Source organism: Bacillus rossius, chromosome 5 (assembly GCF_032445375.1).
Source record: "Bacillus rossius redtenbacheri isolate Brsri chromosome 5, Brsri_v3, whole genome shotgun sequence".
Classification (NCBI taxonomy): Eukaryota; Metazoa; Arthropoda; class Insecta; order Phasmatodea; family Bacillidae; genus Bacillus; species Bacillus rossius.
This window is the reverse complement of record NC_086333.1, coordinates 26,755,040-26,883,126: the sequence shown is the minus strand read 5'-3', so window position 1 is coordinate 26,883,126 and position 128,087 is coordinate 26,755,040. Positions and strand designations below refer to the sequence as shown.

Below are 128,087 nucleotides of genomic sequence, written 5' to 3'. Positions count from 1 at the left end.
TGCAGTGAGTCCTTTGTGTCTTACCATTTAGTATTCTAACTATCTTTTTTTGAATTTTTAACACTTTTTTGAACAGTGATGCGTTTCCCCAAAAAATAATTCCATATGTTAATATAGACTGTACATTTGCAAAGTATAATGCCATTACAACTTCTAAAGAGCAGATTTTTTTGATAGTATGTATAACATAGCACATTGAACACAATTTTTTGTATATGGCATTTATATGTATATGCCAATTTAAATTTTTATCTATCTGTAGCCCTAAAAATTTAATATGGTCAGTCATGTTAATTTGTTTACCATTTACAGTAGCAAAATCATGTTTACTGGCTAGACTATTTACTCGTGTAAATTGTAATATAGTGGATTTTGATAAATTTAGTACTAGTTTATTTTTTATAAACCAATTATTTGCTTCCTCTAGTATAGAATTTACTTTAGTTATTAGTTCTTTTTTATTTTCTGCTATTGCTAATATATTTGTGTCATCTGCCTTAAGCACCCAATTACCAGGTGCTACCTTTTAATTGAGCACCTGGAATATGTTTTTAGCTTATAATAGAGCAAATTAAGTTGATATAAGTTTTTGGCTCCGACTCACAAAGGAGGTGAAAGTTTCCCTCCCTTCCGAGGCGGCCATGTTCGGCAGTCATAAACCACTCCGCGCCGGGTTAAGATGTGTGTCCGTGAGCAGCCTTCAATTTTGTTCCACCGATCTTAACTCTGTACTTTTTTAACAACCAAACCTTTTTAATTCATTGCTGCTCATGTAGACTCGGCGTGTATTTCGCGGACCCGGGCTTATCTCGACCGTTTCCTTTATGATTCCGCACCACGTCACGGACCACGCAATTTACGGAACTGGCCGAATCCAGCCAACTCGTCTTCGTTAAGATCGTCACACATACGCCTGCCGGCTGCAACCTCATGTAAGTGTAGAATAGAATTTAGGATCATGCTCATTGAGCCCTCCTAAGACAATTAACTTTCGGCACTGGCTGTCTCCAGCGAATTAGTAATCACGTCCCCGCGAGACTGCCGCGGCAAATTCACAGTGTTATGTTAGTGTCGTGTTTTGTTTTGTAATCAGCGTGTGTTAGTGTAATTGTACAACGGCTCAGACGCCGCATAGCGCATTATCATAGCTTTTGTAGTGGTTCTGCCACCGCGTAGTGTATGTGTATGGAGTACAGCATACACTGTGTCGTCTACGATTATTCCTCACCATTCCGTCCTCCACACGGCCGAGCGGCCTCACAGCCAAGTAGGGAGTATCAGGGTAGATTCCCAGCCGCGTACCTGGTGGGGCACGGGGCAGTGTACCCGTGACCCATCACCAACGGCCTAGTGTCCCACTTGCCTGCCCCCCCCCCCCCCCCTACGGACAACAGCAGCACAGCGACGCCTGTAGCGTCCGTCAGGCACTTCCCGGGCCTTCTACAGAGGCCGGGTGACGGCACCATTTTACAATTTAAAAGAATTTATGGAGTATACTGCTGAAAGAGGGGAAGCATTCTGTAACAGCCAGACTCCCTTGTATAGCTACAATGACTAACAACAATATTATACTACCCTTAATCCTGCTTAATATTTTTTTTTATTTACTAAATATAAGAAAAAATATAGGAATTGCTTGACATGTCATGTTTATGGGTATGTATAAAAGAAATAATGTTATATTTGTAATTCAGATTATCTGAAAAATTTTATTACTATTTGTTTTACTTCAAAGTTATGTGTATGTAAAACTATATGTGTTTGTGTATGTAAAACTGTAAATATGTAAATTACATGTTCCATAGCCTTGTGGTTTCTAAAAAAAAAGGCTCAATGGAATACAAATAAAATAAATAAATAAATAAAAACATATTGTAACTCAAATGATACACCATGCAGTTTTACTTCCGTATGTGTCAAATAAAAGGGAAAAAAATGTTACTCATACCTATCACACATGATACAACATGCACTGTAAGGTTAAAATTGGGCGAATTCATTTAGCACGATGTTTAATTTACTGCCCCAGTATAGAATAGAACTTCTGTAAATTTCAGTTAGCACGAAATCGCCAAAGGCAAAAAAAAAGTTGGGAATGATGCCAGGAAGTCTGCTTTAACTCTCTAAACAACATCTGTACCATGGCATACAGTCAGCTATACAAGGGCGGAAGAGGTACAAGCACAGGTCTGACTACGCTATCGGCTATTGTACAAACATTAGCTATGGCAAATTCAGTTTTGGCCACAGAGTGTAAAGAACCAAATGTTTTTACATCTGCACGTATGCCACCGGGCCGTATCATTGTCACCCGGCCAAAGACTGAGCTGTGATGAACTTCACTCATATCCAGTGGCAGAAAACTCACACAAATGCAAAGCAACATCTGCCCATTTTTCTGCGTGTAACTGACAGCTGTACTAGCGCAAGCACCTGCAGTTGAAATTATATTGGAATCATGGCTTCCAAGTGAGAGTGTAATCACTGTGTTCAAGTATTTGAGACAAAACTAGAAATATTATGGTGTGCAGAATGTCATGAAGGCTACACCTATGTTGGTCACACTATAGTTTTAAACAAGTCAACTGTGTGCAGAATCGTACAAAATAAGAGCTTTATCAAACATTTATATGAGACCGATGCTGCTGGTTATACTAGTGGGAAAATATTTGAAGTAAGATACCGAAACAGAAACGAACAGATTATTCATACGTAAAAGGTTGTTAAATGAATTGTGGAATGAAAAAAGAATCCACAAGCCTGACAGGATTGGCGTGAAAGCGGTGATACACGAATAAGCACTTTATTTTTTGGAAAATTTAAAAATAAATATCTGGGCAGTAATATCAGTTTCACTGCTAGTAAAAAATGGTTTGGAAAATTCATGGAAAGCTACACGATGTGAGTTGAAGGTCACGCCCAAGTGGGCAAGCTAACCAGCGGACTGATGATAAGTACATAACCACCTATTTATCGTTACATGGTGTAGTATTTGTCATACAAATTATTCCATGGTATGCTTAGAAAAAAATAGTGTGACAGAAGTATCTTTGAGTGTTATTCTACACTTTTATATTACGTAAAGAATATTTCCCTACACTGTAGCAAGGTTCTGACCATGCTAACTGCTACACTTTTTGTAGCAGCAAACCACAGTCTGATTACCATCTTTGCCTTGCTGGGTGGATCTTTAGGTTTCACCAGTTTATTAGAAATGAACAAAAACAAAGTGTGATTCCGTCTGAAATATAATTACTCCATACTGAGTAAACTTATAACAGATACAATAAAATATTAACGTACAATATTAATTACACTCTTACTCTCAGGTATATTCAAAAATAGAGAAAAAAAATTTGTGGGTCGACCCGTTGTTAAATTATAAAAAGTGTTCATTTAAAAAAATTACATAATCAATTAAAAAAATACAAATGTTTAAACGATCCCAGGATATATACTTAACATCCAGAAATTATGTTTATCTAATTCACTGCATCTGACGACGTAATTCAAAGAAAGTTCAGAAAAGGGTCAAAAGATACAGAAGCACCGGAGATCGGGGCTTCGTTTCCCGGAGATCACGCGGGTACATGATGCCAGGGCGCTTGTGTCCTGTTGTGGAAGGGAGATGAAAATGCCAATTCGGCGTCCGGCTCTCGGACCCTGTCTGGAACAGTCTGAATCAAAACTGATTAGAACTTGTACACAGACAGTATACGGGGCAGAAAATGCCCGGAAAAGTTAAAGGGAGGTTGGGGAAAGTCACGGATCGTCACTCACCAGATAGGGGAGTTGGCTTCTGTTTACCGATGTTTCGCCAGCCAGGAACTGGATCCCGCGAATACGCGGCTGGGCGCGGTCGTTTTCATCATTTCAAAAAAAATTTAAAAGAAAAATAACTATTACATTTTGTACTACGCAGACGGACTAAACTACTTAAAACAAGATTATAGGGATAGCATCCCTTATTTTGGCGACTACATAGTCGGTTGCGGCCGGATGGAAGTCTTGCAGTGTCTCGTCGATCCGCCTATAATCGCAAAATGGTCCGTCCGCAGTCGCGACGCGAAGTGTTCCGCGAAGACCGCGTCTCGTAATTAAAAGTAAGTCTTCTATCAAAAGTGGAGGGGGTGACTGGGAGTCCGGACTGAAAGGTCCCGAAGTTCCCCGAGTGAGGGCCATAAAAAAAACTCTGACTGATGTCTCGAAGTTAGTAGCACTGGCCGACTTTAGCGCTACCTGTTGAGGGGTGTCTGAGATAAAAAGAATCGACTCGCCCAAGGCGTCTGCTTTACCAAGGGAATAAAGGGCAGTCAGGTGCTACACTCTGGCAGCCAAGATAATAAGTTACTGTTTCTACCGCGAGATGTCGTGGGATGGTCCATCTTGGCACACACATTTTTTATGCGAGGCGTCCTTGGAGACGGTCGCTGTCTGCTGGGGTGTATGACCGGTCATTTATCTTAGGCGAATTCTTAGAACTCAAGAGGGGGGGGAAACGCAACGACGCTGAGAACAAGCATCCATGACGTGCTTCCAGGGGAGTGAACCTAATACGTATTCGTGACAGTTAAGGCTATGGTCAGCTCGTCTCTGAGAAATGGTAACAGCTCGTCCATAGCTGCTGTAGGCGGTTTTAGTCATGAAGTGAAGTAACGTTACAGGCCTGGGACGTGCCTGTAAGCGAGGGAAATTTTAAGCTGGCTGCCAGCAAAGTATTAGATCTGCAAAATATCAGATACGTCTTTGGGAAAGGTGCTTCAGACTACTGGCCCAAAGTTTAACTTAGGGGAGTACACCAGTCTAACAAAGTGTAAATCGCCCTTTAGTAACCAAATTATAGAGCAAATAAAATTTCCAAAAATAATTTAAAATTATAGTAAAATTAGAAAAAAAAATGTGTCGAAATTCCTAATTTCTGGCACAACACATTTTGAAACACATTTAGTAATTGAACCTTGCTGTTTATGGAGACTTGTGCTTCAGAATACACAATTTCAAATAACATGAACATTTTTAATAATGCTTTAGTGAGGGATTGGTGTATTAAGATACTAAAACATGATAACAAAAATAGAGTCTGGTCAATTTTCGCCGAATCGCAATCGATCCTTCGGTGGTGTCATCTATTTGCACTCTCATAGCCCTGAATGTGTTCAAGGCACACAAATGGCAGCACACAGAGCCTGGAGAGATGACCATGATGGCCTGAGCGAGCAGAGGAATCACCGATGATGGTCATCAGATGCCCACCCTCTCCAAGGCCATTATGGCTGTTGATGCCTCCCTTTTCACACACTGGATAGGGGTCCGTCCTTTACTCCTGGCAATGGGTGTATTCGTTGGTGGTTTTTTGGGAGAACATCAGTGGGTGTGGGTGCCATGCATAGTGGTGGAGCAGTTGTTACACACTGCCTTAAGGGACCTGCGATGTGGGTGTATGGTGCATGAGTGTTCTGCCTCCAGCCGCATGACAGGGACTGTGCCACTCGCAGTCTCGGAGTCGGCTTGATAAGCTGCAGGTGCATACGGATCTGTGCATCATTGGTGGTGGGTTTGGGGTGATAACGATCTCATCATATAACTGGATGACTACTGGTGTGTTGCTCGGTGATGATGCAAGTTGCCCCCACCTCTCTTGGCTGGTTCTTTCCTTTCTCTAAAGGTATTTAGGTTACAGCGAGGTCGTTCTCGGGACAACACTACAGGTTTGGGGGATGCTGTGTTCGGCAGGGCCGCCATTCAGGGTGACTGCACGACTTGTTTCTCAAACAACTCGACCCTCGTAGTGAATGTAGCAATAGTGAGACTGGCCTCCAATGGCAAACTCGGCCGTGAATATTCATTTTATCGGTGTTGGATTATGGGGTAGTCGGGCGAACCGACCTCATCGTGGTCAGATCGTTGCAGGGCAATCATTAGTTGTTGCAGCTCCTGTGCAGATGCTCCTAGTGGGCAGGACTGGGAGGTCACTGGCCTGGTGGGTGGTATTATGGCCTTGGTCCATCAAATTGTTTCACCCAATTGCCGCTCAACTAGGAGCGAGGAGAAAAAAAAGAAGCACTCACCCCAACTGTCCGACATCGACACCTGCCGCTCAGATATCCCAGCTGCGCTTGTGAGATTCATAATGCCGGTGAGGAGACATTCATAAAAATGGAACTTACATGCGACAAGTACCGCAAAACACACGAGATAGACAATGCCATGTTAGAGTTCATTCACTTATACTATACATGCTAACACATGTAGATGAAAGCAGAACCACCAATCATGTCACGAGCAGTGCAACAGGCATATATTGTGCTGCACAGAAATGCACTGGATGCCAGAGGAATGTGGCTCAGAGTGTGAGGAGAAGTACGTGAGTTCCTCTCATTCTGCGAGGGGCTTATTTTTGGCGAAATATATTAGGACATCAACCGAAAATTCTATCAAATGCAGATTTCATTCGTGTTACATGTCCATGAAGCCCCGGGGTTGTACGCACATGTGTGTTGAGACAAGCTTGCATATCATATGGTAGCGAATGAGGACTGAACCGAGCGCACCAGTGGGCAAATGTGCGGAGTAGCTGGGACATAGCCTACTGGGAAGACTTAGCTCTATGGCTAAAGTCGCACTTCAAAGACACACACACACACACCCAGGCACAAAACCATAGAAAGCTATGCCGCAGAGGCCAATCGAACAGGTAAAGTGCTGAGTTCATTGTGCATACTAAATCTAGTCTAGAAGCACATTGTCCTGGGGGGAGACATATTGCCATACATCATATAAATTATGGCATGTGAGATTCGATAATTTGTGCAGATATCAACAGAGATGGACATGGACACCTTCGTAGTTGTGGCCCAGGTTGAATAGCAAGAACTGAAGGCAGACTGCAGGACGAGAGGTGCTGTGGCATCTCAAGCAGCTGCATCAGAAAGCTAAGCAGTCTTTTTCCGAGGATGCACTGGTGGCTGTCCCATACCTTCGCCCACACACGCAGTCAACAAATGACCACCCAGGACAGTCGTGCTGGGGCAGAGCATCAATATTGACACAGAATGGCACTACCGAGAAGACTGGTGGCCAGGGGGAGCATTACCATACCCGAGCAGGCACATCAAAGGAGCATCCCCCATAATGCAGAGACTGCAAACCAGCCTAGTACCACTGGCATAATATCTACATGACATGTGAGGTTTCCATCTGATAGAACAAGGATCAAGGTACACCATGAGAATCTCATACTATTGCACAGTTATGCAGTGGGTCACCGCCCCTGTATCACTAGCCCAGGTACATCTGGCCTGCCACTCCAACCAGCATGGACCAGTGGGACAGGCCCACAATGCCCGACTTCACACCAACTTTGGTCAGCGATGAGAACATCTATCCACCAAGTGATGCTACCATTCAGGCCGCACTTGTGGAGTGCATCAGCATGCTGTCACACATAGGATGCATGGGGCCTGAAGCCAGAGAGCTCATCCAGGTGCCAGGAATGGTAAGTCCTTGGATTTCTAGTGGACATCCCAGACAGGTCCCTCAGGTGTGTATTAACTCAGATCCTATCAATGACCATCACCATACCGGCTTCTCCTCCCACTATCAAAATCACAGAAGTGCTGGCAGGCTTCGGTGATGCCAGAATCTTTATTTCACTCTACCTAAATCATTGACCACTCCAAGACAGCCTTCACCGCTCCAGATGGTGGAGCTTCCAAATCCACACAGTGACTTTCGGGATGATGGATGCTCCCGCAAACTTCCAGGCTATGATGGTCCGCATCCTGGAATGGTAAGAGTAGTATACAAATGGGCATCTGGGCACTGGGTTCTGGGTGTGGTGCCTGTGGTGCTGAACACCATCTTGGATTGTGACATCATGGCGGCCATCTTGGATTACCTTGAACTTGACCTTTGAACTTGAACTTCAATATTTGCCATAAGCTGCCAATATTTGCTCCAAATTTCCAATTTTTTTGGAAAAGAATTCCACCAAAAATTCTTAAAAAATTCGAAAATTCGAAAATTAGGATTTTGAAAAACTTCAAAAGTCATTTTGTCCTAGAAAGAACACAAATTCCTAAAAACAGCTTAATCATCCATGTCTACAGCCTCCGATAAGCCGTTTCTTGGAATTAGAATGCCATGACCACCATCTTGGATTATGATGTCACTGTTACAATTTCCGTTACGGCCGCCATCTTGTAAATCTATATTAATTATCTGATTTTAATAAAAAAAAATCTAAAGGTCATAAAAATAAAATAATCAAATTTCGATTAATAATTTAATAAAAATATATTTAAAACAATTAAATGTACACTTATGCCATGGAGCTCGGAGTCCTCGGTTCGAACACGGTGAGGTCATAAATAAAAAAAAATTACGTCATGTCCTTCCTCCACAGAAGCCACCAGCAGACTTCCCACCACTTATGCCAAGGTATATATATATATTCAACTAGTATGATGTGATGTCCGGCATCTTGAAAATCTTTATTTATTATCCGATTTTAATAAAAAAATTAAAATTAAAAATTAATTAACATTAAATAAAATATTAATTTAAAACCACTGTTGCACATATCGTTACAGTCGCCATCATGGAGTATATAAATGTTGCATGTTTCGATATGTCCGCCATCTTGGTTGAGTATGTTGTCATCGTTACACTTTTCGTTATGCCTACCATATTGTATTCTATAAATGCTGCATGTTTCGTTATGGCCGCCATATTGAAAATCCGTACATAATTTTAGTGCTAGAAATTCAGAAAAAATTCCAAAAAAATATTTTAAAAATTGCCTACTTCAAATGTTTAGTTGCTTAAACGATTTCGGTCCTTGGTTCGATTCCCGACGAAAGTAAACCAGTAATTTATAAATATATTTTTAAAATTCACAATAAAGAGTAATTATTTTATTTTTTTATAACTTTTAGAATTGTTTCATTAAAATCAGATAATAAATATATATTTCTCAAGATGGCGGCCGTAAAGGAAATTGCAATGGTGACGTCATAATCCAGTATTGTGGTCATGGCATCCTAATTCCTATAAACGGCTTATCGGAGGCTGTAGACATGGATGCTTAAGCTGTTTTTAGGAATTTGTGTTCTTTCTATGACAAAATGACTTTTGAGGTTTTGAGAAATCCTAATTTTCGAATTGTCGAATTTTTTGTGGAATTTTTTCCAAGACAAATAGAAATTTGGGCCAATTTTGGAGAAATATGGGCAAATGTTGAAGGTCAAGGTCAAGTTCTAAGGTCATCCAAGATGGCCGCCGTGACGTAAAAATCAAAGATGGCGTTCAGCACCACGGGCACCACACCCAGAACCCAGTGCCCGGATGACCATTTGTATACTACTGGTATGTCGGAAATTTCACTGCTGCGTATCTGGATGAAGATATCATCTGGTCACAGATGTTTGAGGACCATGCACACCACCTTGAATTGGTCCTTGAACAGCTGGCCTCGCATGGTCTTGCATGTGTGCCATAGAAGAGTCACATCGGGGCCGAGGAGCTGAAGTACTTGAGACACATCGTGAGTTCTGAGGGGTGCCGCCCATTTCCCACCAAATTAGTACTCATTGAGAATGCGTAGGCAGCTGTAGTAGTTTATGAGCCTGATGAACTGGATACAATACGTTGTGCCAGACTTTGCTGTGGTCACCACACCCATAATTGATTTACTGTCGCCTATGGTAAAATTCTGTTGGACAGAAGCATCTGAGCATGCGCTGGCAGAAATGAAACAGCACTTCTGGAAGTATCATACATTATCCCACGTGTCACTCAATGTGCATACATACATGCAGACTAACATGAGTTAAGAAGTATGGGAGCGGTACGAGGAAGGAGGCTGCTACATCATAGAGTATGCCAGTGCTTAGTGTCATGATTTGTTATTATTATATTAAATAAGAACAACATTGAGTACGATGGTTTGTGATTTTTTAATACTTTCAATAACAACCTGTTGTCTTTACATACATCATGCCTCTCACACTCACTTCCGTCATAGACTACATGACACATATATGACATCTTCCTTTTTTTTTACCAAGTATACATGACACTTTACATAAAATCATCTTTACAAAGTATACATGACACTTTACATATAATCATCCAAATATTTAGGTTTATTACATATTCTCCCACTACGTGTTCTCTGGGTACCCAAATTCACTCGAGTATTGTTTGTGGTCACTCTGCTGTCAGTTTTAGAGTCAGAGTCAATCTCTCCCCCCTGTTGTTTATTAGTTGGGGAGAGATCCCTCTGAGCAAAGATTTCCATGCCCCCAGAATCAGTTTCCACAGCTTCCTCATTGCCTACCAACTCTTTCCTGTCAATTTTGTTAAACTGAACCTGATTACCAGTCGTATATATATATTAACGGTTTCTCCTGACAATATTACCCTTCTCGGTTTCTACTAGATAAGATCTGGGTCCTACTGTACTCATTTCCTGAATACGTCCCTTCCTTAACGGCCGGCTCCCAACCTCTGCATCCTCAAAATACACTACTTCCCCTTCTGCCAGTTCTCTTAACGCTTTAGCATTCCTATCATGGTAATGTTTGTTGACTATATTTCTGTTCCTAAATTCCTGCACAATGTTGTTATAATCATGTTGGGCTTTGGTGTTAATACTTAACATGCTTCTGACTTTTCTGTTGAACAATAACTCGGCTGATGATGGAATGGTATTAGTGACAGGTGTATTTCTGAGCTCCAGCAGAGCTAGGTCACTATCTTTGTTTTCTAGATCTATTCGTTTCAACATTCTTTTGACAGTTTGTATTTGTCGTTCAACCATACCGTTAGAAGCTGGATAATGTGGACTTGAAGTTATATGTTGAAAACCCCATTTCTTAGCAAAATCCCTAAACTTTTTATTATTAAATTGAGGACCATTGTCAGAATATATTGTTTCTGGGATACCGTGTCTTGCTAGAATTGATTTGAGTTTTCTGACTGTTTCCTCACTTGACATATTAGAAAGTTCTACTATTTCAATGAATTTTGTGAAATAGTCTACCACTATGAGAAAATTTTTGTTTTTATAATAGAAAATATCTGTACCTAACATAAGCCATGGTTCTTCAGACATCCTAGTCAGCATAGGTTCCGAAGATTGCCGTTTTTGAAACTGAATACATGCCTCACAGTTACCCACTAAATTTTCAATTTGTATGGTCATCCCTGGCCAGTATAAATGTTGTCTTGCCCTGTTTTTGCATTTTTCAATCCCACAGTGATGATAGTGTATTTTTGATAACATTTTCTGTCTTAACTCTTTTGGAACCACTACTTGATTTGTTTTATACAACAACCCGTTATGTACAAACAATTCCTCTCTGAATTTGTAATACGGTCTTGCTATGGCCTCGCATTCTGTACTACTCAATGGCCAACCCTCCCTAGTATATTTTATTACCCTTTTGTAATTCCTCATCATTTTCTGTTGCTTGCTTAAATTCTACTAAGCGATCCTTTGTAATAGGTTTTTTTTTCCTGCACTACACATACATGAGCCTCTATTTCAGAATCAAATTTATCCTTGCTCTCTTGTTTTATGTTTACCCTCGACAACATGTCTGCAATTGCTAGATCCTTACCCGGTACGTACTTGATTCCTGTAGCCTTAGTCTCATACGCTGTAAGCGAAGTGGACACTGATTCAAAGGTTTTCTAAATATGGATATCAACGGCTGATGGTCAGTCTCTATTATGAAATGTCTTCCATACACAAATTGTTTGTACCTTTCACACCCATAGACTACTGCTTTCGTTTCTTTCTCAATTTGCGCATAAGCTTGCTGACATGAAGTCAAAGATTGTGAAGCATAAGCTACTGGTAGGTTATTTTGTAATAAAGTGGCACCTATCCCGTAACTTGATGCATCTACTGACAGAACAACTGACGCATTGGTATTAAAATACTGTAATACTGGTCGCTGCACTAAGGCATTTTTTATGTCCTTAAAGGCATTACTTTCTAATTCTGACCACTGCCAAAGTACTTCTTTTTTTAGAAGTTGTCTCATAGGGTATGTCATGTCAGATAACTTAGGCACAAATTTAGCTACATACGTCACCATTCCCAAAAAGGTTTGCAATTCCTTCTTATTTTTTGGTTCATGCATTTCAGAGATAGCTTTGACTTTGTTTTCATCAGGTTTGATACCCTGGTGGGATAGAGTGTGTCCCACATATGTGACTTCCGTAACTCCAAATTTACATTTATTTTTGTTAAAATGCACATTTTTTCTTTTGAAGTAGCTAGTACTTTTGCTAACCTATTATCGTGTTCCTCTAATGTAGAACCCAATACAATCAAATCATCTATGTACAGTTGCACTCCTTCCAGATTTCCAAAAATGTCTGCAAAACTTTTTTGAAACACCTCAGGTGCTGAACAAAGGCCATATGGTAATCTTGTAAAACAAAACCTACCAAATGGTGTTGAGGGCTGCGCGCACGTTCCCGGTGACTTTAAGGTGTTATGAATGGGCGCCACCACGTGTAAGGGCACGTGGACCCGGCGGAGTCTCTCTCTCAGGGCGTGACGTAGCCCAGGTGGGGACGAGTTACCAGCCCTTTCTACCCTATCTAGATCCAGACCTGGCCCGCTCTAGGCGTCGGGCACGCCACACTCCTAAGCTAAGTAGGCTCACTAACCATGTGATTAAATAAAGTACTCAGGTTTTACTTATACCCAGATTTAATTCCACGAACACGCTCCCCTCTACGCACGTTACACTTTACACGGTTAAAAAGCCTGAGGCACGAATCGGCTTAAGTGAATGCATGGTCCACACACGTGGCCATGCTATAAAGTATGCTTAGTACACAATGGTTAAAAACTCGACTGAGACAATTAATTATTAATGCAGCCCGCCGACCGAGAGCTGCCCCGAGGAATGATGGACGAAAGAGATTTAAGAATTAATTAAGATACAGAATTACTTAATCAGTGGTTCACAACGGTTGAGGTCCCCGGGGTGCTGGCGCGTCTGCTCTCGGTCAGTGATGAAGATGGACTGGGCTGAGCTCATCGCTTGCAGGTGGCAACATGGCGCCCTTCGCGCCGAACACAATTACCGTTACAACATTCTGCGATTCCGTGCCCCGGCGAAAGTTACGTAAATCATAGATTACATTAATACATATATAAAAATTACTGGCAATTTAAAATACATTAATGTTTACGTAGTTAATGAGAATTATTATAAAACATTCCTACCCTCGTCCAAGTCTGTGCCTATTCGGGTCCGCCCGGGCAACATCTGTAGTTCTTTCAAGTAACATGATATTTAAATTAAAGATTACATGAGTAAACTGCACAAACACTGGGGCAAAAATGAATGAAAACAAAAGGTTTACAATTAACATTAAACTTAGCAAATTGGGGGGTCTCCGCACTGCTTCTAAGCGCCCTCTTGTGGTAGTTCGTGGCGCGCAATTCAAACACACGACTACGTACATGGCGGTACAAATGCCAGGGAAGGGAAGGAGGATGCTGGGGAAACGGAGACTGACTAGGCTCATTGGGGCGAAGCTCCGGCTGACGTCAATTGCCCCCCCCCCCCCCCTGCCCCCGAGTAGCCGGTCATGGCGACGTTTCCGCTAGGTTGTCGGGGGGCGTGGTCGCCCCTGTCGTGCCTTCTGTTCCCGAGCCCCTTATCAAACAGCAGCTGGGCTCCCTCGCGATCCCCCGGGGTCGTAGCGTGTATCGCGGCGCCGGGACTGGGACTTGTGACGCAAGGTCTCCCCTCTCCTCCCGCGGTGCTTCGTCTTCCTGCGGCTCGGATACTGTCACTCGGAACGTGGAGTCTGACAACGAGTAATGCAGAGGCCACAGTGGCTCGTCTGGTGAGCCCGGCCTACTCTCTACTTCCTCCGGCCACCTTACAAGTGGTTGGGATGCTGACTGGCTCTCCGTCGTTCCGGGCGTGTCCCTGAGAAATCCCTTGAAAGGCGAGATGTCACCCCCAGAGTCTTCGAACAGCCGTCTCGGCCGGACCTCTGTGACTGCGAAGGGTGTCGCCTGTCCCGCCTCCAGGTTCGGGAAGCCTCTGAACCCGCCCCCGTCTGTTGGGGTGGACGTGGCCAGCTGTGCGGCCGCCCTCCTGTCTGTCCCGCCCCCCGTCTCCGCCTCTTCCTGTCCCGCCTCCGTCCCGTCCGCCGTCTCCGCCTCTTCCTGTCCCGCCTCCGTCCCGTCCGCCGCCCCCGTCTCTCCCTGTGCCCAGCGTACATCGTCCCGGTGATATTTCGCGGCCCGGCCTGAGGGTAACTTTATCACGACCGCCGTGGGCCCTGCCTTGATCACCATCACAGGGCCAAACCACTTTGGCGCCAGGCCGGCGCAGAAGTTGGGTCGGCTGGAGGAGAGTGGGTGGAGCCTCGCGTAAATTAGCTGACCTGGTTTCAGTTCAGGGGGCGGGCGGGTCATCTCGGGCGTGCGTTGCGCTTGGTAGGCTTCCTGGTTACGTCGCGCCATGTCGTGCGTCTCGGCCAATCGCCTCAGGCGTCTTTCGGAACTCTCTACTTCCAGGTCTGTTTGTTGTTGCCGCACGTGGTATTCCCCGGGGAGGGTGAGGTTCTGCCCCTGGACCATGGTGGCTGGTGTTTCGCCAGTTGCTGCGTTCACCCGCCGCCGGATGCAGTACAGAATGTCCGGGATGTGAGTGTCCCATTGGGCGTGGTCGTCCGCGAGTCTCAACCGCAGTTGAACCTTCACCTCCTGGTTGCGTCGTTCCGTGGGGTTCGCGCGGGGGTGGTACACGGGTGTGGTGTGTAGGATTACTCGCCATTTTCTCCCCAGCTGCGCCCACCGGCGCCCGACAAATTGGGTGGCATTGTCCGACAACAGGACCCGGGGGTAGCCCCACCTAGGAAAAAACTCCGTTTCTAGGCTGCGTGCAATGGTGCCGGCGCGGATGTTCGCAAGGGGATAGGCCTCCACCCAACGCGTGTAGCAGTCTGTCACCACCAGCAAGAATCTTTTCCCTCAAGGCGAGCGGGGGTATGGTCCCATTAGGTCTAAGGCGACTGTATGGAATGGCTCGGTGGGCTGCCTGGGTACCTGCTGGGCTGTCCCGTCGGTGCGGCGCGCCTTGTGCCTTTGGCAATGTTTACATCTCCTCACGCAGTCCCGTACAAACTTGTTTACCCCTGGCCAGTAGAACTGTACCAGAAGGTCGTGCTGCGTCTGGTCTGCGCCGGGATGTCCGGCCAGCCTGTTCACGTGGTACATGTCAAACACCTCCCGGCGGGTGGTGGCTGGTGCGAATGTCCGCCATTGGCTGTCTGTCCTCTTAGGCCGTGCCTGCAGGGTCCCGTCCAATACACGGTAGCCTTCACATTCTCCGCTCCCGCAACGGCGCACGATCTCCTGTGTGTCGGTGTCCGTGAGTTGGGTCGCTCGCACGTAGGCGTCTAAGTCATCAAGCTCCGCGCCTGGCGGTAATGTCGGTGTGGCGTCAAGGCTTAAGGCACACAATGCGGCTAGGGGTGTCTGGGTGCGCGGGGTCCTGGGCACGCGCCCGCTGGATGGTGGCAAAAGCTCATCCCACTCGGCGTCGTCACAAGCTGTGACGGTGACGTCTGGATTCCGCGACAGCTCATCCGCCAGTTCGTTCTGTTTTCCCGGTACATGCTCGACTTCGAAATCTAAGGCCTGTAGGAGCATGGCCCAGCGCGTCAGCTTTGAACGTCGCCCCTGCATCGTGGCTAGCCATTTGAGACATTGACTGTCTGTCCTCAGCACGAATTTCTGCTCCTCCAGGTGCGGGCGGTAGCGTCTAAGGGCCCAAACCACACCTAGGCACTCCCGCTCGTTCACACTATACCGCTGCTCGACGTCGCCGAACTTGGCACTTGCATATTCAATCACCCGAGGCTCGCCGTCGTCGCCGAGTTGTAACAGGATGGCCCCGATGCCCTTCTCGCTCGCGTCTGTTTGTACGATCAGGGGTCTGTCTGGGTCCAGCCGCGCGAGTAAGTGGCACTGTTGGAATCTGCGTTTTAACTCTTCAAAAGCGTTTTGGGCTTCCGCAGTCCACCTGAACGGACGCTTGGGTGACAGCTGTTCGGTCATCGGCGCCGCTATTACCGAGAACTCTGGAACGAAGGCTCGCAGCCAGTTCGCTAGCCCTAAGAACCTTTGCAGTTGCTTGCGCATGCGTGGGGGCTCTTTGTTGACAATTACGTTCAGCTGTTTTTCCGTGGGTCGGTTTCCGTCCGCGTTAACCACTAAGCCCAGGAAATCTAGTTCTGTGGTACCCAGGAGGCATTTTTCGCGATTACATGTAAGGCCATGGCTCGCCAGGCGTTCCAAGACTAAGGCTAAGTGATGCGCATGTTCTTCGCACGTCTGAGACCAAACAATTATGTCCAGGTACGCGGCCGCAAACTTGCCGAGTAGTTGTCTAAGACCCGTGTCATCATCCCTTGGAAGGTAGCGGGGGCGTCCTGTAGGCCGAATGGCATCGCGCAAAACTGAAACCTCCACCCGTCCGGGGCTGTGAACGCCGTCTTGTGTCGGTCCTCCGGACGTATCGGCACCTGCCAATACCCAGATTTTAGGTCGAGGGAAGAAAATATCTTGGCGTTACCCAGGCCTGAAAGCGTGTCGGCTATGTTCAACAGGGGGGGTGGGGCATTAATGGTCACTCTATTGAAAGGTTTGAAATTGACACAGAAGCGTAGTTTCCCGTCTTTTTTTCTGCCAACACGACCTGGAAATTATACGGACTTTCGCTGGGCTCAATTATCCCGTCCTGTAACATGTCCTGAACCTGGTCTAGGATGGTCTGTTTACCAGCGTGGCCGTAGCTACCGGGTGGGATAAACATTGGCTCGTGAGGATGGGTCAGGATGGCATGCTCAGCTATTGTGGTACGTTTTAGCGGGTCCGCGGATGCAAACACATTACACTGGTGGTCGAGGACCTGCTGAATGGTAGCACGGAACTCGGGGGGAACCCCGTGTTGGAACTCGTCGAGACTGACCTGGTTTACTGCTGGTGGAGTAGGCTTACCCAGCCCGTGGATGGTCCGCCGCCCCTGGGTGCCGACATGGACGCAGCCGGCCCGGACGTCGATGGCTGCGTGCTGCTCGTAGAGCCAGGGTAGCCCCAGAATGACGTCATCACGTAGCTGTTCCACCACCAGCGCCGTCGTGACGGACCGCTGGTCCCGCACGTCCACCTCCAGCGCCGCGACGCCCTGGGTGTAGCAGGCGTCTCCCGTGGTAGCCAGATGGAGTTGGCCCGGGTGGGGCTCGAAGTCGTCACGGCCAATCACGCGTGCCGCCACGCAGTTGTGGCTGGCGGCGGTGTCAACAAGCGCGTGGACTGCGCGCCCGTTGACGACCACCGGGATACGCAACAGGTCGGCCTCCGCCGCTCCCACGTGACCCAGGAGGGGCCCCGCCGCCATTGGTCTGTTGCTGCTAGGTGAGGCGGGGGAGGTGGGCTGTCTTAGCGCGCCGCCCCCTGCCGTCCGTTTCCCGACGGCTGCTGTGCAGCGAAGTCAGGCCGGAACTTGTTTCTCACCGGGCAGTTCTCGTGCCAATGGAATGTGCCTGGTGGACACGTGTGGCATTGAGGTGGTGGGCTGCCGCCGGTAGTCCGTCTCCGCCATGCCAGCTGTGCGTGGCCGCTCGGTCCGGGTTCGTCGCGCCGAGCTTGGTCTCGGGCGGGCGCTGTGTAGGGCACCAGCGCCTTGGTGTCGGCGGGCGTCGCGTCTTCCTGCTTGGTGCTCGGGAGGGCGTGGATCTTGGTCGGTCTGACAGCTCGTAGGTCCTGCTCTAAGACGCGCGCCTGTTGGACGAACTCTTCTGCCGGACGCCGCATCATCGGGCGCAAATACAGACGAAGTTCCGGGCGCATCAGCTCAACTACCCGCTCCAGCACTCCGGTAGGTTCTTCTCCGGGAAACAGCCGCTTGTACAGGCGTACCTTTTTCATGATAAACGCCTCCGCCGTCTCCGTCGCGCCTTGCTCGAGGCAGTACAGCTCCGTCCGCACTCTCATCTCTGCCTTCACGTCCGCGAATCTGGCCTCGAACAACCTCGCGAACTCGGCCCACGGCATGTCATACTCCTGGACAATCTGCCACCACGTCTTGGCGTCGCCTTTGAGCGCGTTGCCCACCCTGTTCGCCCACTCACACTCCGGCACTCCGTAGCGATTCAGGCGTTCCCGACACGTGTGTACAAACCTCCGCGGATCGTGGCTGGTTCTGCCCGCAAATTCCGGTAGTTCTACGTGTCCTATGAGAGGTATCCTGCCCCGTGGTGTGTCGGCGGCGTCCCTCACCGGGCTGCGGCCTGACGGGCCCGCTCGTCTCACGTGGTGGCACCACTGGCACGTGTACCACCCGTCTTGAAAGGAGATTATCTCGGACTTCGCGAAACACGCCGTGTGCTTGAACGCGCGACAGTTCCGGCACCAGCCTCCCTCCCGCGTCTTGCCCTCACACTCCGCGTCCGTGCACTTCCCGTGTCCCGCCTCGAACTGATCCGCCCGTTCTGCCTGCTCGTGGTTCGGCTGCATTTCATACTGCCCTACGCACATGCACGTGTCCATCCACGAAGAAACTGCCGTCCCGCTCATCTGGCGCGGTCGCGCGCACATAACACAATATAAGCTATTCTTTTTAAACAACTCACTTGCCTTAATCGCGCCCGGGTTGTTGTCAAGTCCGTCATTGTCCGACATTGTTGTGTGGTGGTGAGACCGGTCGATTGCCTCTCTTCTCCTCGCTACGTGACGCGACGCGGACGGCGGTACACACACACACTGACTGCGCCCAGTTTCTGTTGTTGCGAGGAATACGGCCACCTGGCTGCTCGCAGCGAATTCCTGGAAGCGCGCGCGCTCGGCTGGTCACGTGGCCGGCGTGCCAGAGTTTCGCTATGCGCTCCGCGCGAACAATAGTTCCAGCGCGAACTTCAGTTCCGCGCGCCCCGCGTAACAACCGCCTATCTCACACGCTCGTACAGGTCTGGTTTTCGCGGAAGATGTAACTCGCCCCACCCTCTTGGGCGCCAATTGAGGGCTGCGCGCACGTTCCCGGTGACTTTAAGGTGTTATGAATGGGCGCCACCACGTGTAAGGGCACGTGGACCCGGCGGAGTCTCTCTCTCAGGGCGTGACGTAGCCCAGTTGGGGACGAGTTACCAGCCCTTTCTACCCTATCTAGATCCAGACCTGGCCCGCTCTAGGCGTCGGGCACGCCACACTCCTAGGCTAAGTAGGCTCACTAACCAAGTGATTAAATAAAGTACTCAGGTTTTACTTATACCCAGATTTAATTCCACGAACACGCTCCCCTCTACGCACGTTACACTTTACACGGTTAAAAAGCCTGAGGCACGAATCGGCTTAAGTGAATGCATGGTCCACACACGTGGCCATGCTATAAAGTATGCTTAGTACACAATGGTTAAAAACTCGACTGAGACAATTAATTATTAATGCAGCCCGCCGACCGAGAGCTGCCCCGAGGAATGATGGACGAAAGAGATTTAAGAATTAATTAAGATACAGAATTACTTGATCAGTGGTTCACAACGGTTGAGGTCCCCGGGGTGCTGGCGCGTCTGCTCTCGGTCAGTGATGAAGATGGACTGGGCAGAGCTCATCGCTTGCAGGTGGTAACATGGCGCCCTTCGCGCCGAACACAATTACCGTTACAACATTCTGCGATTCCGTGCCCCGGCGAAAGTTACGTAAATCATAGATTACATTAATACATATATAAAAATTACTGGCAATTTAAAATACATTAATGTTTACGTAGTTAATGAGAATTATTATAAAACATTCCTACCCTCGTCCAAGTCCGTGCCTATTCGGGTCCGCCCGGGCAACGTCTGTAGTTCTTTCAAGTAACATGATATTTAAATTAAAGATTACATGAGTAAACTGCATAAACACTGGGGCAAAAATGAATGAAAACAAAAGGTTTACAATTAACATTAAACTTGGCAAATTGGGGGGTTGCCGCACTGCTTCTAAGCGCCCTCTTGTGGTAGTTCGTGGCGCGCAATTCAAACACACGACTACGTACATGGTGGTACAAATGCCAGGGAAGGGAAGGAGGATGCTGGGGAAACGGAGACTGACTAGGCTCATTGGGGCGAAGCCCCGGCTGACGTCAGTGTGTTGAATGTGGTAAGTTTTTGACTAGCTTCACTCAAGGGAATTTGCCAAAATCCTTTATATCCATCTAAAATAGTGAAATATTTTGCTTGTGGCATTTTAGAAACCAATTCCTCAAATGTGGGTAGTTGATATACTTCCCTCACTATGGCCTTGTTCAGTGCATGAGGATCTAAACAGATTCTTAATCTTTTATCTGGCTTTCGAACTATGACTAATGAATTCACCCATTCTGTTGGTTCCGTAACCTGTTTAACAATTCCCAAGGCAATCAGTTTGTTTATTTCTGTTTTCAATGGATCTAATAAGCAAAATGGCACTTCTACATGCCTCTATTTGGGGTAGAGCATCTTTTTTCAACTTAATATCATATGTATAGTCTATACACCCTATACCTGTGAATACCTCTGAATATTTTTGATATTTATCAGCCATTGGGGTGGTAATCTCATTAACTTTCCTCACTAGATCAAACTTAGAGATACTCGGTAATCCCAAGACAGACTGTGTGCCAGTGCCTGACTTAACAATTTGGAACTCAAGCACACCCTGTGTTCCACTTTTAAAACTTACTTTTGCCACTACTCTACCTATGACTTCAATAGGGGACCCATTAAAATTCTGCAACCTAGCTGTGGTTGGTAGAATTTTTAGGTGTAGCTTGTTACACAGGTCTTCTGACATCACATTAACCTGAACACCAGTGTCCAGTTTTAAATTAATGTACTTGTCTTTAATCTGAACTTTTTCTATCCAATCTTCTACTTTTTTATGTCCTTCTGTTAAGTCAACCTTTCCCAACATCAAAGCCTCCTCTAAATTACCTTCTAACATAACATCACTACCTTCACTTGTGTTCCTATTGTGAGTGTCACAACAATTAGTTTGAACAACATGAGATACAAATTTTGTTTTGCACGCTTGGGCAAAATGGCCCATCTTCCCACAATTATGACATATTTTATTGTACGCTGGACATACCTTACGTTCATGGTAGTAACCGCATCTGCCACAACTCATCGACTTATTACATTGAAAATTTATTCCCACCTGCTGATTGTATGTAGAATGTTGTTTTCCCCGTGATGAAATACTTGATCCCCTGTTGGACTCGTGATTGTCTAGATCTTCCATGCTGCTTTTGCGCTGGTCCCACCTGCTCTGCTGTACTGTGTGTGCTGGAACTCTTCTATCTTCTGCTGGTTGCTGCCTATAAGAACTCTGTTGCCCTTGTCTCTTACACTCACTTGAAACTCGATTCACTTCATAACTGTTGTTCTGCTTGTTTAATGCTTGCAACTGCTGTTCTGTTAGTTCAACCACTTTGCATATCTGTATGCACTTTTGCAAAGTTAAATCATTTGTTCTCAACAATTTATTCTTCACTTCTTTGTCACGTAACCCACTCATAATTCTATCCTTAATTAACCCATCACGCATTTCTCCAAATGCACAGCTCTTACTCAGTCTTTTTAAATCTGCTACATATGTGTCAATATCTTCCCCTTCTAGTTGATCCCTGTTAAAAAACACATGCCTTTCCACACTTTCATTCGTCTTGGGGACGCAATAATTCTCAAATGCCTGCAAAACACTTTTCAAATTTTTCTTCTGATCTTCCTGTAACTCGAATGATTCAAATATTTCTTGACCTTCCACGCCCATGATGTGAAGTAAAATTGCCACTTGCACCTCATCCGTTTGCTTGTTTCCTCCCGAAGCCAACATGTATATATCAAACTGTTGTTTGAATTTCTTGAAGTTTTCTGATACATTGCCTTCCCAGCAAAGCTCCTTCAGTGGTTTTAGCTGGTTCATGATGCTTATTTTCTTCCTCTCGTTGATCACGTGGTCTTAACCTTCTAATATAGAGGTACACATATTTCCACATTACACTTTTCTTCCAATACACGTAAATTCAGTAACCGACTGCGCCATGTCATGATTTGTTATTATTATATTAAATAAGAACAACATTGAGTACGATGGTTTGTGATTTTTTAATACTTTCAATAACAACCTGTTGTATTTACATACATCATGCCTCTCACACTCACTTCCGTCATAGACTAAATGACACATATATGACACTTAGAACACGGTCGCAGAGAGGAAATACCGTGTGAATAAGCAGGAGTTTCTCGCATTTATAAGGGAGCTGCGATGGAACATGTACCACCTGGAGGGGGAGATCTTCATTGGGGACTTCAGTGAGGGACTGAAGTGGCTCAATCAGAGCAAGGGAAAAGTTGAAGTTCGTCTGGTGGGCACTAACCCTCCAGAATTTGGCATTTGACATTGAACATGTGCAAGGCCACAAAAACCAGCCAGACATCGAGCTGTTACATTATCCCGACCCCACGACCATCTTTCGCGACGATCAGGGGTGAGACAACCTGTCTTGCCCCCCCTCCCCCTTCTGGAAATCAATCGCATCACTGGCAGACTAAGCCCCGGCGGTGCTATACGTAACACGCACAATCCCGATAAAGTGTGCTTAGCAGGGGTACTTCGGACCCGGGTCCCAGGGGATTTTGGCACTTGGTTCAGGCACGACCAGCAATATCCAGAATCAACCTGCAACAACTACTTTAGTAGATACCAAACTATTCTGCATGATAAGATTTTATATTTTATTGCTTTCTCTATTTACAATTATTTTTCGATATCAATCCATTTTTAATGATCTCAATGTTTTAGGTTTAAGATTATAAAAAAAATTGAATTTATTAGTTGTTTTATTAAGAAATGCAATAAAATATGTACAGTGGATCTTAAAAATTATGTTACTGCATTTTCCAGAATGAAAAACACATTACAAATAGGAAATGCGTGTAATTAGTAAGGGCAACTGTAATACCTATAATGCACCTAGTTAAATCAGTTATATTTTAAATGGCATAGGTGATACTCAAATTGCTGGAGACATTAAAACTTTATTTATTGTGTATATTACTATTCAACATATCAGCATTTACTTGTTCTGTACTCTGCAGTGTTAGTACAATTCATTTTGAATTTCTGCTCCAAATTTATTGTTACATTATTGGGGGGACGGAGAGAGGATCTACTTAAGTGTAGACCTTGGGAGCCACCACGTGGATGGGAATGTGGACCCGGCTACCGTCTCCGTCCCAGGGCCATGACGTGACCCATGTGGAGCTAGGCTCGACTTCCCCCTGCATGGATACGCTAGAACTCACAGGCTCGCTCTCAGCGGCGGGCACACTTTGTTACAGGCGAAGACAACTGCTTGTGGGGTGGTCCACGCCGGCCTGACGGGCCGTGCCCTGAGTCTCCGGCGAGCTCTGCCGCTCGCCTCACATCGTCGGCGTCCCCGCCAGCAGCTGCGGGCGCTAGTGAGCTACCGCCCTGCCCACCTGATGTTGGCAGGGGCGGTCCACGCCGGCCCGACGGGCCATGCCCTGAGTCTCCTGCGAGCTCTGCCGCTCACCCTACATCGCTGGGGGCCTCGACAGTAGATGCCGAGCTAGAGGATATGCTGTCCCGGCTCGGGTGCTTGGGTCCCGAGGAATGCAGTCTGCTGCGCATACCACTCCGGGTGGACGGCCGGGAACTGGAGGCAGTGGACACAGCCGCCAGCCACAGCTATATTGCCACCCACCTCGTCGCCGGTGCTGACGTGACGGCTGAGGCGGGAACAGTCCTGCTGGCCACCAGGGGAGCTTGCGCGCCCATGTCTGGGTGCGCCCAGGTAAAAATCCACATAAGGGACCATGTTATACAAACGGACGCCATAGTGCTGCATGAGCTACAAGAGGGGCTGATCCTGGGAGCACCCTGGCTGGCACAGGTCGATGCTACAATCGAAGTCCGTGCCGGGAGCTTGCACCTTGGTACCTGCAGTCGCTGGACTGTCTACAGTATCCACTTGCCTATTCCATCCCCACCTAGCACAGTTGTAGGTTTGAATGAGCTGTACCACGGAGTTCCAGCCGAGCAGCACGTCGACATCGACGAGGTGATAAGGGCTCATTCACAAGTGTTGGCAGCTGCCGACCAGTTCCGGAGAAATACAATTACAGAGCATTGCATACCCCTGGTCACGGGATATTCTCCAGCTGAGCTGCTCCACGGTCACAACTTGGCATTGCCAGCCGAACTGGGCGTCATTCATACAGAAGAACCTTTCCTGGTAGATGACCTACAAGTTGGGGCACGCAGGCATTAGGCCCAGTTTCTGAATTATCGAACGCCCCAGTCCTTAAATCCACCACCACAGATCATTCCAGGCCAGTTTGTGCACATAAGGCTCCAGCATCTGTCGGCCAGGGGCCGTGGGTTTTGCGCGGGCCTCGCGCCCAAGTGGTCCGAGCCCAGGGAGGTGGTGGCTCGCTTGGGGATGACCACTTACCTGGTGCGGCAGCCGAATGGCCGAACGGCCAAAATACACCGTGATGCCTTGCGGCTAGCCACGGTCCCGATGCTGCAGCAGCCGTCAACCGCAGGAGCTGTGGATGGTTTTACAGACCGGGACAGCCCCAGTGACCAACCAGAGACACCGTGGGGAGGGCGTTGTGCCAATTCTGACCCGATGCCCTTAGACACCGACCCTGGAAGAAACCACTGCAGTAGGGAAGGAAGGAGATCGGACTCACCTCAGGTGCCAACGAACTTTGGCGACGAAATGGTCACTGGCAATACCAATCCAACCGGGTTGCGAGGTTTCTTTAAACCCCGAAGCTCCATTATTTTCCCGAGAAGCTACACCAACCCAACAAGCATATGGGTACGAGCCCAATGGTTTCACCATGGACCACCTGGATGAGCTTGCTGACAGGCTGGACTCCAGGGATGCCCAAAACTCCATTGTTAACACATCCCTTACCCCAATCCCTGATGGAGAGGACCCTGAGTTACCAACCATTGACACCATCCCTAAAATTATATTCCCCGAGGAAGTAGTGGAAGGGTTAAATGGGGATGGGTGCCACCACCACATAGATTATCCACCTGAAGGGCCCTGTGGCCCCGAGGAAGGGGTCATCATTGAACTCCTTGATGAGTAGAAGGAAGGGGACAGATCCCCACCTATGCACCCAGACACCGCCCCGAATTCCCAGGTTCCGGAAATAGCCCGCCGTTCCATTCGTCACCGCAGGCCTCCCTCCTACCTGCTAGACTATTGACCATGGGTACAAACCCAGCGGGTTACTCCTACTTCCGCCCATGGGACGCCAATATGAACGCCTAAGTGCCCGAGTGTTAATGGTGAAGTGCGTGTGATCGTTGCATCAGCGGGCAAAATGGCCTCGGGGAGAGGGGGCATTTGACATTGTCCCAAGTGCTCCTCCGGCTCGCTGAGGCCATTATTGCCCGTTGCTGCTTCAGGCTTGCGTGTGCGCCGGCGCCCGTGCGCAAAAGTGCAACAAAGGTTTTGTTAATGTCATTATGTGAGTGTGTAAATATCTATTTGTCTTGTTGTGTACCTGTAGATATGTTTCCCGGGCGACTTAGTCGCGTCTCCCCGCCTGTGACCATGTGGGCTCCACACACTTACTCATGAAGGGAAGGGGGGGATTCATGTGCGCGTGGCAAGGGGGGAGACCTCTGAGATGTCGCGGAGCGTGGGTCCAGTTAGTCGCCTGAGTGGGATGAGAGAGTGCGTTCGCGAAGTTGTGAGTGAGAGCAGAACGGACAGTCAGTCGCGTCACCGTTGTCACGTCCCTGTCATTCGCGTCTTCGTCGGTCACATCACCGTCATTCGCATTGTCAGTCACGTCACCGTCAGTCACGTCACCGTCAGTTACGTCACCGTCGTTCGTGTCTGCAGTTACATCAGTCTTTCGTGTCATCGTCATTCACATCACTGCTAGTCACGTCACCATCATTCACGCCACTGTCAGTCACATCACTGTCGTGTCACCGCCAGTCAGGTCACTGCTAGTGTCGAGTCGCACTCAAAGTGCGTGGAGCCGGGCCTCGCCCTGTTGGACTGTCACAGATGGGGGCCGTGACAGCCCATGTACAGTGTGTGACGTGTGCAGTAAACACAACTTGTCATAAACTCTCTTATTTCACCCGAGTTGGGCTAGTTCCCTTGCCACCTGGCACGAACCTTCTCTGTCAGAGCAGCTGGGCAGCGACTCCGAACCACGGGAACGGCCCTAACATCGACAAAGTTATGTCATGGAATTTTAGTACATATAGCATTTAACCAAAAATAAATAAATCATAAAAAAAATATATCTTTTAATGTTTGAAATTCAAGGAATGTCATTTCCTGACAAAAATAATTGTACGTAAGTGCATGGATCAAAAATATTAATTTTATTTTGTTGTGCATCTCTTATTGAATCACTTTCATACCATAAATGCTAGCTTATTTATTTTTATTGTTTTTAAACCAATTTATTACAAATTTTTTAATCAGAAAACTTCAGCATATAAATTTTACCACAATATTGGTTGATAAAGTAGTACCAAAAAAGCTTTTATTAAAATAAAAACAACACCGATATCTTTTGTTTTTTAAACTCAAATTGTTCTTAAAAATAAAACCATAAAATCTTGTCTCTAACAATAAATGCATGGTTGTCCATGTTTAATCTCTCTGCAGTGTTTCGTTGTGGGTTATGGATAATTGACAGTATTTTAAAAAACTACATGTGTTGTTACTAATATTGTTGAAACTATTGCAACAGTGCACAGTTTTTCCTGTTAAGGTTCTTTTTGTAGTTGAGTTTGTAGACCCATATACATTTGGTACCTACATCAAAAAACGCAATTAACATTATTTAAATACCTATCCATTATCTCCACATTTTAAATATTATAAAAACCTAAGAAAATCTGTGCACAATTCATATTGTTTGTATTTTTCTTAAATAACTAAATTAACCCTGCAGACCATAACAAAATTATCTACAAAAAAATTATTTAAATTATTATTTGAATTTTGCTGAGCCATGAAAATTGAACAAAACAACACACAGGATTGCTACAAACTTGAAATTCCAAAATTCCTCAACTTTTCCAGGTTTTCTAGATCTGAATTGACAAGTTTCCTTACTATTCACCCACCAATAATCCCATGGTCCACTTGGTGTTGCTTTCTGCAGGGAAGAGGTTCTGTATATCATTCAAATGTTATCTTAGCAAAATTTAACACTGTTTTACAAAGATACATGTGCTTTTCAAATTTGCTACAGATTCACCTAAAATTATTGAATGTAGGCTTCCAAACTTGCATGCAAACATGCATAAATGTTTTTTTCCACCCCTTGTGCTGTTTACTGTAAAAAGCCCAGGATTTCACGAAAAGAAAAATCAAATGAAATTCATTATATAAAATGTTTTTGCATTTTTGAGATGCCTAAATGTCTGTGGAAGCTGTATTTTTTCGATTAATTTTACAGACAAAAGAAAATATTACAAAAATATATTGTTTTTTCCCCAACTTTTCCAGGTATTTCATGGCTATTTAAATTTCCCTTACTTTTCCCTGTTTTCTATACTGTTAACAACCCTGACACTACTACAATGTCCAAGTTAATTATACTCTGTTGATTAAAATGTCATATGAAAATATAAAGCTTTAGATGTTCTTGGAGTGTAGTTTCACAAACCGTTACTCAACATACATCAATCACAAAATAATGTTCTGCATACAATGCATACAACAGCTTCCCAACTTTCATTGAAAGTCACATTAATAATATGAGGGAGGCTGGATGCCGTTGGCAGATGTGGAATGTATATTTTTGTCTTTTAGAAGACAGACTACGATGTACAATTCTAATGACAACACTACATCCACATCAACATCTGGATGCATACAGACGTTTGCCAACTGAACAACTCAAGGACACATTACTACACCTCTGGAGCACGTCCAAACCAGTTTATTAATAATCAGCCTTGAAACGAGTATATAAGGCATCAAAACCAGACTTCAGGAAAATGTTCCACTCAGTCTGCACTGAACACTCCAACTGTCCATATCATCTACAAACTAGGAGTGAAGACTTTGACTGCAATTCAGCCATCAATTCAGTGTCCACATTCAATACCCGGACGAAGAAAGTGAAGGTGAGTGTAACGAGGATTGGCAACAATACTCCTACACCACCCACACCACCTAACACAGAAATCTCATTTGGCAAAGATCAAATACTTTCGTCTCCATAAATAATTAATAATATTTAACATTCTCCTAATAAAACAAATCAATCACCCTTGCAAGACTTGTTTCATAATGGAATTCATTTTGGAGAACCAAGCCCAAACAGAACAGGATTGTCCAACATGAATCAACATAAGGAAAATGAACTTTACAACTCTCCCGAGACGTTACATAATAACATACAAAACGGAAACAAGAAATCTAAATGTAACTCAAATAATACAGGGAATAATTCAACTAAAAAAAATCCAGCGATAACAACCTTCTAAATGACATAACCAGTCACATTCAACTACTACAACAAAACAACAGAAACACTCCCTACCTGAACATAACAAATATCTCAAACAGAGAACAAAGAAAAACACTAATAACAGAGTTTTCAACTCTACTACTATCGTTCCAACCAACGGAACTAATCATCCAAATAATGAACGATCAGAAAACTCCTCTTTGACTTCTGATAGAAAATCTGATGAAATTGATGGAATTTGCACTTCTACCACTAAACAAAAAACCAATCAACTGTTGACTTCCTCTCACCAATTATCCATGGATGTTAACATGTCACATGTCATTCACATCAGACCTCTGCCTAACCACAGTATCAGCACATCTTCCATCAGATACACATAATCAGAATTCCAAGACCTCAGAGCAAGGGCCTTCTCCAGCAAAAATAGTCCGAACTTCATCACCTGCTTCCACAGAGACCATGTCCACATACCACCATCTCAAACAGTGCAATAACAATCAAACGGCTTTATAACCACCTTAAACCAAGCCGTTCCGTACTTTACAGAAATATGTATATTGCACTCTACAATTGATTAAATTAATACATTGCCAGATTCCTTGCGTATTGTGCACATAGCAGTTTCAGAAACATCTTATTCAGTGGAAATGTGTCCACGAAAGTAAATGCCTTTTTTAACGATCATTCTAAAGAAACCCCCAATGAAGATAGAATCATTTGTTCAATCAACTACATTCATATTTAATGATGAAAGCTGTTACAGGCCTACCGGGAACTCTCTGCTATTAAGAAGAGTAACGACTGGAAAATGCTACCACCACCTATGAGCTCTGGTCAGTTGGAACTGAATACATTCCACTTCCAACTCGTCAATAAAACAACTTACTCCGGATCTATCTTCCACTACCTCCCTGATGAACATCGTGAGTCATGCCAGCATGTGGTAGCCCACTTGGTGTTTTCACCTTTTCTACTTTCAATGAAAGTCGCATTATTAATGCGAGGGAGAATGCAGAACATTAGAGAAAACTCATGTATCCAAGGGATGTACATAATGAACAAACAAACCCTTGTAGTGGGCACTGAAGACACAACATATTCCGGTTTCAAGATCCCTGATAATTAGTTTGCATTTCTTGCAGGAAAGATATAAAATTTACTAAGAAATTATGACGAAATTGCATAGGGCCAATCCAAATTGATGAAAACTGGCCTAATTTTAACCAGAACACTTGCCTCGAATTAAGACAATTTAGATTTTTTTTTATATATATATGGCCTATCAAACTTTGCATCAGAGAATTATTTTCAGGTACTCCCGTTTCCCTCACCAATGTATTCTGTCGCTACTTCTGTGAAAATGCAACGCAGCACATACAAGAAATGCCTTCCGGTCAACAGAACAGCGAGAGCCAGTGAGCTGACTTACCAGAAGCGAGGATACGACAGCCATGTTGGCACGCATGTGTGCAGTGCCTGTGCCAAGAATGTGCTACGTTCTACCCACTTGGGACCATTTGGGTGCCAGAGCTGCCAACTCCGTTGTTCAGTTTATCTAATGTTGTAACTGCAATAGTCATGTAATCTGCTTTTAAACATTGTCTACACAGTGAGCTAGGCAGTAGGTGAAGTAGAATGAGGAAGGCTGTATGCGAGATTGCCAAGAGAGCACGGATGGTTGAGAGCATTCTGCCAGGAAGCTTAGGAGATGATTGGCAAAGAGGGAGGGACTGAGGATTAGAGTAGGGAGGAACAAAGTAAGGTGGTGTCAGTTTGCCAGCTGATGCAGCCACAGGCTGGGAAACTTGTAGAAGAGAAGTAAAGTGTCTCCAAATATTGATGATGCTCTCATCCTCTCTTTAGGGTGACAAGTCAGGGTGAGAAACTTAAAATAACAAATGCAGAAGTACAAAACTTACATTCTTTATTCTCATATTGTTTATATAACACAACTATAGATTACAAACACATCACCATTTTTAATTCTTTATCACGCAGCTTCAGATATGACATAAATTTCTTGAATTTTTATAACTATATGGCATCACATGAGGATTGCAGCAAAAGTGCATGAATTTTGCATATAACATATTTGGTTGGGTAAAGGAATGTATGTATACATTATTTTTCTAGCAATGACTATGACACGGTTGGCAGGTATATCTGTGATATGTTTCTATGATTGCAATCATGCATGTAACAGATGGTCATGCATGAAGTTTCAGCTCGGTCCCAATACAAAACACAATAATTACATTAAACTATATATTATCTACCAATACCACTATCTGATAAAATATAGGCACATACTGGTATAAACACAATGTACTATAATGTACACAAGATGCTTGTGCATCAACAGTAAAACATGTTACAGAATAAAATAAAAAAATTGCTATAAAATGACAATGTAACTTGAAATGCAGCTACAATAGTTAACAATATATATATTTTTTTTTATTTTTATGCAACTAACAAGTTAAAGTTTTCAGCTAAGTGTGAGAGAAAAATTATTGCTTAGTTAAGTTGAATATGTGCAGATTAGATGTTTGAAAATCACTACTGATCAGTGAACCACTTGCAAAAGCAATTAGTAAGAAACTCTAGCAAAGATTTAATAGTGAATTAACAGTCTATACCTTTAATTTGGCACTATCAATTAGTAAGTTGTTCTACGTTGTATAACAGTAGCATAACCAAAACAAAATATACCATTCGCAAATATTTCATAAACATCTGTTGGCAAGAAAACCAAGATTCAATACAAATCATTATTCCTAGAAATAACTTTAATTGCCAAGATGATACCATTTTACTGGGTTGTTTGCATTTACCGATAAAAAAGCCAAATACTTCCCAGTGCATGGCAAGAGACAAACTGTCTGGTTGGAAGTAGAGCTAGGAGGCAGGAATCCTGCAATTGCAAGTGGCTGGAGCATGTCACTCAGATTCGAACAATGGTGTCAGTATGTACTGGTTTAAAGCATACGTACATTGTATACCAAAATATACCAATCAAGTCCATAACTCTGAACCCCTAGGAATAAACTTTCTGTACTAAGCATGCATCAGTGCAGTATTAACCAAATATATTTACACAGTTCACTGATACTAAAGACTGAGGTAATTTAATAAATGAAGTTGGCAATAAAAGGTTTTCAGTGAACACATTCAGTCGTTATGTATTGAAACTATAGATAATGGAACAACTTTCTCAGTTGAGACATTAAGTACGGATCTGACTATACAGTCGAGTTTACCAAGTATGTACTCATGTAAGATAGCTTCACAGGACATGAGTCTCTAGTATTAGGAGTTCAACAGTCTTAAAACATATAATTATAGTTAACAAATATACAAATATGTTACAAAAAAAAACTTTATACATGTCACACATAAATGTACATTCAGGCACATACACAAGCACATGAGCACAAATGCTTACTCCAAGAAATATTGTAAAGTACCACAATTGTTTTCAACTGTGCTGTGCCACAATAACTTAACAACAGTTCTTACAATACACTTTGTAGTTTTCCATTTTTTTCATTTGAACACACAATCAATACCTCTAGGAACACTTTGCATCAATAAAATAAAGATTAACATAAACTAAACATCTTACTCTAAACATGTATCATATATTCATAATAAGTATGCATATGTACAAACTTCGGAGATATTCAGTGATAATGACTAAAGCTGTTTTATATTTTGTATTATGTTTCTACCTAAATATATCATTTATTTAAAACTGCTTTTACATTCAAGCGTATATTACTGCCTTCCCCTTCCTTGTAAGGCATTCTTTGCATTGATAAGCCAACAAACACTGAAACGTCTCCAACGCCACACCATTGCGAAACAAGCCAGTTGAAGTCTCCGCCCACCGAACAGCAATAGCTCCATGCTGGTGCAACAACGTGCTAATTCTGTCAGTCAAGTCTCATAGTGACCAACGTGTCAAATACTGCCTGCAGTCCTCGTTTGTGAATCATTATTCCCTGAAAGGTGCGTGAAAACTGAAATGAGCTATAATTATACTTCTTTCTTGAATGTCGTACAGGCAACATGTACAGTAATTTGGTGGATACTAACAAAGTAAAGTGATCTATGGGCAAATCAAAGTGGAAATCATTTTTAAAAATGGACTAGGTATTTCCAAATGGTTTTGAGAAAAATTGGTAGTCAGATAAGTTAAAGCTGTGCCAGTTTTTTTTTATTTACGGCTGACGTGCATGTGACAAGATGTGAGGACATCAACCGTAGCTTTGCACATGAGCATCTGTTGGCTGAATTGTGGAACTGTACTGCTCTAGTGGGGAAGGCATTTCACAGGCTGGCTGAGTATGAGCCCAGAACTTGGAGCACTGTAATAACGTTGCATCTAGCTTGGAGGCGACCCAAGGTCATAATCCAATGCAGTGATGGCAATCCAACATGACTGTCACCCACTGTTGTCTGATACACACACTTTCACTATGTGTGTTCTTGTTGCTCGGGAATTGTGCCCACAAAATACAGCTATGGTTTGACATGGCAGTAAATAAGTGTCTTGAATGGCATCTAGAACAATATCAGCCAATACATTTGTTCATGCCTAGCACTGCACTTCCCTGCCTTCTAAGTCGGTTTCCTCAAGTATTCGAGCTAAGCAACATAGATTTTTCCATAGATTGCAAAGCATTGTTGACTCCACCAATCACTCACTGGACACAGTTTATGCAGATGGGAGATTTGTTCACAGAAAGTGATGTTACTTCACCTTACCCATGATTGCTGTTGTAAACAAGGCAAGCTGGATGACAAACAGTGTGTGAATGGAGGTACTAAGAACTGCAGCAAGTTTGTAAATCAACAGTAATTACTTTCAGGATCCAAGCAAGGAAGCCAAAGCTCTGAAGGTTGAGAAGAGCTCTCTCCTGGACTACAATTCACCTCTCACCTGGCAAATCTGATCAGACCATATACTTGTATACTAAAATTTAGTCTGTTAATCTAATCGTTAACAGATAGTGTTTTAGTTCATTCACATTTCTTTCCAGACACCAAACCAACCAATTCTGAATTATTTTTGACTATTCCTTCCACATTTCTGTTTGCTTGTCATCCAACAACTGCTGCAGTAAAGTAAACATCACTTGTGATGTCACTGTGAAATGGTTCATGACATGCAAATGACTTAAAAATATAAAATCCAATTTTTTTTTCCATGCTATATTCCTTTGAACACATTAAAATTTCAAAATAAAGAGTTGGAAAACATTGGAAAATTTATTCATCTACAAGTAATTATTCCTGGCACAGTGGAAAGAAGACTTGTCTAGGGATAAGTCTAAAATCTTAATAACTTTTAGCTTAAAGCATGATGAGAGGACTGCATGCACATTTTGTTAATGTCGTCACTAAATAGTTAAGTCTGTTGTGACACCCATAATGTATATTATCTAAACAACTGCTTTTTCTGAGTGTCTACAGTTCAATAAAAACTTGTATGGAAAATCATTAGCAAAAAATTTTCCAATAAGAAAGTAACAATATGAACAAAAAAACATAATCCAACACTACCCAGTTTCATATAATATTGTTTGTAGACTTAAACCTGAAAACAAGAAAACTAAAAACTTGAAGGTTTTGCCTTTTTTTTGAACGTACCTATCACATGGTTTACCAGTAAAATGCATATATGGTGCATAACCTTGTTGATTCCAACAAATGAGTACAAAGTACAGTCCCGTTTTATATATTTATAGTACATCAAACAGGAATTGTGTCAAAATCTTTTCACAATTGTATAAAACTCATCGATGATAATTTTTACACACCAATTGTTTCGATACTGCAATACTGAACAAGAACATGAACTCTTAGTCAAATCAATTTAATAATATCAGTGTGCACAAAAATACAAAGCTCCTTTTATAAAATCATTCCAACACATTAATAACCCAGTTTCAGATGCAGGATTACTGTAAAACATCCTGTGGGTACTGGATTTGTCAGGCAGAGTGCAAAAGATGATAACTAATATTATTAGTATTATTATTAATTACTGTTAGGGTTATTTGTGCATGGAACATTTATAATATAATTTATATTTATGAGTTAAAAAATGTTATTGTTGGTTGCTATTCACACGTTCATGCTCATGAAAATATAACATAATGATGAAAATACTCATGAATGCCAACATGCAGTAATGAAGAAATATTTGGTAATCTAAATAAAGAACATTAAAGTATTAGGTTTGTACATCTTTTAGTCGCACGGGCAAAAACATAGGGTCAACATTATGTACTCAGGAAAGGCAGTGAGTGACAGTACTGTTAATGTCTTTATAATGTTAACTCACAAGAGTTGCGGTATTCTGCTTCTGCATTTTTTTTTATCTATGTTTCTCATGTAGATACATTTTTTTTTTAAATGTATAGAAACTGCACACTTCCAAATAATTAGATAGTACATAAACTGCACTGTTGTTACTACAGAAGACTCCCGATTATCCGAGGTAATACTGGCAAGGGTCCATGGATAAGTGAAAAACATGGTTAAACTATGTCAAAAAACTGATTAAAATTTTTTTTTATCCCAACTATCTAGAGAAACACTGTAACACGTGCCCCTCAAAGCAACACCCTAATTTGTTCCAGTAAAACAAGTGCTAGTCAAATACATTTTTTTCCATTATTATTTTAATCAAAATAATTTGTTTTCCAAACAGGTAAGGGTGCTTGCTGACTGCCACTTTAATAAAGACACTACTCCCATTGAAATTAATTTATAGTACTTGTATCTATCTAAATACATTTGAAGTACATTTAAATAAATGTTGAATAACATTTAGAGATTCAACAACCTAAAATAAAATTTAATAATTCAAGTACCACATTGTTTACATAATAGGGCTTAGACATAACATTTTTCCCCCTATGTAGGTGCTACCAACATTTTTTAGTTACAAAATAATAATGTTCTTGATCAAGGAGATATAGTTCAGTTTTAATAAGAATTTAAAAATCATAAACTTACTAAAAAGATTATTTAACATGTTTACGTAATTCCCAACTCTGTCGTTTAATAAATGTGTGTATGCCATGATTTGCCACTAGCACTTTGCTGAACACTTGGGCGGCGTTGAAAATAATTAATTATGCAATGAAGGAAGCGAATAGCTATTGAGGAAAGAGCAAAATATTGTTTGTTGATTCATCACATTATTAATTCATTGCATTACTAATTCATCGCATTGTACTTAATGCTACATAAGTGCTGTCGCCATTGTGCGCGTACAGAAATAAAGTCAAAAATTATTATTTTTTGGTTTTTAATGGTTTGTAAAGTAAAATGTGGTATGGTTAAACCGCAAACCGGGTAACCTTCACCCGGATAATCGGGAGTCTACTGTATTTATAATAAAACAGATAAATATTACAATATCAGGAGCCTGCAGATATTCCAGTTAACACAGTTTTTATCATCATTATAACATGTTTTTGTTGATATTAAAAATATAAATAATCAGCACCAACAGATGTACGGAGAAGATATGAAATTGCTGACTGGGTTACCGGCTGGAGAGAGAGAGAACCCATGTGCACCAGCACTGGGTCAGTGGAGGAGCGCTGCCGGGCCCGCGGGCCGACCTCAGAAGTGCACATCGCGTATGTCGGTGGGCGTGCCAGCCTTGCCGTGCTCCGCCAGCTTGTCGGGCCTCGCTGCGCTGGGGCCGGAGCTCTCGGGGGCGGCTGGAGCGCCCACGGTGGAGGACACCATCTCCTCCATCTGCCGCAGGCAGCTCTCCAGGTAGTCCTGCCACACCACACCACACCACCTCTCTTTACTACGCTCTAACCTGCAGCAGGCAGCTCTCCAGGTAGTCCTGCCACGCCACACCACACCACCTCTCTTTACTACGCTCTAACCTGCAGCAGGCAGCTCTCCAGGTAGTCCTGCCACGCCACACCACACCACACCACCTCTCTTTACTACGCTCTAACCTGCAGCAGGCAGCTCTCCAGGTAGTCCTGCCACGCCACACCACACCACACCACCTCTCTTTACTACGCTCTAACCTGCAGCAGGCAGCTCTCCAGGTAGTCCTGCCATGCCACACCACACCACCTCTCTTTACTACGCTCTAACCTGCAGCAGGCAGCTCTCCAGGTAGTCCTGCCACGCCACACCACACCACACCACACCACCTCTCTTTACTACGCTCTAACCTGCAGCAGGCAGCTCTCCAGGTAGTCCTGCTACGCCACACCACACCACCTCTCTTTACTACGCTCTAACCTGCAGCAGGCAGCTCTCCAGGTAGTCCTGCCACACCACGCCACACCACCTCTCTTTACTACGCTCTAACCTGCCGCAGGCAGCTCTCCAGGTAGCCCTGACACGCCACGCCACACCACACCACCTCTCTTTACTACGCTCTAACCTGCAGCAGGCAGCTCTCCAGGTAGTCCTGCCACACCACGCCACACCACCTCTCTTTACTACGCTCTAACCTGCAGCAGGCAGCTCTCCAGGTAGTCCTGCCACACCACGCCACACCACCTCTCTTTACTACGCTCTAACCTGCAGCAGGCAGCTCTCCAGGTAGTCCTGCCACGCCACACCACACCACACCACACCACCTCTCTTTACTACGCTCTAACCTGCAGCAGGCAGCTCTCCAGGTAGTCCTGCCACGCCACACCACGCCACCTCTCTTTACTACGCTCTAACCTGCAGCAGGCAGCTCTCCAGGTAGTCCTGCCACACCACGCCACACCACCTCTCTTTACTACGCTCTAACCTGCCGCAGGCAGCTCTCCAGGTAGTCCTGCCACGCCACACCACCTCTCTTTACTACGCTCTAACCTGCAGCAGGCAGCTCTCCAGGTAGTCCTGCCCCGCCACACCACACCACCTCTCTTCACCACACTCTAACCTTCAGCAGGACTCACCCCAAATAGTAAACACTTTTATCTATCAAAAAGGGGCGACTGAATTGTTGCCCATTGGAAGGGCAGCCCATCAGGATTTTTCTGACAGTGGTGTTTTTGAAAGGTTGTCTGAATTGTTGGCCCTTGGATGGGCAGCCCTTCAGGAATTTTCTGACAGTAGTTAGTTTGTAGTGACCCAACCTAACCTAACCTTACCTAACCTTACCTAATCTAACCTTACCTAACCTTACCTAATCTAACCTAACCTAACCTAACCTAAACTAACCACTGTCAGAAAAATCCTGATGGGCTGCCCATCCAAGGGGCAACAATTCAGACAACCTTTCAAAAACACTACTGTAAGAAAAATTCTTATAGGCTGCCCTTCCAAGGGGCAAATTTTCAGGATTATATAAACACTTAAAGAAACATGTTTTCAGAAATTGGATGGGATGCCCTTCCAGTCGCTGTACAAACAAACCATTGCCAGAAAAATCCTGAAGGGCTGCCCATCCAAGGGGCAACAATTCAGCTCTCCCATCAAAAAACACCAATATTTTATTTGCAAATTTTTTTTTTTCCTGGTCTGTCTACTGCTATTCAACTAGGGGAGGTTGGATAGTCCTCCACTGGACCACGAGTTCACTGGGTGATTGAGGGGTCCCAGTGTGATGTGGTGGATCGGGGTAGGCCCCAGCAGTGCTGATAAGTCACAGCCAACTAACTGTCTGGTTAGCTAAGTGGGCAGGGGGCCGAGGTGGTGACTATGCTGGGATGGGCAGCCCTGGCCTCTGGTCATAGCCCAAGCTCCAAACCCTTTCCCGATTGCGCATACGATGTATTCCGTATCCTCGCCCATGGGAGACCCAGGCCGGCAGGGCTGATGCTAAGAGAGCTGGGTTGAAAAACCAAAGGAGGGAGTAATTCCCTACCCGATGTATATCCACTACTATTATGTCAATCATTTTATTGTCTTTAAAAAAACATGAATACTATATTATTGTCCCCATGATGTTAAAACCAATCTGTACATATATTATTACTGTAAGCCATGTGAAAGGCCAAAAATCTTACAATCAATATCAATAGTATATAAAATGCAAAAGCATACATTAAAAATTAACTGGTTCACTAATAGAACAACAATATAACTGTTGCTTCAAACATCAACAAACAATATTATTACGAAAATTTTATTTCAATTTTTCTAAAGTGTTTAATTCGTGCACCTTAAAACTGTGAATGATAATTACAAAACAAAATTTGACCACCAATTGATTGTGCACAATGTTGTGATTGAATGAACTTGGATAGGAAGCACAACTGTACCCGTACGTGTCCAGTGATAAATGCTGCTATGGAGCACGCCACTCCAGCTCGGGGCTCACCTTCTCGATGCCGGTGATGGCGTGCAGGCGATTCAGCAGCTGGCCAAGGCTGCAGCCCGTCTTGGACGGCCAGTCCAGGCCTGCCAACGCCGCCGCCAGACTCGCCGCCGCGATCATGCTCGGCAGGTACACCAGGAACGAGTGGTCTGCAACAACGGCCGCACTGCTACTCGACTGTGGTGGCTACACTGCACTGCTTTCCGGCTCGTCACATTATGTTCTGCAGCGCAACGGGTGGCCACTTCTGCATTAAGTACATGTTAAGTGTGTGAAGCCATTTTTACCCCCCTTCAGCTTATTGTTGTGCCATATTAGTTATACACCCGAAAATTGGCTAAGTGTAGTGTTTTAAGTTTTAGAAACAGTTTTAAATTACCTTTTTTTTTAAATGAAAGTAACTTTGGTAATGACAGACATTCTAATTCATACTTGCTAACCATCAGAGGCGTACTCTCAGCTTTTTAACCGGGGTGGCAAGGCATACCAGGGTCTGGGGGTATGGAATGCCTTTACGTGTAAAGGGGAGCGGGGATACTAGCATTATATTGTTAGTTTTTTAAGTTTTTTCCAAGCTATTTTCACAAAAAAAAAGATTTAACATTCTCTATTTACCCTAAAAGAATAATTCTTAATTGCTTTAATCAATAGCCAAACCATTTGTTAAGTAGATATCATCGACACATAACTCAAGAGTATGCCGGCTCGGGTTCGATACCAACCAGAACCTTTTTTTCTTCACATTTGTTTTTATTATTTCTCACAATATTAAACAATTAATTACAGAAATTATTGAAAGTAATTATATACTCTGCTTTTTTATTTATTATCAGAAGAAACATTTATTTATTTCCATTTTCCAATAAAATAATATGTTTATATGACAAATCGCTGCAGACACGTAGTTAGATGCTGTTCACAACTGTAGAGACTGTTACAAACTGTAGGAAACAATGTACAGTAATGGCCGACTACAGGATGTGGAACACCTGCCAGGGCCATGTGCTCTGAAGCCACGAAGGAGATTAAAAAAAGGGATCAAATGGGGATATAATGACAACAAACCGTCACTTTTGGAAGACAAATGTTTAAATCACAAACCATGCTTGACAGTAAATACAATTCAAAAATGTATCAGTTAAAACATTTCCTATTTAAATATATTAATTAACTAAATTAAAGAATATTATACTAAATTAATCATATTCATTTTAAATATATATTTTAACTGTTTAAATATATTTAATTTTTGTGATTAATTTATTAATTTTGCAATAAATAAAAATAATTATAATGTACAAAAAAATTGTTCCCAATGGGCACCGAACACAAGCCAGCAGATTATCGGGACAAAGCGTCTAACCGCTATACCACTAACTTATTAAAATTGTGGAAAAGTTATATTTTAAATTATACTTAAAAAAAAAAAATTTCTCTCGTTTCCTAGGGCTCACTCAGGCAAGATATTTCGACGATGTAAGGGGTTTCTATTTCTACTCTACTTCTGCTACTACTCACAGTTTTAGCCAAATTGGTGAGCCGACTACAACCCTTCCTTCGTTAGATTAAAAAGAATTTCTGGATTTAAAATCACCTTTGAAAAAATGCCACTTGCTGTAAGATTAAGATGCATATAAAATGAATACTCTTGATTTAAATACGCTCTTAGCATTTAAAAAATGCTTTCTTATGGGAAATCTCGGTCTGTTTGGGTTCCCAATAACACTCAAACATTTAGCTGACAATTACGGAAAATGTACAAGTTATTGCTATGCATGAAACCCCTAAAAAGCTACCAATTAACTTTTAAAAAACCTAAACTTTTAAGCTTTTTAAAACGAAACACAGTTTTAAAAAATATTCCCACTTTTATACTAAACTCCCATTTAACACAATGTTAACAATGGGTTCCACTACTAGGGCCGTTAGTTCGCAGGCCACCGCGAGCTACACTAAGAGGACGGAGAAAAGGGTAAGTTACCAGACTTACCTATCTTATGACCTTGACCAGCATGATAAATTAACGAAAATGCATTTTAAAATGACATGTAGTTTCTACACCTGCCGCTAGAATACACTGGTGGCACGTACAAGTTTTTTGCTCACCACCCCTCACAGAGCGCACCACGTCGTAAATATTCATCACTTTTTCATAACGTGCCTAAAAAAAGTATAACTTCAAATAGAACATAAAGTATTAAAGCATAGTTGTACTATTATAAATTTTTATTTTTAATACCTATTCGAATTCATGGGTAGTCATTTCCTAATAAATGTAATTAATTTTATTTTAAGTGAAAAAGAATGTATAGACCTACCTAGTATAAAATTATCCAATGGACTGAGCTATATATTTAATAATATTATAGCAACAATATAAACAAATAAAATGTATTCATTTATTTGCTTTAAAGCAAAACTTGTATAATCAAGTAATGTGTTATTAAAAGTTGGGAACAATTCTCCCCCATGACGAAATTTGAACCATGTTCCGTGAGGTCTTCAAGCAGCCACTCTACCGTCAATGCAACCAAGCTTGCTGAGGGTCCATATCCATAAGGAGAATGAGCATTATAACATTGTAATGGAAGTGTCCTTAAAACTTTTAAAAACTTGTGATTAATGATTAATATGACTATTTTTACTATTGCTATGTTATGAGTATATTTATAAAAGTGACTACATACGGGTAGTGTTCATACATGTGGGTCCGCCATTTTTCTGTGAAAATTTCGTTATATGGTGTGCACGCATAGTAGAAATTCACCGTCATAATTTTTTTTTGTAACGCGCCTAAACAAGTATAACTTCAAAAACGCTACGGCACTACTACTTGACCATATTAGTTATTAATTACTACACATATAAGAAGGTCTACATTTCAGATTACCTCTGTATATTTGGTGACAGGAAAGACTGTCAACGGTGATTCCAAACTGTTTAGACTAGCTGGAATGGAGTATAGACGTTAGACTCGCGAGATAGGTCAGCGATATCAGCCGGCGACTACACTGCCCACTAAAACAAAGTACATCTGTGAACCTACTCTTACAACTGAAGTCAGCACAGGAGCCCATAAACCACCCGAGATGCGCAACAGCTTGCTGCCCCCCCCCCCCCCCCCCCCAACAAAGCCTACTGCCGGGCACATGAGTGAAGTGAGAGCAACAGTTTTGTGTTTAACAAACCTTGTCTTTTAATTCTCCCTACAAAGTAATGTTAATCGTCCGGAGAAAAAAAAAACCTCAAGCATGTGTCGTTTGTCTTGTAATGGCTTCGCAGCTTTTTTTTTTTTTTTTTTACCAGAGGTACCTACCCCACGAAGCCTTATGAATCAAACACCACTACTACCCACTCCCTAAAAAAAATCCACTTAAGGACAGGTGATTCCTCCCCTATGAAAATATATATTGTTACTGTACATATTTGTATATAGTGGTGCAGATGTTACCGTTTGAACAATTTGCGGAACGTAACATACCTTACCAACCAACCTAATGACCACGAAATGACTGAGGATGAAATGACGAGCATTGTTGACGTCAGTGCGGAATACTGTTCAAATTCCTAGGCCATCACTAGTGGAGCCGGCGGCCAGCCGCGCAACAATGGCCGCCCGCAGGCGTGCCAACCCCGCGCAGGCCCCTCGCGGCCAGACGGTGCCCTCCGCGCCGACCTTGGAATCCACTAGCTGCTCGCGACGTGCTAAAAAGGAACAAAGTTCCCGCGGCACGACTTTCCCCGCCGCCGGCACAGCCGCGCGCCGAGACAGTCAACGGCTTGTTTGCCAGCGGGATAGTCAGAAACGTGCGTCATGGCGGATGTGGATGGTGTGCTTTCTGCGGGAAGGTTATGAAATCTGATAGCACTTCGTGTGCCTGGCTTTCAGTTCAGACTTCATTTTAACAAAAACGCGTTCCTGAACAAACGCGCACGGCGCGGTTCGCATCGCTGTGCCGTGGACTGAGACATCGGCCGGTCTTTTTTGCCATCCCGCTGCAGCAAGCACTGCGCACGCACGCCTCAAATACCAGCATGTAAAAAAAATAAAATTATATATACTCAATTTCCAATCACCTGTGCACGATGTTCGTTTTAACGAGACCTGAAATTATAAAACTACTCTTCGAAAGCGCTGTAGGTCAGTAAGTATACGCTATGCATGTCGGGTAACTTCGAGCAATCGTAAACAGAGATAGGTGGTGGCGTTCGTTAATTCCAAGTGTTCAGATTAGTTGGCGTGAATGTACTGTACGTGATGAACAGCTTCTTTTCCAGGTCTTACAAAATTCGTTTATTAGGCCTACTGATCAGAAGCGGTAAGTACTTCAATAGTTGTTTCCTCAAGTATAATAATAATTCTGGTCATGGGAGACGGATAAACCCCCCCACCCCTCCTAATATCGTGGGATGAATGCCCGTTTTAAATCTTGGGCATTTCAAAATTAACGTTTTCTGCTAGCGGGCTGCTCTGTTTGATAATTAGAGGAACATATTTATTTTTGTATCTTTTCGAAAATTATTTTAAAATAAAATATAAAAAATATAAAAAACTTTTGATTGTCTACAGAATCACAAACAGATTCTCCGGTATTGTTACAGAGTGAGTCTCATCCATTATTTCTTGTGTGACACAAAAATTTGAACATTAGTTACGTATAGTCATAGCTACAGATGTGGCGCAATTTACTGCGAGAGAATACAATGGATTTTAAAGAACAAAATCACTACTATTCGTATCTAGATGTAGTCACTTTTTGATATAAAATTGAATTAGAAGGAAAAAAAGTGGTAGGTCGTACAACGTTATATAGCCGCAGGACTGTCTAAAATACCGACTCATGCAATTACGACTGCCATGATTAGTCACTAGGCGGTGACAACTACGAGACTAAAAAAAATTAAAACTTAGCTCCTGTTTTGACGCAGCATTATATATATATATATAGTTTGGTAGCAACGTATGTACAAAAATACTTGTACAAATAGATGTATATCAAAAATTTATCTATGCTGCAACACTGCTGCTTGAGGTCAAGATGGAACTCAGTGATTTATTTTCATGATATTTTCACAATCTTTTGCAATGTATCTGCAGAAATATGGTTAATTATTGTCTTTCGCGTGGCTAAATATCTCTAACTGTAAAATAAACATATTGTCATGTCACAAGGAAAATTATTAACAAGCTTTAACTATAATTTCTACATTAACGAGTAATGAAAACAATGAACAGCTGATTATGAATAGTTCAGTGAGGTCTTGCGTATTACTGTAAAATAAATTCCTTCTAAACAAATACTGTCTTCAGCAGGAGTTTTATTCACATAAATTTACGTAACTGAATTCACAAATGTTGTAAAAACGAATGCAAAGCCACGGTTGCCTGGAATTATTTTTTATGTCATTCGTTTCTTTGGTTTTCCTGCACAACCTAAACTCTTGAAAGTTTCATTGCACACTGCTAGTTTGCGACTGGTTGTTGCAAGGTTTACGAAAGCAGTATTCCCGCCAGCGCTACAACCAAGGACTGCGCGTATCGGGGCTTTTCAGTCTTGTTTTACTTGTTTGTACAGGAAAAATAAAATTTGATTGGCATGTAAATTAAAGTACTGATCAATGCCAATTTCAATTAATTATTGCGTATTAGAAAACTTTTCTAGTATTTCATTGCCACACATAATTACGCGATTCCACCGGATTGTAAACGTAAGCATTTATAAACTGACCCGAGAGTAATTTATCTATCAGGGAAGCATATTAAAATTTCGAAAGATTAATTAGCAAAACAATCATCGAGTTGGCTAAAAAATTTGTTTGAAAAGAGTTAATTTTTAAAATTTTCCGGGAAAGGGCGCTTCATAAAAGTAAATCTGGAGCCACGTTAAAACATCGTAAGTACGGTGCATCACGGTGCAGAATGTTCGTGGATAAGGACAGGAGAAATCAGCTGAATATATCTGAACTGCTCTCACTGTTTGTTCACGGTGTATCTAGACGACTCTGGAAGTATCCAATCGCAGACAAGCCAGTTGAGACGGCTCACAAGTCAGCAAGCAACCAACGACCATGCAGAATAATACTTTGTAATCTATACTGGAGGTGAGTGAGCTCGAGGTGTTTGTAAGCTGTCAGCAGGCACGCTCGGAGCCCTGGAGGAATGTCGCCGGCCGCGAGCTGCTGGCGAGGGCGTTGACCCGGCGTGCAGTGCGTCACGTGTGCACTCAAGGTAAGCCCGGCAGTCCTCGCTTCAGGCGCTCGCCAACATCACGTAGGCAATGCCACGTGTTTCTTTACATTTCATCATACAACTAACTCGCTTTTGCTGAATTTGTTAACTTTCTGAAGTGAAACTTCTTTGGGCGCAATGGGAGTAAAAATCTCAAGGCCGAATTTTAATGCAACGTTTTTGTGAAACATTGTCGCGAAACGTTCTGACGCTAAAAGATTGCGGACGGTGCAGAGAACTCGTCGAACCCCGTTCACTAGAGCGGACTCCGCGTGGCGGCGTTACGGCTCAGGTTGAACCCTGCCATGCTGAAGGGATAGGCGAAAATGCGTCGTTGAGCGGTTGGGGGAAGGGGGGGGATAATGTAAACGTTAAAAACTACTATTCCAGCCACGGGTGAAAAATGGTATTTGCAGGTCGGTGTAAAATTATTGTAAATATTATCTGTAATATAAATACGGCTACGTAAATTTGTGTTGTGCTTTAATATCGTAACCGAGACTGTTTTACCAGGAGAGCTATCCCTGGATCCCGTTGTCGCCTTCCCTTCTGTTGACTTGTACTTGCTGCAACTTGATCCTGTGGTTCTCCAGAGCCTTAGGAATATAGCGTAGCCGAAGCTGTTTTACAAAAAGGCAGGGTATGTTCAGTTTCAGTACGTTACGGTCAGGGCAAAGACTGTTTTCCACCCTAATTGGTATTCCATTCCAAGTGGATATTGTTAAATTTTTTTTCTTCTATATTAGGGTAGATGATGGTACCGGGCACGGACGTGGTAACGGGGGTAGGTGTGGCAACACTGGTGGCCGTGTGTTCCCACGCCCGGGCCGCAAGAAGCCGGCGCCCCAAGGCCGCGACACACGCCGACCACGGCAGTCCGCCCCGCCCCGCCCCGCCCTAGCCAACCAGGGGGAAGGAATGCAGGACGTGTCAACGGCTCGACACCGCAGGGACCAACATCGCCCGACCGATCTCCGTGCTTTCCTTCTGTGCACACACGCTTATCCAATATCATTCGTCCGTTACTGATTGTTCGCACCTCGCATTTTTCCCGCGTGTAACTCCGGACTTGTAAATCAAGTATCTCGCCCTAGTGCGATCAAAATATTAGAGTTATTAGTAGCAGCAATGAGTGCAGGTCCAAGAGGTACCTCGGGCCGTTTTTTACTTTTGTGTGGACCTAATATTTTGAAGAACGGTTTTACCTGAGGGGAGGGTGGATAAGAGAAGCTCCCAGAAGAAAGAATGCTCCCGGAAAAAAATAAACCCTTGAAATAAACATTCGCAAACCAAGAACTTCAATTTCGACGATAATTTTTAATTGATTTTTAATAATAGTACGAATGTGACGTTATTGAAGTCCAGATAAACACTGTTTAAGATAATATAATTGAGTATGATTCTACAACAGAGTGACAAGCATTGCACTTGACAGGTGCTACGGCGATGGAAGGGCTGTGACGTCACAGCGGCGCCTGCACGCGCTAGCAGTTAGCGACTGGCGCTCGGGGAGGGGTGAATGAGGGGGGGGGGGGGTCAGCTCCACACTCTTCGCGCTGACTGTAGCCGACACCGGCGCCGGGAACCCCCACACAGCACCGGGGCGACGCACGCAATAAAACATCAGCTACAGGAACAAGCACCGACCCAACGAGGGCAGGTAGCCCGAGCCTCAGCAGTCCCAGGGGAGCACGAGGGTTACAACTCGCGCCACGCCTTTTCCACTGTTTGCAAATAAAACAAAAAATTTGTTGTGATACGCCGTTCCTGTATTCCTCGCGGGAATAAGAAGAAAACGCCTCTAGTTGTATTTTAAGAGCGCCGTGTAGTAAAAAAACGTACGCACTAACTATGGAAACGTGAAACGACCCTCATCTCCTGTGCACTGTTGCGATAAAAATGCACGCATAAAGCCCCATTGCCACAGAACCTTTTTTTTTTTTTAAGTAGATTGTCTTTCAGTGCTCGCACAGAGATGTGTAAACACCTAACATCGGTAACGAGTAAGTTCACGTGTTCTCATGCTGCAAATACCAAACTCGTTCACTACATTTAATGTAGAATTCTTTAAAAGAATGCCGAGCTGATAAATATACACGCAAAATGTGTTTTTCAACTACATTTTAACTACGCGAATCATACGCAGCTAGAATTCGCTACCGGAGCAGCTACGTCGACTATCGAATCATTCCATCTGCAGACAAAAATTTTTAACAATATAATGAAACTCCTCTGATAAAAACGTAAAAATAATTTAAAGAAAAAAAAACTAAACCCCAGTTTTGGACCTGATTTTCGACAAGGAATGTTAATTCCTTCTATGCGACGTCCGTTCCATTTTTTTTTTTTAATTATTTCTATCAAAGCCGTATACCGAGAGTTAAGATGTTAAATAAAAATATAAAAAAATCTGCTGGCCTGAGCACAAGGCAAAATTTTTTTCGTCGCTGTAAAACGTTTAATGATGTGCTGGAGATGGTGTGGCATCTCAAATGCTCGCTTTCGCTGTCTCCCTGGCTCGCCAACCACGCGTGGTGCGTCCTTCCCTTGTGCCTGCCAGGTCACGTGGCGCAGTAACACCGCGTAGCTGTAGGTCTGGCGGGCGCCAGTCATAGAGGCGAAGGTACGCTCGGTGAGAGGCTGTGGGTCGACCTTGTGTTCGTCCTCCCGGTGCAAGGTCACGCGCGACGCCTACTTTCTCTTTAAAAAAAAAAGGTTTAACAATCGTTTCGGGGTATATTTTGGCCACCAGGCTAGACTTCACAGCCCTACTCGCGCTCCAGGGATGGCTAACTGTTGATTGGCTGCCGAGTGCGCTTGAACGCCAGATCGACGGCCGGTGGCAGGGCAGATAGGAACAGCCAGTGGCGTAGCCAGGATTTGTGTATGGGGGGTGTTAAGAAGCATGCCGCCCCCTCCCCCCCCCCTGTATTAGAGCGGGAGGTCCGGGGGTCCTCCCCCGGGAAAATTTGGATTTCAAGGTGTAAAATAGTGCTATTTTAGCAGTTTTCGGTACTTAAATTTAAATATTGTAATGGTAAATTTTTTATTAATTTTAATATGAAATTTGTTTGAGTGATGAATAAGAAATTAAATATTTGGCTTTAAGGGGGGGGGGGGGGTTGAACCCCTTACCCCCCCCCCCCCCCGGCTGCGCCCCTGGGAACAGCTGTTGGCAGGGCGGCGCACCGGAATCTCTGGCGGGACGGTCACACCGCAGCGCCGGACGGAATGCCACGTAGAGGCATGCTTTCGCGACGGGCCTGCGCCGCGCCAGCTGCTACCACGGCTGGCGCGCCAGGTCGGCGACCCCCGCGCCAGCGCAGCTACAGTCCTCGCCGCAAACATCCGCCACTCGCCTCGCGACCCAACACTCAGCAGTGTGTGTGCTGACGTTTCACTGATCAAACACCTTTTTATAAGCTGTCGTGCTAGAGTTTTTCACATCATGGCAGAACGACCCCACCATAGTGGACCTTCTCCGGCCACATTCTCAAAGCAAAATATAGCAAGACTTACAAATTAGAAATTTAACTAAAATTATTTAAGACCAATTCCAGTAAACGAGTTCTACTTGGAAAATGAAAGTTCTTTGCAAGATAGATTAAGTCAGCAATAATCCTGGTTCACGCCCATATAGTTCTGTAGCAACAAAAACTGCTGTGAACACTGTAACCTGGAACGCAAAATGTATTTTCTGGACGTGAGTTGTTTTCTGCTGGGAGTCAGGACACGGAAGTAACATCCTGGCTTGGAGTCAGTTTGAAGGTCTGTACAGCAGCCGTGTGCAGTCAGGATCTGTACAGCAGCCGTGTGCAGTCAGGATCAGGACTACTCAAGCCCCGCGCCGAGACCAACTGTCCACCGTCACGCCATCACTGTAGCCTGTCCGCGGTCATGACCGAACACTCGTCCACGTACTTAGCTCTGACCTCAGCTACGTGTCGACCTCACGTTACTGTAGTGTGCCCTGCCTGGAATCCCACCCCAGCGCCTCGCAGTTGCCAGGTCAGTGGCGTGGCAGGACAGCTTCTGGAGAGGGGAGCGTGCCCGCGCTTTCTATCCCGCGATAATCGTGGTTGAAATTAGGTCTTTAAGCTTATTTCGGTACTATAAAATGTGTGTTCATCTGACACAATTTAAAAGATAAAACATGTGCGTTTTTTCTATCTTCTATGGATATTCATTTTGCTCGATTAATTCAGTCTTACCTGATCGCAACAGTTGCTGAATGGTTAATATTTTACCGAAGACCTATCAAAATAAGAACCCTCTCCCCGTAAATCAAAGAGTAGTGTTCGTTAGTTCCACAGCCTGTCTCGCAGACCAACATGGCGGCGCGATGTGGTGCCTCATGCCTCACCGTCTGCCAGGGCTGTTTCCTTGCGACTCACTTCCACCGCCATGTTGCATTTTAGGGTTTGCACCCCACGAAGAAATATTTCGAAAATGGGTCTGTAGAAGTAAGTCGTTTGCAACGCCCAGCCATGGGAACACAATGGGCTTTTGGTTTGGTGACCATGATCCGGTAATACAAAATGTTAAAACGTGAATATCTGTCAGCCCTTAAAAACAAAATACTGTGAAGATTAAGTCTGTCGCCCAAATTAATAACAGATGTAATGTGCATTGCTTATATAGAGAAACATTCGCAGGACGTGCGATATATGGTAATGACGCCGTGTAAGTGCAACCACCCGACATGGCGGGCGCAGCAAAGGCCTAACGACGAGCCTCCGCGAGACTGAAGCGGCGACCACTCACTTTGCTTCTTTAAACACCCGTACAAGAGCTCCCGCACTTGCAACAAGGTGACATATTGAGGGCGATATTTCATTGCCACGCCGACATCTAAACCTTAAAGACAAAAAAAATGTGTTGGGACTAACATTTTGATTTCAAAACACTGATGCACTTGTAATGCCACCTTCTCGCTCTCAAGTGATTTCTCAACCCTGATGATGCCTGTCGCAATGCACGCCGAAACGTCGACGCGGACCAACCTCTGAAGCCAGTACAATAGCTGCGAGAGCCTGCAAGTTTTCTTTACGGAAAAAAACGTAAAACAATTACACCTGGCAGTTTCACTACCAGTGACCTTGCAAATAAACTGGTTCCTGAGATTCGGCCAGATAAAAGAAACTGTGAAATGACTATTTTTACGACTTTTTGAAAGTCCTAACCACTTCGTTATTTGCAACTTTGACCTCCTCCGTGCGGGCAACACAGCGACCTTTTCCCGCAGCAGAACTCCACACTCAGTCAACTTTGACCTCCTCCGTGCGGGCAACACAGCGACCTTTTCCCGCAGCAGAACTCCACACTCAGTCGTGTAGGCTGACCACTCACCAGTCACACCCCGAGTCGCGGGATGCTGGACTTGTGACGACCAATCACGAGCCAGCGGCGAGGCATGCCGGTACAGTTCCGAGAGAAACGTAGCACAGCATGCAACGCTGGCCTTGTGTCGGGCGTCCCGTCTACGACACAACTTTTAGTTCATGTTTGTCGACACTAAGAGACAGGAGATCTTTGTCGTTTCTTTCCGCGACAGGCTACAATGCAAAACATCCACCTCTGGTATACTTCTGTGACGAAATCATGACGATAAATTGCCTACCTGCAAATTAAAGTTTTTTTCTCCGAAATGCACTCCTCTTGTTCAACCTTACGACGTTATTTTTTATAAAAGTAAAATATATAATATACTACCTACTTGAAGTCTGCTTATTTAATCAAACAAAATCGAGAAATAAATTCCCGTGAAGACATCAAAATGCATTCAAAAGTTCATCAATAATTGTCATTGCCAATTTTTAATCCTATAAGATATGCTTGGTACGCTTCTAAAATTTCAGAAGATAGATAATTAGTTTTGAATGTTAATGAAGTATGTTTTCCAAACAGATCTACTTCAACAACGTTGTTCGTGTAAAAAATAATCTTTATTAATTGTGCAAGAAGCCAAAATGTACAATGTTTTTTTATAATTATCGCCCAGGTTCTTGTTTGCAAGACAAAATAACTATATGAATAAAATTTGTTAATGAAAAATCTAACTTTTTAAATATTATAAGCCAAATTTATATCCATTATTATTTTATATTTGAAAAACTGAATATCAGTAATTTAAATATAAATTAATATCTGATTAATAAAATCTTTATTATTTAAAATATCTGTAAACAGTAATACCTAAAAAGAATTATTGTGAGAGAGTCTTCCAGTACACACCAGTGGTGTGTAAACATCTAACCTCAGTAACGAGCAAATTCATGTGTTCTCATGTTGTTCATGCTGCAAATAAACTTATAATACGAAACTCGCACACGAAATTTAAAGTAGTATTCTTTAAAACAATGCCGTAAGTACGTGTTAAATACAATGATCAATAAAATATTCGCTTTTCAAGTAGGTACATAACAAAATTTCTAGACGCCAATCACACACATTCTGCACCCGCCGGTAGAATTCGCTGCCTGAATCGCAACCGTGGCCTGCCACCATTATGCACAGATAGCAGCACGGCTCCGATAAAATAGATAAAAAAAAAATACTAAACCCCAATTTGGACCTGATTTTTCGACAAGGAATTTTATTAAAATACTACCCAATTGGTTAAAATTCACTACATTAATACTATAAAGTTTCCACACATGTAAGAAGTTATACTTATATGGCATTACTAAAATATTTACATGAAACGTTTTAAAATACATATTATAACACAAAGTATATGTATATTTGTTTTTGCTTAAACAACTGAAATCAGAACATTTGTTTTTGCTTAATGACTGAAATCAGTATCAATACTTCCTACACACCAGCCTTAGCATTATTGAGCTGATTTAACCTTATTATTATATTATAATTTATAAAGTTACTAAAAAGTTGCTACACGTGGGTCCGCCATTTTTGTCCCACATTTCCGTTCCATTTTCACGAAATCACTCCTACCAAATGCTGTATACCAAGAACTAAGATGATACTAATAAAAAGATTTAATTGTTAAAAAAAAAGTAACCGTCACCCAAAATCGAAACCCGAGCGTCTGGACAGCAAGTTCTCTATACCAAATAGGCCGTTACCCCGTTGGCCAGAGCCAAACATACCTAGTCTACAAACTGTGCTTAGATGTTCAAAGGCATTTTATTTTCCAGAATGGGATGGCCAGTGCGCTTGGGTGAATACCTAAGGTATACTACTACTAGTACGCCGAGTTCATCCCGAAGTGAATTTCCCAAGTCGTGCCCTCTCAATTTTACAACATATTTTGGCTTTTTCTTACTTCCCAACCAAAAGATTTTCTCGTATTATTAAAAATTATTATTTTTCCTTAGCTTGCTATAATCACACAAGAATTGGTGGATGAAAAATTAAAACAGAATAGAAAATATACGAAGGCTATGAATACAAAAAAAAATTGATACAATCATTTAATTTACAAATTATTTTTAAACCAATGCTTACTAATAATAAGAACCTGATAGCAACAGACGTAGTTGATGTTGGTATAAAGCCCTCGTGGGGCGCGGGGACTCACCTCTGGCAGAGATGGCGACGAAAGTCTGCGCGTGCCGGATGATCATGTGTAGGTCCCAGGACGCGTCCACGGGCAGCTTCCTCAGGATGTAGTGCAGGAAGTCTTGTGGAGTCACAGCCGCGATGTCCCACTTCAGCTTCACGAGCACCAGCAGCTCCCACATCTGCGGCCAAGTACACAGAGCACCGTCAGCACACACTAGTTACCTTTCTACATCTGCGGCCAAGTACACAGCCCGCCGTCACTACACACACTAGCTACCCTTCCACATCTGCGGCCAAGTACACAGAGCACCGTCAGCACACACTAGTTACCTTTCTACATCTGCGAACAAGTACGCAGCCCGCCGTCACTACACATGCTACCCTTCCACATCTGCGGCCAAGTACACAGAGCACCGTCAGCACACACTAGTTACCTTTCTACATCTGCGAACAAGTACGCAGCCCGCCGTCACTACACATGCTACCCTTCCACATCTGCGGCCAAGTACACAGCGCGCTGTCCGTGTACACACACTAGCTACCCTTCGTCATCTGGCCGTCACTTCACACACTAGCTACCCTTCCACATCTGCGGCCAAGTACACAGCGCGCTGTCCGTGTACACACACTAGCTACCCTTCGTCATCTGGCCGTCACTACACACACTAGCTACCCTTCCACATCTGCGGCCAAGTACACAGCGCGCTGTCCGTGTACACACACTAGCTACCCTTCGTCATCTGGCCGTCACTTCACACACTAGCTACCCTTCCACATCTGCGGCCAAGTACACAGCGCGCTGTCCGTGTACACACACTAGCTACCCTTCGTCATCTGGCCGTCACTACACACACTAGCTACCCTTCCACATCTGCGGCCAAGTACACAGCGCGCTGTCCGTGTACACACACTAGCTACCCTTCGTCATCTGGCCGTCACTTCACACACTAGCTACCCTTCCACATCTGCGGCCAAGTACACAGCGCGCTGTCCGTGTACACACACTAGCTACCCTTCGTCATCTGGCCGTCACTACACACACTAGCTACCCTTCCACATCTGCGGCCAAGTACACAGCGCGCTGTCCGTGTACACACACTTGCTACCCCTCGTTATCTGGCCGTCACTACACACACTAGCTACCCTTCCACATCTGCGGCCAAGTACACAGAGCACCGTCAGCACACACTAGTTACCTTTCTACATCTGCGAACAAGTACGCAGCCCGCCGTCACTACACATGCTACCCTTCCACATCTGCGGCCAAGTACACAGCGCGCTGTCCGTGTACACACACTAGCTACCCTTCGTCATCTGCGAACAAGTACACAAAGCGCCGTCACTACACATTCTACCCTTCCACATCTGCGAGCAAGTACACAGCGCGTGCACCTTGAGTTCGTGATAAACACTGCTAGTTTTTCTTCCGGATGCGTCCTTGTTCTGTGGCCGTGCGGCGCCAACTAACTCGAAAGCGGGAGCTCCATGCACGAGCATGTAGACGACACTCACTCATGACGACAAACGCATCGCGTTACTTCAACACAGCCTGCCGCTGCGTATGTTCCCTCCAGTGAACGTACTTCCGGACTGGAAGAAGACACTCAACATGGCTGGCTGAGCTCGAGAGCTGGCGGTTGACTCGTTGCTGCGCTGCCATCCTCCGTGCTACATTATTCAGGCTCCCGCGCCAGACGGACGTCTTCAGCCGCGGCGACCGCGCCGCCTCCAGAGGACGAATTACCATGCGGCGGTCCAGCCTCCCTGCTGACACTCGAGCACTGCGCACTGCGCCATCTTCCTCTTTGGCTTGAAACGCACGGCTTCGGGTCTTCGATGACGCCCAACTAACCACCATGTTCAATAAGAGAAGCACGCTGTTTGAAGGGCAGCATGGTAGTAACATAGCTTCCCGTGAAATGGTATGTTCTAGTGACGTAATGGATGTTGATTTTTAGGCCAATGCAAATATGTATTCAGTTTTCAGATCCTGGGTTGGTGCGAATTGTTGGCGCGACTGACGCTCGGCCTAGCGTCACCCGCCAGTACTACCTGTGTGCAAGCCACACACATTTATCACCGTTTGCTTTTTATTCCTGGAAGTGCCGAACTGATCCGAATTAAGCCGATCGTTTGTTTGTTTGTTTGTTTGTTTATTTGACGGAAGATCGAAAACAGGTACAAACGAATTTTCATCAGGTTACAAGTTGATTAGTGACTTGTTAATATGAGCGAATCAAATTCTAGTGAAATATGAAGTTATTTTACACACTTTCCGATACTGAAAGAGCTAGTGCAAGCCGTGTAACAAGGAATATTCGCGAAAAGGAAGAACTACAGCGGTATCATAAATCATATGCATAAAACTGAGTTAAGGACCAGAACAATTCGGAAAAAGAAAACAGGATCAGAACACTTATTTAGCATCGTCTCCCCACCAAAGTACTAAATCTGACATGTGAATGTCAGGAATGTGTCGAAAAAACTTAACAGTGGAATAATAAATCCGTAAAGTCTTCGACAGTTGACAATTTGATAAGTGAAATGATTGCACTTTTGTGTCTTATATAATATTGTGGCGTAGGCTTTGCTACGCCCAGTGATTTGGTAATTATTTAAAGTATTTTTCGTTATTTTTCTACGTAGATTTATTTCATTATTTTGATAACATTTCTCTTATTTATTTTCTTTAGGTGATTATTAATACTTAAGTTAAATTTTTCTGAAGCTATAAAAAGTTGGAAACTGCTTTAACAGAAACCAGAAAGGTCTATAAAATGTGAAACTAGAAGTTATCAGTTTTTGGTTTGAAAGACAGCTTAAGTTTTGAGTGGTAATCATTTGCTTATTTCCTAGTGTGAGCGTAGAAACGATTTTAGTATTTGTTTTCGTGTGTGAGCGGAAATCAACATCACGTGTGGTAGCACAGTGTATAAAGATAGTAGGGGGGGGGGGGGTAAGAGAAAGGGAGGGGAGAGGAGTTGTGACTCGCTGTCAGCTGCGAGACCTTGGCCCGGGCAGTCGCGGGCCCGTGTTACGTCATTGTTTTATTTTTTCGCATTTTTCCGAAACAAAAAAAACTCTTGTTTTATGCATAGACTTGGAATGATTTCTGCGCGTTTTTCGCACCACGGCCGATGCGAATTAATTAGAGCTGGGTATCGGGTGGATACCAAGCTTCGTTGCTACCAGAAGGAAGTTGCTGGCAATCAATGTGACGTGGCTACGCCTTTTGTGACCAGTGAATTTGCGTGAGCCGTTCCTTTTCACGCACGCAAGTACCTGAGTCGACGCATCAAACTGCAAGTCTCGCCCCAGGCTGTTTCCTGCTTGAAACGACCCTTACGACACGCCTGGAGAGATTCGTGGCCGTTTTTACCTTTTTTGAAATTTGCTCAAGATATTGAACTTTGCTTTAAAGAAGCCCTGCAGACGGTAAAATGCAATGCTACGCGGCGGACTGTTTGCCCTGAACTTAGTCACGAGTTTTCAGCCATTATTTTTGTAAATTGTTTAAGGAAACCTCTACAGTTTAATGTTTATATAATACGTGAACTTTAAAACTAGTTTCTAAGCCACAAACGTTTAAGAAACTTTTTAATAAATGTTTTTTTAGTTACATGAAGGAATGTAAATATTTGTAAATGTATGTCGTAATATAAATGGATCCTAATTTAGATTTAAGAGTATTTAACGCTGCTGTCATGTTCACAATAGATAGTTTAAAAAGCAAAGGTACCTTTTTAAATATTTGCCTTTCGCCCTTACGGTATAAGATCACGCGCGCGATACATATTTTAAGTGGTATATTTAACCTCTTATATTTCTGTATTCATTTTAATTGCCTGTTTATTTTAAATCAGCTCACTGCCTGTGTATATTATAGAGTGTAATATTAATTAATGTATTTTGGCAGTTATTAGATGAACATAACCTTTACCTTAGAGTATTCCTGCATTTCGCTACTATCGCCACTCCTGTTTTGATTCAGCATCTATTTGAGACTTAAAAGATCGGTCATTTACATATTTCGGCCCGTGCCCTTTTAGTTTCAGAGCAGCTCTTAATACTCATGCGGCTTTTAATGACTTTAATATTTACATTTTATGATGTCGCTCATTATTGACGTTCCTGGTTAGGGTGTGGAAGTCACTCACTGGTAGTGACAGTAAGTGACTTCAATATTATTTTCACATTTTAAAATTTTTAAAAAATATTTTTTTTTATATATTCATAAGCACAATATTCGCATGGATTATGTGAATGTCAAGAAATATGCGAATATTAGTTACATCACCTAACTAGCTGTTAGCGCTAATGATCTATCGCAAAAATGTTTTCCGCCAACAATAGTCTACGACCCGTTGTAACTTCTTGTCACTGTAACGGTTGGAAAAATATATTTTACACTGCGCATAGTTAGTTGACAGCGAGCCACGGATGTTCTGAATTGCAGCGTGTGCTGCTTCCTCATTGGCTGAGTTGCGAGCGAAACGAGCTTCTGAGTCGACAAGAGCCCATAAGAAACGTCCCTTCGCAAATATGTGCAAGGCGTAATCAAGCCTACCAAACATGCGAGATGTACCATCATCTTTAGGTATGACGCAACGCTAAACTTTCGCCTTGTGCGCTCTGCATTGGGGTCTACGTACAGAGAGAGAGTTGGCCTTGGACCCACCCGTGTCGGGCGCCCGAGGCATGGCTCACACTGCGCCATGCAGCGCAGGCAGAACGTGGGACAGCATGGCAGTTCCCACAGGCGTCGAGTTGTCGCGCTGCTCGGGTGGACAACAATGTCCTAGGTACGTCACTAGCGCCTACACTACTAGGTGGTACAGGGTGTCTGACTGCATCCACCGGTTAGAAGTAACCGTCAGTGACAAACAGTGTTACCAATGCTTAGAGACCTTCATTTGGGGATAGGCTAGAATTCAAACACATAGACCTCTTAAATAATTTTGCTATTGGCTTACTGTTCATCTGGACGAATCTCAACCAGTTACAAACCCTCAACCAAAGAAGGATCGAATCACAGTCAAACCAGCTGAGACGACTTACAAGTCGGCAGCCAATGAACTTGCGTTATTTGCCCGAGTGTACAGGGGTATGTGCAGTCTATCCTGAAGGCCATCGAAACCGCGAATTTTGCAGGTCTCTAGTAATGCTCCGTTAGTCCACGCTGCGGCGCGAGTGTCACGTGACTCGCGAAGCACAGGCTGTCGGCAGCGCGAGTTGAGCTCGGAGGCATAACGCGATCATCTGCTACGTGAATACGCACTTCCAAATGCTTTCAATTGCTTCATTTGCACGTTTTGAGCAGCGAACTGGCTCGAAGCAAAGCTGTATTGATTGTTCCAGCATGAGAAAGGCATCGCGTTAAACCAAATGAAGCGTACTTGACCTGCGCCACTATAAATGTAACTAATACTTACGGTCCACATTTTTATTGTAAATAATAGAGAAAGTATATAAGACTGTACACTGAGCACCTGGCTTATGTTTAATTGAAGTTCCACACCCACCGCGAATATTGTTGCTGTAGAAAAATTATTTCATTTATATAATTGGGAGTAATAAAACTTCAATAAAAGTGTGGAAAATAAAATATAAGCGTTATTTCTAATTATTACAATGAAATAATATTGTTTGAGCCACAAAATGCGCAGTGTTTGTAGAACTTCATTCAATTAAACTCACGAACTTAGAAAATAGTTATACTAAAGAAAATCTTGAATTTCATAATGACTTGGTTACACTGTTGACGTACGCAAAGAGCAGGTTGTTAATCCACCGCAGACTAAATGCTGAAGGGCTTATTACCCAATAAAACCGTCAAAATCGTGCTGGAGGTCTGTCGGAGCCCCGGCCTGGCGGGTAGCTGAATGCTACCGTTCGACGGTGTTGTAAGTAATGGCGAACTCGTAATTTTCTTTCACCTCTTGTAACATCTGGGGGCGTATTTCAAACTTGTGTTAGGATGACTTAACGTTTTAATTCTTTCCAGGAGTGCAGGCAGTTTGAAGTATTCAGTAATGTAAAATTTCTTTCGTTAATTTTAGCTTAAGGATGGGTCGAGGTGTGTGTTAAGAATAATCATGTTATTTTAAAAAAATAATACTCGTTCTATTTTATTTATTTCAAAAGAGTATTTAATATTTTTTTTGTTTGTTACCAGAGATATTTTGACATGATTGACTTTATTTATTTATTTATTTATTTAATTAGTTATTTATTTACTTTTGTGTTGGTCATAGTTTACCAGAAATAAAACCTGAAACGATGTGGGATAAATAATATTTTTTTTTCTTTCAGTCAACACCCTACACCCCCTGTCCTAAGGAGGTTAGACAATCACTGTACCAGCTCTACTGCTACCACCCCCCCACCCCCCCTAATGTTTCTTTTGAGTGACATTTGTGTTGATCTTGTCCAAGTTTTATATTTTATATTTTTCATAATAGTGGTGAAAAACTATTTTATACTCAACAGTTTTAAGAAAATCTGTTTAAATATTAACTGTAAATGACAAATCGCAAGTCGCGCGCAGAAGACAAGAATCGGCCCATGGAAACCACCTTGAGCTAAGCAAGTTCCAAACGTATTGCGCACTTTGAGAATGCAAAGAGCAAAGGGGAGGGGTGCAGGTTGCAAGTGTAGACGCGAGCAGGGGGAGTCCCCCCACGCCCCTCCCCCTGGTGGGTAGCACGAGGCAGACAGGTGGAGGCACGTGACCTTGGGATGCTGGGAGGGCGAGCTGTGCACACACATTCCTGGCCGGCCAGACACCCGCTGCAACCGCGGGCTTGTTCTGTACCGGAGCCATCGGCGTGGCACTGCAACTCTCTCTTTCCAGTTCACATTAGCGCTGTTGCCAGATGTATACCAAAGAGCACAACTACTTTAGACACAGCTTCTTAAGTTTTTTTTTGAAAGTACAAAACATATCTGAAAATAAAAAATTGTCATGAACATTTTCAAAACACATTTTCTTTTAGTATTTCATCAAGAGCATCGTTTTTACATTTTAAAAAGTTACTCAAAAACACCATCAATATTAAAACCATTTATGCTCTTAATTTTTTTTTTCCTATCATTTAAAATAAAATTTGTTGCTGTTTGGCCCTTCAACATAAATAATTCATTAGGTATAGTGTTGCTAGCAGTGACGGACTGCTATAGAAAGTTTCTCTCGTGAATAATAATTATTGGTTTAGAATTTATATTTTTTTCTTTCAAAAAATGCACAATTGTAATAAGACTGTCAAAAGACATTTCGTAGACTTAAATAATAAACGAAAATTGACAAAAATTATACTGTCAATAGTATACCAAATTATTATTTTTTAATGTAGTGCAATCTAAATGTTTACACCGCGACAGATAAGACACGGCATGTAAAACTTGTGGCGGGTTAGCAATGTGCATACGGAGGTTACCCGCGCAAATGGAAGTGACTGGTCGCGCGAATGTGGACTCTCTGGGTGTGACGACCGGGAGTTCACTGCATCCCTGTACCGCCTGCTGCCGTGCCCGCTGTGCTTTGCAACCACGCCGTCGTAACTACTGACGCTAACCATCTCAGCTCTCAGTTGTGGAGCGAGCTCACTCTGCCTGCACTTGCACTCGCCCTCTGGGGTTTACTGTGAAGCTGCTGGGATAAAACTGTGCGATACGTACATATACCGAGCGGCCGACATACGACATTTTACAAATACGTGGCAATTATTGGGATATTATAAATAACAAAGACGTATCGAACATGTGGTATTTGTGACATACTGCACATCGCGATGATTGCGATATCTACGTTTGGTTATTGCAGGTTATAATAAGACTCTTTCACATGCACAGGTACTATTAGCACGGTTTACAATACCTATATGTATTCCCAAAGCAGTCGCACTATTGGAATGTCCCTAAACTCAATTGAAGTTACGAACATATACAAATGTACGTGAAACTTTTCATGAATACTTGTCATATCCCATACGTTTGTGTTGAGAAAAAGGTAAATAAATGCATAGGTAAGTACAAGCGAAATCATCATGAGAAATATATTATTTAAGATACCGATAGCGCCGATGCGTTGTCATCAATTTGCGACATTGTATCGATAAGACTTGCCCACATTCTAAAGGTACTGATAGTGGGATATGGGTGTACACACTTCAATGTCGCGGCTCATTGGTCGGGACTCGAAGAGGACGCCCGCTAGTCTGGAAGAGCCGCAACCACCGCTACACAACTGCTTCACTGCTTGGATGGCAGGTCAGAGTTCACGTTTGGGTAAATAACATTCAATCCCTTACTCCTTCCATTTCATAACTAGGGAACTACTGCGAGTCACTTTCAATCGAGGAGGGAGAAAAGGCAAGATCTCTGACCACGAAACATTTTTTTAATTATTACCTACTTTGATGATTAGACGACACAAGAAAAAACGTTTTAATTAGTTGTTTTATTTTAAAGTAACTACTTTACGTTCAGTACTTTTAAAAAAAAAAGTCACTTCATACCGTGTATGAGTGAGTGATACAATACGTGACGTGTGCTTGCGTGAGAAGGCCAATACAATGTAGACTGGTGTTGGTGGTGCGCTGCCCCAGCTGGTGCGGAAGGGGGGGCTTGTTTTCGGGTGACGAGGGAGGGGGGGGGCTGACAAGGGGGGGGGAAGGGGCAGCAGACCCCGGCCGGGCGGTCAGGAATGTGGGCGGCGCGAGAACCTGTTGCCCCCCCCCCCCCCCCCTCAATGGGGGGCGCGTCTCAATCGCCGGCGAGTGCCGCCCGCGCGCCCCTTAATCACAGCCTTGTCACAAAGTGGCGGGCTCCTCCTCTGTGAAGCAGGGAGAGCGGCTCTCGCCCAGTTACCTTTGGCGGTCCGCCCCCTGCCGACCCTGCCTGTTCCCAGGCCGGCATACCTGCGCCCGGCTCCGCGCTCCTTCAGTCTCGGCCATCCTTCAAATACGTGTGCTTTTTACAACTTCCCGCGTACAGCATGATCCCAGCTCAATAACAACTATTTGAAAGCTTGAAATATATGTGTGTGTTTTTAGTTGGCAAAACTTGCTCCCAACGACCACGTAAATCGGGAAGACTGGAAACTCCAACGTTGTTTTTTTTTCTGTACCCGCATGCAATCACTGACTACACTGTGATCTATGAATATACAAATGAAGTAACGTGAATTGAAAGTGCGTGACGATAAGACTGTATTGAGAAAAAAATCGACTGTTAACTGTTATATTAAGTTCGAACATAGGCGCTAAATAACTTATCATAATCGCATAGAACTGTAATCATAATTAACGACTCAAGACTTGTTTATTGCCACGATGATCGGTACAATTTCAGGACGCTGAAAGGGTTTCTACATTATGGACTACTGACTACATTATTCCTGCCGATTTCATTTTCTTCGGTCATTACACAAGCGATCAAGTAGTAACATATTACCGTAAAAAAAACTCCACATTTAATAAACAATATTATATAATAATTGTAGTTGTTTACTACTATTTATTATTTACTTCATACGCTTAATTCCGTCGTTAACTTTTCAGCTATTATTTAATATACGTAGAGACCTGCAAAATTCGCGGTTTCGATGGCCTTCAGGATAGACTGCACATACCCCTGTACACTCGGTCAAATGACGCAAGGTTCATTGGCTGCCGACTTGTAAGTCGTCTCAGCTGGTTTGTCTGTGATTCGATCCTTCTTTGGTTGAGGGTTTATAACTGGTTGAGATTCGTCCAGATGGACAGTAAGCCAATAGCAAAATTATCTAAGAGGTATGTGTTTGAATTCTAGCCTATCACCGAATGAACCCGCGAATTTTGCAGGTCTCTAACGATATGTATTACCTGTCCTAGCTGTAGTGGATTTGAAGCACTACTCAAGTGACCAGCCGCTGCTCGCTCGAGACTGACACGCCGACCACCGGACAGCCAATGGCGCTGGACCACACACAACACCGCCAAGTGCACGGCGGCGTGACGTCACACGCTGGACCGGGACCCCACCAGTAGGGGCATGCAGATTTCGCGAAAAGATTCAGAGACTAGATGATAGTTAGGGACCGGAAAAATTCGCGGGTTCAATGACCTGCAGGATGAACTCCATAGTTCTACGTACACTAGAGGTGGGTCGAAAAGTATCAACCTGATACTTTGGCACTGATACGCGCCTGTATCAGGAACGGCAAACGAGTACACTTGAAAAGTATCAAGAACTTTAGTATCAGTTCAGAATTCGCCTGGAACAACACCAAGGCCAATGTGCGCAGAACCCGATCGCAGATGACGGACACTTGGGCGGAGCTTGTGAAAGGGGAGGGAGCAGGAACGACGAATAAGGGATAAAGAAGGGAAATAATGTAGGGGAGGAAGCGCAGGGGAAGGCGTTGAAGGAGAGGCGCAAAGCGAAATTGTTACGAGTCGTTTGGTTATTGTCCCACATCAAAGTACGCTCAGTGCGCAGTGCGTGCACAGTCTCGTTCAATAATAAAACTAATGAAATTTTAATATTAAAAAGTACATTAATACAAGATGTAATATTTATATTTGTGCACCTAACAGCTATGAAAATGCAAATAAATTCTCAGTTGACACTATTAACAAATGTAATCAACATTAGGACTTTTTTTTTCCGAAAACAATTAGTAACTAGTGTTTTCATACATTAAAAGATTACGATTTTATCAAAAATTAAAAATAAAAAAAACAGATACTCACATTAGTGAGCATACTATATCAATGTTTACGTTTCAAATGTTTCTTCAGATTAGTCGATGATGATTTATAACTCAGTTTTTGTTTACACAAATTACAATTAGCAAACTCATTATTTTCCGTAAAAAAATTCCACACAAATGAAGTGTTTTTCCTGCACTTATCCATTCCTTATTTCACTATAAAGATACAAACTACAAAGCATGACAGCCCGCAACAATGTACATGGTGGTAATTAATACACGGCCAGGACGAACTGCAGTGAATGTTGAACTGATTGATACTGGCTGTATCAGGAGGGGCATGAGAGTAACAGAGGTAGAGAATTACCGGGCGTGATAAATAATGTATCAGAGACACCGATACCTTTTTGCGCTGGTGATGACGGCACGGAGGATGTGTACCCTGTAACGAGAATGCTGATACCTTGTCGCATCCTGGGACCGCTACTGCTCTGATACAAAAGTATCAGATACTTGTAACTAGGTACATTACTGTATCAGTATCAGGAAGGAACAGATACCGAAAATTGCTGTAACAACACACCTCTAACGTACACTCGGCCAAGTGCCACCCACTCATTGGCTGCTGTCTTGTGAGACGTCCCAAGTAGCAGCATGTGATTCGATAAAGCTTTGGTCGGTGTTTCTCACTGGCCCAGCGTCATCCAGGTGAGTTGTGAGCCAATAGCAGAGGCAGCACTGAGGTATAACTGTTTGTATTTTAGCCTATCGCGAAATGAATTCGCGAATTTTTCCGGTCTCTAATGATAGTTAAAACACTGTAACACAGCCTGTGTTTCGTGATTGGGTGAGTTACTCCCAGGTACATGTCGATTGTAACAACGCCAATCACAGTGATTCATTGCGGAAGTAAACGTGTCCTGGGTGGCTCGGTCAAACAAGGCAACGATTTCTCTCGCAGACGGCTGCCAATCACACGGAAGAAACCACAGGTGCGGGTATACCTTGTTGCAGTCTAATAAGTGCTCAGATCTTTTCGCGAAAAATTGCCTGCCCCTACCGAAAAGACACACGACACACACGTGCGAACGCCATGTTCGGGGCACGCGCATTCAGACAATCACACCGTCAGAAATCTTCTACAGTGTTCCAACTGTACTGATCACGTATGTGTAGAGACCTGCAAAATTCACGGATTCATTGACCTCTAGGATATACTCCACAGTCCTTTAAATACTCGCGGAAATGACACCTGTTCATTGGCTACTGAAGCGTGAGACGTCTCAACTAGGCTGTCCGTAATTCGGCACTTTCTTGGTTTAGTGTTTCCCATTGGCTCACAGTTCCCCGGATTAAATGTGGGCCAATCGCAGAAGCGGTACGAAGGTATAGTTGTTTTGATGCTAGCCTATCGCGAAATGAATCCGCGAATTTTGCATGTCTATACGGTATGTGCTATACGAGCCGTGAAGACTGGACGAAGGCCGGGTAGGGTAATCAGCAGTGCACAACCCGATACGCCGTGCTGAGGCCTGCCGGCTCGTCTTGCTTCTGGGGTGGCAGCCCTGCGACAGTTGTGGGAATACCAGCGGAGCGCGGTTCACATGGGCACGAGGCCGTGATTCATGGCAGGAGATCGCGGGCGCTGGCGCCCGACGATAGGAATGTACCGTCTAACTGTTCCCGTGGTCTGACGGAAGAAAGCTGCTGGCAGGTCAGTTGTCAGCAGACCCGCCGGGTGCACGGTACACATCGCATTCACCGCTGCTGCACTTGCATGGGCCAATGAGACCTCAGTTGCGGTACAGTAACGCCCATGATACGCCTCTAAATGAGTAAGCCTTGTTAGCAAGGAAACTAGTGTGCCAAAGTGTCCATAAAAATTTCCAATACTTTTCCCTGGCTATACCTGACCAAAATTTCAAATAAATTTCCCTGGTCATTTTGTTTAATAATTTACTTAATATGCAAAAAAAACCTCAACAAATTAAACTTCAAGTAAGGTCGAATCTTAAATAATATTCAAAGGGTTATTATTGGGTATTAAATGCAGGTAAGATTCAAAACAAATTACGAAACGCACACAGTTGAAATTGAAAGCAGGCATCAAATCTCGACATTGGTGTTGACATGAACATGTTCGCCACGGAGCAGAGCGCAGGAAGCTCTGCCATGCACAAGCACCACGACAATGGGAGGGTGTTTGTGTGAGGGGGAGGGAGCGAGTATAGCCATTATATCACTTTTTACTATTAAGTATTCTTTATAGTGGAATTTTGGAAATTTAAAGAGAAACTATCACAAAATCTTAGGGCAAAGTAGACTTTTAGTACTCCGACATTTACACAAATTTTTAAGTAATGATTTTGCTACGGATTTTATATTTTTTTAATACTTTGTTGTTTTAATATACTTTGTTCATAAGTCAATTGTTTGATTTCGTTAATTAAAGTCATATATATATATATATAAATGTTAATAAATACATGAAACACACATAGCAAAGTCTGTATGAAATACATACTTACAGTTACAAGCGTGTAAACTAGAATTAAATATAGACTGTACTTGCCGCTTCTGTGTATGAGGGCTGTAATATGCAGGAAGGAGGGAATAAACTACTGTAGCCCAGCGAGGATTACAATAATACTTCCGAAACGAAATTAAATATTTTGTAGCCTTGTGTAGCTAAATATTTCCCTTTAAATTTTGGACGGGTTAGTCCATGGTGTGAAGGAGGGAGGGGGGGGGGGGGGGCAGGCTTTCACATTCCCGGTGTGACGGACGTGGCCGAGATAAAATAATAATACTTAAATAAACACACCTGAACTTTAACTGTGCTGCTGCACAGTATGTTTTTACCTTAAATCGGTTCACCACCATATATTTATTTCAATTTTTTAAATTTTACTTTCACGTTACACAGTTTAATTTAGTACACAACAAAAGAAAACATAAGAAAGAACACATCGCCGCCCTTAGACTCAAGGCAGCGAGATACATGAGGGGCATGAGGGGCATGAGGGGCATGAGGGGCATGAGGGGCATGGCCGCTACGAACACCCGGCTGCCTGATGACTCGCCGGACTCCACTACACCCGCCCGGGTAACTGCGCAGTACTGGTGCGCTCACACTGCCGGCAGTTTACCGGGCAATACGAGTGAAGTGTCGTGCCACACTTGTGTACAATATAAGTGACCTCGACACTGATGTTTGGATGTTTCAACTGAACTTGAGAAGACCATGGAGTTCATAGAATGTTCTCGCTGACCAAAGGAAAATAATTTTAAAAATTTCCCTTCATCTTCTCTCATCTCATCCCCCCCCCCCCCCCCCCAATATTTGGAGCAAACTTAACACAGCGCATAATTTCTGTCATCTGTCTATGGCTGCAACAACCGGTGAAATCCCGGACGAACATGGTGAAGTGTAGAGACAAAAACATCCGGTTCACTGGAGCCGCCCAAGTGCCGATCAGTGCTTGCCTGCGGGTCGATACACGCCCCAACACTCCGCTTCTGGGAGACTACTTGTTCTGTGCCCTGGGTCCGCGGCAAGACGGGAGCATCGCGGGGCCTACCGGGCCGGCGAACAACCAAACCACCGCGAGATAAGACCACACGCTATGCGCCGCGGTCGGCGGCCAGAGACAATAACATCCGGCCCCGTCCACACCGTCCACACCACCCACCCCATCAACACCGTCCACACCACACCATCCATAAGTCAATGCCGTTCACAGCAACCACAAGTCAATACCCTCCATACCACACCGTCCACACTGTTTGTTTTACAGCTTCATTTTGCATATGTTGGTAACAACGTTAAGGAAGTGTTCCACGTTTGTGCCTCCAAGTTCAGCGAATAAATAACCAAAATGTAGTCTTTGTTTTTGTGGTTTACTTAAATGCGTGGCATCATTCAGAACGAAAGGGCAAGTCTGAAATAAAAACAGCTGAAGATAATAAAAAAAAAATACACGTTCTCTTCAGCAAATTCTTAAGAATTTATCACCACAAGTTGAACTTGATGTTCCAAGAACAAAAGGGGAAAAATTGCAAGCGTTACAGAACTTGCTCTGTCAAAAAAAACTGATAAATATTTGTGTAAGAATTTTGATGAATATTTTTTTGCTTGGGGCAACACGTCATGATTGTCAATTGTGGTGTAATAACTATCAGTCTACCAATGTTGGTACAGGACTTAAAAATTACTTTATTTTGTTACTATAATTTTTAAAGAAGCAACATCTATAAAAATAATTTGCATTAGCCGTGAAAATTAAACTAGATTATTATGAGCTGGAAAGGCCTTCAGAGGACTCGAGTTTATATTTTGCTTTATATGCAACATGTATTTTTTTTATGTTACAATCATATCAATAACATTTCAATTTTTTTAAGAAATTATGTGAAATTATGTCATTTTTACAAAATTCTTCTAAATGTATTGTATTTGCCTTCTGGCAGTACTCTTTAAGATTTTTAATTGATAACTAAAATATAAAAAACTTATAATCCTCTTAGCAAAAAATTTGAATCACAAGCATCAAATATAACACTTAAATGTATTTTATAAACTACAAATAAGTAAACAATATAAGACGAGCAAAATAAACTTTTGTATCCATTAGATAAACTGCACCCTTTTGTTTTATAACCTGTATTGCGCCAGAGGAGGGTTAAAGTTATTGTTTCAGGCTAATACAATATACGTAATTATTAATAATCTTAGAATTTTTTATCAATATCTTTTAAGTGACGAAATTTTTATACATTTAAAGAATTTTTAAATCAAAATGATGTAGCTAGCCGTATTTACTTAATTCTTATTTTGGGTAGGTTTGCCACAATGTTGAAAACGGAACTTTTTAAAACCAATTACGTAAAAATATATATATATAAATTCAATATATATTTTATTTCATTCCAATAAAATAGCGTGATTGCAAGAGAAGGAATGTGTCAGTTGGTACGACGCAAGGAGCCGCGAGGCCCGAGCAAAAATATTAGGGGGGGGGGGGGGGGGGAGAGGCGAGTCAAGCGATCTGAAGGCGACTTCATTCACGAAGCGACATGCGCGGCTCTGCTCGCTTGATGAGAGGGGGGGAGGGGAGGTATAATGGCGGCGGGCGTGTGTGAGCGGCACAGGACGGGCCAGGCCACCCGCCGTGCGCGGTACAGTGCGACCACGTCAACCACGGTGGCCCGGCATGTATAGTGCGACCACGTCAAAAGCTATTCCTACCTAGGTGGCCCAAAATGTATAGTGCGACCACGTCAACAGTTCCTACCTACAGTATTCTGCGAATTATGTAAACACAATGATTTTTTTCGTATGTATTGTTTATTCGAAATTAAAAAAAATTCTTAGAACTATAAACAAGGCTTAAATACAATAATTATTTAATAAGGAATATGTCCTATCTTTGCTTAAATCACGGCTTGAACTCGGTTCGGCATTCCATCTACTACATTTTTACAACTATTCTTGATTGCCTCCTCTCGAAACCATACTTGAACTACTGCTTCCACCATCTTGATTTTCGTCGTACAGTCCATCTATTGTAATCTGGTCTTGCACATCGCCCACAAATTTTCAATGGGATTGAGATCTGGCGAATTTCCAGGCCAGTCCAAAATGCTTATCTTCTTGTTCTTGAAATATTTCACCATTTTCTTACAAGTATGGCATGGAGTTTAGTCTTGTTGAAAATTGCATTTCCGTTGACTTGAACTTTCTCCAGCTCCTGAACCAAACATCGATCTAGCATTGCTTTATATTTTTACTATTCGTTATTCCTTTTACTGGAATAAGTTTGCCAGATTCCGAGTATGAAAAACAGCTCCAGAACTTCTTGATTGGATGTTTGATTGATTGTACAATATGGGCTGCAGTAAGTTTTTCATTCACCCACTTACAAACGAATTTTGATCGCTAGCCCTGCACTAGAAAGTGTGTGTCGTCTGAGAACAGCACCTTCGTCCAGTAATTTTTGGTCCAATTGACATCTTTTTTTGGCCCTATTCAGTCTTTTTCATCATAGTTGCAATAAAGAGGTTTTTTTTTTTGTGGCCTCATGGCGTTTCTTCCACCTTCCAATATTCATCTGCGTACTGTAATCATGGACTTTAACTCCAATTCTTTCAAGATCTTGTTAGAAGGTCTTAGCTTGTTTTCTTGGGTGTAATTTGCTATTACGCATAAGGCTCAGAAGGCTGGCATCTTCTCGAGTGGTCTTCCTTTTTCTTACACATTTTCCTTTGCGCTGCACTTCAACAGATCCCGTCTCTCTTCTGCTTTAATAGTTTATTTACATCACCCAAACTTACACCACATTCCATTGAAATACTTCTATGTCATTGATGTATACTCACGAAGGAAAATGATATTTTGTCATTTTCTTAGAGTAATATCCATGATACCAAACAATCGTAAACATCCTTTATATTATCGAATATTTTTGCAAATTATAAAAAATCTGAGACTTAAACATTTAACATATTAAAATTGTACAGGTTTTTAGCGGTAAATAATGACAACCATACTGTTATGATTTACCATCAAAATAACTGCCAGAACTGATATAACAGTGTTCCCATAACCAAAATACTAATTTTATGGTCGTGTTCACATTAATTTGTACAATACTGTAGGTGGCCCGGCATGTATAGTGCGATAACAACAGTTTCTTCAACAACTGTTACTTCCTTGCTATGCTGCACATTAGTATTAGTATAAAATAAAACTTACACTATTACCAATTTAAGTATCACTCTTGCCTTCCAACAGCTGCATCTACATTGTTAAAAAAAAAGTTGATCTTCAATTTACGAAGAACGCTGGTTACAAATTATCCACGGATATCAGTAAAATTATGAACACTGAATTAATTCTCTTACTTGGAACGTAAGTCTAAAAGAATATTCTTGGTACACCAACAAAACATTCAAAAACTGTTTAAGTCTGCAGCAAGAACAATCTTATTTCGTCCAAGTGTGTGTCCGCCTTTGTTTAGAACGAACATACAACACAGAAGTCCTACGAAGATTCAGTTACTTGAAATCACGAAGAACTCTTCCGTTTATTTGTGTTAAAATTCTTCGTCGCGAAGTCCAGGTAATTGTTAACAGCGTACAAACCTACCTCGGACACGGAAAAGAGCACAAGTGTGTCCGGTGCAGGCGTGCCCAGGGCCGCCAGCGGGGGGGGGGGGGGGGGGGGGGGGGCTAGCGGGGCATACGCCCCGGGCGCAAAGCTGTGGGGGAGCGCCGAAATCGCCGGCTTGCATTGTTGATTCCTACTACAACTGGTAGTGGGTTCATACATGGAAGTTACAGTAGCACAGAAACTGTTTAATGCAGGTATGGAAAATGCTTAACAAACACAATTTTTCCGTGGGAGGGCCCCCGGACCCAGGGACGTGGGAACCGGGGGGGACAGGAGGGACTTGTCCCCCTGAACTTTTTGGGTGGAGGGGACTGTCCCCCCCCCCCCCCCCCCCCAACTTTCTAGACCGTGATATTTTTATTTTATAATATTATTCTGCCCAACTTTATTTGTAATTTCTTCACTAATCAAATTTTATCTTAAGGAAACAATAATAATTTTAACATCGATGTATCCAATGGTTAGATACAAAAACTGCTTAAAAAGCGCTATTTTGCACTTTTAAAATCAAAATTTTCCGGTGGAGGATCCCCGGACCCCCCCGTCTTAGTAAGAGGGGAATGGGTTTACATGACATCAAAATCATTAATTGTCCCCCCCCCCCTCAACTTTATGAACACAGTTACGCCAATGCCCGGTATGGTGTGGTATGTGAAACAGAGAGGGTCACGCCCCGGGCGCCAGAGACCCTAGTCAGTCGGCCGGAGGGACAGTAGTAGCCCAGGAAACAAAGGTTTCAACCTGTGAAAAATTTGTCCAAAGCTGAATTTTTGCACAGCGGTAGAGTCGACTATGCTTAATAACATACCGAAAGTTTACCGCTGTAGACCTTGTGCGTATCACTGAAAATTTGCAGTTAAATCCTAGATGACAGCGACTTGCAGTAGTTCATTAAAATGTTTCCCATTTTTGCACTTTTTACCGTAGACTCTCAATAGCTATATGAAAATAATCTTAAAGCACTACTACTCACATTGATAATGAATAAAGTTCTAAAAGTTAATATTAAAGGTAAGAAAAAAAATGTTAAATTAATGAAATAAGTTTTTTTACATCAGTCAAGGCAATAAAAAGACAATTCACTTACAAATAAAGGGTCTTACACAAATATTTCTTTTACAAAAGTTGTTGTATAGTTCTTAAGCTTTACAGGGACATATCTCTCAAAAGTCTAGCTTAATTTATAGGATCACTAGAGACTCCCGAGCTTATCAATGTCGTCTACGCACTGCGACAGAGCCACAGCCGCAAGCGCTGTGGCCACTCTCACTCCCACGAAATCGAAGATTTTTAATCTTTGTAAAATTTGCTCCTAACTGAAATTTAAAACAGTGGTAACATTCAAGTTTTTTTTAGCAACATTTGAAATGTTTACCTCCACAAACCTTGCGCGGAACACCGAAAACGAGAAGATAAGTCCTAAATAATACTTTATTGACCACTCAACAATATGGCACTATAACGTAATTACTATAGTATACTTTCAGAATAGCAAACCAAAACTTACTCAAAACATTATTATCAATGATTAAATTTAAAAATCTTTCATTACGTTTGACTAAATATGATATTTATTCAATAATATTAGAAGAGAGGTGTTCTGAAAAAAGGGCACAAACGAAAATACGTATTACAAAAACACGTAGAGCCCGATTTGAAAACATTAAATAAAAGTAGTTGCAAAGTTCTTAAACTTTAAATTAGTTTATTTGTTGAGAGCTTGGTACAATGTGTCTGACCGCTAAAGCGATCCGAGCCGCGTAGTGTGTACTACTGCGATGTTGTCGAAGTAGGCTCGGGTCGGGACGAATTTCGCTGTAAAGAAACAAAGGTTTTTAATACATGGAAAATTATCCCAAAGAAGAAACTTTGTACAGTTGTAGAATGAACATTTCTTGGTAACATATCAAAAGTTTACCGATGCAAACCTTGTGCGTCACGCCAAAAACGAGCAGTTAAGCCCAAAATGTCAATTTTTTGCAACGATCCACAATAATGTATATTGCAAATGCAGTTTATGGAGTAGACTGACAGTATGTAACCCAAAATAATATAAAAACATTGCCCTATCTGAGTATAGTGATAAAAAGTACGAAGTTTAAACATCTTTCTATAAAATAGACAATTTAAATCATTAAAGTTAACGAATTCACTTTCATTCAATTTTTAGGAAATATAAATACATTTTACATAAACTTAAAGAGCCCAACGTGGAAATCGCTTAGAGTAAACGTTGTTGCATATTTATTCATCTTTAAATTGGTATATTTTTTAAGGGTCTCATACAATTAGTCTGACCGCTGAAGCGATCCGAGCCGCGTAGTGTGTACTACTGCGATGTTGTCGAAGTAGGCTCGGGTCGGGACGAATTTCGCTGTAAAGAAACAAAGGTTTTTAATACATGGAAAATTATCCCAAAGAAGAAACTTTGTACAGTTGTATAATTAACGTTTCTTGGTATCATATCAAAAGTTTACCGATGCAAACCTTGTGCGTCACGCCAAAAACGAGCAGTTAAGCCCAAAATGTCAATTTTTTGCAACGATCCACAATAATGGATATTGCAAATGCAGTTTATGGAGTAGACTGTCAGTATGGAACCCAAAATAATCTAGAAACATTGCCCTATCTGATGATAGTAATAAAAAGTACACAGTTTTAACATCTTTATATAAAATAGACAATTTAAATCATTAAAGTTGAGAAATTCATTTTCATTTAATTTTACGGAAAAGTTAATACATCTTACATAAATATAAAGAGCCCTACGTGAAAATCTCTTTCAATAAACGTTGTTGCATATTTATTCTTCTTTAAATGGGTATATTTGTTAAGGGTCTCATACAATTTGTTTGACCTCTGAAGCTATCCGAGCCGTGTAGTGTGTACTACTGTGAGGTTGCCGAAGTCGGCTTGGGGTCGGGACGAATTTCGTTGTTAAGAAACAAAGGTTTTTAATACATGGAAAATTATCCCAAAGAAGAAACTTTGTACAGTTGTATAATGAACGTTTCTTGGTAACATATCAAAAGTTTACCGATGTAAACCTTGTGCGTCACGCCAAAAACGAGCAGTTAAGCCCAAAATGTCAATTTTTTGCAACGATCCACAATAATGGATATTGCAAATGCAGTTTATGAAGTAGACTGACAGTATGGAACCCAAAATAATCTAGAAACATTGCCCTATCTGAGTATAGTGATAAAAAGTACGAAGTTTAAACATCTTTCTATAAAATAGACACTTTAAATCATTAAAGTTAACGAATTCACTTTCATTCAATTTTTAGGAAATATAAATACATTTTACATAAACTTAAAGAGCCCAACATGGAAATCGCTTAGAGTAAACGTTGTTGCATATTTATTCATCTTTAAATTGGTATATTTTTTAAGGGTCTCATACAATTAGTCTGACCGCTGAAGCGATCCGAGCCGCGTAGTGTATACTACTGCGATGTTGTCGAAGTAGGCTCGGGTCGGGACGAATTTCGCTGTAAAGAAACAAAGGTTTTTAATACATGGAAAATTATCCCAAAGAAGAAACTTTGTACAGTTGTATAATGAACGTTTCTTGGTAACATATAAAAAGTTTACCGATGCAAACCTTGTGCGTCACGCCAAAAACGAGCAGTTAAGCCCAAAATGTCAATTTTTTGCAACGATCCACAATAATGTATATTGCAAATGCAGTTTATGGAGTAGACTGACAGTATGTAACCCAAAATAATCTAGAAACATTGCCCTATCTGAGTATAGTGATAAAAAGTACGAAGTTTAAACATCTTTCTATAAAATAGACAATTTAAATCATTAAAGTTAACGAATTCACTTTCATTCAATTTTTAGGAAATATAAATACATTTTACATAAACTTAAAGAGCCCAACATGGAAATCGCTTAGAGTAAACGTTGTTGCATATTTATTCATCTTTAAATTGGTATATTTTTTAAGGGTCTCATACAATTAGTCTGACCGCTGAAGCGATCCGAGCCGCGTAGTGTATACTACTGCGATGTTGTCGAAGTAGGCTCGGGTCGGGACGAATTTCGCTGTAAAGAAACAAAGGTTTTTAATACATGGAAAATTATCCCAAAGAAGAAACTTTGTACAGTTGTATAATTAACGTTTCTTGGTAACATATCAAAAGTTTACCGATGCAAACCTTGTGCGTCACGCCAAAAACGAGCAGTTAAGCCCAAAATGTCAATTTTTTGCAACGATCCACAATAATGGATATTGCAAATGCAGTTTATGGAGTAGACTGTCAGTATGGAACCCAAAATAATCTAGAAATATTGCCCTATCTGATGATAGTAATAAAAAGTACACAGTTTTAACATCTTTATATAAAATAGACAATTTAAATCATTAAAGTTGAGAAATTCATTTTCATTTAATTTTACGGAAAAGTTAATACATCTTACATAAATATAAAGAGCCCTACGTGAAAATCTCTTTCAATAAACGTTGTTGCATATTTATTCTTCTTTAAATGGGTATATTTGTTAAGGGTCTCATACAATTTGTTTGACCCCTGAAGCTATCCGAGCCGTGTAGTGTGTACTACTGTGAGGTTGCCGAAGTCGGCTTGGGGTCGGGACGAATTTCGTTGTTAAGAAACATGGAAAATTATCCTAAAGCAGAAACTTTGTACAGTTGTAGAATAAACGTTTCTTAGTAACATGTCAAAAGTTTACCGATGTAACCTTTGTGATCACACCAATAACGAGCAGTTAAGTCCTAAATGATAATTTCCCAAACGATCCACAAAATTGTGTTTCGTAAATAATTTAATAACTCTATAAATACTTTTTTTAAGTAGGCTCCCAGTATACAGAAAACTTGGTTTGTCCTCAAACGCCATACTACTACGGTAATAGGAATATGAAATCACTACAGACAAGATTTTGTTCCGTTTACTATGGTGAAACCAGAGCTAACCGAGAAATGACCGAACGTCCCGGAAAGTTGTGATATTTGACGATATTGCGCGAGTAGCACACCCGTACGTGACTAAAGAGAATGGATAGTTTCCTTAGCCGTTAGGATTTCTGGTACGAACACCCTCTCACAGGTAGCGTCATAAAATACGGTCAAACTCTTGCAAAACCATCCACCACCGCTCTTTGCCACTAGCAATCCAACGACGTCAGCTAGGCGCTGCACTCAAATACATTAACTTATTTTAAAAAAAACAATATGTAATGCTACCTATACGTTTTACAACACAACTCGTGTTTTATTTATTTTCTGAAAAAAACCCTATTACTATAGGAATTGGTTTTTTAAGTGAAAAAAACTCAGAGTACATTTACGATGTATCGTTTTATTCTATTTTTATGTAGTAAACTGATTTTAAAGAAGTAAATATATAATTTTTAATTTTGTCGAATACTGGCTACATTCAAATCTTGCATTGTTCTGATCGAAAATAAAACGATGTATCAGAAATAAAAAAAAAAATTTGTTGCTAAAAAATAAATTTTAATAATAAAATTTTTGAAACAGAATCAATCCATGCAGATATAAAACCAGAGGTCCTCTAGAGTTTTTCATTTACAAGTTCCAAGCAGAAATCGTTTATTGTTAATTTTATTGTATCAAAAAACATTCATATAAGAAAAAAAATGCATATCTCATTACATGTAACATACACCCTCTCATATGAATTAGCTATGTTTTAAGTGATCCCTAAATAAGACCCAGTTGAATGAGTGTCGCAGTATGCAGTGTGTCGGAATGCCGCGCTGGAACGGCGGTGGCCGTGAGAGATCAGTACGGCCGCAGTACACTGCAACGCTCGGGCCGCTTTAATGAGCCAACTAATTACGTTAGACTCTTTATAAATATACTGTCTTAAAGCTAAAGGTATAACCAAAAACATTTATTTGGACATTTTTCGCATTGGACTCTTCAAATTGGTGTAAATAGTATTTTTATCTGAGTGGCAAAGATAAAAAATAATATGTCATGAATTAATCGCTTAATATCACATCTTTAATATTAACAATTTATGCTTTTTACAACATTAATGGCTGTATTAGAGTCTCAATATTATTTTGGTAGTTTTATGGACAGTCTAAATGAAAAACTGTACAAATGGGTAGCATTTTAATGGACTGATGTAAGTCGCTGTCATCTAGGACTTAAATGCAAATTTTCGGCGATACGCACAAGGTCTACAGCGGTAAACTTTCGGTATGTTATTAAGCATAGTCAAATCTACAACTGTGCAAAAATTCAGCTTTGGACAAATTTTTCACAGGTTTGTGCCTTTTTAAGTCTTGGTTTCCTGGACTATAGTACCTGCAGGTCGTGCAGCGAGAAGCTGCTGTCGCCGTAGTAGACGACGAGGTCGGCGGCCAGCGGGCAGGGCTCGCGCAGCTTGGAGGCGATCAGCAGGCACACGGCGCCCAGCAGCTGCAGGTGGCTCCTCTTCACGGTGCACGCCGTCAGGAAGCGGTCCATGTAGTTCATGGCGAGGCTGACCACGCCTTCCTGGCACTGCTGCTCCTCCGCGATCTGCAACACCGTCCCCCGGGGTCATGCTCCGGCTATCTATCACCCAGGGCCGGCGCGTCCGTACAGGCGGACCAGGCAACCGCCTGGGGGCGGCGCAGCACGACACACAACAGCTCATACAATATGTTTAACGATTACTGAAACTAGATGAAAATGGATTTTCGTAACAGTTTGGAATGTTTATATTGATATTAGTAATTATTTGAAGTCCACGGTGACCTGTTTATGATTTGTAATAAGTAAAAAAGATAAAAAAAGAACACAAGCCTGCTTACATTTGATTCTTGACAAAATCTTAGGCTTACGTGATGTATTTTGAGGCAAGGAAAATTTTTTGGGGGGTGTCGGGGGGGGGGGGGGGAGGGGTCATTAAGGTTTTTCGCCTAGGGCGCCAATGTACCTTGCACCGGCCCTGCTATCACCCACCTTTTCTTTAAAGAGTCTAATGAAAATGTATTTATTTTTAATAAATCTTGTTCTTAACTACGCTCATAATGAAAAAAAAATCAGTTTAATTGTAGCTTAGTTCAATCTGAACTAGCAGAAAAATACTACTTTGGCAACACTACCCATATCGCTCAACTAGGATCCAGATGCAGGAGTTTCGCAATACAACCAAAGGCATGCAACCCAAATCCACAATCAATATACAAAAGAAATAGCTTGGTTGATTTCACGGACGGACGTTTTGATGTTCTACCTATTCGTTAACTCTGCATTCCAACAGCAAGGAAGACGACGGTGACTCACATGCATGTCAGACGTCACCACTTGAATTTTTAAGACGTAGCGCGCGTAAACAAGGCGTTTTCAAACAATGTTGCAAAAAAGCACGTGCTCTTACGTTATTACTTTGTTGTTTTGCCAGCGGCCTGAGTGTAGCGAGTAAATGGCAGATGCCCTGTGTGTAGGGTTACCAGACGTCCGGCAACAGGAGGACATGTCCTCCTTTTTATGTATTTTTTTTGCGTCCGGCCGGATTTTCCTTAATGCTCCAAAATGTCCGGCTTTTTTATAAAGTGAGATAATTCCTGCAGTTACACTCAGAGTAAAGCGCGCGGTGCGCGCTAATGCGCTGTCCGCAGTCACCCCACTAGTAAGTAGTTCTATGACAGCTTGACAGGTAGCAGCACATGCAGAAGCACGTGTTTTTAATATGTTGTATATGCGTAGTTTGTTTGATTATTTATACTGAAACTGTATTAAATGCCAAAACATTGTAAAATATCGTACTCCATTGTAATTAATTCATTGCTTTTAAAAAAATATATATTGTCCTTTTTAGTGAAATGTCCTCCTTTTGCAAGATGAATGTCCTTTTTTATTATCAGTGTCTGGTAACCCTACCTGTGTGTAGCACACGGCAACTCCCGGCGGATAACCAACTCATGTGGCGCGGGAAGCAACAAAGCAAAGGTAACTTGTGCAACAAGTTATGGTTATTGCTGTACTCGCCGCCCTCAGCTGAGCGCTATCTTCCCCTTATCGCGGCGAGAGGGCAGTGGGGGAGGAGACGTGACCTTGCAGCTCGCGCATCTCCCGGCTGCTCGGATCCCACGGTAGAGTTTCCCAGGCAAACGCTACGCGTCTGGCGGCGAAACCACAGTCGCCGACGCGCGATAGCCGTCGCAACAGAATCCGGCGGACAAGTGATCGCTGGCGCCGGGCTCATGTCGCACGCATGTCGCATGTCGCATGTCGCACGCATGTCGCATGTCGGCCGGAGGTTCCGAGTTCCCAGACCCGGCTGTGAACAGCTTCATTACGAACTAAGTAATGGGCGCACATGAAATTTGAACAAATCTCCTTCAAAAAAACTCTCCTTAGATAGCGACGCACACTTATCCCAATATTGATTCAGCATTTCTGGGAGGTTTTTATCTTTTTTTTTCCTGGTAGAGCCTCTAGTTGCTGTCATGGCCCTCTCAATGTCGGAAATGGAGTCGAAACGTTTCTCCTTTAGCACGACCCATTTTTCTGGTCTCCGTTTCGCAAACAAATATTAACGTTAACGCATAGTCCGAAATACGTGATTCGATACTAAGACATCACGCTATTCATTAAATCGCCAAGTTCTCTACGACCACGAGCAAACGATGCCAGCTAGGAAAGAAGTAAGCGTATCAGGAAGTGCCAATTAACAAAGATAAAAATGTTCTCGCTAAGAAATCAACCAATGGGAATGGGTTGAGCACACCCATGGCTTTGAATTCTACCCTGAGCCCGAACAAACCCGCGAAATCATCCATGATGCGCGACAGACACGTCAAACACGACCTCACACTTGCTGCTCTGGAAGCCGACTGACAAATCACAACTGGTTCAAATTTGACATTATTTCACAAGATCAGGCTATCGGGATTATTACTTCAAATATATGTAGCGTCAGCAGTTGCTACTATAAACATAATTTCACCCAAAAAATTTTTTTACCGCACCTCGTTTGTTATGTCTTAAAAGATAACAAAAGAGACAAATCAATAAAAAGGTGTGTGTGTGTTTTTGTACGCGCGTTACTTGTACTACTTATTTTTGATTTAAGACACTGAACTAATTTGAAATTTACTGAGACAAAAAATAATTAATTAAATACCCAGTATTTAATGTTAATATATACATGTATAAAATTAATTATTTAATTTAGTGAAATAATCGGGATGGATTTCAATCAATAATCAATGATTGCGCTGAATGTTTATTCTAATTTCTTAACCTAAATTAATTATTAAATACTAATGTAATAATTATAATGCAAATAAATTATACATAGGGGAATATAACCACCTATATAAATATACTTGAAACGGGTTTATAAACACTATTTCTATCACTATTATTCACAATAAATATATGTTTTAATAATATGGATCAGTATTAAATAACAATCACCAAATTTCTGAAAGGGCCTCACGTAGTTCCACACCTGCCGCTAGAATTCGCTATCGGAACAGCTACGTCAACTATAGAATCATTCGATTTGCTGAACGAAAGGTTATATATACTATATAATAAACGTCTACGATAAAAACGAAAAAGACTTGAAAAATACTAAAACTCAGCTTGGACCTGATTTTGACACGGAACTTTATTAAAATACTGCCATCTTGTTAAAATTCACATTTAATACTTCAGTTTCCGCACGCGTTAGATGATAAATTATTACGTTTTAAAGGATATTTTCATTAGTATAGTTTTATGTTTTATTAACTATGCTAATTTATGGACACTCATTTCCTAACAAACGTAATTAATTTAATATTACTGTAAGTACAAATAGAGGTTATAGGCCTACCTAGTATGAAATAATCCAATGTACTGAGCTATGTATTTAATACAATTATATCATTACGATAAACAAATAAAATGTATTCAAAAATATTTGTTTCAAGCACTATTTGTATAATCCATTAAAATGAATTTTAAAAAAAAATTCCGAGTTTTGAACCACGTGCCTTTAGTTAGCCTAAGCACGCATTATAACCACTGCGCTACGAATCCTGACGGAAAATTATTTGGAGAATATTGTATTAGAATTGTTATAATACCATAATGTTTTTTAAAACTTGAAATTACTTTTACTATGACTATTTTAGTTTACCATATATATTCCAGGGTAGTTTCACTATCATAAAGTTTCATTTGCCACACCAATATGTTTGGTATGTCCCCTAAATTTTATGAAAGTGACTTTATATGGGTTTATGTTATTACACGTGGTTCCGCCATTTTCTTCCTGTGATAAATTTGGTTGCATGGTGCGCGCGCTTCGTAAAAATTCATTCTCATACTTTTTTTCCGTAACGCGCCTAAAGTATAACATGTAAAATTGACAGAATTAAACAAACTAATGTAATAAAGATTGTTGACGAATATTACCAACGAGTCAAACGTAATAAAAACAGACGGCTGTGATCGCGAAGGCGTCGCCCTCACGTGGCGAGGGCCGTGGCTTCGCCCAGCCACCTGGTGTGCCTCAGGCATGAGCGACCTGGTGTGCCTCAGACATGAGCGACCTGGTGTGCCTCAGACATGAGCGACCTGGTGTGCCTCAGACATGAGCGACCTGGTGTGCCTCAGACATGAGCGACCTGGTGTGCCTCAGGCATGAGCGACCTGGTGTGCCTCAGGCATGAGCGACCTGGTGTGCCTCAGACATGAGCGACCTGGTGTGCCTCAGACATGAGCGACCTGGTGTGCCTCAGGCATGAGCGACCTGGTGTGCCTCAGACATGAGCGACCTGGTGTGCCTCAGGCATGAGCGACCTGGTGTGCCTCAGACATGAGCGACCTGGTGTGCCTCAGACATGAGCGACCTGGTGTGCCTCAGACATGAGCGACCTGGTGTGCCTCAGACATGAGCGACCTGGTGTGCCTCAGGCATGAGCGACCTGGTGTGCCTCAGACATGAGCGACCTGGTGTGCCTCAGACATGAGCGACCTGGTGTGCCTCAGACATGAGCGACCTGGTGTGCCTCAGGCATGAGCGACCTGGTGTGCCTCAGACATGAGCGACCTGGTGTGCCTCAGACATGAGCGACCTGGTGTGCCTCAGACATGAGCGACCTGGTGTGCCTCAGACATGAGCGACCTGGTGTGCCTCAGACATGAGCGACCTGGTGTGCCTCAGACATGAGCGACCTGGTGTGCCTCAGACATGAGCGACCTGGTGTGCCTCAGACATGAGCGAACTGAATGTGTCGAAATATTTGTAGCCCAGGATAATCTTCAAACTTCCGTCGCCTTAAGCCGATGGTATTTATTTTTATGATTCTTAAGAATACACTCAAATGCTTTTATTCGGCATTCTAACCACCATCCATGTTTACTGAGATATCGTAATTTAATTATAATACTTTACAAATCAGCATAAACTTAGGTTCCTATAAGTAATTTCCCAATGAAAATTAACGTTTAAGAAATCCCATAATTACATAAAATGATATTAATACAAAAAAAGCGTCAAAAAATTTATGCAACACACTTTAAAAATAAATTCACCCTCCATTAAAACATATAAAAAGTTTTTATGGAATACTTGAACCATGTTCAATGTATAAACTGGATTTTGAGCCATTTCTGATATTTATTATAAAAAAATAACTGTGAATACTAGGACGTCAATTTAAATTATGTGATCTGCAATTCAAAATATTTCTAGGGCTTAAATTAATGTGATATGCAATAACAATAAAGTATCACACAAACATTATTATAAATTATTTTATTTTCTGTAGGTATGATACATAAAATAAATATAAGGGTTTAAAAAAACTATATTTTAAAGTAGATATTAAAATTTTTGTAATTGATTTAATTATTTAATGTATTCAGCAAAAATGACTTAAATTGACTTATACACAAATACTCTTAATAAACTGATAAAACACCGATGGACCTAAAAGCTAGGTATATAATTATAAACAAAGCTTTGTGTTTAAGTTATTTTACATTAAATATACAAATATTTATAGTTAAAATATACCATATTTACGTAAGTTAAATGTTAGCATATCATACAAACAAGCAAATGTACTTTACATAGCCTATCTTGAGCTAACATTATTCCACTTCTAATTAATTGAAGAAATGCAGATTCAACTAGAACTGTGTTAAAATACCAAAACCAAAATAAAACTTTTTAAAACTATTATTTAACCTGCGGTGAAACACCTAGTAAAATATTTGATTACCATGTATTATTTTACCATCACTGATAAAACTGCATTCATTGATCTAAAAGAAAATCCTGTTCATTCAGAGGAAAGAAGAAATTAATTATAAACAAATCTTGTCACAAAAAATACTTTTTAATTTTAGGATTTATCCACATTGAAGTTATTTTCATAATTTTTTATTTCAAACGTAATTTCAATGGTTCTCTCGGGTGGCAAACCGTGTGGTTTTCATTGTCTTTGCAAAACACTTACACTTAACCACGTCTTTACTGTAAATAATATTTGAAATTTTAATACCAGACATTACAGACACAGCGCTGTTACATAAATGTATCTTGCAATAAGTACGTGTCGGGCTGAATACAAATAGAACTATGCAAATGGCGTTGGAAATCACGCTAAGTGAACTTGCTTGCTAAAGAAAGTTGGGAATGTTAGGTGCGACGCTCGCTGGTGCCTCTAGTGCGATGTCGCTTCTAAGCATATGGCTCTGAACTGGCAGTCTCTCCGTCATGCACTGGGCAACTATGACATGCCACTAACATTATGCTATACAAAATAAAAAGGTGTAATACTTCAATATTGGGTACCACAACATTTACAGCTATAAGTTTTCCTGAAATTTTTTATAGACATTTACTCTTTAAAAAATATAATTTAAAGATGAAATGCTAGAATATAACTACCATTATGACCATGGCAGTTATTAAATATGCTGTTAGAAACTGATATCACCAGCAGTTTTCAAATCGTGCAGGGATCACAATATCACGTATCAAGCAAAACGTAACAAGTGGACAGTTTACTTGTATGTTAACCCTTAAGACTTCGCTAAGAAAAATTCTGATAAATGCTTGTAATAGGCGCAAAGCAATACGACCTTAACATCGCGATAAAAAAAGCTTAAACGGAGGCCCGACACGAGATGGCATTGTAGTCGCCTTGTCAAGCTGATGGCACCGTTGTGCGGTGGGCAAGTTCAAGTCACCATCCATTCAAAAATCCGTCGTTTTCTCTTTGTCTTAAAAACCACATTTTCTAGTTTAATATGTGGTCCTGAAGAAACAGACGACGAAACAAGCTGCCCGCTTCCTTCATTATGCATCTGAAGTGTTTTCTGGCTTGGGATTTGGTTCTTCTCATTTCGCTATTTATGTTGTGCATACAACGCGAACACATCGGTTACCATTGTTGCTTAAACTGGTCAATGAAAACTTCCGAGGCCTGAAAAACTTCACAGATTTCATCATAAAACTCGAACAAACGAAACTTTATACACAGAGAATCCAAATTATTATTAAATCAGAATGGCTCAAAATATAAAAATATCGTTTTAGATTTAATCCTTCAGATTCTACTAATAATAGCTACGTTTCAGTTGACAGTTGGATATTATTATAGCTGAGCATTAAAGAGTATAGCTATAATTGCCGCTGGTTTGTCAGATTTGTGATCGAATACATGCTTAAACTTAAACAAAAAGGTTTTCAAAGTCAGATAACATTTCTTTCACGAAAAAAACTATAATTTTTAAATTTTGAATCTTTTTCTAATACTTTTTCACAGGGTTAGTAGATATTATAATATATTTGGTAGGAAGGTGCTTTCCATTTTATGGCAAGTAAGAGAATTTCCTCTTTTTTAAGTATAAGAGTTTAATTTTGGGTTGAGTTTAACATGTTTTATGGATTTTTTAAATGTAAAATTATAATCTACGAAAATACCGAGTATAATGTGTGATGAATGAATAAAAATTTTGCAACACATGTTTGAAGGAATGAGTAATTACTCAATAAACAAGCTAGCAAATATTTTACGATACGCCCTGAAGCTACATATTCTTACGTCTGACAAAAACGCACAATAGTGCCGGAAGAGACATTTAAGACAGCTTTTACTTCACCGTAGTGTAATCACCGAATTTATTACACCCATCACAGGTAAAATTTCGGAGACAAAATTTTATTTACTAGTACCTACCAAATGTCTTTAAAATACAAAAGATTTTTTTTGGAAGAAAACAGACAATATCTTGAAGAAGACACGAATCTAACAATTGACACGTGCAGTTTAAAAGCTGCCAAAGATTTTTTTTGGAAGAAAACAGACAATATCTTGAAGAAGACACGAATCTAACAATTGACACGCGCAGTTTAAAAGCTGCCACATCATAATACAGTGATGACCAATTCCATTTTCAGGGCCAGATATATTTTTTTTAAACTTACCGTGGCACAGGCATTGTGAGTTAGTGTTGCATGCTTAAAACAATTTTATTACTGTCTTATTTGTTCTGTACAGTGAAAAATAAATTAAATTTGTGGCAATGAAGAACAAACGAAAAATAAAAAAAATGTTAGAAAGTCTTTCTGTATTCGCCCATGAAGTGTAAACATCTAACGTCGATAAAGAGCAAATTCGTGCTTTTTTGTTACGAATAAACTTATAATATGTGTTAATTGTGTTATTGTGTTTCTTGCATAGTTCATAAACCAGGTATTTGGAAAACCACATGGCCAATGCCGAGCGGGATAAATATTCGCTTTCCAAGTACATACTTTATCCAACGGGAGCTAGAATTCGCAGTCGCGGCAACTACGTCGACTACATATCGAATCATTCGATTTTCAGAACGAAATATTTAACAACATGATGAAACGACTCTAATAAAAGCTATGAAAACAGCTTTAACCTGGTTTTCAACAAGGAATGTTATTAAAATAATGCCTAACTTGTTAAAATTCAATAAACAGTTAATACTATAAAATTTCCGCACTCGTTAGATGGCTATAAATTACTAGAAAGTATTAAAGGGTAGTACTATGAAAGTATTAAAGGGTAGTACTATTATAAGATTTTTTTAATACCTATGCGAAGTCATGAAAAATCATTTCCTAGTAAATTTAATCAATTTAATTTACTTTGAAGTAAAAATAAAGAAAATAGGCCCACCTAGTATGAAATAATCAATATGTATTTAATAATATTATAGCACTAAGATAAACAAATAAAATGTATTCATATATATCCTTAAAGCACAATTTGTATAATCCAGTAATCCTTCATTTAAAAAAAAGTTTAAAAAAATCCATTGGAATGTTAACACGTCCTTTTCGAGCTTAACCGTGCGCATTTCACCGCTGTGCGCTACGAAGCCAGTTGAGAAAACGCAAGGAGAACATGCATTATAATTATTGTAACGCAAGATTTCTGAGGTATTTTAAATATTGGGATTACTTTTACTACGACTATGCACGTTTTATTATGATACACGAAGTTCCGCCGTCATATTTCCGTTCATCGACTTAAGTTCCATTTTCACGAAATTATTCCCACCAAATGCCGTCGTTTACACATCAAAGTCTTAAAAATTATTATTACTGCACATAATGTATATTACATGAATATTAATAATATTTTTGCGTACTTGTTTGAGGATGCATGTACGCAAACCAATGCGGCCAACATAACGAGTACCGTATATTCCTTACTGAGAGATGCTTCAAGCGATGGTGGGCGGGTCGCCACTCGGCCATTGCTCGCAGGTCGGAGAACAATGCGTTTACTGTCGGTAGTTTACATTCCTCAGCGAAGTAAGAGTATTTAAAAAATTATTATTAGTTTTCTTCTGAAAGGCTTCTTAAGCAAGCACGGCCTTTTTTTATAAGAAATCTTTTTTTTTAATAACTTAAACCGACGTTAATCAACTCATATTCAAACCTAGAACTTTCCGATACGAAGATAAACGAAAAGTAGTCTTTCAACTATATTTATTTTTTTTTATTTTTTCTGAAGCTAAATAACTTGTGCAGTTAATACAGATTAGTCCACTTCCTCGCACCGTCTTTAAATTATTTATTTTAATACCAACATACTCAACAATATTTCAGTGACTTCAGTGGCAATGATTGCTAGCTCGTCTCGCTCGTGTGGAAGGGTCGTGGATGCGACCCCAACACCTCTTTGAGCACCAAGTCGGTAAAAGAGAGTTTCTGATGAGCTAAAATACAAACCAGCACGATACAGTCGCAAACAACACAGCTACAATTCATTTCTTCCCAGGTGTGATTGGGCCGCAGATCACGTGCTGTGCAGATAAGTGAAACGCGAAAGCTCATTGTTCACAAGCTTTCCATCAAGTAAACGTGCGTTTTATGTTACTCGAGGTGAACGTAACAGGTCTTGAAATGCAGATTACACGTCTCGCGGTGTAAACGTCTTCCAATTTGCGTTCAACTTGTTACGTGGGGTGAGCTCTGCGTTCGGCGGCCGAAGTAATACCAACGTTCACACAGCTTCTCTCAAGTTTCCAGCTACACAATACGCGTCCATCAAAAAAATTCAGGTATGTTTATTCATGACACGTCCATAGAAATCTCTGTATCGTGCGTTTCAGCGACCATCTGACGTACCTAATAACAGCCGCTTCTATAGGCTAACTGCCGCACGCTAACGTAATGAGAGGACTGCAGACACGCAACGCCAGCGGACAGGTATAAGACATAAAATAGCAAACGACTGTGCACAATAAACGGTGCTGTGAATGTTAACGACAGGCTATGAATTACAACCGAACAAAACAAAATTACTTCCCTTAAGATTAAATTACATAGTTCAAAGCGTGAAACGAGAACATAACAAAATTATTACTTTCGGCGTTGGCTTTGTTGTGTTTCAATTGGTATGGGGAGTTGGGCGGACTTGTGTTCCAATCGTAAAGCTTTAATCGTGACTTTTCGTAATGTGCGTCGTTGCAGAGGGCTACACAGCGCAAGTAATAGTTGAACGTCTAGCATTAGAATATTAATAGTTCAAATAACACGGCTTCAACTACTGTATGTTCAAGTCCTCAGCCACAGGCTGGCTCGAAGACTACATATCCTTTCTCTGCTCAGCTATCTTCCCATTATTTATACGTGTGTACCTGTTAGCCAGTCTTAAGCTGGGCGCACCTTTAAAGAAATAACAGTTACATTAACAGTCGGTCGTTTGTAAAAGATTTGTCCGCCGTGTTTTCTAAACTGCTGATTCACAATAGCAGTGCTCACAAACTTTTGGTCAGAAGTCACGGGATAATCATTTGGTAGTTAATGTAATTACTGTTATCTTTGAAAGATTTGTGCAATGGGAGTGCATGACTTGATGTAAGTTTTTGGACATACGCCATTGCAAAAACTTTTTCTGTTGAAGAAAAAATAAAAAATAAAGAAATAAAAATACCCAAAAAAAGACAAAAACACAAAATTAAGCAAAACATTGCTGTTGTCAACAAGGATATAAACACCACAAAATATTCCGTAACAGGAATATGGTCAACAAAGAAAGACAAAGAAAAAATAAAAGAAAAAAAACCTACAAATGACGACGACACAGAAATATTGAACCAAAAAAATTCAGCACAACGGTTGAAACGAAACAAAAACACGACAAAACGAAAAGACGAAACAAACACAATAGTTTTCCAAAACAGAATAGAACGATAAAAAAACCCACAAATGATGACAACACAAAAATATTGAACCCAAAATAATTCAGCACAACAGTTGAAACGAGACAAAAACACGACAAAACGAAAATACGAAACGAACACAATAGTTTTACCAAAACAGAAACAAGCGACGTTTCGGGAACTGCAATCTGCTCCCGTCCTCAGGCAGAGACGCACATGGTACGGAAAACACAGGTGCGACTGAGTCTCAGTGTTTTGTGTTTTCCGTACCATGTGTGTCTCTGCCTTAGGACGGGAGCAGATAGCAGTTCCCGAAACGTCGCTTGCTTCTGTTTTGGTAAAACTATTGTGTTCGTTTCGTCTTTTCGTTTTGTCGTGTATTTGTCTCGTTTCAACTGTTGTGCTGAATTATTTTGGTTTCAATATTTTTGTGTAATCATTTGTAGGTTTTTTACTTTTCTTTTTTCTTTCTCTTAGTACATTTTTCTTTGTCTTTCTTTGTTGACCATATTCCTGTTACGGAATATTATGTGGTGTTTATATCCTTGTTGACAACAGCAATTTTTTGCTTAATTTTGTGTTTTTTTGCCTTTTTTTGGGTATTTTAATTTCTTTATTTTTTATTTTTTCTTCGACAGAAAAAGTTTTTGCAATGGCGTATGTCCAAAAACTTACATCAAGTAATGTAATTACTAACACTACTAACATGTCTAATACATCGCGTAATTTTATTGGTTGAAATTGGCAGTAAGATTTAAATTGTGAACTAACTTCGCACATGTGTGCATTCGTGCTCATGGCCTGTTATACATTCGCTTGTTTTTTTTATTATGAATCCAGCCTTAGTCTGCCCTTTTCTCGCTACGTTAACCATGAATAACTTTAAAATGTTTGACTTATTTATTATTTTGTCCTATAATCACGTGACCAGGCATAATTTATCCTCCGGCCAACTAGCCTCGCCGATTCAGCCAATCAAATTTCTTTTTCCGAGCGTCCAGCCAGATGCAGCAGGGGCCATCGTTTCGCACAAGATTTATTTGGCGAACAATGAAATTAAACAACTGTGCTGGCCAGCATCGCAATGACAACATTTACCTGTTATTACTGTTTAGTGTCTGTCGCATGCGATCTGCGATGATCGTGAAGCCCTGTGCATGTCGCATGCGTTAAAGCTCTGACCGGCTGCAGTTCCCCTCCCCGCATTTCGCCATTGTGATTCCAGCGTTAGTTCTTTGAATATATATACTGTATAGAAGTCGCGAGTGGATAGGATTTACTCTACGTTTTTCAGAAGCGTATGATGAGCAGCTTGGGAACTTCACCGCTGCAGTGCTCTGCCGTAACGCCCTGTATCGTCTTAGTTGTTATTTACACGTTAGAGCGCAGCACTGTCGCCCGCTGTCATTCCCCGCACCCCCCACCAATCATTCACTGCAGCTCAACGTCGTTCAACGGGAGGGGGAAGGGGTGTTTGAAGAGTTCGACACTTGTCCACTAGGGACCACCACAAGTCGATGCCCTAGAGATGGTGGCGATTGCGGCGGTGAATTAACCAACTACCTCAAAACCGTATTAGAAATTTTAACCTGGGCTGGCGACTTCAATACAGTATATATATTCAAAGGTTAGTTGCAGCGTTCCCCTACACGTCGACACTTCGTCTTGCTGGCTTGTGCGTCGGGTGAACCTCAGTCTCAGTTTTCCATCTTTACTCCGTCCGAAATGGAGTGCGCAACAATCATTCTTGGTATGCGGCGAAATGAAGCGGTGGTAAGGCATACCAACTTGGGTTCGGTATTCCGTGGTTTCCAGAAACCAACCCGAGGAAACCGTTCAAGGGCCCCGCCTGGTCAGGGATGTGCTAGTGATAGTGCGGCGGGATGGTGCTCGCTGGTGCTTCTAGCGCGGTGTCGCCTCAGCTGGCGCGCAGTCTTCTCGTCGTGCATACAACTATGAGATTTGGGCGGCATCCATAACATTACATGGCGGTAAAATGAAGGTAAAGGTCTTTAGCGCTTTCAAGAAACTGTATCTGATGTTTCATGCCCAAACAATACAGAAACATAACTAATCATCCGTCCTCAGCGTATTTTTTTTTTTTTCGTAAGAAGACAGTACGGGGATATGTTGAGCAGTACTTGTGAAGCTCTGCTCACAGGTAGATGGAAGGGGGCTTAAGAAGGGAGGTACTCGGTAGCGCGCTGCCAGGCGGGAATGTGCAGCAAGTCGGCTCGGCGCGCCACGTCGCTGCAGACTGGCGGAGAGCGCATGCACCGCCTCAGGTCGTTCAACCTGCAGCTCGCAACAGAGTTGTACACTTTACCCCGGTCGGCGCGGCCAATAAACACGTCTGCCCGACAGCCGCCGCGCTATAAATAAGTTGCACGGAGCGCGTTATCTCGTCGCCTCCGCCCGCACCGGATGTCGCGGCGCTATCGGCGGCCGTTCCCACACACCACGTCCCTGCCCGCCGGTGGCTACACTGCTTTCCGCGCGCTCCGAGCACTCTGCAGCTCCTCTCGACGACAGCCTGCTCACCCAACTATACCAGGACAAGTGCACTCTGCTTCCCCTCCTACACACACGTCCCTGCCCGCCGGTGGCTACACTGCTTTCCACGCGCTCCGAGCACACTGCAACTCCTCTCGACGACAGCCTGCTCACCCAACTATACCAGGACAAGTGCACTCTGCTTCCCCTCCTACACACACGTCCCTGCCCGCCGGTGGCTACACTGCTTTCCACGCGCTCCGAGCACTCTGCAGCTCCTCTCGACGACAGCCTGCTCACCCAACTATACCAGGACAAGTGCACTCTGCTTCCCCTCCTACACACACGTCCCTGCCCGCCGGTGGCTACACTGCTTTCCACGCGCTCCGAGCACTCTGCAGCTCCTCTCGACGACAGCCTGCTCACCCAACTATACCAGGACAAGTGCACTCTGCTTCCCCTCCTACACACACGTCCCTGCCCGCCGGTGGCTACACTGCTTTCCACGCGCTCCGAGCACACTGCAGCTCCTCTCGACGACAGCCTGCTCACCCAACTATACCAGGACAAGTGCACTCTGCTTCCCCTCCCACACACACGTCCCTGCCCGCCGGTGGCTACACTGCTTTCCACGCGCTCCGAGCACACTGCAGCTCCTCTCGACGACAGCCTGCTCACCCAACTATACCAGGACAAGTGCACTCTGCTTCCCCTCCCACACACACGTCCCTGCCCGCCGGTGGCTACACTGCTTTCCACGCGCTCCGAGCACACTGCAGCTCCTCTCGACGACAGCCTGCTCACCCAACTATACCATGACAAGTGCACTCTGCTTCCCCTCCTACACACACGTCCCTGCCCGCCGGTGGCTACACTGCTTTCCACGCGCTCCGAGCACTCTGCAGCTCCTCTCGACGACAGCCTGCTCACCCAACTATACCAGGACAAGTGCACTCTGCTTCCCCTCCCACACACACGTCCCTGCCCGCCGGTGGCTACACTGCTTTCCACGCGCTCCGAGCACACTGCAGCTCCTCTCGACGACAGCCTGCTCACCCAACTATACCAGGACAAGTGCACTCTGCTTCCCCTCCCACACACACGTCCCTGCCCGCCGGTGGCTACACTGCTTTCCACGCGCTCCGAGCACACTGCAGCTCCTCTCGACGACAGCCTGCTCACCCAACTATACCAGGACAAGTGCACTCTGCTTCCCCTCCTACACACACGTCCCTGCCCGCCGGTGGCTACACTGCTTTCCACGCGCTCCGAGCACTCTGCAGCTCCTCTCGACGACAGCCTGCTCACCCAACTATACCAGGACAAGTGCACTCTGCTTCCCCTCCTACACACACGTCCCTGCCCGCCGGTGGCTACACTGCTTTCCACGCGCTCCGAGCACTCTGCAGCTCCTCTCGACGACAGCCTGCTCACCCAACTATACCAGGACAAGTGCACTCTGCTTCCCCTCCTACACACACGTCCCTGCCCGCCGGTGGCTACACTGCTTTCCACGCGCTCCGAGCACTCTGCAGCTCCTCTCGACGACAGCCTGCTCACCCAACTATACCAGGACAAGTGCACTCTGCTTCCCCTCCTACACACACGTCCCTGCCCGCCGGTGGCTACACTGCTTTCCACGCGCTCCGAGCACACTGCAGCTCCTCTCGACGACAGCCTGCTCACCCAACTATACCAGGACAAGTGCACTCTGCTTCCCCTCCCACACACACGTCCCTGCCCGCCGGTGGCTACACTGCTTTCCACGCGCTCCGAGCACACTGCAGCTCCTCTCGACGACAGCCTGCTCACCCAACTATACCAGGACAAGTGCACTCTGCTTCCCCTCCCACACACACGTCCCTGCCCGCCGGTGGCTACACTGCTTTCCACGCGCTCCGAGCACACTGCAGCTCCTCTCGACGACAGCCTGCTCACCCAACTATACCAGGACAAGTGCACTCTGCTTCCCCTCCTACACACACGTCCCTGCCCGCCGGTGGCTACACTGCTTTCCACGCGCTCCGAGCACTCTGCAGCTCCTCTCGACGACAGCCTGCTCACCCAACTATACCAGGACAAGTGCACTCTGCTTCCCCTCCTACACACACGTCCCTGCCCGCCGGTGGCTACACTGCTTTCCACGCGCTCCGAGCACACTGCAGCTCCTCTCGACGACAGCCTGCTCACCCAACTATACCAGGACAAGTGCACTCTGCTTCCCCTCCTACACACACGTCCCTGCCCGCCGGTGGCTACACTGCTTTCCACGCGCTCCGAGCACACTGCAGCTCCTCTCGACGACAGCCTGCTCACCCAACTATACCAGGACAAGTGCACTCTGCTTCCCCTCCTACACACACGTCCCTGCCCGCCGGTGGCTACACTGCTTTCCACGCGCTCCGAGCACACTGCAGCTCCTCTCGACGACAGCCTGCTCACCCAACTATACCAGGACAAGTGCACTCTGCTTCCCCTCCTACACACACGTCCCTGCCCGCCGGTGGCTACACTGCTTTCCACGCGCTCCGAGCACTCTGCAGCTCCTCTCGACGACAGCCTGCTCACCCAACTATACCAGGACAAGTGCACTCTGCTTCCCCTCCTACACACACGTCCCTGCCCGCCGGTGGCTACACTGCTTTCCACGCGCTCCGAGCACACTGCAGCTCCTCTCGACGACAGCCTGCTCACCCAACTATACCAGGACAAGTGCACTCTGCTTCCCCTCCTACACACACGTCCCTGCCCGCCGGTGGCTACACTGCTTTCCACGCGCTCCGAGCACACTGCAGCTCCTCTCGACGACAGCCTGCTCACCCAACTATACCAGGACAAGTGCACTCTGCTTCCCCTCCCACACACACGTCCCTGCCCGCCGGTGGCTACACTGCTTTCCACGCGCTCCGAGCACACTGCAGCTCCTCTCGACGACAGCCTGCTCACCCAACTATACCAGGACAAGTGCACTCTGCTTCCCCTCCTACACACACGTCCCTGCCCGCCGGTGGCTACACTGCTTTCCACGCGCTCCGAGCACTCTGCAGCTCCTCTCGACGACAGCCTGCTCACCCAACTATACCAGGACAAGTGCACTCTGCTTCCCCTCCTACACACACGTCCCTGCCCGCCGGTGGCTACACTGCTTTCCACGCGCTCCGAGCACACTGCAGCTCCTCTCGACGACAGCCTGCTCACCCAACTATACCAGGACAAGTGCACTCTGCTTCCCCTCCTACACACACGTCCCTGCCCGCCGGTGGCTACACTGCTTTCCACGCGCTCCGAGCACACTGCAGCTCCTCTCGACGACAGCCTGCTCACCCAACTATACCAGGACAAGTGCACTCTGCTTCCCCTCCTACACACACGTCCCTGCCCGCCGGTGGCTACACTGCTTTCCACGCGCTCCGAGCACACTGCAGCTCCTCTCGACGACAGCCTGCTCACCCAACTATACCAGGACAAGTGCACTCTGCTTCCCCTCCTACACACACGTCCCTGCCCGCCGGTGGCTACACTGCTTTCCACGCGCTCCGAGCACTCTGCAGCTCCTCTCGACGACAGCCTGCTCACCCAACTATACCAGGACAAGTGCACTCTGCTTCCCCTCCTACACACACGTCCCTGCCCGCCGGTGGCTACACTGCTTTCCACGCGCTCCGAGCACACTGCAGCTCCTCTCGACGACAGCCTGCTCACCCAACTATACCAGGACAAGTGCACTCTGCTTCCCCTCCTACACACACGTCCCTGCCCGCCGGTGGCTACACTGCTTTCCACGCGCTCCGAGCACACTGCAGCTCCTCTCGACGACAGCCTGCTCACCCAACTATACCAGGACAAGTGCACTCTGCTTCCCCTCCTACACACACGTCCCTGCCCGCCGGTGGCTACACTGCTTTCCACGCGCTCCGAGCACACTGCAGCTCCTCTCGACGACAGCCTGCTCACCCAACTATACCAGGACAAGTGCACTCTGCTTCCCCTCCCACACACACGTCCCTGCCCGCCGGTGGCTACACTGCTTTCCACGCGCTCCGAGCACACTGCAGCTCCTCTCGACGACAGCCTGCTCACCCAACTATACCAGGACAAGTGCACTCTGCTTCCCCTCCCACACACACGTCCCTGCCCGCCGGTGGCTACACTGCTTTCCACGCGCTCCGAGCACACTGCAGCTCCTCTCGACGACAGCCTGCTCACCCAACTATACCAGGACAAGTGCACTCTGCTTCCCCTCCTACACACACGTCCCTGCCCGCCGGTGGCTACACTGCTTTCCACGCGCTCCGAGCACTCTGCAGCTCCTCTCGACGACAGCCTGCTCACCCAACTATACCAGGACAAGTGCACTCTGCTTCCCCTCCTACACACACGTCCCTGCCCGCCGGTGGCTACACTGCTTTCCACGCGCTCCGAGCACACTGCAGCTCCTCTCGACGACAGCCTGCTCACCCAACTATACCAGGACAAGTGCACTCTGCTTCCCCTCCCACACACACGTCCCTGCCCGCCGGTGGCTACACTGCTTTCCACGCGCTCCGAGCACACTGCAACTCCTCTCGACGACAGCCTGCTCACCCAACTATACCAGGACAAGTGCACTCTGCTTCCCCTCCTACACACACGTCCCTGCCCGCCGGTGGCTACACTGCTTTCCACGCGCTCCGAGCACTCTGCAGCTCCTCTCGACGACAGCCTGCTCACCCAACTATACCAGGACAAGTGCACTCTGCTTCCCCTCCTACACACACGTCCCTGCCCGCCGGTGGCTACACTGCTTTCCACGCGCTCCGAGCACTCTGCAGCTCCTCTCGACGACAGCCTGCTCACCCAACTATACCAGGACAAGTGCACTCTGCTTCCCCTCCTACACACACGTCCCTGCCCGCCGGTGGCTACACTGCTTTCCACGCGCTCCGAGCACACTGCAGCTCCTCTCGACGACAGCCTGCTCACCCAACTATACCAGGACAAGTGCACTCTGCTTCCCCTCCCACACACACGTCCCTGCCCGCCGGTGGCTACACTGCTTTCCACGCGCTCCGAGCACACTGCAGCTCCTCTCGACGACAGCCTGCTCACCCAACTATACCAGGACAAGTGCACTCTGCTTCCCCTCCCACACACACGTCCCTGCCCGCCGGTGGCTACACTGCTTTCCACGCGCTCCGAGCACACTGCAGCTCCTCTCGACGACAGCCTGCTCACCCAACTATACCAGGACAAGTGCACTCTGCTTCCCCTCCTACACACACGTCCCTGCCCGCCGGTGGCTACACTGCTTTCCACGCGCTCCGCGCACTCTGCAGCTCCTCTCGACGACAGCCTGCTCACCCAACTATACCAGGACAAGTGCACTCTGCTTCCCCTCCTACACACACGTCCCTGCCCGCCGGTGGCTACACTGCTTTCCACGCGCTCCGAGCACACTGCAGCTCCTCTCGACGACAGCCTGCTCACCCAACTATACCAGGACAAGTGCACTCTGCTTCCCCTCCTACACACACGTCCCTGCCCGCCGGTGGCTACACTGCTTTCCACGCGCTCCGAGCACACTGCAGCTCCTCTCGACGACAGCCTGCTCACCCAACTATACCAGGACAAGTGCACTCTGCTTCCCCTCCTACACACACGTCCCTGCCCGCCGGTGGCTACACTGCTTTCCACGCGCTCCGAGCACACTGCAGCTCCTCTCGACGACAGCCTGCTCACCCAACTATACCAGGACAAGTGCACTCTGCTTCCCCTCCCACACACACGTCCCTGCCCGCCGGTGGCTACACTGCTTTCCACGCGCTCCGAGCACACTGCAGCTCCTCTCGACGACAGCCTGCTCACCCAACTATACCAGGACAAGTGCACTCTGCTTCCCCTCCCACACACCACGTCCCTGCCCGCCGGTGGCTACACTGCTTTCCACGCGCTCCGAGCACACTGCAGCTCCTCTCGACGACAGCCTGCTCACCCAACTATACCAGGACAAGTGCACTCTGCTTCCCCTCCCACACACACGTCCCTGCCCGCCGGTGGCTACACTGCTTTCCACGCGCTCCGAGCACACTGCAACTCCTCTCGACGACAGCCTGCTCACCCAACTATACCAGGACAAGTGCACTCTGCTTCCCCTCCCACACACACGTCCCTGCCCGCCGGTGGCTACACTGCTTTCCACGCGCTCCGAGCACTCTGCAGCTCCTCTCGACGACAGCCTGCTCACCCAACTATACCAGGACAAGTGCACTCTGCTTCCCCTCCCACACACCACGTCCCTGCCCGCCGGTGGCTACACTGCTTTCCACGCGCTCCGAGCACTCTACCGCTCCTCTCGACGACAGCGTGCTCACCCAACTATACCAGGGCAAATCCTTCTATCCAATCAATCTTAACATTAAATATATTTAACTACAAGTAAGTATATAAACATATTGCCACCACACGTAACATGTCAAACTGGCCATAAAATATGATACGCACAATAATCAATTTGCAATGTTATTTCATTAATGTTATGCAACCTACGCTGGCAGTCTGTCATTTATTGAGATCCCTTACGCTTACTTAGTAATGGAAAATATATGATTTTCAACTACACATGAATTTGCGATTAAAATGCAGGCTGATTTAAAGACATTTTGCAATTTCCCTGGGTTTTCCAGGTTCTAAATATGTTTTTTTCAATCCTCTGAAATTTTCTGTTTTCCAAGATTTTTCCCTTTCTACGGAAACCCTGAAGTGGTCTTTAGTTTCACCTCCTTCGATTGAAATAACTAGTATAGTTTACCTAAACATCTGAACAGATACTTCTGAAAGTCCTTACATACAATCTCTCACACCTAGCCCAACTTACCAACATGAGGACACTTAGTTTTACATGTCGACGCCTTTTGGCTGGAATGTGCACGACGTAGTCACAAGCACGGAGACTTCATTACCGCATTGCATCGCGGACATCTCGCAAAAAATGTATAAGTAGTTAACATTGGTACAAAACTGACAACTAGTTCACAAACAAATTATCTGACACTGATAAAAAGGGAAGCGTGAATGACCACGAAACTTGCCAGTTATAACACTTTCGGCGGCGCTTGACGTCCAAACAGTCCCTCACACATCATCTGTGGGAAAAAAAAAAAAAAAAAAAAAACCTGTGCTAGAATACGTACTGGTCTGAATAGACAGGTCTACGGTTACAGAACACAGCGCCATAGAGTCTAAGCCTATCGAGATACCTGTTCGTGGTTTACGGTAAGATAAAGGCATAAACCAGAACACAAAGCGCAGATTACTTCGAACGAGTTTACCGACTTCTCGACTGCAAGTCCACTCGATGAGACCACGTTCTCAATCGACAATGCAATACTTGCTGTTTGTTTCAATAAAAGTACAAAACTTGTCAGAAAATAAACATACAATATTGTTATAGTATCATTTAAATATTAACTGAAACTACGTTATTCACAAATACAAATAAAACCTTATGAGAAACTTTTAACAGGGTAATAATACGAATATAATAAATATAATGCACATTCGTTAGACTATTAATGTCACGCTCAAGACTCATTTACACTTGTTGAATGTCTATTTTTGAAGACATCCGAAGTGATTATTGTAAATTGCCATTTACTTAGATGAGAAGTAAACTTACTTCCTACTTTTGATAAAATGCCTCGTTTCTCGAACCGATGAATCAAGCCTGCAAGCGCAGTGAGTGAAAAATGTAAACAAATGAGCCGCATCCAGTGTTTCGCAGCCACATGTGGCACACACATAATATAGTAGTATTTAATATACTAAAATAGTACAGTATTTTTAATCACTGTGTTTTTTTACTGTAACAGTGTTAGGACAAGCAATGTCATTCAAATTGCATTGTTATTTAAAGGATTGCAGCAAAGTCAAATGTGCGAGGAAAACCATATCTTAATGCTGATTAAAAAATGTACCAATAGTAACTGAACTACAGTAGCAACGATCCGAACCTACTACGGAACGTAAAAAACATATTTACTGACACTTAATATTCAACAACGCGGGGATCACTGCAGTGAACAAGGCTGATTCATTTTGGAGTGTGGAGGACCAAGCATTGTTGGGAACAGCGGGCCGGTCTTACCTCGAGCAGCCACTCTGCCACGACGCGGCGCATGTCCGGCGTCACCTCGGTCTGCACGCAGCTGAAGTAGGACGGCGACGGGCTGTAGCGCTCCTCGCGACTCAACAGGTTCTGGAGCACGCGATCATCCCCCATCAGCGCAGCGTCAGGGTGCGCGCGACACTCGCACTGCGTCTCGTAGCACAGCAGGTTCATCGCGCACTGCCGCCGGCCGCACACTGCCGCGTGCCGGCTCTCGCTGCAGGCCGGTCTCCCCTCCACTTCCCCTGCGCCGCCCCTCCCACCGCAGCCTCGGCGCGCTGTTGCCAGGCGCGGCCTCCTTCCACCCCTCACGCCCCTCCACGTCTCCTCCTCAACGAGCACGACGTTCCAACAGCAACAGGTTGATTCCAATTCTGTACTTTGTCGCCACTTCTGCATTCATTATGTGTTTATTTTAGCTTCACATGAAAATGATAATAATAGTAAAGCATTGTTCTGGTGTTCAATGCAGCGATAACGTCTCTTTGATCTTAGCTCTCGGTATACGGCATTTGGTAGAAGTAATTTCGTGAAAATGGAACGTAAGTCGATGAACGAAAATGTGACATACAGATGGCGGACCCACGTGTAGCAAAATGAACCCGTATATTGTCACTTTCGTTAATATAATATCTTTGATTAAATTAAAATAGTCAAACAAAAAAGTAATTTCATGTTTTAAAATACTTCAGAAAAATTGGCATTATAAATAAATCTATGGACTCCAAAACGACTGGACCGATTTTGTTGAAAGTTTCAGGCAATCTTCAGTTTACCCCTGCGGGTGATCCTGTGAAGTTTGGTAGCGATCGGATCGATAGAATTTTTTTATATATTTTTTATTATTTCTTTTCATTTTTGTGTTGTTTTCAATACAAATTAACAAAATTTGATTTTTATATCTTTATTTATTTTGGGTTTTTGAACATTCAAAATTAAAAGCTTTATTAGGGTCTTTAATTCATTATAATACATATTCTCCTTAATTCCCAATAGGTTTAGTGACACATTAGTAGAGCGCGTGCTTGTTGACCTCAGCAACGAACTTCGTTCAAATCTCGTCACCGGAAAAAAACATTTTGACGTGACAACGTCTAATAAATTGATGAACGCCGGCTGCACGCACGAAAAAGTGTCCCGCAAAGCACATTGTCCCACTACGATGTGTCCCGTTACGATCATTGTACGCTTGCGCCGCATCTCTCTCTCTTCCACTCGATTTGACTTTTCAGTCATGTTTTCGCCGTTTGAATTATTAATATTATGTAATTTAACGATTGTCCATCGATTTTCAGCTCAATCGGTACGGTTATTTAAAAGTAATGTTGAATTTTCAAATACGTTTTTGTACGAACAATGGTGTTTTACAGTTACACATAATAATTCTAATTACACCCGGGATCTTTTGCACAATGTTTTAAAAAATATTGTAACACATTATAAATAAGTTTGGTGTATTTGGGATACGTATTTGTTATAAAATCGTATTATAAAAACGAAATAATATTATTCCCCTACAGTGCTGTCATCTAAGGTGACGGACGCGAACCGAACGAATCGCGCTATCAGCTTCCACGGCAACCAGGCACTCGTTAATACATATTTTCCTTTGTTTATCGCGAGGGGCGTTATTATTAATGAATTATAAATAAAATTTCGTGCCCGGGGCCACAATTGCATATCATTTTGAGCACTGGAAGACATAAAAACGTAAAATATTCTCGACGAATTTTAATCTCGGTCCCTGCGCACCACGAGCGTCTGGGTTGGAGATTAAAGCCGAAATTATTTCTTAAACATACTTAAACATTACTTAAACATTATTAACTGCAAGGGCATTTTTATTAAATTCTACGTTTAATTTCACAACGAACAAACTTCGTCGTTAAATGTGTAATTGCGAATAAGCGTAAAACATTCTCGACGATCTTGAAGTTAAATAGCAAACATGTGTAAAAGTTATAGCTAAAAAAATTGGTTGTCTGTAAAGTCGGTTTACGGACGATAGTTTAACGTGACACCGTCATAACAAAACATTGATGAAATGATTGATCCAGAAGAAAATGAAATATCATATTCGGCCTGAGACTGAGCCGTAATAGGTTTTTGCAACCAAACCATTTAGGCATTAAAAATATTATATTCTTTGAGGAAGAATTTTTTTTTTAAATTTTCTGTATTTTGTATGATAAAATCTACCTCTGCATACTTTTATGAATAAAATTGAATCATTTTTATTGAATTATTATTATTTTGTATGGATACAAAGGATTGAAATGAAATGTACGATTTAAATAATAAATTTACTTTTATTTTCATTCATTATTCAAATATATTGTATTTACCGACTGATTTCAGTCGTTTAAGAAAAATCAAATATAGAAACATATACAACGTCTTATAATATGTATTTTAAAATGTTTCAGATTAATATTTTAGTAATGCCATAGAAGTATAACTTCTAACGTGTACGGAAACTTAATAGTATTAACTGTTTAGTGAATTTTAACAAGATAGGCAGTATTTTAATAAAATTCTTTATCAAAAGTCAGGACCAAAGGCGGGGTTTAAGTTTTTTCAAGTTATTTCGCTTTTATCGGAGCCGCTTCTATTAGTTTCTAATCCAGGCAGCGAATTATAGCAGCGAGCGCAGAAAGTACATGTGTGATTCACGTCTATATATATATGATGCTCTGCATTATTTTATTGAATTCTACATTAAATTTTGTGTCCGAGAGTCTTATTATAAGTTTATTTGCAACACGAATAACATGAGAAAACATTAATTTGCTCGTTACCGAGCGCGTTACAGGTAGCGTCCATGCCTCCATTACCGATACACGCCTAATCCGATTAACAGTGGCGCCTTGCTACCCACCTTCCCCGGCACTTTGCCATTCAGGCCGGAAATTCTTTGCATCTCTCGAGGGTTCGGCACCTTCCCAGAGCCCCGTCCGCGTGAAGTAGCGTAACTAGGATGCTGCTGTTCTCTGAGCTTCGAGTGTTAAGTCGGGGATTCTAATAACGCGACACTTCAGAGGGCTACAAGACCTTTCCAGGGCGGGACTTGGCACGTATTTAAGACGGAGGCGGCCTGCGGGTATTTTATAGCTTCATAAATAATGAGTCTATCACTACTCTAGGATGACGAGATATGCAGCCTCACGCCATTGGTAAAGGCGGAATTACATTACCCCATAGCCTCCGCCCGTCAACCGTTCGTCTCTTTCGTCCGTAAACGCCACGCACCTAGCCAAGCGATTTACAACTTGACTTCATCCGTCTGTCAGAATATTTTCCCATATAAGTGCTGCCAACAATCCACGTTTTTCTCTCAGAGATTTATATTGATGTTGTTTGCTATTTATGCCGTTTACATGTAGGTATTATTGTATTAGTATTTGCTCGGAAATACTCAGAGTCGAGATAAAATTTTTGAACATGAGTTTTAAGAACCGCGATGTTATACGAGACATCAGAACGACCTACACAAACTCCGCAGGTCTGTATTTTGGTAACAATTGACTGCCGCAGCCAAACTCATAGATATAATTAATTCGTTTATACGTCAAAAGTTAGAGCTTGTTACTGCCCTTGTGTAGTTAAAGAAAGCTTTATATTATTTCAAATTTGCAGCACAAGCTTGCCAAGCTTTTGACAGACGGACGAATATAAGTTTTCGAGCCATCCGATTGGCTGCAGGTCACGTGACCGACGGACGGAGACGACTGGCTATTGCAATTCCGCCTTAAGGTCGCCGTGTCTCTCTATGAGGTTGAATGGAGCGATTGCCAGTTTCTACTCGGTGATTTCTTCTAGAACTATTGTTTACATGCTTGATTTCGATAAATTTACTTAGAGCGATCGAAAGAATATTCACTCATGAAAACGCTGCGGAAGATTTAGCCACGGCGGCAGAAACGCATGATGTGACACCGGCATCATGGACGCCGCGGCTTCAGTTACAAGTGCGAGACGCTGCGGTGTCTCGGGATAAAGCGACGTGTGAGGTTCGCCCCCCCTCCCATTCCGTACCCCGCCAAACAGACATTCTTGGTGTGTGGCCTGGCGACCGCGTGCGGACGTGGCAACAGCGCTGTCTTCCCCTCCAGGGACTGCGATCAACAGGAGAGGGGGGATCAGCTGGGCGTGCGCGAACGGTGCTGCGCAGCCGTCATCTGTGTGCTCTCCTCCCCCCTTTCCATCGAGAGGCCTGCCATCCACTCAGTCGGAGCCGGGTAGCCGAATGTGTAGGCAGGCTAACGAATGCAAGAGTATTGTTCTCTGAACGCACGAATTTCCCATTGTCGTACAATAAATAAGCTGCCACAAACCGTTCATCGTGGAATCGTGTAACGGAACACAAACACGTCATAAGTCGTAACATCAAAGTTTCAGTGCAGAAACGATCAAAATAGGTTTATTTTGGTCGGAAATTGAAATTACTTTGCTTAAAATTGTCACAGTGATTGTACTGCTAGCATTAGCAATGGTTTTAAGTACTAGAAATAGTAACAAACATGGTTTCTTTCTTTCTGATGTAATAAGTAGAGCGGAATTTTCCTGTCTCACGCAAACCCCAACATGGCACGGAAAATTATGTGAAGTTGCGTATGGGGAGCTATTTATAACTTTCGCAGATTTGACTGAAACGGCTTCAGTTACATTACAGTTTATTAGACATCTTAAAAACAGAATGTGGGCCAATGTAGGAATCTGCAATACACCAGAACCGAACCCCATGTTAAACTGCTGACAACTTACATCAAAGGAACAGGATCAAACTAAGCTAGGGAGTATGTCTATAAGTTTGAGCGATAACTCTTTTTCACTGTTTTCATAATATGTGGAAGTCATAAGCTGTTAAAAATTGATAAAACTGGTGGTTAAATAAATCATATCGGTATTGCTAAGACAAGTTATCGTTCTTCCGAATAATTTTTACATATACGTGAGTACGTGAGATATGTTTATGATATATTACATATTTTATTTTAATGAATGGCCAAAAGAATAAAACTTTTAAAACCACAAATATTTATTAATATATCTAATAAAGCTATTCTTGGTGTTGCTGAAAATGACTTAATGGCTCCATGCCCAATGTACTTGTAAGCATTTAGGTTATTTCTTTATTCGTTTTGCGAGGGATGAGGGTGCACTTAACTTACAAATGTTAGGCAGTGTTTATAAACTACGCAAGAAACGTAAGACGCAAAAAGTCCAATGACGTTTTCAAATTCTTGTTTATAAACTAAGTAACACGCAAAAACAACGCAAGCATCGCCCAACTTTAAACTTCTTGTGTTTTGGCATGCGTTGCCTTCCATATTTGAAGAGGTGTGGTCCGATATATTTTTAACTCGCAGACATTATGTGCATAGAACGCTACAATTATTTTTATTATATAAATGACCATTTACTTGTTAATTTTTTTCACAGTGAACGAAATTAACATTTTTAAGTATAATTATTTATAATTTGAAATGATTTCAATTTTTTTTTTACTGTTTCACAAGTTCAAGTTGAAGTGTTGGTTACGTCATGCGACTTCCGTGCTTTCGTGATTTTCTTTCGTTGGTTGCGTGATGCGTCTCTTGCGTAGTTTATAAACCCAGCCTTAGCCTAGCGCTAGAGGACCCGCGGTGATCGTGCCGGGTCGTTCACCTCCCACAGGGAATTCAAGTTCGATTCCCGGAGAGGTTAAACCAGATTGTTCGTAGGTGGGAAAACTGATTAAGGTTTCGTCGGGTTACCCGCGTTTTCCTCACCAAATCCATTCAGTCAAGGCTCCATCCTCACCTTTTTTCCCACACATCGTAGCATTTAGTTACCTCGATGTCGACGAGACGTTACCCATTTATTAATTTAGTTGCTTCCAATCCTCGACTCCGGCGGCCATTTTGAATGACGTCACGTACGCCATTTTATCTAGAACTTTCCGCTATATTGGAATGTACCATTTTGTTTTTTAGAACATTCCGCCATTTTGAATTATGACGTGATGTCCACCATTTTGAAAATCCGAGATTACTATCCGAAAAAATATATTTAATAAAATTTTGGTAAAAAACGCACATACGTCACGGTGCCTGGGGTTCTCAGTCCCTACCCGGTGAGTGCAAAAAAAAATCATTCCCCCATGGTAGCAGCTGGCAAACTGATACCCACAACTTTTTCAAATTCATACATGAACTTACATACCCTCTAACCCCCACCATCGGCACTACCAGGGGCCCGAGCCCGGAACTCTGGAGTTGCCGTCATTCACTCCAAGCGTGTTAAAATTACTTTTTATGTATGACTCATTGTTCCTGTTGTTTATTTCCGCGTGACGCCTTGGTCAGTGTGAGCCTCTAACGAGCACCGGAAATGCGCGTCCCGCACCTCGACGCCGGAAATGTGAACCAATCTGACCTCCGACCTGTGCGACCTGAAGTCCGGCAGGCAAGCCCTCTGACCCACGCCGCTGTGACACCACTGGGGATGCGGCCCTTCCTCCCGACCCCACACGCACTACATACACCCTGCCGTCACAAGCCGCGGAACAGGAGCGGACACTGAAGAAAGCGGTCAGCCAGTTTTCCTGATGGCTCTACTCTCAGTCGAACCTCGGAATAATAAATAAAACTTTCCAAGCTGTCGTACTTTACTTTTACTTAAGACATTAAGTATTTTATTATAATCATTTTCAACTTCATAAAAATTATAAAATATTTATTAATTTGAAATATTTTTTACTATTTATAATGTAGGGAGAACTGGTTACGTAAGGGATAGCCCAACTAGGTTTCTTTACGGTTTTTGTTGATATCTAATATTTACATTAATAATAAATAATTTTACTTTAAAAAGTCCGATCACAAATCACTGGCACTTAAAAATGTTTATTCTCAAGTCACTCATTGTCTATCAAGTTCCGCAGTTCGCACTCCTCACTGGATCTAGGCTCAACAGTGGTTCGCCCCTTACCTCGCACCTGTCCACACACACAGTCTTGTGCCACTCAGTCGCACTCTCTGGATCCAGTCGATCTCCGCGTCGCGCCACTCTCGGTGGGGAGGGAGCGGGGGTTGTCTCTCACCCTCTTCGCCGATGTCGCACTTCCCTTCGCTTGGAATCCGCTCGGAACTCCCGCGCAGACTGTGGCGCCCTTCTCGAACCGACGAGAGCAGCTGTAACGAGTCGTTTCATCTGGGGCCGACCCGACACCCGAAACATCGAGAATAGCGTCGCTTACTCACGCCACTTCACGCGGTGGCCTCTGTAGAATTACCAAGGCCGCTCAGCGGTAGATAAAAGCGTCGAGGCAGGACGAGGCGCGGGGAGTGGAGGGTGGAGGTGGTAGCGAATACCCTTGTAATCCGTCCAGGCGCGCGTGGCATGCCTTACGTCAGTGAACTGCACGTGACGTCAGTGGCCGTGCAGGGCCGCCAGCCAGCTCCGAACCTGGCGCGCATCGCGGTCCTGTCTGCGTTCGTAACAATATGATGAATATAATTGATATTTTTTATCACTTGCACGAGTTGAAACTTGGCAAAAAGATAAAAAAATGTAGTGATGAGAGTGATTGGCGTGCTAGCTGCAAGGAATTCATTCAGTGTATTTGATATATACTGTGTGTGTGTTAGACTTTAAGGACAGAATACTTAATAACAATTATTATTATTTATTTAATATGCTATCGTTATATCAGTCAAATAAAATGTTACAAAGCCCTGTAAATAAATTGTAGGGCTGTTACTCCACATGATGAAAAAATTACTAATTTCCACATACAGATTTTAAAAAAAAATTTGACTATTTGTTGTGTACCTACGTGTAAGGCTTGAGACACGTTTAATGTAAATTTAAATCATAACAAACCCACATTTAAGTTTGTCAAGTTTGCAAACTTGAAGTACAATATGAAGAAAAAAGGTAATATTTAATAGCATTGAATGTCCACTATTAGTCAAGTCAAATTCTCATGAAAAATGGGTGAACAATTCATCAAATAGGTTTTTTTTTTGTATGTTGTTTATGATGCAAAGGGAATGTTAAATCCAAGTTTCCGACATCGGTAGACGACCGCGTCATTGTAAAAAGTAAAGAAAACCTCAAATGTTTCGACCATTTTTCAGTTTTTGTCGATTTTGACTCAAAAGGACTGGTTTTTCAACAGTTGTTGACGAATAACCAGTCCTTCCGGGTCAAAATCGACACAAACTGAAAAAAGGTCGAGAAGGTTTTCTTAATATTTGAAAATGACGCACTCGTGTGCCGAGGTCGTAAACTTGGATTCAACATTCCCTTTGCATTATAAACAACATATAAAAAAAGCGAAAGAAAAAAAATGATTTGATGCATCATTCGGTGTCTAATCTGACTATTATTGTTATAGTTTTTAAATGTAATAAAGTTAGCACTAGCTATGAATATAAGTTTAAAGTTAAAATTTGAGTGTATTTAATATGATATAAGTGACAGACTGATAGTGTCTGAGGACGAGAAATGTGGTGGCCGACGAACATAACATAATGGCGGAAAAGTATAATAAATAAGATATGGGCCAAGAATAGTAGTAGCTGCTCAAGAAGAAATGAAGAAGAAGATTCACTAAACCAGCATTCAATTTGAAGGCAAGGTACAGTGTTTGGAGCAGCATCTCGCACAATAAGGAACGCGACTTGCCGGACAGTATCAACAGCTAGTTCAGCTCGAAAAGGCAACCGAACAGCGCGCAGAAGCTCTAACTGAGGAAAGCCGACGGATGATTAAAGAAACTTCAGCTCCTGCAAGCGAGTAGCAAGGACTTAGGCTGAGAACGGTGCGAAACATCCTGGAAGGTGACTTGTAATAATGTCTGGACTTTGTTGCCGATCGTTGACATCTGTTGACTCGTGGGGTCCCGGACCTAGCTTCGCAGACATTCGTCGCGAGGAGCCTGTGAATCGCAGGCGCGAGGAGCGAGCGTGCTCGACGAAGGCCGACAACACTCGGGGACAGAGGGACGACTGTGGCGCTGCGAGGCGAGCGAGCGAGGAAACGAGCGCAGTTCCGCCGGCCGGCAGCTGGCGCGGCGAGTACCCGAGTAGTAAACCAGGAGCGAGGCGAGTACAAGCCGCACTGTTCGGCGGTGTAGCAGCAAGTGTTGTTACTTTACCACTCTCCCCTGGACGTGTTTTGATTTGTGCACAAGCCTCTTGGTGGTCGGTTTTATGATTAGGTATATTTAATGATAGGAGTTGTTTTTGTTTTCTTGTATTCGTTACGTTCTTAAGAGATTTGACTTTGTGGAAAATTTAACATTTTGCTTGCAGAGGATTATCCCCTGATGTAAGTTTCGTGAATATGTTAATAGTTTAAAGTGTGGGAGTTGGTGGTTATGGGTAGAGACGGAAAAATTCGCGGGTTCAATGACCTCCAGGATAGACTCCAATATCCTCTACACACTCGGGAAAATGCCAACTGTTCATTGGCTGCTGACTTGTGAGTCGTCTCGACTGGGTGGCCTGTGATTCGACACTTCTATGAGTGAGGGTCTCTAATTGGCCCTCAGGCCTCCAGATTAACAGTGAACCAATGACAGAAGCAGCACTAAGGTATAATTATTTGAATTTTAGCATAACACGAAATGAACCTGGGAATTTTTCATGTCTCTAGTTATGGGCCTAGTATAATTTGTTGAGCCCAGTTAATAATTAGAAATTAAAACAGAACACTGAACGAACCAAACTGCGGCACGGTATGGTTAAAGTTTCTATGTTTATGTCATTATTTGTTGATAGTTTCTGTACTGTTAAAAAGTTGTTTAATTACATTCGAAGGGTTTTGCCAATTCATAGCTACGCACGAAAATAACAGTGTAACAGCAGAAACCGCAGCTTGTTTCGTCACGCATACACACACTCTGCACAACAAGTTTAAGGGTAATCACTTGCTGTTAGCCCTGCTAATATCTGCCTATCTTGTGTTCGCAGAGCTGTTCCGCCTTGCACAGAGCAACACTTCCGTATGAAGGCATTGCCATTCATAATTCGAAGAGTTCAATATTCGTATGCCCAAACTTCATTGTTATTTAATTTTCAATAAAACTAGATATTGCTATGTACATCTTTAATTACACTCGCTATTGTCATTAAGTTAGTCCTTGTAGGGTATTCCTATTGATAATATGGGTTATCATATTACATAACCAATTAGTATTAAATAAAACTGTATAAAATTAATTGGACTGTCTTTACGAACCCGTTTTTCCCACTCGTAACTATACATATATTGTGTAGTTGTACTTCCCATTCCCGATATTCAATAACAAATTCAAGGATTTTCATTAAATTTTATTAGACACTAAATGTTGTGTTCTTTGATGTTTAATAATAACGCTAAGTTAACCTATTTGTTACATGATAACCATCCCTGGCTTCTAAAATAGGGATATTTATTTCGATTAATACCCATTTAATACAATTTAAACACATTGGCTTATTTTAAAGTGGTTGCTATAAATACGGCAAATAGGTATGTATGTAGGCTACAATATTTGATTAATTAGTATTTTCAAAAGATCAACTGTTGCATTCAAACACACAAATGGAAACACAAAAAATGAATATAAATGTATGTATTTGAACTTAAACGTTAAAAGAGGTTTCCCAACTTAACATTTAAAGTGGTACGAATTATTTAATCGTTATGCGTCCTACTTGTATTTTTAAGTACATTAGACAGACACAAGCAAAAAATAACTAAGCTTTGACTGCAATTTAAATAATCACGGACACAAACCTGATGTAACTATTGTTGATTTGCACCTTATTAAAAAAAATTTGTAAAATGTTTTTTTCAACACTAAATGTTGTACTAGTCAAATTGTTCCGGTTTTGAAAGTAACATTACATATTGCTTACAAGTCACAGAATTATATAATAATCATACGTCAGCTTTCGAAAGTGAATGAAACTGTGATGTTGGCATAAAGCGATCGTTAGTGTGCAATAAGCGCAGGGGAAGCCTACAACTCATGTAGTTTCGGTTCCCTGCAAGAATTTCCGAAGATTTCCGAAGTTTTGCGTTTAGGTATTAACGCCACTTCAGCCGCTAAAACAGAAGTTTTCAATGAAAACAAGCATGTTGTGACTGACCTAACATAACCTAACCTAACCCTTCGATTTTTTTAAATTCAATTTTTGAGAGAAATCCGAAGTTGCACGAACGTGGTAGGGAACCGAAACTACGTGAGTTGTAGGCTACCGATAAGCGCAGGCTAGGCCCTGCCTAGTGACAGCCGTCTGTCACGTGTGTCAAGTTGGCGACCACACATTGGAATTTCAAGGTCAAAATTTGTCACGAATTAGTGCTCAATTTGTGCTAATTTGTGCCGTAGAAATCAGAATTTGTGCTGCATTACGTAAAAAGTTATAGCATTTATTAAGGTGGTCGCCAACTTGACGTCAAGTTGGCGACCACCCAAAGAAAATATCAATTTTTTGAAATGAATTTTATGTCACGAATTAGTGCTCAATTTGTGCTGCCAGAAGCCAAAAATTCGAGCTTATCGCAACGTAAACTAAAAAGTTATAGCCCTTGATATGTTTGAAGCGAATTGACAGCTGGCGACCACACATTGGAATTTCAAGGTCAAAATTTGTCAACAATTAGTGCTCCATTTGTGCTAATTTGTGCCGTAGAAATCAGAGTTTGTGCTGCATTACGTAAAAAGTTATAGCATATATTAAGGTGGTCGCCAACTTGACGTCAAGTTGGCGACCACCCAAAGAAAATATCAATTTTTTGGAATGAATTTTATGTCACGAATTAGTGCTCAATTTGTGCTAATTTGTGCCGTCGAAATCAGAATTTGTGCTGCATTACGTAAAAAGTTATAGCAAATATTAAGGTGGTCGCCAACTTGACGTCAAGTTGGCGACCACCCAATGAAAATATCAATTTTTTGGAATGAATTTTATATCACGAATTAGTGCTCAATTTGTGCTAATTTGTGCCGTAGAAATCAGAGTTTGTGCTGCATTACGTAAAAAGTTATAGCATATAGTAAGTTGGTCGCCAACTTGACGTCAAGTTGGCGACCACCCAAGGAAAATATGAATTTTTTGGAATGAATTTTATATCACGAATTAGTGCTCAATTTGTGCTGCCAGAAGCCAAAATTTCGAGCTTATCGCAACGTAATTTAAAAAGTTATAGCCCTTGATATGTTTGAAGCGAATTGACAGCTGGCGACCACACATTGGAATTTCAAGGTCAAAATTTGTCACGAATTAGTGCTCCATTTGTGCTAATTTGTGCCGTAGAAAAAAGAGTTTGTGCTGCATTACGTAAAAAGTTATAGCATATAGTAAGTTGGTCGCCAACTTGACGTCAAGTTGGCGACCACCCAAGGAAAATATCAATTTTTTGGAATGAATTTTATATCACGAATTAGTGCTCAATTTGTGCTGCGAGATGCCAAAATTTCGTGCTTATCGCAACGTAAACTAAAAAGTTATAGCCCTTGATATGTTTGAAGCGAATTGACAGCTGGCGACCACACATTGGAATTTCAAGGTCAAAATTTGTCACGAATTAGTGCTCCATTTGTGCTAATTTGTGCCGTAGAAATCAGAGTTTGTGCTGCATTACGTAAAAAGTTATATCATATAATAAGTTGGTCGCCAACTTGACGTCAAGTTGGCGACCACCCAAGGAAAATATCAATTTTTTGGAATGAATTTTATATCACGAATTAGTGCTCAATTTGTGCTGCGAGATGCCAAAATTTCGTGCTTATCGCAACGTAAACTAAAAAGTTATAGCACTTGATATGTTTGAAGCGAATTGACAGCTGGCGACCACACATTGGAATTTCAAGGTCAAAATTTGTCACGAATTAGTGCTCAATTTGTGCTAATTTGTGCCGTAGAAATCAGAGTTTGTGCTGCATTACGTAAAAAGTTATAGCATATAGTAAGTTGGTCGCCAACTTGACGTCAAGTTGGCGACCACTTAAGGAAAATATTAATATTTTGGAATGAATTTGATATCACGAATTAGTGCTCAATTTGTGCTGCCAGATGCCAAAATTTCGAGCTTATCGCAACGTAATTTAAAAAGTTATAGCCCTTGATATGTTTGAAGCGAATTGACAGCTGGCGACCACACATTGGAATTTCAAGGTCAAAATTTGTCACGAATTAGTGCTCCATTTGTGCTAATTTGTGCCGTAGAAATCAGAGTTTGTGCTGCATTACGTAAAAAGTTATAGCATATAGTAAGTTGGTCGCCAACTTGACGTCAAGTTGGCGACCACTTAAGGAAAATATTAATATTTTGGAATGAATTTGATATCACGAATTAGTGCTCAATTTGTGCTGCCAGATGCCAAAATTTCGAGCTTATCGCAACGTAATTTAAAAAGTTATAGCCCTTGATATGTTTGAAGCGAATTGACAGCTGGCGACCACACTTTGGAATTTCAAGGTCAAAATTTGTCACGAATTAGTGCTCAATTTGTGCTAATTTGTGCCGTAGAAATCAGAGTTTGTGCTGCATTACGTAAAAAGTTATAGCATATAGTAAGTTGGTCGCCAAATTGACGTCAAGTTGGCGACCACTTAAGGAAAATATTAATATTTTGGAATGAATTTGAAATCACGAATTAGTGCTCAATTTGTGCTGCCAGATGCCAAAATTTCGAGCTTATCGCAACGTAATTTAAAAAGTTATAGCCCTTGATATGTTTGAAGCGAATTGACAGCTGGCGACCACACATTGGAATTTCAAGGTCAAAATTTGTCACGAATTAGTGCTCCATTTGTGCTAATTTGTGCCGTAGAAAAAAGAGTTTGTGCTGCATTACGTAAAAAGTTATAGCATATAGTATGTTGGTCGCCAACTTGACGTCAAGTTGGCGACCACCCAAGGAAAATATCAATTTTTTGGAATGAATTTTTTATCACGAATTAGTGCTCAATTTGTGCTGCGAGATGCCAAAATTTCGTGCTTATCGCAACGTAAACTAAGAAGTTATAGCACTTGATATGTTTGAAGCGAATTGACAGCTGGCGACCACACATTGGAATTTCAAGGTCAAAATTTGTCACGAATTAGTGCTCAATTTGTGCTAATTTGTGCCGTAGAAATCAGAGTTTGTGCTGCATTACGTAAAAAGTTATAGCATATAGTAAGTTGGTCGCCAACTTGACGTCAAGTTGGCGACCACTTAAGGAAAATATTAATATTTTGGAATGAATTTGATATCACGAATTAGTGCTCAATTTGTGCTGCCAGATGCCAAAATTTCGAGCTTATCGCAACGTAATTTAAAAAGTTATAGCCCTTGATATGTTTGAAGCGAATTGACAGCTGGCGACCACACTTTGGAATTTCAAGGTCAAAATTTGTCACGAATTAGTGCTCAATTTGTGCTAATTTGTGCCGTAGAAATCAGAGTTTGTGCTGCATTACGTAAAAAGTTATAGCATATAGTAAGTTGGTCGCCAACTTGACGTCAAGTTGGCGACCACTTAAGGAAAATATTAATATTTTGGAATGAATTTGATATCACGAATTAGTGCTCAATTTGTGCTGCCAGATGCCAAAATTTCGAGCTTATCGCAACGTAATTTAAAAAGTTATAGCCCTTGATATGTTTGAAGCGAATTGACAGCTGGCGACCACACATTGGAATTTCAAGGTCAAAATTTGTCACGAATTAGTGCTCAATTTGTGCTAATTTGTGCCGTAGAAATCAGAGTTTGTGCTGCATTACGTAAAAAGTTATAGCATATAGTAAGTTGGTCGCCAACTTGACGTCAAGTTGGCGACCACTTAAGGAAAATATTAATATTTTGGAATGAATTTGATATCACGAATTAGTGCTCAATTTGTGCTGCCAGATGCCAAAATTTCGAGCTTATCGCAACGTAATATAAAAAGTTATAGCCCTTGATATGTTTGAAGCGAATTGACAGCTGGCGACCACACATTGGAATTTCAAGGTCAAAATTTGTCACGAATTAGTGCTCAATTTGTGCTAATTTGTGCCGTAGCAATCAGAGTTTGTGCTGCATTACGTAAAAAGTTATAGCATATAGTAAGTTGGTCGCCAACTTGACGTCAAGTTGGCGACCACTTAAGGAAAATATTAATATTTTGGAATGAATTTGATATCACGAATTAGTGCTCAATTTGTGCTGCCAGATGCCAAAATTTCGAGCTTATCGCAACGTAATTTAAAAAGTTATAGCCCTTGATATGTTTGAAGCGAATTGACAGCTGGCGACCACACATTGGAATTTCAAGGTCAAAATTTGTCACGAATTAGTGCTCAATTTGTGCTAATTTGTGCCGTAGAAATCAGAGTTTGTGCTGCATTACGTAAAAAGTTATAGCATATAGTAAGTTGGTCGCCAACTTGACGTCAAGTTGGCGACCACTTAAGGAAAATATTAATATTTTGGAATGAATTTGATATCACGAATTAGTGCTCAATTTGTGCTGCCAGATGCCAAAATTTCGAGCTTATCGCAACGTAATTTAAAAAGTTATAGCCCTTGATATGTTTGAAGCGAATTGACAGCTGGCGACCACACATTGGAATTTCAAGGTCAAAATTTGTCACGAATTAGTGCTCAATTTGTGCTAATTTGTGCCGTAGAAATCAGAGTTTGTGCTGCATTACGTAAAAAGTTATAGCATATAGTAAGTTGGTCGCCAACTTGACGTCAAGTTGGCGACCACTTAAGGAAAATATTAATATTTTGGAATGAATTTGATATCACGAATTAGTGCTCAATTTGTGCTGCCAGATGCCAAAATTTCGAGCTTATCGCAACGTAATTTAAAAAGTTATAGCCCTTGATATGTTTGAAGCGAATTGACAGCTGGCGACCACACATTGGAATTTCAAGGTCAAAATTTGTCACGAATTAGTGCTCAATTTGTGCTTATTTGTGCCGTAGAAATCAGAGTTTGTGCTGCATTATGTAAAAAGTTATAGCATATAGTAAGTTGGTCGCCAACTTGACGTTAAGTTGGCGACCACTTAAGGAAAATATTAATATTTTGGAATGAATTTGATATCACGAATTAGTGCTCAATTTGTGCTGCCAGATGCCAAAATTTCGAGCTTATCGCAACGTAATTTAAAAAGTTATAGCCCTTGATATGTTTGAAGCGAATTGACAGCTGGCGACCACACATTGGAATTTCAAGGTCAAAATTTGTCACGAATTAGTGCTCAATTTGTGCTAATTTGTGCCGTAGAAATCAGAGTTTGTGCTGCATTACGTAAAAAGTTATAGCATATAGTAAGTTGGTCGCCAACTTGACGTCAAGTTGGCGACCACTTAAGGAAAATATTAATATTTTGGAATGAATTTGATATCACGAATTAGTGCTCAATTTGTGCTGCCAGATGCCAAAATTTCGAGCTTATCGCAACGTAATTTAAAAAGTTATAGCCCTTGATATGTTTGAAGCGAATTGACAGCTGGCGACCACACATTGGAATTTCAAGGTCAAAATTTGTCACGAATTAGTGCTCAATTTGTGCTAATTTGTGCCGTAGAAATCAGAGTTTGTGCTGCATTACGTAAAAAGTTATAGCATATAGTAAGTTGGTCGCCAACTTGACGTCAAGTTGGCGACCACTTAAGGAAAATATTAATATTTTGGAATGAATTTGATATCACGAATTAGTGCTCAATTTGTGCTGCCAGATGCCAAAATTTCGAGCTTATCGCAACGTAATTTAAAAAGTTATAGCCCTTGATATGTTTGAAGCGAATTGACAGCTGGCGACCACACATTGGAATTTCAAGGTCAAAATTTGTCACGAATTAGTGCTCAATTTGTGCTAATTTGTGCCGTAGAAATCAGAGTTTGTGCTGCATTACGTAAAAAGTTATAGCATATAGTAAGTTGGTCGCCAACTTGACGTCAAGTTGGCGACCACTTAAGGAAAATATTAATATTTTGGAATGAATTTGATATCACGAATTAGTGCTCAATTTGTGCTGCCAGATGCCAAAATTTCGAGCTTATCGCAACGTAATTTAAAAAGTTATAGCCCTTGATATGTTTGAAGCGAATTGACAGCTGGCGACCACACATTGGAATTTCAAGGTCAAAATTTGTCACGAATTAGTGCTCAATTTGTGCTTATTTGTGCCGTAGAAATCAGAGTTTGTGCTGCATTATGTAAAAAGTTATAGCATATAGTAAGTTGGTCGCCAACTTGACGTTAAGTTGGCGACCACTTAAGGAAAATATTAATATTTTGGAATGAATTTGATATCACGAATTAGTGCTCAATTTGTGCTGCCAGATGCCAAAATTTCGAGCTTATCGCAACGTAATTTAAAAAGTTATAGCCCTTGATATGTTTGAAGCGAATTGACAGCTGGCGACCACACATTGGAATTTCAAGGTCAAAATTTGTCACGAATTAGTGCTCAATTTGTGCTAATTTGTGCCGTAGAAATCAGAGTTTGTGCTGCATTACGTAAAAAGTTATAGCATATAGTAAGTTGGTCGCCAACTTGACGTCAAGTTGGCGACCACTTAAGGAAAATATTAATATTTTGGAATGAATTTGATATCACGAATTAGTGCTCAATTTGTGCTGCCAGATGCCAAAATTTCGAGCTTATCGCAACGTAATTTAAAAAGTTATAGCCCTTGATATGTTTGAAGCGAATTGACAGCTGGCGACCACACTTTGGAATTTCAAGGTCAAAATTTGTCACGAATTAGTGCTCAATTTGTGCTAATTTGTGCCGTAGAAATCAGAGTTTGTGCTGCATTATGTAAAAAGTTATAGCATATAGTAAGTTTATATCACCGTAAACTAAAAAGTTATAGCCCTTAATTCGTTTTGCACATGTGTCTAGTTGGCGACCACACATTGGAATTAAATGTTCAAAATTTGTCAAAAAATAGTGCTCAATTGTGTTAATTTGTGCTGTAATTAACAGAATTTGTGCAACACTACATAAAACGTTATAGCATATAGTATGTAACTATCCAACTTAACTTCAATTTGGCGGCACTCTTAAAAATATCAATATTCTGAAATCAATTTTATATCTCGAATTAGTGCTCAATCGTTGCTGATAATAGCAAAAATTTCATAATTTCAGCTGCATTATTTAAAACGTTATAGTGTATAGTACGTTCGTCAATTTGGGACCACCCGTTAAAAATATCAATTATTTTGTAAAAATTCAATGTAACGAGTTAGTGCTCAATTAATGCTAATCACAGCCAAAATTAAACTTAACGTAAACTTTATATACAGCAAGATTATTATAAGTTTAATTATAATTATTGTGCAAAAACAATAAGCGTATATTTGATAAAGGCCATATTCCCATTATTTTCCCACGAGTAAAACAGCTGGGTATTATGTTTTCTATGTCGGTACGAGAAGAAGAAACAACTCTGTGCTGATAGGGGTATTTGAGCTTTAGCATTGAATATATGTAACGTATAGAAGTCGCGAGCCCAGGTTAATTTTTCTGCCCGGTTTCTCAGAAGAATTGTTGTAGTTCCAAGCTCCACCGCTGCGATCGCTTCAATCGCTGGGTATCGACAGCGCACGCCCCTAGCGGTCTTAGGGCGTACTAGGTTAACCAGCCATTCACCCTCCCATATACGGGAAGCTGGTATCAGCACAGTTCGGCGACCTTGACGATAAGTATTCCTTACCACTGTCTTTTAGTTATGGGCAGAACGGATCTTTTGACCGAATCGGTTCTTTTGGATCAGTTCCGTGAAATGATTCGTCCAGAACGATTCGTTCATCTCGGTCAATTCGTTCTTTTCTGTGTATGGGATCTGGCTCTTTTATCAGGTGTCGTAACTCGTTCATCCTTTAGAGTATTACGTACGTGTTTTTGTATTTGAATTTGAACATTGCTTTCCGTAGCCAGTGAATCACAGTTGCGTATATGAAACAAGATTATTTATATTTTATTACTTTTTAAGTTACAAATATTAATATATAGGCTATTTACACTCTAGTGACAGTAAAGTGTTTACATGTAGACCAACACATTTAGGGAAAAAAGATAAAAATTCAATACTACTACTGCGATTCAGTATGAAGAGAAACAAATGAAGTACATTAATTAACCCAAAAATGGTAAGTGTGATCATTTGTAGTTACTTTCCCTGTTATTTTTTAATTCATACGGTTTTTTTTAGTTTTTTATTTCCAAACTTGTGTATGTGAATATGAAAAAGCAATTTTAAACCACTACTTAACAGTTGACATTTTCAGGTATAGATACTTTTCATGTTACCCTGTTTTATTTTATCAGTTATCGTTTGCTCTTGTGAACATGCGCACGTTGTGATTACTAATTCTTCAGACTCTTGACGTCATGAATCATTTCACGAACGAATCAGACCGGGCGCGTGGCCGGTTCTCTAATCTCGTTCTCTCGTTCTCTCGTTCTCTCCGCGTTTTCTTTCTTCCGAATCTTTCAAGGTACCGGCTCTCAAAGAGCCGCACAGACTGGTATTTGAGCTAAAAAGCTGGCCAAAAATATTTTTTTGGGTTTTTGTGCCCAGGTGTTAATTACTCAATTAAAAACGATTTATATCAATAAAGTTATAGTTATATACATACATATAGCCCAGTTGTTTACTCAAGCGCAAACCATATAAATTATACTGGCTACAGTCTTGATTGGGTGTATAACAAAAATATATAATGAAATAATTTTTAAGTGCAAAACTAATATATATTAAATAGACACGGGTTAACAAAAGTTACAATACAACTTTATGTATATCAATAAACTCACGATAGTTATAGTTATATAGATACTCTTGGCTGATTACTCAAGCAAAACCCATATAAATTAAACTGCTTTCATGTTTGATTGTGTGTATACCAAAAAAATTAATGAAATAATTTTAAAGTACATAAATTAATAGATATTAAACAGACGCAGGTTATCAAAAGTAATAATACAACTTACAACATTTCATCATCATTATCACTATCATCAAAAGAACCGGCTGATGGTTGTAAAAAAACGAAGGCTTCCTTTTATATTGTCTGCCTTTTTCTTTTTAAGTTAGATCTAATCCCACTCAAAAATAGGTCCGAAGTTAACAAGAGCCTATTTAAAACGTCCTCATTACAATCTATTCTGGAAAATTTTCTGGAGAAGCTTTCTCTGTACTGGCGAAAATGTTTGTTCCTCGCAGCCTCTTCCGACAACTGACCAATTGGTAACAAAGCATGCGATATAATACTCGGAGCATGAGTTAATATCTTGTGGACTGTCATAGGTTGCCAGGCATAAAATTATACATAATGCTTTGCAGTATCCATTGTGTATGTACCAAATTTTTCGACATTTGTGTCGTAACCCGAAGATATCACCTCCGATATTATTTTAAATCGGAGAATCACTTCGAGATCTATCCCTGTAATGGCAGCTGCTACATTAACGTCACCGAAAAATCTACGGGATGTATTGCCGTCATTTGTATTGCCATAACCAACTTGAAGTACGTCAACCAGCAATCCCATTTTTTCCTTAAATTGTTTTTGGATTTATTCTTTGGCGACTTTTATTTTTTCTTTGTCATTTTTAGTTGTGACGTGACCTTTGTGTACTTCTGCTTTTATCTTACACGATAAATGTAAAAGGAATTCAAAGAATCGAATCTTAGCGTGCAAAATGGATAATCCGAATTTGAAAGTCTCCGGATCTTCCGTGCTTCTTATTGATAAATCATTAAAAGTTTTTGACGTGCTACCACATATATAGCAGTGTGAGTGGCTGCGTTGCACACTTTTCCGTCCACCATTGTGGGAAGTAACAAGAGTTTTATTTTTATTTTTTTGCTGATATTTGTTGCTATCAAATTTTTTGATTGATTTTCTATGTATTCAATCTCTTCGTTTGTGATGTCCTTGTTCTCTTTAATAAATCTAATTCTAATAGGCCTGCAGAATCTAGGTGACGATGGACACGGATTCTGCCAGATGACCTTTTTACCAGACATTAATCTTAAAGGCACAAGGGAACTGTCTTCATTATGTTTAATTTTTTGTTTGTATTGGCTTTGCTGAGATCCATCACATCCCCACTTAAAGACTAGCACAAAATCTTTAGTTACTTCATGACTTTAGGCATCTAATAATTGTTGTGTGATCCACCAAATCTTGCAATTTTACTTCAGCACACGTTTCACCGACAATCTTTTTTCGGGTAGCAATGTTGTTTTGCTTTTTGAACATATTTATAACAGGGGTACACATCTTTGTTAGCATGATGTGTAACTTCGTACTGACTCGTTGATAAGTTAGCTTCCACAAATATTGCCAAAGCCTCTTCCGGCGAGTGTTTTTTGGTAGTAGTACATTGACTACCAGCAGCGACTGCTTTACGAAACTTTGTTGCTCTGGTTGGAGACTTTGTTATGTGTTTAAGTACTTTAACCACATCTTTATTGCCTGCCGCACGATTACTCATTTGCGCTGCGTAAGTCAATTCATCTACAGGAACATTATTTCTAAGTTCTATTGTTTTTCGGCGCTTTGATCGATCACTTGATTCCCCGAATTATTTATTCGGTCGCCCTTTTAATAAAGGATCTGCGGCAGTAGGTAAATAAACTTCTTCATTTAACCAGTCTCGATCCTTTTCCAAGAAACGACTTTCTGTACTGTTACATGCAGTCCATTTTCGCCTGTAAACAATCTTAAAACTGTTAATGATGTTTGTCAATTCCGATAATTTCTCAGAAGGGCACTTTATAATTTCAGCTATTTTTTTTCTAATTATTTGAGCTTTGCATCAAAGAGCCTTTCTGCACTTCCTCTTATAAGCTCGTGTAGTTGTTTTCGAGTCATAGACATCACTGAAGCCTGAGAACCTGAAAATAATCAAAAAATAAAAATAAATGAATAACCGCAATCTTATCTATTAATGGTCATTATTATTTTTTGTGAAAATTGGGGACAACTTTGACTTCTCAATCTGAAAATAGACATTCTGAAGTATCATAAAGTATAACTTTGAAGTAGTATAAATGAGTACAACATGTTTAAAAACATTCACTTATGTAAAAATCACGAAACAAATTTACGTAATTTTTGTGAGGTTTGTAGAATGGCATGAACATTAAAAATAACAGTTTTAAATAAATAAAAAATGGTCAGTAAAAAGGTAAATACCTTACTCAAACACATCCATAGTAAATTATTTCACCAAAACCACTCATAACACGAAAACAACACAAAACAGTTTCGTTAGCATACTGTAATGCCGCGAACAAAGACAACCATGCCACGCGAGTGCTGGGTTCCAACTGCTTGTACAGAAGTCTGGTTAGTCCTACTGAGTTGGGGACACTGCCACATGATGTCATATTTATCTGCCTGTTTTGGGACCCAAGGCCAAAGCTAATCATTCAAGTTGACATTTTTGACTTTTGACCAGCTTTTCAGCTCAAATACCAGTCTGTGAGCCGGTTCTTTACATCGCGAACGAATCGCAAGATTTCGTTCTCTCAAAGATTCGTTCTTTTCGAACGAATCGTTCACGAACGACCCATCACTACTGGGATCACTGTATGGAGGGATTGTGTACCCTAGTAACATGAAAATTAGCTGCTAAGAACTTTGTATCAGGCCTACAGTCAGTGTTGAGTTTAAAATATTATTTAATTAAAAAGTTAAATACATACTTATTTTAACTTTATTTCGCATTGATAATTTTATAGTGCCAAACATTTTGACGGGTAAGAAATGTGCGTACACGGGCTGTCAGAATACGAGGATCAGTTCACGAGGCACATTAATGTTCCGTTTTCCAGTTAAGAATAAGGACAGGGAAGTTGTTAATTATAACTTGCCAATTTTGTTTTACATTATGTATCAGTTAGATACTGTGTAAAGAAAAAGTTGACGCGAGTATGCGAGGAAGGTCCTAATTATTTAATATGAATTAGTATAGATTTCTTTTCTTTTATATTTAAAATATCCACGTTTTAATTACTTAAAAAAACTAATTAGATTACAACAAACACATAATTTTAATTTCATCATTTTGACTAAAACCGAGTGAACGCTAGTTAATTTTCGATGTAAATTTCAATAAGCGCAAAGTTTTAGCCAAGTATTACACACGTCGTCTGTTTCACATAAAATGCATTTGTTTGGCAAGCGTTTCAAATAAAATTTTAAGATTGATTGCAAAATGTACTTAATAAATAACTAAACAATAATTATTTGTGAGTAGATAGACTGCAGCTGCATTAGTATTTTTTTGTTTATTACTTTACAATATTAAGATTATAGTAGCTTAATGATCGCTGTTAAAAAAGGTCAGGTGAAAAATTTTGCGTTTATTTACCACAGAACGTACTTTGTAAGTGGATTAGTGTAAGAAAAACATAAATTCGAACTTTAGTTTTATACAAAAATAAAAACAAAAACGTGGTAAAAATTGGTCGACACAACCACCATAGTACTTTTTTTAAGTAGCTAAAACTGTTTAAAATGCTTAATTCTACTGTTGTTACCTAAGTTATGAACAATTTAAATTCCAAAATATTTTATTATGTATACAGAAAAAAAATTAGCATGGAAGACACTAGCCCAGTCAAAGTAAATCATGTGCTCAAATTCAATCCGATGTTTATGATTTTGTGTTACAGTTGTTCAGTGGTCTGCACGGAATGTCACATCAACAGTCATGATAAATAGGAAATGATAATGTAATTGACATATTTTGGGCAAATAGATGAATCAGTACCACTTGTCGGCTATGACTGTGTAGTAAGAATCCACCATTAAGAACAAAGTCAGCGTTCTCCAAGTCCAAATTCTCCCTTGTCACATGAAACATGTACGGGGTTGCTTTCTTGGTTTTGCGTATCCCAGCTTCGTCAAAGAGAGCTAAATGAAATGGAGCCAACTCATACTGCATATACATGATCAAGTCATCCTATTTTTCTTAACTTATCGTTATCCTCTGGAAAACTAACAAATTATAAATAAATGAGCTATTACAATTGAAAGTAATAGTGTAGCTAATATTCGCCAGAGTGAGAGCTTGATCTTTTCGTGACAATACTTGATTAGAATTTTTCCAACATTACTCTGTATTGATTGCTTGCCAATTACTATAGCATTGAAAAAGGTAACTGTGGCATCCCCTACTAGTCCAGTTGCTATAGACATGATTTGTTGTGATCCAGGAAATGGTGGGTGATTATTTAGCTAAGCAGAGATCTTATATTGATCTGTGGCATCCCTACTTCTTCGAGATTGTCAGAAATCAAGTTGTTCAAAGATATAAAATGAATACCGCATAACTCTTCAATGATGAGCAGATGCAGTTGCAGTCATACCCAAGGTCCACTCGCTCAAGAAATTATCAGTGAATCCTCGTCCTCGTGTGAGGCTCCCAACAATTTTCATGTTACAAATTTAAGTCGGTTCTTTGGTCTGTCTGACCAAACACTATCAGTTCTTTTCTTTGAGAAAAGACCCTGATATGCAACAATTTTGAATTCTGGGGTCATCATGGACTCTAGCTTAAACATGTCTTATAAAGTCAAGTGACAGCATTTGGCATACGAGAGGCACGGTTCAGAAATAAATAGGTCAGTGGCTATAGGAAAAATGTTTGAGATAAAATTTAAAAAAAAAAAAAAAATTAAGTGAGACCATTTCAAACAATTTTGGAGATATGAAAAAAGTGAAATAATCTTTTATAGGATTTTTAATGCTCTTTCATTTTTTATTAATAAAGTGTTCTTTTAAGGTTAATCATTTACGAGATATTTCTTTAAAAATAAAAAGAAATGCCTTTTTTCTATAATTCTTTCTAGTTTCTGACTCTACCTCACTTCCTATTCATCAGGACTTTTTGTTTTAATTCCCCTGGACACTACTAAATACGTGTAAAGTGTAACAAAAATATCAGATTTAATTCGACTACGAGCGAAATTTTAGCAAATTTTGACTGGGCTATTCCTTTATTATAACTATTGCTAGTTTGAAACTTTTAGTTCAAATTGTTTTAAGATATTGCATCGTACCCAAGAAATTTAAATATTAACATGGACGACTCGCCGCCGATCCATCACATTGCCATCCGGGGCAGTTAGTGTGTGCGAGACCAGAAACCGAAGTTTCTATAACTCGCTTAGTGCATTGTAAATCAGGTGCACCCCACACTTTTATAGAATCACTTGGATCAACGGGCGGGGCGCGTGTCTTGTTGGATAAGTTTGGCCACGGGCCTGTGTGTGCGCTGGTATGTTGTGTAATGCTAGAAAAGTTACGTGTACCTAATTCGGCGGGGGAGAGAAGCTCCCCATCAGCTAGATCGGCTAGCTGGCGTGATGTAGTGTCGTGTTGGTGTGCAATAAGGCTTGTCTGTGTGCTGTAATTTCAAGTGACCTAGTTAAATTCGGGTGTGGCGTGTAGTGTAAAGCTGGGAACACAGAAACATGCTAGGGTAGTTAGCCCATTATTGCATGTAACAAGGTAGTTCAGGCCGTCACTCGCACAGGCATATCATCGTGTGGTCGTGTTGGTGATACGGTAAAAGAAAATACATAGATTAGTAAACAACTGGCCGCCTTAAGGACCGAACTATTGCGTTCCAATATAGTTCGGTCAAAGTTAGGCTAAACCAGTATTGCTGTAGCTAGCCCCCAGGCTGTTGTCTTCTATAACTGAAAAATAGAAAATGAAATTAATAAATGAATGTCGTCCTATTCTATTATTATTCGAGCAGAGAGATGCCCTCGTCCAGTATTTTTTGTTATTTATTTATGGACAACTCGAAGCTCTCCGGGGCTTAAATACCTTATCACCCGGTTCACCGCGCAAGCGCATTGATCAGGAGGGGGGAAGAAAGGAGAAGGGCGGCGAGAACCAAGGGAGGAGAAGGTAAGAGGGGGGGGGGGGGGTAGGACGGCGGTGGTCGTGATGTGACGTCATACGCGAAGTAAACTTCAACATTTTGTTAGTTTTTGTGTAACGTATATTTTACGTGATGCCTAAAATACGTGAACAAGTATGAACTATAAATTTTCGCGCCAAAAAAAAATTGGTTGTCTGTAAAGTCGGTTTACGGACGATAGTTTAACGTGACAACGTTATAACAAAACATTGATGAAATGATTGATCCAGAAGAAAAGGAAATATATTCGGCCTGAGACTGAGCCGTAATAGGTTTTTGCAACCAAACCATTTAGGCATTAAAAATATTATATTCTTTGAGGAAGAATTTTTTTTAATTTTTCTATGTTTTGTATGATAAAATCTACCTATGCATACCTTTTATGAATAAAATTGAATCATTTTTATTCTATTATCACTATTTTGTATGGATACAAAGGAGTGAAATGAAATCTACAATTTAATTAATAAATTAACTTTTTTGCATTAATTAATTGAAATATATTTATTACTTTTGAAATGTTGCGTGCGCCGTATTTATTTTACAAGTACAAAAAAAAATTCGCAGCTGCCGGGATCCGAACCGACAATATTTGGATTGTAAATTAGCCATTCTAACCTCACGGCCACGAAGCCATGTTGAGATATCGATTACAGATAGTATAAATTTAAATCATTCCACGCACGATATTTGTTTGAATTTCTTTTAACTAGCATATTCTCTGTTGGACTCGAAATATTTACACGCTCGTGGGCTCATAACTATAATACGGTGTGTGATTTAGTTGATCAAATAATAACTCATGACAAATAATTACCAATGTCAAACTAAAGCGTGAAAAGTATCACACCAGCAATAAATATTTAGTTACACAGCTAAAACAATACTCATACAAAATTGTTTAAATATACTGATTTACACTAGTAATTAAAATAATACGTACTTGTAACAACGTCATTTCCTTGCGAATATACTCCCGAGGCGTGGTGTACAACAATAACCTTGGTTTGCCGCCACGTGCCGGCCGAGTTCTCTGTACCGTCCGCCACATACCAGAGAGATGCCACGCATGCGTACCTGCGCTGCGGAGGTGGACGGACGTGTCCCGGAGCAGCTCCTGCAGTCTCGCTTGTTTAGTTGTTGATAGCACTTCTCAGTGCTATCACAGCCGACAGCAGACAGTCTATAAAGGTGCCTGTGTGCCTAGTGCGCACAGGCGGTAACAGTTGTAGCTGTACAGGTAAAGGTATTGACGACCGACGAACTCAGCGACACACGGGGTGTTAGAACCCCTGTAGCCTAGCCACGAACACGGCTAACTAGCCCCGGGCAGTGGTCAGTGGGTGCAACTGAGCGATTAGGACTGAGTGACATCAGCGACATGGACGAAGGCCCTTCAGGCAGTGGCGAGCAGCCAGGCTGGACCACAGTGTCCAACAAGAGGGCAAAGCGTGCCCACGGCGATAGAAGTGCGGACAACAGCGACGAGGAGGGCCCCGCCCCTACTCCCGCCCCCCAAGCGCCTTCAGCGCCAGCGACCAAGGTTCCCAAAATGAAGCCATTATTTGTGTTCCTGGATGCCGGGCATCAATATCCGAGGGTCTATCACGCCCTGAAATCAGCCCTGGCAGAGAAGTTTGTCTGCCAGAACCGCGGCCGCGATGAGCTCATGGTCCATACGGCCAATATCACGGAGTACCACCGCGCCATTAAGGCCCTTCAGGTCATCGGCGCTCAGCACTCCGTCCTGCTCCAGCGGGAGGAGACGCCCCAGAAGTTCGTGTTGCGTGGCGTGCACCGCCACACGCCCAACGACTCCCTACAGCAGGAATTCGCTGCAGCCAACTTGCCGGTACAAAACTTCTGGTTTCTTGAAAACCGGCAGAAACGCGAAAAATGTGACGTGCTCGTAATAGAGGTGCCGCAGACGTACGACGCCGAGAAAATCCGCGCCCTGACAGAATTTGCTGGCATGCAGATCCGCGTCGACGACTACCACCGCCCCTCAGGCCCTAGTCAATGCAGTGTTTGCCAGCGATTCAACCACGTCGGCAAGGGCTGTAGAGCCGCCCCAGTCTGCAGGTGGTGCAGTGGCCCGCACCGCGCCCCCGACTGCCCTCTGGCCGGGCAACAGGAACACACTGCCAGCAGCAGCACTGCGCCAACTACAAGGGCTGCAGTGCCTACAAAGAGGAAAGCCGCAGGCACCTTCCCCCCCAGGTCCGCAAAGCGCGCGAACAGCAGTCTCGCCGCGACATCCGCGAGAACAGACGAGCCGCGACACAGCCCGCGCCCCAGCAACAACCCCCACCGGGCTTCTTCGGTCCCCCAGGCCCCCAACCATGGGGCCCCCCGAGGCACCACCCGCCTCCGGGCTTCACGCAGTTCACCAACAACAGGTTCGAGGCACTGACACACCACGGTGTACCCAGCTACAACGAGCTGGACTTCCCTGTCGTCGCCAACAATCCCTGGCAGCGCAGGCCGCGACAAAAGCAGCCAACGAAAAACTGGACGGACCACAAGAAGGGCAATGGCAAACAACAGCAAAAACAACAACACCAACAACCGACCCCAGCTGCCCCAGCTGCCCCAGCTGCCCCGGCCAAGGAAAAACCCGCCGCGGCCCCGCGACGAGTGACGCCACCAGCAGCTGCCCAGACCATGGTTGTTGACACAGCACCTGTGTCACCACCTCCCCCACCCTCACCCGCCACCGACACGCAGGTGCCACTCCTGGAGGATGTCCAATCCTTCCTCCTGAACAATAAGTCCTTAAGGGCCAACACTCAATTGCGCGGTGCCATCGGCCCACTTTGCCAACTGATGGCAATCTGGCTCGACCCAGCGAAATCCATGGCCGATAAAATCCGTGCAACCATGGATTGCGTGTGTGCGCTCGCCGACACCATCCATGGCGGCGATGAATAATGCGGCCCCGGTTCACAACACAAACTCGGCCAGTAATTTTAAGTTAAATTCCCTCCTATTCTGGAATGCACGTGGCATTAAAAATAAATTAACGGAATTAATAAACCACCTGTATACATATCAAATAAAAATAGCAGCGATAAGTGAAACGCACTTAAAACCGACTGATAGGCTAACCATTTTAAATTATGTCATCTACAGGCGCGACCGCGATGCCAGAGGCGGCGGAGTCGCCCTGGCAGTACACAACAGTATCAGGCACTCTGCCTGCCAGCTCCCCGATTTTCAAAATTTAGAAGCAATAGGTATTAATTTGACTATTAACCGCCAACAAATAAACCTCATTTCAATGTATGCGATCCCTGGTAGGTCCCTCAGCGTGGCGGATCTGGACGCTCTGTATGGTGCGGCCCCGAGCTTCCTCGCT

The 128,087-nt window shown here is 42.5% G+C and overlaps 1 protein-coding gene across 3 annotated transcripts; it reads right to left on the bottom strand.

The window, feature by feature from the left end:
- Positions 1-30,488: 30,488 nt before the first annotated feature.
- On the bottom strand, positions 30,489-99,010 carry LOC134531657 (G1/S-specific cyclin-D2-like). Of its 3 annotated transcripts, none has more exons than XM_063367428.1 (5): positions 98,778-99,010; positions 76,823-77,038; positions 52,666-52,828; positions 38,897-39,042; positions 30,489-36,390 (listed from the first exon to the last, which is right to left on the bottom strand). In XM_063367428.1, exons 1-5 carry the CDS (start codon positions 98,970-98,972, stop codon positions 36,226-36,228), a joined length of 885 nt encoding a protein of 294 aa, XP_063223498.1. In that variant the 5' UTR covers positions 98,973-99,010; the 3' UTR covers positions 30,489-36,225. The 3 variants fall into 3 exon arrangements, with proteins under 3 accessions (XP_063223498.1, XP_063223500.1, XP_063223499.1); XM_063367430.1 differs by having other exon boundaries at positions 36,312-36,390; positions 38,838-39,042; XM_063367429.1 differs by lacking the exon at positions 30,489-36,390 and adding an exon at positions 37,352-37,405.
- Between the last annotated feature and the right edge of the window lie 29,077 nt (positions 99,011-128,087).

Excerpts from the sequence above, each read along its gene's own strand:
- LOC134531657 (XM_063367428.1), bottom strand. The coding sequence starts at position 98,972 with ATGAACCTGCTGTGCTACGAGACGCAGTGCGAGTGTCGCGCGCACCCT. Across the intron at positions 52,829-76,822 it reads TCTCGCTGCACGACCTGCAG|ATGTGGGAGCTGCTGGTGCT; the intron begins GTACTATAGTCC and ends ACTTGGCCGCAG. Across the intron at positions 39,043-52,665 it reads CGTCGCCATCTCTGCCAGAG|ACCACTCGTTCCTGGTGTAC; the intron begins GTGAGTCCCCGC and ends CCGTTGTTGCAG.